Source organism: Uloborus diversus, chromosome 4 (genome assembly GCF_026930045.1).
Source record: "Uloborus diversus isolate 005 chromosome 4, Udiv.v.3.1, whole genome shotgun sequence".
Lineage (NCBI taxonomy): Eukaryota > Metazoa > Arthropoda > Arachnida > Araneae > Uloboridae > Uloborus > Uloborus diversus.
In genome coordinates, this window is record NC_072734.1 from 143,500,725 (window position 1) to 143,636,434 (window position 135,710).

At 33.0% G+C, this 135,710-nt stretch overlaps 2 protein-coding genes across 2 annotated transcripts; both read left to right on the forward strand.

The window, feature by feature from the left end:
* The first annotated feature begins 21,517 nt into the window (after window positions 1-21,517).
* On the forward strand, window positions 21,518-74,557 carry LOC129220890 (putative sodium-dependent multivitamin transporter). The gene is made up of 14 exons (XM_054855324.1): window positions 21,518-21,564; window positions 39,663-40,014; window positions 41,740-41,794; window positions 42,892-42,902; window positions 43,923-44,042; window positions 45,319-45,473; window positions 50,850-50,990; window positions 54,777-54,912; window positions 57,774-57,981; window positions 61,512-61,666; window positions 65,906-66,153; window positions 67,862-67,971; window positions 73,027-73,124; window positions 74,266-74,557. Exons 1-14 carry the CDS (start codon window positions 21,518-21,520, stop codon window positions 74,413-74,415), a joined length of 1,986 nt encoding a protein of 661 aa, XP_054711299.1. The 3' UTR covers window positions 74,416-74,557.
* Window positions 74,558-99,789: 25,232 nt separating this feature from the next.
* Window positions 99,790-132,442, forward strand: LOC129220891 (putative sodium-dependent multivitamin transporter). The gene is made up of 11 exons (XM_054855325.1): window positions 99,790-99,830; window positions 99,979-100,330; window positions 106,122-106,187; window positions 109,500-109,619; window positions 110,573-110,727; window positions 117,542-117,682; window positions 119,966-120,101; window positions 120,997-121,204; window positions 122,901-123,055; window positions 128,030-128,248; window positions 132,281-132,442. Exons 1-11 carry the CDS (start codon window positions 99,790-99,792, stop codon window positions 132,440-132,442), a joined length of 1,755 nt encoding a protein of 584 aa, XP_054711300.1.
* The last annotated feature ends 3,268 nt before the right edge of the window (window positions 132,443-135,710 follow it).

Sequence of the window (135,710 nt, forward strand, 5' to 3'; positions counted from 1 at the left end):
GTAATTGTTTTTTGAGCATCGGATTAAATCTGAAAACTTGAGCAAATGTTACTCTTTCAAGTTTCAATGTTTTTTTTTTTTTTTTTTTTTTTTTTTTTTTTTTTTTACGAAGTCAAAATGTTGAGTTTTTTCTCTATTTTTTTTCCTTTATGCGAAGTCAAAATGTTGAGATTTTCTATTCATTTGTTCTCTAAGTTCAAATTTTTAATCATTATCTAATTAGACTTTTTTGCAAATTGTAAAAAATATTCATGGGGTTGAGCATCAGAACTTCAAAACCAGCAAAAATGTCATTGTTAAAAAACTGTTTGTTATTGAACCGTTGAATCTTAAAAGCAGTCACCTATAAACTTGTTTTGTAAGAAATGACTGGTTTTTAAACCCACCAACTTTTTTTTTTTCTTTTCTTTCTTTCTTTTTTTTCCCCCCATTTTTTGAAAACGCCCAAAATCTTAATATTCTGCTCTTCCAGAGCTTTCGATTCTCAACGGGTTAATAAGATAAATGGAAAATTGGAAAATTTCAATACGTTTCAATTCCACAGAAACAAAACTTTTCAACACAAAGCTGATGCTGCTAATAAAAAACAGGTTATTTTTAGAAATTTTGAATTACATTCAGCGGTTTGCAAAATAAACGAAGAAACATATATTAAATATCAATCAAGAAAATAAACGCTTGGTTTTTTTTACGTATAAACTGAAGGATGCATTAAGAGTAAAGCTTGACCACGAAGATAGGGTGGATGACTTTTAAGCGGAAACACCAGCTGCGTTATAGATTTTGAAGAAAAGCATTGGAAGAAATCAGGTTTTTTCGCAAGTTTCACGTCATAGTGGAGTCACGTTATTTGGGGGGGGGGGGGGGGGGGTCCCAACTGAAACATCGTTTGTATCAATTCTGATAGGTTTATTATTATTATTTTTTAATAGATAAGATCAGCAAAAACGTGCCTCTTACTATTTGGGCTACTTTTGGGCATATTCTACCAATTACAAATGATAGAAATGACGGTTCTGCTTTAAGGTCATCCGCCATCTCTCCGTGGTCAAGCTTCATAATCGTTCTAGACTGAAGTAACGCAACCTCATTAGCTCTTTCTTTACACTTTCAGCCGTGCCAAATCAATACCTACATCTGAATAAAAGTTTACTTAACACTCAACGGCAATGGATGCCCAAAAAGCAGTTCTCGGTGTCCTGGATTACATTGTAATTATTAGCATGCTGATAGTGTCCGCTGGAATTGGAGCTTTCTATCGTTTTTCTGCCAAAAAGCAAGAAACGACAGATGAATACCTGTTGGCAGGAAGGGACATGTCCATCCTCCATTTGGCATTTTCTCTTATGGGCTCATTCTTATCATCCATCACAGTTATTGGAACACCTTCAGAGATGTACCGATTTGGTACACATTATGCTCTCAGTGCCATCGGCGTCATACCTGGGTATTTGCTCTCTTCGTATATGTGTTTACCAGTCTACTTTCAAATTGAAACCACAACAGCTTATGAAGTAAGTTCAAAAACTTTATACCAGAGTTTCTAAGGAAGTTGAGCAAAAGGAGACCAGTATTACTACGGTAACAACCACCCATTAAAAAAAGATTTAATTTTATTTTTATCAAAAAACAGCAGATCTGCTGCGTAAAACATTATGTGCAAAGCAAATCAAAATTTAAAGAATTTATCTAGATTGGTCGACATTGTATAGAATGATCTCTGTTTTGCACAGGAATAGCTAAAATTTCTAAATAAAAATACATTAAAGTAATTTACTTGTGTTTAAATTCTTAAAATTTGGGATTATTTGTATGATTGATAATCATTTTCGTTTCATTTTGTAATTACTCTCTGATATTAATACTGTCCTTACGCCTGGTAAATTTCGTTTCTTTATGACTATTCTTTTATAGAGCATCGATTTGTTTGATATAGAGTGTTGTTATGTACATCGATATATAATTGGTGGGAATGACTCTTCTGGCATTGTACAGCAATAACACAAGTTGAGTGAGCGTCGCTGTATGATAATAAAATTTAACAGTGTTGCCTTTTCATGATTGCTTGAAACCTTTCTTGACAGTACTGTGGGAGATTTTTTCGGTTAATACAGGATTAAGTTGATAAGCGCTTAAATCCTCGAGTGCATACGTGTCCAGAATTGAATGCCTTGTGAGGAAGAAACTGTTAAGCTTATTTGAAATACGTACGAAGCCCCCCCCCCCAAAAATCAAGAGTCCCCCCCCGAAAAATATCCTTCACAATAACCCATCTAAAATTTTCAATTGCGCAGTCTGCGCCATGATCCCCCCCCCCCCTAGGTGGGCACCCTTGGTTACGTGAGGGAACTTGTCATTTTTTGTGGGTTCAAGGGTTATTCCAAAGAAATCGCTTTTTGGGGATCAAGTACATTTTAAACTCTTGATTTCAGCTGTGGTAGAGGGTGCTTAAGTAAGTATAGGGTAAACCGGGGCAGGTTTACGCAATGCTCTTTTTACAAAACAAATTATGACTGGGGAGCCAACAGTCAAACAGATTGATTATACTCCCAAGCAAAAATATTCTCATAAGTTTTTGAGCATTAGTCGACCTTCGATCCAACATACAAAAAGAATAATATGTTTTCCACTAAGTTGAGAAAATTTTGTGTTGAACGTTTTGAAGCTTATTGTGAATAAATAATACTATGTTAAGAAAAAACAAATAAATAAAAAATAGCAGAATTTTATCTTTTTTTTTTTTTTTTTTTTGAGAATTGTATTTGTTGAAACTGAAATGTTTTTAAATTTTTTTTTGCACGTTAAAAATAAATCAAAACTTGGTGACGGGGAAGTTTACGCATTGAACATTGGAGTACCTTTACGATCGTTCATACTGTGGTCTTACTTAAACGTGGCTGTGTCACTTTTTTTGCTCCAAACTGTCTCAACATTTTAGTATATTCCGGCTATTTAGTTTGGAAAATTACCATTTCATTTTAAATTAAGTTACACTATCGTATCTTATAGCTTGCAATCATATAGTGCTGTTTTCATGCCCCTTCAGCTTCAACTTTATAGTCTGTAGTAAATTTGCTTTAGTATGACATTTTGTTCAAAACACCGATAAAACCATGTTAGGTGTCAAAATAAAAATGGGTAAACGTGTCCCGTGTCTGGGGCACGTTTACGCATACAAAAAAAAAAAAAAAAAAAAAAAGCCGCTCAAAAAAAAAAAAAAAAAAAAAAAAACCTTCGAACAGACGAGCATATTTGTTTTTAATTTCATGCAAATGTGAATTTTGTTAATCCAGAGTTTTCTTGTGTTTACGTTTTCGCCACTTACGACAATCAACTCACTTTTTAGAGGAAAATAATGAAAACTAACATTATTTAAAGAAGCTCGAGAATACCATTACGTGCTCTGTTGCTGAATAATTTCTGTTGCTGAAAGCAATCTAAGACACATCGAAAGCGTTAAAAAAACTCATAACAAACTGCCTATGTTTGTTATGAGTATTTTTTACCACACAGGACCACACAGAAGATAAGATTGGAACTTACCGCCCTTTCAGAAGAATGTCTGGTTGTCAAAGTAAAAAAAAAAAAAACAAGGTACTTATATTTTTCACTGCTATTCAAAAATTCATGCAAATGTTTTGCCGTGATACGAAAAAACGCACTGAAAGATCTCGAACAATTTGAAAAACTACTCTATGCACACATATAATTTTTAACACTTGTTAACCGCTATATTTCCCCCCAAAATGTGTTATTGACGGCGAGCGTAAAGTGGTGTAAGTCACAAAACGCTGTGTTACATATCTCGGTGAGTTTCGGTCGTACTAATTTTAAACTTCTTGTATTGGAGTTGTTTTTCAATGGAGATTATTTCCCTAAACACAAGTTAGGGGACCTGGGGCCTGTATAAAAAGTTAAATTTTGTATTTCTTTACTCATTTTAATTTTCGCTTCAAACGTTCACCATCTTAACTCTGATTTTGAACATTTTTCCAATTGAAAGTATGCATCTAGGACTAACGGTTGCTAAAATAGAAGTCTTGCGGGTTAAAACGGAACACCCTGTATATCTATTGTTAAGTACAAATTTCTAATATTTTTGTACCAAATATTTTAAAGGTGAATAAAAATGATATTGGGATCAAATTTCACCCAAAATGGGTTTATGGATAAAAACAAAAATAAAATAAATTCGTCGTATGCAAAAAAAAAAGGTTTTGTGAATTTAGTTCTTAATTTCAGTTGTTGAAAATAGTCACATTCATGCTCAGATTATTTTTTTGTGTTTATTCTTTTAGTATATCGAGCGAAGATTTGGAACATTTCCTCGAAAAGTGTGTTCTTTTTCTCTTATTGTGCAAATGGTAAGTGTTTCTTTTCTTAAATCGTACTTAGGGTAACAAATAAACTGGAAAATAATCAAACCAAAAGATTGAACTTAACAATATAAATCATAAGAATCATGGTTGCTATAACACGTGAATTTAAAACCCTGCTACTGAAGTCTTAAAACTGATTTAATTTAATCTCAAAAATGTCCCCGAATATAAAAAATACAAAAAATAAAATGATGCAAGGGTTATAAAAATCCAGTCTTTATTGATTTCAAATTTTATTAATTTTGTAATTCTTTAGGTACTTCTAGAAATATTAATTAAAAGTTAAGGTAAAATGTCATTTATGTTTAATTTCTACTTTTACAGATTCTTTATATGTCCTTGGTAATTTATGCTCCAGCATTAGCTTTGAGTGCTGTGACAAATCTTTCTGTTTGGGTGTCTGTTATATCGATTGGCACTGTTTGCACTTTCTATTGCACATTGGTAAGAAAAATTTAAACTTGTTTCCTTTTTCCTCATTTCAATATTATCTTCCTCTTTTCCTTTCTACTATTTTTACTTTCTTCTATGTCTAATATATAGAAGAAAGCATTCGATTCGTGCAAATTTTCGAATTTCGAATTTAGACGCATTCAAACATTTTGAGATATGCTGAGTCCATTTCGATCATTTTTGGAAAATATCTGTCAGTCCGCGCGCGCGCGCGCGTGTGTGTGTGACCGGTTCACTTATGTACCCCTATGTGAACTTGTGCCCATTGGTTTTTGGCGCGAATTCCTCCAATGGGAGTGTAGCAAAAGAACGTTTCATGAGTTATGCGTGCCTGCTATTCCCCAGGCAGTAACTGGCAAAATCAAACAAAATTTGGTCCATATGTTGCTCTTAACGTCTACAGGTGCTGATTCAATTTTGGTGTTTATAGCTCAAACAGGGGCTGAGCTATAGAACGTTTTTTGTTGTCACTTGTGACTGCTATGTCTCAAGAAATAATGAACGTAATCAAACAAAAATTTAACGACAAGTAAACCTTAGAGGGTACAAGAGCTGATTTTATTTTGGAGTTTAGAGCTGAAAAGGGGGTGGTGCAATCGAACGTTCTTTTTTTTTTTTTTTTTTTTTTTTTTTTTTTTTTTTTCATTGCGAGTGCCATATCTCAAAAAGTAATGCTACGTTCTGTATGAAATTCGGAATGAATGTGAACTTATATGTAAAGAAGCGTTGGTTCAATTTTGGCGCAAATCGCTCCAAGAGGTGCTGATTGTTTATTTTATTTATTTATTTATTTATTTATTTATTTTTTTTGAATAGAAATAGCTTTATTAATGCGACAATAAGAAAGATAGATCGTAATATACTGTCGTCTGCGTATTTCTCGTGATTTTAATTGTATGGAAATGATCAAAATATTATCTCAATGATTTAAAAATTTTTAAATGTTGCAATCCTATGTTTGTTTACAAATAAAATATTTGTAATTAATTCAAGCAAGGCTTGTAAAATAACTTTCAATTTTCGCTCTGTTTGCTTTTGCGATTTCGGAAGTTGGTACGGTCCTCAAGTTTTTTGTGTGCGTAATTTTATTTTTTCTGGGAATTACTGCTTTCTCCTCAAGCATGGGGAGGGGTCAAAATTCAGAAAAAATATATAGAAGAAAGTTTCGTTATGGTCACAATATGCTAGTTTTTCTTTTTTAAATCAATTACAGTTTTTCTTAAATTTGCATTTTTTTTTGGTTGCATTTTTTTCTTTATTGCTCACGCTGTTTTCAACTGGCATTTTCCTCTTCTGCAAAAGAAATAGTTTCTTAAGCCTACAGATGAAACCTTCTGCAAAATAACGTTCCAATTAGTATTTACTTTGACAAGAATTTGAAGTTGAATTTTCTAACCAGGAAACTATACATTTGTGCATTAATGAAAAAATTCTAAATAAGTAGCAATTGAAAGAGCGTTGTTGAACATCTTTTCTGATGCATACATATTTTGTCCTTGCCTCCGCGTTATCAAATGTGGCATTTGAAATTCAGCTGAAATTCTAAAAAAGGTGCCAAATTTAGCAAGTTTCGGTGATATATAGAAGACGTCTTTTATACACTTTGAAAATGTCATATCTCTTTGTAGGCATCTTTTTCTATTGCAGTACACACACATTCAGAATGTGCCGAACCTTTATTCTTAAAACAGTTTTAAAAAACTTTTGATCACTTTTTATTCAACATCTACCGAAACTAATTACAGCTGGTTAAGCAAACTGCATTGAAGTTACTAGGTTGTTCAAAGGTTTTAATACTGCCAGTTGATTTAAAATAAAAATATCTTTGAACGTGTCTTTTCTTTTTTAGCACATTCAGATTGCGCCGAACCTTACTCTTGTAGCAATTTACTCCTCTCTCTTCAACATCATCTAGAAAGCATCAATAGCTGAAAAAGCACTGCGTTGTTGAAACCGGGTTTTATCCCCTGAAATTTTTTTGAAATCGTATGATTAACCCATTTGAGAGACAAACAGTCAAATATTGCTTTCTCCTCGGATACAAATTTTCAGGAAACGCTAAGAGCTAATACTAGACAAGTAACTCATTTTATGTCGTTATTATTGTTTGTTTTGTTAAACTACTTCTATGAGGAACATATTTTAGGCATAGTTTTTCTAAAGAACATAAAGTTCATTTAAAAAATCCATTTGAAAGTTGGAGAAACCCATGTTTTCCCTGAACTCATAGGAGAAAGCATGGTTTGAATGTTTCTAACGTGGATAAAACACTTTATGAATTAAAAAAAAATGTAACTAAAATGTGTTTTTTTTAATTTAGAATTTTTTAAATTGAATAAAAGTAATATTAACACATAAAGTATTGGTTATTTAACTATGAAATAAAGATAAAAATAATTTTTGACATGAAGAATAAAATCTGTAAATTGTAGCGAACCGCTAAATTTTTAAGTTAATTTTTACTTGAAAAGGTTTGATTTTCTAAAAAGTAACCATTCTGATCTTTAAAAAAATTATGGGAACAGCACAACTAAGTCAAGGTATATTTGCTCAATACTCATATCGCAAATCTTGCTCTTCGTTTCACAAAATTCTCTCCGCCTTTTGCTAAGCACTTCCTTTACAGTTGCTTGCATTTTTACCCTAGCAGGTATTAAATCAGTTAATGAAATGAAGAAACCAAGAGTGGACTTTTTTTCTGTTGATTTAAATTTACTTTGTAAACAAAATAAGTTTTTACCTGGCACTATCTGTTTTTTAAAGAACATAAAAAATGAACCAAGACAACTCGCCTTTTAGTTCTGTTTTTTTTTTCTGTGAACAGTCAAAAAAATTTTATAGTCATTCGATGGAAAACTTCTTTTAAACAGGGTGGCATAAAAGCGGTATTATGGATTGATCTTTTCCCAAGGTCTACTGATGTTTTTTTGGTGTAATTGCTGTCATAATTAAAGGATGCATTGATGTTGGTGGCATTGTTCCTGTATTCAGAATAGCGAATGAAGGAGGGTGGACTTCTTATACCTGGGTAAGTTAGTCAAAAAACGTATGGCAATATAGCAAGAATGCTCTGATACCGGAGCGCACTGGATCATAGTACTGGTACCGTTTTTTGTCTTTCTATAAAAATGCTAATTTCATACAAAATTCATTCTAGTTTTCAGCTTTGCTTTTTAAACATAGGGCATTCATTTTTTCCTTTTGATTTCTGTTCACATCATTTATCAGACGAGCAATAATTACTCACCTAAAATATGTATCATCATAATTCTATTAACCATAGGCGGATTTAGGACTGAGTTCCTGGGGGGGGGGGCAGGTTTTTTTTTTTTTTTTTTTGGAGCAACATTTTTAATTGTCCTCCCCCTCCCCACCTCTCATGTTCTTGTCTGTTTTCTGTGATGCGTAAGGCCATTCTTTACTTTCTTATGTGTCGTTTTCATTACTGTGTGCATTCATGCTGTCCTTTTTAAATTGACTTTAAAAGAGAGGGGGCTGGTATTAAGAGAGTAACGCAGTGCTCCCTTTTAAGTGGGATATAGAATATCTCCAGTTTTAGGGGGCCCGGGGGTTACCCCCCCCCCCCCCCGGAGGAAATTATCTAAAATGGATATAAAATTCTGCATTTTGAAGTCTTATTAGGGTTAATTGGAAATAATAAGCAAATAATTTTTTTTTAAGTTTTACGCTTTAAAAGTGCTTTGTGATGCAAATTAATACTTTAAAAGAAATGGTGCACAGATTTTGAGAATAGGTATCAAGAGAATAACGTACTACCCATTTGAACAATTCTTAATTTTCACTTGATAAGAAATAAAATTGAAACACACTTTGCTTAGGAGTTTCAAAGACTTGTCTAATTATTTTCAAGGTTTGGTAGGTTAGATTGGGTTTTTGGTTCAAGATCCCTTGTAGGCTATACTTGCGCCAATTCTTTTCAGGGATTTTAGAACCTATCAATAGTTTACCACTTTCCAGCCTCTGAAATTGAGTAGTAGAGTATACACTTGTACAGTATTGTTCAAACTTTGTAAGAAAGGGCTATTTTAAGTTTAAAAGAAAAAATAAACTTTAATTTCCTATTTAAAAAAGAAAAAATCATGATTTTTTTTGTTATAAGATTTTGGAAGATAAATTGTTACTATATAAACTCCTCCCAAAACTGTGGAGCATTGTCCCATTTGCCCCCCCTCCCCCTATGAATCCACCCATACTCTTCTGAACTATTAAAAAACGAAAAAATAATGATTTTTTTTTTAATTTTTGGAAGATGTGTTGTTACTACATAAAGTCCTCCCAAAACTGGAGGGGCATTGCCCCCCTCTGACCCCCCATAAATCCGCCCATGCTATTAACGAAAAAACCCCATTTTAACCTCTGCTGTTTTTTTTTACGTTAAAACTCTTGTAAACTTCAGAGGCTACCCCAGATTTGCTTCAGGGCAAGAAGGAATTTTGGTTCATAACAATCTGCTTTTGTATGTGTGCAAATGCACCTATAGTGAAATATATGGTTTGTGACCAAGGTTGATTCCAATGCCCTCCACCTCTTTGGACTTGGATGCAGTTTTATAAAGAGCAGTACAAAGTAAAACAGAAACTGCAAAAGGTGCACTTTGTAACTGATAATAGAATCGTGCTTCCCGCCACTAACATTGAACTTAACTGTTTTGTATTAGTTTCCGTTTTAAAAATTTTACAAGGGCAACCCCGATTGATAAACTTAAAAGAGAAATCCTGCATTCGTTTTTTAGACTTTTTACCCGAAATAGTCGCAACTTGCATATCTTTTACACTATTTATCATTTTCTAATGCATCCTTTTTACTGGGTCAGATAACTTAACTTGTTTTATTTCAGAACGCAGTAAAACTCATTTTATAAAAGAGGAATTTTTTGCTTTCTTTCTAATGAAGGTAGATACAGTAGAGCCCGCTTAATGGAATAGTCAATTTGCCACTAAAAGTTATTCTAACAAGCAGAAATTATCCCTGATCAAAATGCAAAATTACAGTGGTATTGTTCAATGAACATTTTTACATTAAACAGGATGTTCTTTTAACAGGTATTCAAAAAGCGGACTAAAGTTTGGTTTTACAGAGGTTCGAAAATCGTATCAGACAAGTGACAACCCCATACAATAAAACTCACGATTTGGTGAACTTGACTAAAAGGATATTTGGCTCTAATCAAACGAAGAATGACTCTAAGTTCAAGGGCATCACTCAATTTAAGAAGGACCAATCTCGCTCCTCCTTTTTACCCAAAAGCAATTTTCGAGGAGTTTTTGGCATCTCGCGTTTATGACAACCGTCCAAGGATCCTAACAACCTGACAGAAATTGTGAACTTAACCGCTGCTAGTAGAAGTTATGAGAAACGCCAGAAACCGATTCATTTGTTCGATAACAATGGGGTGCGTCACCTGCCTGATATGATGTCAAACTCGTAAAACAGATCTTTAAATTTGCACCTAGTTTATTTTATAATAATAACAACATTCTAATGAAAATAGAGGGTTTTATTGCATTTTGGGATAAAGAAGTTATCCTGCTAGATCCAGTTATTTATTTTGCATTTAAGTTCATTAATAAAGTTTTCACACATAACTATAAAAAGTAACTTTTAAATCTGCTTGTGCAACGAAATTACTGAAGAATACAATGTAAAGATTCACGGAGTTCAATTAACATTCATAGAATATATTTTTTATTTTTACAGACTGTAAATGGACCCTGAAGTTCGCTATTCCATCTGGAATGTTCTTCTTCAAAGCACGATTGTTAGTGTGGCAATTTCTAGTGCAAATCAAGTTCAAGTTCAGAGATTACTTACAGTTAAAACACTGTCGAGATCCAGGATGTAAGGTTTAGTATTATTTTTATTAGAGACGCAACGTATGACAAATTGCCGGATGTCGGGCCACCGATTATAACTTCCAAAAGATTTCTGGCCGCATATCCATATATTCTTCCTTTTAATATGGTTTAAAGATTAATGAGATATGTGCTTCTACTATGTTTCTTATTTTCATTTTCATTTTTTTGTTTCGATTTCCCCTTTCTTCATCATTTTCCTTTTCAGCATCAGTATCTTAACCTAATCCTGTGCATTTTTTTTTTTTTTTTTTGAAATTATAACTATACTAAAGCATACCAGTAACTAACTGCGACCATACCAGTGAAAACTTCTTTAAGAGCGTTTAAAAAAAATATGTATTGAAAGAAATATGTCTCCACGACATTTAAGGCAGTGAGAAGCATAGGGATGCAATTAGACATTTTCAAGATTTGAGTAAAACGCGTTTCAAGTTCGAAGTATAGGTAGATTTTCATTAGGAAGTTTTTCCAAATCATTCTGTATGACAGCTCCTACCAATGTTACCATCTCTTGCCCCAAGACAAAGGAGAGTTTCACTACCATTTGTACAGGTTATTTCAAAATTTTTAATTTTTGCACTTGCATACTTTTGCTTCTCACTGCCATATTGTGGAAAATTAATGCAACTCATTTCTTGATTTCATCCAACTTAGTCAAAAAAAATCTTTTTGCAATGAAGTTGTTTCCTTCAGTGAAAAGTAGTACTTTTAGTCACTGAAATTGATACAAATACTTTTAAAATATTGGAAACGACCCCATTCAGCAGCTAGTAGAGTGAGAGAGTATTTACAGAAGCAGGATTTACAGAAGTAGGAGAATGTGGGAAAAAGTGACATAGTCAACTATTTAACTCTGTTTACTGCACCACTTATCAGGCAATGTTTTAACTACGTTATTAAACATGTAATTGATTCTAGTCTTTACACTAGAAATACGGCGGGGGTCATTTGAACCCTCCGACAAGAAATCTGCATAGTTCCTTACAGAATGCTAGTAAAAGTCCCTTACTGAATCCTAGTAATTTTTACTAACAGAATGCTAGTAAAAATTAGTTGAAAATAAACATGTTTATAATAACAGTTTAATTAAATTATGTTGAGATTTTAACTATACATAATGAAGTATTTAAAAAGGGTTTAAAATACCCTTAAAATAACCAGCGCTGTATCAGTCGCATTTCGGACACTAGCGGTTAATGACCTTTTTATGTACAAAATGAGGTTTCAAATTCTTGCAATGATATTTTTCAAGAGGCAGTTTTGAGTTTCTGCTCTGTTTCAGAAACAGTAAATGTATTTGCATTTTTTTTTCTCTCAAAGGGGATCAAATGATATCTGCCCACGTATCTAGATACAACATTTTAGTTCGAGTTTAAAAAAAAATACAATTTTCTTAAAAATTTTATATTATAACATAGCAGGATGGTTTAGCAGAAGTCAAGGAGGGATTAAGCTTTTTTAAAAATATACAAAGAAGCAGTAAGCAAAAAAAGTGCTTTTGGAGTTAAAATTGCATTTTCTTAATTCTACTCTTAAAATAGTTCCCTCAGAAGATAAAGATGTACGATGAAACAAACATTTTTAAATAAAAATTGTTCTAACTTTTATCTAATTAAAATAAGCATCCAAATAGTTCGAAAACGCAGGTTTCAAGTCAGCTAAAAGATCTACGACTCTCATCATAAAGAGGGTCAGTTTCCTAAATTTCACCCCCTTGCGGCAGTGCGGTTAATCTATTTTGTTGTTTCCAAACCTCCGTAATCATTTTCTGTGTATTTATTTAGAACATCTTTTCCGTTCAGGAAGGTTTTGAAACTCTGAATTTAGAGAGAAAGAAAAAGATTAATTTCAAGATTTCACAATAAAGAAAACTTTAGATTTCAAAACTTCACCCCTCTTGTAGCAGTTCTTAACTGAATTATATGAGACAATTCAACAGTATCATACAAGAATATCTTATTTGGTTCATAGGGTAACATTTAAAAGTTCGAAGGAAAAAAACTTCGATCAATTCTACTGTGCATATAGTCGCGTTATTTTACCACTTACCAATCCCTCTGTCTCTCCCTTTTTTTACAGCCACTATTCATATTTATTGTCATAGCTTATAAAAAAAAAAAAAAAAAAAAAAAAAAAAAAAAAAATTGTACATCTATTAATGTATAATTTTATGACTACACAGGACAGTGAATTTAGGGATTCCCTTAATAATTGTCTTCTTGCTGAACTGTTTCATCGGAATCATTGTATATGCTTACTTCGCCGTATGTGATCCTATGACTTCCCCTTCCAAGCCAATATCTTCATCAGATCAGGTAACGTAATCCCTTTTAATATCTTTTTTACCTTCCATTCATTGAAAATTCTAAAACAGGAATTTTTACTAACTTCCCACATCGAAAAAAAACAAAAAAAAAAACGAGCTGATGTGTGCATCACGTGACTTCCTTTTACTCCAATTTAATGTCATTTCCCCATTATTGGCAATTTTAATGTGATTCAATTGTTTACTTTCTAAATATCACCAACAGTGGACAAATTAAAACCAAGTTTTAAAAAAAATCGCCGAATTTTTCACCAAATTGGCGACAAAACTTGGCGACCGAAAGACTGGCGATATATCACCAAGTGTCCGACAAAAAACATAACTTGAGTTTACATCAAAATTAACAATGATTCCCCCCCCCCAAAAAAAAGACAAAAGATCCTCCTTAGGAACATCCGAATACAACCAAAAGAGAAGGTTCACAACTAGACCCCACTAGGAGTCTACGTACCAATTTTCAACCTTCTAGGACGTACCATTTTTGAATTATGCGAGATACATACACACATACACACATACGCACATACGTATATACGCACATACATACGGACGTCACAAGAGAATTCGTTGTGATTAACTCGGGGGTCGTCAAAATGGATATTTCGGGTGTCTGTACGTTCCTAGGCATATATCCACGTGTGATCGAATCGAAAAAAAAACTCAACATTCATTTGGGGGTGAGAAAAATGGAAATTAAGGCCGATTTTTGAGTGAAAATTTTTTCGCGAATACGATACTTCCTTTTTGTAAAAGGAAGTAAAAATCTTGGAATATTCCTGTGCGATCATGATAGTAAATCGCCTGAAAGTAGCACGTGAAGCCTTTCAGCTAACAGTCACAATGACACTGACCAAGCATAAGTTTTGAAAAGGGATGCATAAGGTAGAAAGTCTTAAAACGAAAAAGAAAAGAAATTCAGGATTATTATTTATTATTTTTTTACCTGAGAGATGGAGCTGCAAGCGATTTATTGCTAGTGATTCAGGTATTCTTTTATGTTATTTTTATTTATCTATAGAGTGAAAATTTTCAAAATTTTGGCAGCGGAAAGGGGAGAAAAAGGAAGAAAAGAATTCGGATTGTGTAATTTTTTGCCCCCCAAAAAAGCTAAAAATTATTCTGTTTTTGATTAAAATTATTTATTTGAAGTTTTTTTTTTTTTTTTTTTTTTTTTTTTTGTCAATAGAAGGATATATTATAATAACTGCCTTTGTTATAAGAAATGAACTGCTACTTTATTTACTTCTCATCCACTGTTTACCTATTCAAATTTGAAATTATGTAAATGATCAAAAGATACATTTTACTTTTTTGCAATTCTATTCTTTCATATGGCTCGTGTGAAGTTTCAGAACTTAAAGTGTTCCTGTTAGAAACTTGTTAATGGTTGAAGTTTACTGAAAAAAGTCTAAAAATTTCAGAAACTAAATTTGATATAAATTCTATACATCAAATGTTTTCTTTCTTTATTTTTTTCCTTTTTTAAAATTTTCTTTCCTTTTCTGCATATGAAAAGCACACAAAAATCCTCTTTAATTGGGATAAAGGTGTGTTTGATAAAATTCACAACCTTAGGTAATTGAGAGACTATTGATCTGATTCAGGGGTGCCCACCTGGGGGGGGGGGAGCGTGACGCAGACTGCGCCATTGAAATATTTAGTTTTTTTTTTTTAGGGTTATGTTTTTCATTTATGGAGGAGGGCTCTTGCTTTTGGGGGGTCTCTTGATATTTAGGAGGCTGAGCCCTTGTCCTTAGAGGGCACCTCTGATCTGATGCCAGGGATGACCCGATGGGCGGTCGCAGTGACCTCCCTAAAATTCCCTCATTCGACAAATTTTGTCTGACCATTCGGCAAAATTATCATCATTTGGCAGGGTTTGGTGTTCTATTCGGCAAAGTTATCATCATTCAGTGAAATTTGGAGTTAAATTCGGCAAAATTGTGATCATTTGACAAAACTATGAGCTCTATTTCAAAATTATCATCAATCGACAAAATTTGGAGTTTCATTTCGGCAGAGAGAGATTTTCCGCCCTCCTAAAAATTTCGGGGTGTCCCTGTCTGATGCGCAAAAAAAAAAAAAAAAAAAATCTATGTTGGTGCACAGGAAAGTAGGCTCGTTATGTTGTACACAAAACTGTTTTAATTGAGTGTGTGTGTGTGTGTGTTTTTTTAATTTAACCATTTTACTCTGGTTTTAGCATTATTCTTTTTCTTAATTACAGCTACTTCCCTACTTCATCGCGATCACTATGAGCAAGTATCCAGGTCTCCCCGGCCTAATGCATTTGTGGTATTTTCTGCGCTGCGCTGAGTGCATTGTCTTCGGCAATTAACTCACTCACTGCTGTAACTACGCAAGATTTGATCAGACCATACTTTATTGCTCGGGGCTTTTCTGAAAGAAACATAGCTGCGAGTGCCAAAGTCATCAGTGAGTGAAATTCTTATGTTTTGTATTCAAGCAAATATACAGGTTGTCGTGAAATAGACTGATGGTTTTCAAAAATTCATAACAGCAAAAAGGTTATGGTTATAAAAACAATTCTTATAGAACATTGATGTAACATGTAACAGGGCCCAAATTTTTCCTCCCAGAATTCCTGATTTTAGTTCAAAATTTTCCAAGCAGATGGCACTGTTGGGAATAAGCCCACAAATATCAAAAGAAAATATATCTGAAAATCAAGTTGAACATTTTTCAAATTTTTAGTGAATGAAACTACGTTACAATATTTTCAAAATGTCCATCATCGGCTACATTTACATGAAGGTTGACCAAGCAATTTTTAAGAATTTACTCGTATAACAAGAAACTGTTTGCGTTTCAGAAACAGTTGTTAAAACATCTTCATGGGGCAGGTCCTAAGTTTTTCCTCTCTGATTTCTCGTTGTAGTTCGAATGTTTACCAAGGATGCAGTACGTCGACAAAATCCTCCAGCATTTCAGTACCTAGAAGAAATAATCACAAACGAATGAAAAATATCAAAGGCATTTTTCATTTTCAGAAAATGTTTGCTAATTTCGTCCTCGTGTTACGATATGCAGTAATACATGATTATGGACGTTTTGAAAATAATGTTGTGTAATTTTATTTATATAAGATTTCGGAAAATTTTGGTGTATTTTTAATTAATTTTCTTTGATTTATGTGTTTAGTATTTGCAGCCACATCTATTAGAAAATATTTGAACTGCAATCTGGAACTCTGGGAGAAAAAAAATATCAGCGATAGCGGATAAGTACAAGTGCAGCAACTTCGTGAATCTTTTTACGAAACGAGTATCTACAATTTCGGAATTAGATTCGATCACAGATATCTGTTACTGAATCATATAGTTAAATGGTTCACTAAACACTTTTAGCTTCTACATCGCAAAATACTTGATAACTTTCGAAACTTCATTAATCTCCCCTTTTCTCATGATCCAGATAGATGACCAACCTCAGTTGCTTTTAGAAAAAATATTACCTTTAAAACTATGTTCCATAATACACTTTAAAGATAATATAATTCTTAATTCTTATGATTAAAAGAAAAACGAAGATTAAATTATTTATCTTTAAAGCATTTACGCATTACGAGTTAGAAAGCAATTAAAATGATCAATTTGAAGAAAAAAAAATATCTGTGTTTAAAATTATTTTAGGAAGAAAAACCTCTTTAAAAATGCGTACTTTAAAGACTGCATATAAAATATATTAACCATCTAAAACAAATCAATGCAAAGTTTTCTAGATCAAAATTCTTATATGTTTTTTTTTAAATTGCTTTCACATACATTTCGAAAAATAATATGCTTGTTTGTATACCTAAGAAACATTAATATTCTCCAAAAGTATAGATGATATTTTTCATGAAGCAATTTTTTTTTAGAAATTTTATGAAAATTAATTTTTTTATTGCTGCAAAATTCATACAAATAGTTTGATTATGACTTAAAAAATTTTAATTTTTAATAACTTTGCACAACGTTCGATTTCAAACTCATGTACTGGCACAAAAAAAAAGATGATAATAATAATAATAACCGATGCACTAGGGTGGTTGAAAAAAAACTTTTTTTCAGCTCGAGTCCAGGACACCTCCTACTTTTTTTTTACACTTACTAATAATATTATGCTTTAAAAGTTTTAGCTCCTTACTCAAATTTTAAGAGGGTGCTCAATGAACCCTTAGTTTAACGTTAGCCGTACATAAAAAATGCCCCAAGTTTAAAAACATTTGATTTACCCAGCTGTTTTTTTTTTTTTTGTAAATAATTATTTTATTGCAATGTATATGCATATTACTAGTATATATTATAATATATAGCATTGTTTTTTCCGTTCGATGCATTTTTTTAACCCACCTCCCCATACTTATGAAGTTTGGTGGAAGGGGTTGAGCACCTTCTTTCAGTTGAAATATTAAGCTAAAATTCTTCCAGTATATTACTATCCACAAGTCTAAAAATATTGAGATCTCTCCTGTTATCTAAGAGAAACTTATTTTTTACATGTATTTTCGACCCCCCCCCCCCCATGGTGCACTTATTTACGGTAACGGTTAGTGTCAAAGCAATATGTAGGGTGCCCTTCTGGCACAAAGTTTGTTTAAACTTGCAAATTTTACCTGTTTAAAAGATCTTCATGTACTGGAAATAAAAATATTTTGTTAAAATAGAGGCTTAAATATAGTATTTTTCAAGTAAGCAAGTTTCTATGTTCCTTTTTCTTTAGCATTATTCTATGGTGTTCTATGCATAGCTCTGACATTTCTCGTTTCCAAATTTGGTAATCTCATACAGATAACCTTGATAACGTTTGGAATCATCAATGCTCCAGTGTTAGGAGTCTTCCTTTTGGGAATGTTGACACGACGAGCAAATGAAAAGGTAAGGACTTACTACTTTAGTTAAATACTGTAGAACTTTTTTGTACAATGTAGTGTAGAAGTAGCTTTTAACAGCCCTCAAAATATTTGCAGCCTTTATACTGGCTCTTTTCTTGTATAGAATTTTGCAACTGAATTTTGCATTCACTAAGCTCTAGCAAATCACATAAAACATCAGAAGGCAAGAGATCACATTTATTTCATGCCAAAGAGCTTTCAATATGACAAATAAGGTTAAGTCCTGTACTGTAAAAGTAAAAATTTTGTTTTCTTTTCTATTTTTCCGCGAACCTACGTTTATGAAAAAAATAAATGTTTACAGCCTTTTTACTTGCTCTTTCCTTGTATAGATCTTGCAAATAGTATTTACATTGACTGGTCTTGCAAAGCTCTAGCAAATCACTTAAGAAGATCTCCAAAAACAGTAGAACCAATAATTGTAAACATAGTCATGAAATAGTTTTGCTAGAAAAAACTACAGCTTTTTAAAATGCGCCTTGCAGACATTTGCCAAAAAAAAAATAAATAAATAAATAAACCTCTGCAAAACCACTAACTTCGGGAATTTATACTGAGAGAACAAACATTTTTGATAGGCTGAAAATGCCAGAATGTTCACTTCTCACGACCTACTTTCACATATAAAAAGATCAAAACATATCACAGACAAATTTTCCTCTTTTTTGTCATTTAAAAATGATGTCTCTTTCCATACGATGCAGAAGTTAGTTCAAATAGAAGCAAAGCTTATTGATGGCATATAAAAGGAAATACTTATGCCTTTTGTAGAGATTAATTAGACTTTATGTATACGTGCGCATATTTTCTTTATAATTTTTTTTTTTTCATTTTTGATTACATTCTCACATGTATCGGCTCAGCACAAACGAAATATTGTGTACCCTTAAAACTGACCTCAAAAGGAAGACGGATTTGAATTCCTGTTTTACATCTGATAAATAGGGGCATACTTTACCATAAAACAGGGGCTTTTCACAATTTAAATATTAGGTTTAAATATCGGAACGATCGACTGAATTCCTGCCAGAGCAGTAAATATCATTATAAGAGCCGTCTTCTCTGCAAATAATATTAAGTCACTGCAGAAATGCGGACTTCAGCTTCTCGAGACATACAATGACATCAAATTTATCAAAAAGATTAAAAGTCGCGGAAAATATCATATTTGCAACGGAGCTTTTCAGAATTGAAGCACAGCAAATTGGACGACACACACAAGATCCTCGAGGAAACGGTTTTACTATCTACTCCACCTATAAATTGCACCATTAAAACTGAAGCCTTGTTCCAAGACAGAACCAATCGCTGACATAAAAGCTAACGGAGAAAGAACCATTTTGGTTCTTATTCAGGAGGAAGCTTCGTTTATGTACTGACTGTGATATCTTCGGATAACGCTAGGGAGGAAGGAGAAGCTAGAGCAAACTTCACATTTCCGCTTCTAGTACGAAGCGTTTTGAAGTTGAGGCGGGTAAAATTGCCTCAAACTTTACCTGCGAACTTCTTGCTATTCAAGAAGCCCTGAATAATTACACCAATCTCCAACAAGCACGGAGAGCTGTCATATTAGTTATCTTTAGCGACTCAAAGGAGTTCCTCTACAGGCAATTGAGAAAGGCTGCTCTCTAGTCGTTTGCAACATTTCCAGCTCGCTAGACCATAGTCTCAGTTTAAATAGGAATCGTTTTATGCAATGGATCCCAATGCATGTTGGCATTGCATGAGGCTGCCGATATCTCGGAAAAGGAGGCGAGAGACTATAACACAAATTTATCCTCTCATGTCACCCAAAACGACATTTTCGCAGTTCCAAAGTTTAGGTTCAATGACCAAACAATCAAAACTAAACATCAGATCTGCGAACTAACTACCAATAGAACCATTGCAAAGACCCTAACAAAACTCAGGACGAAAAACTACAGAGAAATGAAAATCCACAAGGTTGGCACAAGAACATATCAGAACCGCAGGAGCAACCCCGAGTGCGTACTAAACCGAACTCACATCTTTTCCAGCCCTGCCATCCATACAACAGATAATTAAAAATACGCATCCAGACTCCTCTATGAGGACAACTGCAATTAAATTGCCAAGGCTGTCTGGACCACTTTCAGCCCAATTTAGACCATCCATAGACAAGACAAAAACAACAACAACATTGGGTTTAAATTAAGGTTGACAAGCTTTTGAACATTACGGTTAAAAACATGGTTTTTACCATCCTGTTCAAAACAATTTTGACCAAAACTGTCCGAAAGTCTCCAAAACTACATTTTTAGAAAAAACTGTACGTTGTGAGAAAATGTCAAAAATCAAAAACAGAACAAAATGTGTCAAAGGTATGTTTTAAATTGAATATTTTTTCAAGATGTGAACATTCAGTACAAATATATTTGTAACTTATTTATACAGTAGATTCTAATCTAGGTACATAAAAGTTTAATTGTTGGTTAAAAATTTCAATTTGTAAGCATGAGGGTTTTTTTTTTTTTCATAATAGCAACCAAATGTTTCGACATTTATGCATATGTTCAAAAGAAACTGTTCAAAATATAGTGCAATAACTGACTTCATGCAATAAATGACAATTTGTGGTAGTTGCAGATAACGATATTATATTTATATTATTATAATGAGGTAATATTAAAAGTATGAGTTAAAAAACAAAATTGGACAAGTTTTATAATAAAAATGCACATATTTAACCGTCAATTTATTCTTTAATCTATCATGATTTAAAAAAGAATTTTCGTTAAAACATCATGTAAAACTTATGTGCAAAAGCCATTTTAAAAATTAAGTTTTTTTTTTCTTGCACCTAAATATTACATATAAAATAACATTCCTATAGTGGAACTGAAATTAGTTGACTTGGTAGTGTTGTGAATTTCCTATCATAACTCTACCAACTATTTCATAAAGAAAGTTTTCATGTAATAGAGTTATTAGCAATTTTATTAAGTAAAATATTTTTTAACGAACATTTCAGAGAAAAATATTATCAAATACTCATTAATTAAAACTTGTTTATATTTATATTAATGCATTACAAATATTGAAATAGTAAATACGAATTGATTGGATTACACCCCTTTAGCTTAAACGTAATTTTGATCAGTTTAAGACACTTTCGGACACCTTCAGGCAGTTTTGGACGGTAAAAACCACTTCTTCCGTCCTAAATCAGTTTAGGACATTCCAAAAACCAACCGTGGTTTAAATACTAACACGACTAATTTTGAACTGCGAAAGTGTTTCAAAACACTATGAGTGTTATACAATTCTTATTATAAATATTGGTCTTCTTGTCCAAAACATTTTTTTAATGTAAAAGCAAAACTCGCTAATATGGAACTATAATTTCTAAGATAATTTCAATTGCGACAGAGTTTTATTGAAAAAAAAACAAGCATTTTTTGAAATGTCTATAGTATTCTAAACGAATTATGGTTACAATTCCATTAAAGAAAAATCTTGTACTGTACCCGTTTTTTATTTTCTAAATTAAGCATCATTACTTCAGGGTGTTATTTTAGGTTTACTGATCTCCCTAACTCTTATTGCATGGATGAGTTTCGAATCAATGGCCCATGGACCTCCTCCAAAATTTCTACCAGTATCAACTACAGGGTGCAGCTCTTTTGAAACGTTTAATTCAAGCACTTCTAATGCTGTTACAACATTCCGTTTTTCTGATCAACAACGGCAAAATGTAACATTGAAGGACGATAACACAATGTTTTTCTCAACAAAAGCTCCAGCAAAGTAAGTTTTAAGCAAAATATGTTTTTTAAATTTTTAATTTCTTGCTCCTTAGTATGCCTCAAAATATATTAATTCATATGACAGGCTTAATCACATGCGTTGATATTCAGAAGAATTTTCATTTTAAGATTGAATATTTCAGTATGAAGTGGTTCATATATACACTGTAATAAAAATTCCAAAAGTCCCTGGAAAATAATGAGGAGCTAAAACACTTAATTTCTGACAGTAACATATCTGGAAAAAGAACAGGAATGTTTCCTGCAAAAAGTCAGAAAACTTCCTGAAATTAACCTGGAATCTATCTGAAGAACTCAGAAACCATTCCAATAAAAATCAGTCATATTTCTGAAGTAAATCAGAAACATTCAGAAAGCATTTAGAGGTGTTCATAACAATGGCTTGGCACCTTCCTGATTTGCTATGGAAGCTCCTGAAGCAAACATAGTCGAAGCTAAGGCAGAATTTAAGAAAATACCAAACAGTGTATTTGCCTGAAATTCTGGCAAAACTACAATATCCAGAGTCGGCAATTTGCCCTTGTTTGAGACGACAGTCAACCAAGAAGGGCTATAACTGATTTGAAGGCGAAATACCTATAAAGAAAACGAATACATTTTCAGACTGGTACCTATACAAAATGCTTTTCACAACTTGTTTCATCAGTGTGAGATTCATTTTAGCGATTCAGGAAACATTTTTACAAAAATACTTGTATTTCCAAGGAAACTGGTGTAAACCCGTAAAATCTCTTAACTTTGCCCGGAAATAATATTTCCCGTTTCGGAATATTTTTACAGTGTATGTATCCAAAGGCTTCAAAGAGAGAAATAAAAGGACAACTTTTATCGAACATCATTAAACAGTTCGCATTATATTTTATATACAAAAATGAAACGAATATAGTGTTTTGAATATCTTTGAATATACTGCTAACAAAAACTTTCTGGATACAAAACACTTGGGGATGTTCCGAAGAAATCAGTGCTTCTGCACCAGAATGTCTGTTTGCTTGCTCTTTTTTTATAGAATCGAAAACTACCAGTCCGATTTTGATTAATTATTTATTTGTTTGTATTGAGAATAATGGAGCAAAAAACGTATTGTAAATTAGTTTTAATCTCTGGATGATTGCAGATTCTCAAAACGACGAAATAAGCATCTGCAAAACACATTAGAGATTAAAGATTATGTTCATGTTTGTAGAGACAGGAAAAATAAACAAAAAACGGGGTCTTAGTGCCAAAATTGTGATTATCACAGGCTATTAAATACTTGAGATGAAAGAAAGCTTGCCAAAGTTGTTCAGTCCAACAAAATAGCAAAACTTTAAATTGCGGAGAAACTTAAACTGGTCACTAAATGAACAGTTTGCTGCACATTGCACGGTATGACCAGTGGAAGCCAAGTACTTGTTTGAATGTTTGTACTTTCTCCCTTGAACAAAAGCAGATATTTACAGTTAGCAAAAGTGTGCAAGGATTGGACAGTAGTCGGCTGATAAAGGTTATGCAGTTCAACGCACCACATTTTCTATTGCACCATGTAAATGACAAATTATAAATATAAAGAAAACATCACAAAAACTGCATTTCCACAAAGCTTCAAGCTGACGGTGGACATATTTGGAAGATGCTTACTTGGCATTGTCTAGACTCTCTTTCTGTGAACAACGTCTGAATGCCCAAGGACATTGAAGTGCTTTAAAGTATATCAATTATTGTCAATGCTGTACTGACATAACAAAGAAAGTGAATTTATAAGGTAAGTGTGCGAAATAAGGCCCACCTAAAGTTTAGGGCCTTGTATCGTGCTCATTTATGTTTCAACTGACACCAAATTTTGTATATTCATTACATAACTCATAAAAATTTGAAATTAAAAAAAATGTAAAAACGTTTCTCAGCAGATTTAAAAACGAAAAGCGATTCACCCTTATTAGAAACAGGGATCCTTAGTAAGGGTAAATCTGGAGAAACGCCGGAAAGTATTATCAAACTTTAAAAAATTAAAAAAGCGTCCATATCGTCTGTTTTTTAGTTTTTTTTTCTGCGCACAGGTGGTACACATATGTGCAGGGCCTGATTAACGCACGGTCCGGCGGGTCCGTGGACCTGGGCACCACAAATTTAGGGGCACCAAACTATCCTAGCCTAAATTCACTTACTTCCTTTTTTTTAAAAGCTCATTTTACTTTTTCTCAACTTTAAGGTAGAGGGGGCTAAAAAACTTTACAAATCAGCTCAAAAACTCAAAGTTAAAAACATTTCACGTAAAGAAGTCGTTGTCCCTTAGCTCTGGAATTTCAAAAAAATTACTCGGATGACATAGATGAACATCTTCCAGAAGAATTGACATACTTTCAAATTTTTGCAAAAGGTAACCCTTCTCCCCCCCCCCTGGAGAATGTTTAAAAAGGATAAGATCACTAAACATTACACATACATTTCTGAATGTGGATTCAGCCCTGCAGCTTCGTCTTACCTTGCCTATCAGCAGCTGTTCCAGTGAACGTTCCTTTTCATTTTTGAAAATAATCAAAAATCATTTGGAAGCTGGATTTCTCAGGATAATTTACAGGCGTTTTTCTTATTGACCATTGAAATTTCTGTGACATCAAACATAGATTTCGATTATTTGATTGACACATTTGCCTCTGTTAAAGCCAGAAAGAAGCCTTTTTAAAGCTTAATGTCAGAATTAGAATTTTTTTTTTTTTTTTTTTTTTTTTTGCAGTTTTAAATTGTTTTTTAACTTTTTTTCGCTTTAAGGTAAGACAATTTTAACTGTGATTAGTATGGTGACTATCAAGTGTTTGGTATTCAAATCTCCGGTTTCCTTTTAAATGTGGTAATGTTCCTTTAAAATGTAGTTTCTAGTATATTAGGTTTCTAGTATGAAACATTGACTTTAAAATTGTGCGGATTTTCTCATGGGGGGGGGGTGCACCTCAGGACCTGGGCACCAGTTTGGCTTGCTCGGGCCCTGCATATGTGCACCATATGCAGCCGAGAACCATGTCCTCTCTATTTTGAGAAGTCTCTTTTGTAATAACAGTTTATAAATTTTTGTTTTTTAACAACAAACTGCTCATTGATGACGTTTTATCATCAGCGAAGCTTTCTGATGATAATGAAGTCACGATCTACCGAATTTTGACTATCCTACATAGAAAAATCGGAAGTAATATTATGGGCCTGCATGGCCTAATTTAGCGCACTATTATTAATATTTTTTTTTTATAACTGCGTCTTTTTACTTCCTTTTACAAAAGAGGAAATATTGTATTTTCAAAAAATTTTTACTCAAAAATCGGCCTTAATTTCTATTTTGCTCACCCCCGAACGAATGTTGATTTTTTTTTTCGACTCCACTACACGTGGATAAGTGTCTAAGAACGTATAGACGAGCGAAATATCATCCATTTTGACGATTCCCGAGTTAATTACAACGAGTTTTCTCGTGACGTCTGTATGTACCTATGTGCGTATGTATGTCGCATAACTCAAGAACGGTATGTCCTAGAAAGTTGAAATTTAGTACGTAGACTCCTAGTGGGGTCTAGTTGTGCACCTTTCATTTTGGTTGCATTCGGGTGTTTTTAAAGGGCTCTTTTGCGGTTTTTTTTTTTGAGAGGAAATCATTGTTAATTTCGATGTAAACTCAAGTGGCGCTATAATTTGACGGACACTTGGCGATATCTCGCCAGTCTTTTGGTCGCCAAGTTTTGTCGCAAACTTGGCGAGAAATTTGGCGGATTTTTTTTTTTTTTTTTTTTTTTTTTAATCTGGTTTCAATTTAGTCACTGTTGGTGATATTTAGAGAGAACTACGTAATACGTAAATATTACGTTTCCGTTAAATTATTTTCCGTGACTTAACAGAAGTTCCATTTCTCATTTCTCCGTTTAGTTCTGTTCTTCCATTTATAAATTTTCCGTGATTTAACGAAAATTCCATTTATCTTCTTTCCGTTGATCTATTTTTCCGTTTTTAAATTTTTCGTTCATCTATTTTTCCGTTTTTAAATTTTCTGTATCTTTACAGAACTTTCGGTTCTTGATTTTTCGTTGCGCTATTTTTTCGTTTCTCATTTTTACATATTTTACTGAAATTTCATTCTCGTTTTTCTATCCTATGTTTAAAATAATATATATTATAAAAATAGTTAACCATTCAAAAACTATTATTTTTTTAATTTGTATTTATTACTTAAATATATTTTAAGTGAAATTTTTGCTTGATAACTTACCTTTCAAGCATCTATCTTGAAATTTGCACCTTCAGATGAATAAAAATAATCGAAAAGTACCAGCAAGGAAATTAGTGGATTTGAATATAACACCAATTTTTGATGCTGATACTGCTCGATATTTCCTTCCACATCTCCTCGTACATATTCTGGCATGGCATGGAAAAGCATACATGAAAAATAGAATTTTTTTTTTTTTTTTGCAGAATGAATCAAATAAAATACCATTAAAAACCGGTTGACTTTATCTTGGAATATTATACCTGATGGAGGGTACCGCATACCAATTTACTGTGTTTAAAAACAGAATCATTGACATACACGTGAAGAATTTTTTACTCAGATGATGTACACCCCCCCCCCGGTGATTTCCGCATTTTTCACTCATTGGAATAGCAACATAGATTTTTAGTGCATAAGCATTATACTTAGGCTAAACATATCAATCAGTTCGTTTTACCCGAAATGTTTTAACAAGAAACTTGCAATAATCTCGAATAAGTTGTTGGATGAGATCCTAAGGAAATAAATTAAATAATTTATATTTTTTATTATAAATGAAATCCCGAAAGGAGTAATGAATGTTTCCAGATTTCTAAGTAGTCAAGAAAACTTATTCTTGTCAAAATTATAATTGTATTTTCAAAGATTAACAATCTGCTATGCCTTTTCGCAAAAAATATAACAGCAAGACATGCTTTTATTTAGAGATTCAAAATGTTTACTTTTAATCTGTCAAAAAAAAAAAAAAAAAACTGAGTGACTTTTTTTTGTCTTGCTCGCACACCACGATCATCTCCGGTTGATACGAACTGTTGGCATTTAACGTTTTAATGACTTTCAAGAATACAACGCGTTAGAGCAAAAACAGTAACTTTATAATAGTTCTATAAATTATCAATCAGCTACCATCGGAATTCTATCAAATGCATATTAACAAGAAAAATACATTTGTATATTAACATGTACAAAGATATTCTACAATACTTACATGTGACCAGCGGTGCTAAGTTTAAGTGTCTCCATTGCGTCTGTACACAAGTAATCCAATAGCCTTTATTTTAAATGGAAAACACGAGATTCTAAAACTATTCTCACCGCTAAAACGCACAATATGACTAACGAACAGAATTGTTCGAAGTATTGAGCAAAATAATACACCGCAATAATATTCTAATACTGACTCAGTAAAACTCACATCAAATCACCAGGGCGATCAAAACACAGCTGTCTGTCTGAAAATGGCGCAAACATTTTTCCAAACTTACAAAGTCCAAAGGCGTAAAAACAATTTCGACATACGAGTATATTACTTTCCAGACATGAAATAGCAAGCTATCTATTTTGTCTTCGACATCTGAGTTGTTATTCTAAATAAGCTTTTAATTAAAAAATGTAACAGTGCGATTTAATAAGCACTATCAAAAAGCGATGTTATCATAACTTGAAGGCTAATCAGGATACTAACAAAGTACAGCACAGCGGCAACCCTAGAAATGGAAAAATTCTGTTTTCGTTACTTCCTTTCGTGATATTTCTGTTTTTGGAAGGAAAAAATACGTTTTGAAGCATTACGGAAATATTCTGTTAAAATCAGTCAGAAAACTACCTGAACTTTCAGGTTTTTTTTAACAGTGTTCGTAAATTCAAAACAGCAACAACTGAAGATCTTAATTTAAAGAATTTGTAAAATTCTGGAAGTATTTATGCTTTTCCGTGATTGATCTTACTATTTGCTAACATATAGGACAATCATTGATTGGAAAATGTGCTCTTCTTTTTTGTTTATTCATGATAACATAAAATGTATAGGATATGATTATTAAACTTTTTTCATGCTTTTAATGCTTTTATTGTTTTTGATTTTTTCTAATTAACTGATTGACTTTATTTTGTCAATTGATATATGCCATACTGGACAATGTTTAAATTACCTTTTTGAAGTGCTACGTCACGGGCTCACGCTAAAATTTGATAATTTTTTTTTGACAATGTAACACAATATCTAGATGAGTAGGAATAAAGTACAGGGTGGTTATAAAATAACGTAAGGTGTTCAGAGCCCTCTAGCAAGTGAAGTATTGGACGAAACATTGCCAAATTTCATGGGCGTACATAGCAGACCATGGGATTTCGATTTCTACAGTAAAAATAGTAACAAAAGTCACCACCACTGGGAATTTTGGCACTGCAAAAGTTTATTACTTGCGAATACTGAAGAATTAAATGCCATGTAAAAGCACACATCAAGTTTTTTCTACAAATAATTGTTGATTACAAATGAGGTTCAATAAAACGAAAAAGAAATTTCAATTTGTAACAAGGAAGAATTTTACCAAAAGTCATCAGGAAGAAATTTCGGCGCGGCAGGAAGGATTTCATTCTGAATAATATTCATTTAAGATTGTGCACCACCCCATATTGAGCTTTTGGTACTGAATGTATGGCGGCAACATTTCTTTGATAGCAGATTTATTAGTCCTGCATTTCCCTACGGTATGGCCAGCGTGGTCACTCATTCTTTCACCTTGTGACGTTTTGCCATGGGGATTTTTTAAGTGTTGTGTATCTACGACATGTTTCCGATGACTCAATTTTGAAAACTAGAAAAATATTACAGGTAGGCGAATTTAATCTCCCCCCTCCCCCAGATGTGTGGAAAATATTGTGCCTTGTATGCAGTATCTGGAAAATCTCGATGTTGGTCAAATTGAACCTCATTTGTTAGTTAAAATCGTATTTTGTGAATAAAATTGATGCATATATTTTATCAGTTATTATTAAATCTTTCAATATTCACAGTAATACATCTTTTCAACACCAAAATTTTCCCCGATGGCGATTTTTGGTACTATTTTTTTTTTATTTCAGAAATCGTATTCCCATATTCTACTGTGTATGCCCATGAAATTTGGCAATGTTTCGTCCAATATTTTATTCGCTAGAGGGCTCCGAACACTTCACGTTATATTCTAACCACCCTGTATAATTTATTTTCTACAAAGTTGATCTGTTCTTAACCGTACCAAATTGTTTGCTAAAACAATACATTATGCAAATGCAGGGTGCGGCTAAAAAATCCGGACAAGCAATTTTCCACGTATCCACATTAAAATTAAATAAATTAACAAAAAACAAAAATAATAATATTAGGAGACCTTTAGCAATCAATAAATTTAATTGGTTTTAAACTGGCCGCCTTTTGCAGTGATACCGAGGTACAACTGCTTATTGCAATGTTCAGCCAATTTCCGCTTGTCCTTTACCTTTAATCAATCTATTCCCTCTAAAGTAATTGGTATAGATAATCCAAACTTTTGTTTAGATTAGGGTAGACCTTTGACTCTAAATTGGGCCATACAGTGTAATAAATGGAATTGAGGTCTACCGAGTAGACTGCTAGATGATATTGACTGCTAGATGATATGAGACTACTCCTGCCTTTTCGGCCATATGAACTGGTGTGGAGCCTAATTGAAGTGTCCAGTCAAAATTGATGAAGTGCTCTTAGGCCCACAAAAGTAAAACAGCTTCTAAAATTTCCTTCTGTTCCACTTTCTGATTTATTTTACAGCCCTCATCCACGAAAAATCAGATTTTTTGTCGCTTGTGCTGATTCCATCACAGACTAAGCATGACTTCGGATTTTGGTGATTTTTAACATTTTCTAAGGTGTTAGGAGTGTGTACAGACTAAATCGTACCGTTCTGGGGTTAATTAGTTGGTTGAACGGTAAATCAGTGAAAAGTATCTCTTCCAACGTGGATATGATGACCGTCTTAAATGTTTTTGGCATTTTTGGAGTCATGCGAATTTGTTTTCTTCAGCAAAGGGCTGATATTTCTGTAACTCGTATAACTTCTGTCGGAGTTCTATTTTTGCCCTTAGTCGCACTTATTGGTCACAAATTCCCGTCTCAGGAACGACTTCTCTCGCGGAAACCCAAGGATTTCATCGAACTCACTTTTGGATGGCCTGACGATTAACGGAATGTTCACGTTCGTTTTAGTACACTTCCAGGACGTCGACTATCATTTCCAAGTCATTTAAAATGGCATACTCCAACAAATACTGTTTGCAAAGCCACAACAAGCAAACGAACTGTCGTTCTCTTTGGTGAAACAATTTTAAAATAGTATGTTCTTTGCTTAAAATTGTAAAAAATCCGAAAAACAATACATAAACTAATAGTTATATCGTAAATTATTTTCTAATAAAGTGAGAAACAAAAATACATATAGGCACTCATTAAAAGAAAACTAGTTTAATTCCATTCGAGTTTTTTTTTTTTTTCTGCCGCTTCCTGTACATTACTCTGCATAACAGCATTCGTAGATGATATGAACACAAAATACATGCTGTATGAAGTACGAAGAGAGTTTTTACTCACATAGATCAATATAGAAAAACTTTATAAAGTATTGTTTGGATTTATTTAAACAAGGTTAAAATTACTATTTCAAAAATTAACCTTTGGTAGTATAGGGGAGGGTTGCCCAAAGCGGGTAGGCCTTCCTATGCACCCCCCATCGCGTGTAAGCGGCGAAGCATACGTATGTCGTGTTTACATGAACACCCCCGAGTTTTAATCTGTCCCAGTAAAGCGGCATGGCTCAACAAGGCTTAATTTTTTTTAAAAAAATGATATATTTCTTAAAAGAATGAAGTTTTGTAACTTCTGATTAGTCAAAGACCAGCTTTTTTTTATTGTCAATAATATTACGTTATTCTGACACCTCCCCCCCCCTACAAACTACGATAGTCATTTCGTTTGTTTCTTTTTTAAAAAAACTTAAGGTTATAATTATTGAAATAAAAACGTTCCTTCGGACAAAGCGGGTATGGGATTTAATCATATATTTGTTTAAAATTTCTTGACTCGTGTACTGACTGGGATTTTCTATTTCAGTAAAATAAGTATAACTTTAATGAGTTAATTTTTAGGATGACAATTAATTAGGCTATTACTTTAATCAGTTATTATAAACAAATGTGCTGACTTTAAATTGGATAAGTACAATTGTTTTATATATTTTTTTATCTATTGGCAGGTAGCGAGTCAACTGTTTTAATCATTTATAACTTCATATTTGATTGGCAAATGTACCAAACCACAATTTTGGGCTCCGTGGTAGAGCAAAGTGGGTTTTTCAAATGTTTGTAAAGTTTAATAATAAATAAATATTGGTTTTGAAATAATACAAAAATCACTTTTTATTTTGAGGTTAAAGGGCCCTGCTAGAAAATAAAATCGGAATTGTTACGATAAAAATCCAAAAACTACGATTTTTGAGCGTTCTTCGAAAACCTACCCGCTTTGGGCCACCCTCCCCAACAATATTTCAAAAACCAGAAAATATTTTGTCCTTTTGAATTTAGTACTGAAACTTTAACTTTAACACACATAAAACCCGTAAACCAAATAAAAAATAATACAATTTCTTATTTAGTAAATTATCGCCCTATAGCCAGGGCTAAGGCAGAAATACAGGAAATACACCTCCAGCTCAGTCAATTCCAGCCGAGGACTGCAGTTTCGTGCTTATTAGTACTCATCAGCCCGGCATAGGACTAACTGAGCTGGAGGCGGAAACCCTCTTAAGGAAGCCAAGAGTGCCAAACAAACTGGTAGCTAACTGGTAGGTTATCGCCCTATTATAGGGCGATAACTTAACCTGCCTTGCCTGCAATATTCGAGTTGAACCGAACCATTGTTTCGGTCACTCGTCTGGTCATTGCTAATTCTATGTTAGCTACCAGTTTGTTTGGCACTCTTGGCTTCCTTAAGAGGTTTTCCGCCTCCAGCTCAGTTAGTCCTATGCCGGGCTGATGAGTGCTAACAAGCACGAAACTGCAGTTCTCGGCTGGAATTGACTGAGCTGGCGGTGTATTTCAAGTAATAGAATTTCTGTTTAATCCCAGCTGAGATGGGAAAATTCGGTTCATAGACGAAAACGGACTCGTCTACTACTTAGCAGCAACGTCAGATTGCCAAATTCGAAACGGGGCATTAGAATGAAGAAAACAAGCATAAAAATCCGCTGTTTAAAATATCGGTGCCTCAGGGCAACAGTAAGATATCTTAGTGTTGTTTCCGAGATTAGATATCTTACTGTTGCTTGTTGCTCTGAGGCGACGATATTCACAGAATCGTTTTAGTTGCTGAAGCCAGCCTTGCAAGCTGAACGTGATCGAAAAGTGGTTAAATGAAGCACTTACACCCCAAAAAGTTTTACTTTTTGAGTTTGAGCTTCACAAAAAAAGGGGGAGGGGATCATATTTTCAACATATATTTAAACACTACTTTTGTTCAGTACGTTACCACTCTATAGCCAGGGCTAAGGCAGAAATACATGAAATACACCGCCAGCTCAGTCAATTTCAGCCGAGGACTGCAGTTTCGTGCTTAATAAATATTGGTTTCGAGAACCGAACCATTGCTTCGGTCACTCATCTGGTCAGTGCTAATTCTGTATTAGCTACCAATTTAATTGGCACTATTGGCTTACTTAAGAGGTTTTCCACCTTAAGCTTCTCCTATGCCGGGCTGATGAGTGCTAATAAGCAAAAAAACTGCAGTCCTCGGCTGGAATTGAATGAGCTGGCGGTGTATTTCATGTACTACTTTTGTCATTGAATAACAACTCGAATCGGTTCAAAAGCTATTTTAAACAGTTGCTAGAATCAAATATCGCATAAAATGCTTAATTTTTTCATAAGCTATTGCGTTAAATATTAAAAATAATAAACAATTTTTGCTTCAGATTAACTGGATAATAGTTTCAAATGAATTGATGCCCTATCCATGTCGAAACGAAAGTTGTTTTCGTCAGTCTTCGTGTTATGTTCAATTTAAGCTCGATAGCGTGCTTTTGATTTATTTTTACGCTTCAAGGAGCGACTGGCAAAATACTATTAGGGCAGAAGAGTTGAAGTAAAGTCACGCTTCGTTGATTTAAGAGAAAACATATGTCTTTACATTCTAAGAAAAATTAAAGAAGGCTACGATTTTGCTCACAGAACATTTAAAAATTTAGTCATCAAATTTTTATTATTACTAAATTTTATTACTAGGAATTGCAAAATGTTATTCAATGCAAAAACGAATTATGTAGTGATGTTCTGAAATAGGGATTTTAAAGCAATGCAGTTTGAGAACAGAAGCAAAAGCAAAACATAATAATAATAATAATAATAAAATAATAAAATAATAATAATAATAATAATAATAGCACAGATACTTGAAAGATTATCATTTACCATTAAGGAAATTTAAGGTGGAGTGTAAGGAGTTAAGTAAAATCATGCTTCCCCGAAATCATAAATGATAAAAAAATAAGTCATAGTATGATGTTTTGGAAAATCCTTATAAGCCCTATTATTAAAAAAGTTTTCCTTCAGATGTAAAGAGCTAAGTAGTATTGTGTTTCCCCGAAGTTATGGCTGATAAAAAAATAAGCCATAGCATGAAGTTTTGGCCACTCCTTAAGCCCTACCCTTGAAAAAAGACCTCCTTCAGATGTAAAGACCTAAGCAGTATTGTGTTTCCCCAAAATCCCGACTGATAAAAAAAAAAAAAGCTCCCGTATGATTTCTTTTTTTGAGGGGGGGGGGGACTCTTAATATAAGCCCAACGCTTAAAAAATATTATTTATTAAATGAAAACAAAAAAATCTCTACTGCGTAAAAACTAAAAAAACTGAAAATAAAAAAAATATAAGCCCAGTAGTTTAGAATGTTATTAAGAAAATAACGGCACCATTGAAATAGTTTTACAATCGATACACACATAAAACAAATCATAAATTCAAATGCAAAATAGATGGGTCAACAGCCAGGGTCCATTCCTTTTCGACCAATCAAGAAACCCCGTAAAATGTAAATGGGCCCTCCAAGAGTTAGAATAGTTTGGTGAAATGGGACATCAATGCGTTGACCAATATTGAAGTGATGGCAAAATCTTTGTTGTGTTTTCACTACCAAATGACCGACTGCAACAAAGGTGTCACGAACAAAGATGCGTTGGTTAATTGACCGAGCCTCCATAACTACTGAAATAGCGACAAACAACGAACGTATATCAACCATTGCACGTACTGTTAAGAGTTCGTGATACAGCTTCAAACTTTCTTTAAATGACGACACAGTTCTTGAGAAAAGCAAGGCAACAAACAACAACAAAAAGGAAGGTTTTACAAAAGGAAGAAAAAGGACAACAAAATCAGGTTTTGGGATGGTTTTCCTCGAACCCCCTCAAAATTATTTTGATACCCACTTTTTTGGTATGCCAGCCATTTATGTCCTACAGGGGCACATGTGAATAATTGAAGACATTTTTTTCTTTTTTAAATCCTATAAAGCAGTAGTGCCAAACCTTTCTCTTATCTGAGGACGCTCTAGATACTAAAATGAATCTCACGGGCCAGAACACACATAAAATTAAAATTTATTTAAATATTTTTATAGATAACATGGAGAAAAGCAGAAAATTAAAGAACAATACAAATCAAGAATTGTTGCTATCATTACCACATGATTGATACGAATATTCCATTAGTTTTTTGGAAACCGATTTCTACCTATATTTAACTTCAAATTTGCAAGTCATTCGTAATAAAGACTATTACCTGTTGTATTAGAAGGTTCTAGAATATATATTTTTTAAAATTTGTAATATTAAACGTAACAAAGCTACACATGGATCGGCTGCACGGAAAGCAGGTTGGGCCCAACTGCCATAAAGAAGCCACTGCCAAAAAGATTTTTTTTTCTTTTTTTAACTCGAAAAATTCCATTACAAAAAAAAAAAAAAAGACGATTCAATCATGGAGACATTTTTAATCTGAAAAATTGATAGTGTTTTTTTGAAAACTAGTGGGCTCCGCTTCCTGCTCGTTACTACTTACCAACCAAATATTTAAATCGTCGAATAGAAAGCATCGAATAGAATTAAAAATGCTTTACGAGTTACGTTTGTAATAAAAAGCACCCCTTGCAAAAAGGCAGTTTTGTGCGTTTGAAAAGTCGCTTTCGAATTCGTGGTCTCTAATAATATATTTTGCTCTCTAGCAAAGGGCTTGAATGGAGTTGAACCTAGGATTTTGCGTTTAAAATAGAAACCCTTGTGTTTGCTGTTCTAATTAATTAAGAAAGTTGGAACAAGCTTTATTTGACTCAGGAAAAAAATTTCTTTTGAACGACATTGAATGTTAATGGGTTGTGAGAAATTTTTCACCCCTTTTGTCGGAAATTTACGTGATATTACTTAACTTAAAAAATAAATTATAAAAAAGACTAATTTGAAATTTAAAATAAAATACCCCAAGTGCAAACCCCCGGGCCTCGAAGTAATTTTGTACCAAATGTCAAGACTGTAGGTGGTACATGGTCTCCTGGACGCACGTCCGCCACAGACTTCCTTCCAGAATTTCTTTGAAACCTTACTTTTCTTTACTATAAAGAGAAAACTAACAATTTCTTTAAAGTAACGTAACGAAGCTAAAATTGCAACAAATAAAAAAAAATAGGATGACATGCACGACAATCATTTTAGTTGCTTCTTGTCTTGCAATAATAAAATTAAGACTTCCTGGACGTACACACACACACACATTTTCCCGCCGTTCCCCCACAGTTTAATTGTAATGTATTAGTGCCATTTCGAACCGAGGTCCTTTAACGGTTCCGCCTGAAAACAGTTGTTACAAACAAGTGAATAAAAATAAATTAAGAGAGAGATGTGACTTTAAAAGTAAAATTCAGTTAGGAGTAAGTATGATGTAACAAACCTTTGATCATCTCAAAACCAAACATGTAAGGAAACAAACGTTTAGCTTTTTTTTTTCCTTTTTTTACGGCATTCATTTGTCATTTGTCAGGAGGGGAAAACTATTATCTATGTTCCTAGACCTTGTACTAATTATTCAGTCGTTTGATGCTGCACGACATTCATTCAGATGTGGCGAAGAGTTAGAATGGAATAACACCATCCTTAAAGAATTCAATAGTTTTTGAAAAAGCATGAAAACTTCAACACAAAAGTTTATTGAAAGCAGAAGTGACGTCTCAGAAAGTAATTGACCTAGCAACTGTGTCAGTAAGTCTTTTGAAATGTTTTTCCATAGAATTTTATCTAACAGCAATAATTTAATGAATATTTCTTGGTCTGAAAATAACTTTATAAATTTTAAATTTTCATTTGTTTCTTGCTCACTCCACTTGCACAAATGAGACATTTTACGCATTATTAGCCTTTTACTCTGGAATTTCGAACTCTGACTCTTGATTCTCATGTGTAGAGTAGAGGAAAAGGTGTTAACACTGGCACAGGTGGGCACCCCTTCACTATGAATTCCTGCTGACTAGGGGAGGTACCGAAGACTGTCGGCGAGGACTGTGTGTATATGGTGCCATTTACTATTATAAGGTAACAGAGAGCAGTTGGAAATATTCTTTCAAATAGTATGGATGCAGCGTGGGTTATTGTGCAAATTGGTAATTTTCAAGACTGCAAATTTTTAGCAGACATGTACAATCATTTCTTTTAAAAACAATTTCACAGTGATATCCGGAAAATGAAGATTTTAAACTACTTTTTGAAGCACACTTTAGTCATGGAATTTTTTGCGTTATATATGATAGTGGGCATCTTCCTAGTGTATATAGTTGGTGTAAATATAGGCTGCTATGTAAAAGATGCCTATAATAATACCACCTGCTTTTTCTACAACAAAAAATACTTCTCAAGCATCTTTTATGATTCGAAGTTCTCTGAAGACATTCGCAAAGAGGTTTGGTTGAAATTTGATAGGTGCTGAATGTGGGCAAACTTAGATTGTGCGTGAGGGTGAAAAAACCAGTTATGTTTGCGATTTCTGTAAACATTTTTTTCTCCTGTTAATAATTAAACTATGTACTATTTTGCATAGTTTTTTTCCAGTCCCCATTAATAATTTTTGATGACTTTTTTGAAGAGAGAATATTTACATCCCATTTTTTCTGGTGCTTCCAAAAACTTTTTTGTGAAATGTCGTTTTTGAAATGAAGTCATTGATATTAACCACTGTTTTGTCTTATCGCATTTTGGATACTTGTTATAGTTGTTAATGAAAGACAAAAATCTAGAATATTTCGAATTGAAGTACTTTCAAATAGAAAATAAAGGATAATAGCCATATTTACACCTTTTTCCTCTACATAAAAGAAAAGAAAGAAAAACGTTATGTATCATGGAATGAAGCATAAAATTTCTGAAAAACTGTCTTGCATTTGTAAAATAATGATTTGTACGTATTGCCGGCATGACACGTACAAAGCATTGAACTAGTAGCTACCCAAGTGGAATAGTTGTGACGTAGAATTTTCAAGTGAAATAGTAAAACTTTGAAATGGAATATCTCCTTACGTTTTGATCGCACAAATGTCAAGTTTTTTGTGTCAGTAATAGTTTTCAATGGAGATTATTTCTCTAAATATTAGCTAGGGGACCTGAGGCCCGTATAGAAAGTTAAATTTTGTATTTTTTTCACTTATTTTTACTTCAAAACGTTCAGTATCTTAACCCTGCATTTGATTTTGAACATTTTTGCAATTGGAAATATACATCTAAGACTAACGGTTGTAAAAATAAAGGTCTTGTAGGTTGAAACGGAACACTCTGTATATATATATATATATAGCAATCGAAACAGGATTGTTAAACATGTTTCTGGGCGCATAATGTATTTGCCTTCGTGTCCCCATTATCAAAATTTGAGGTTTCAAAGGCTGCCGAAAATTAAGGAAAAGTCGCCAAATTTAGCGAGTTTTAGTGAAATATTCTTTCGTGCAATTTGCAGATGGATGCAGACGGTGAAACTGCTCGATCAATTTCTCGCCCAATCTGTTACATTCGCGTTTTTTTTTTAAATAAAATTTCGTCAGACTTTAAGATTTTATATATCTATAACGGGTGGACAAGGACTTATTACTTTTGCGTCAAAAATATGTCTTAAGACATATTTTTGATGCTCTTACGATTGCTCCCTATTTCAACTTTTTTCTTTATTACAATATTCGCGTAGTTCCCCGGTTAGAAATTTGGAAACAATACAAATCAAAGCACAAACTACAATGTATGAGTGATCAGCAATGAACGCTACCTACTGGAGTTTTGGGTGAATCTACTGGAGAAAGAGTAAAAATTTCAACTATTTAAATGTTACCAAACAGGCAATTGCTTCGTTCAAATACGGAAGCAATTTTCACCCGTCATACGTTGACTGGCGATTTTCAAGCCAATTAAATATTTTTTCTGGATCTCTTAAAAATTTGATTGCATTATATAGAAATTGAGTTCCTCATACAGATCACGCGAGGAAATTAGAATCTAACGTATTCGGAGTCTTTGTAGGGTATTTTGTGCAACAACTGATACGTCTATTACAATGGAATCACCCTTTTGTTGAGAACTTGAATTTATAATAAAATTACAAAAATTACAACTTTATCCTTTTCCCCTCTGTTCTTAAATGGAATATTAATAAAATTCACACTTATGAGTAAGTTTCTTCAAAAGACTTTTATTTAGTTTCACACTACAAGACTTAACTAAAATACCCATTTACTTGCTTAGTTAGGTATTTACTTTTAAACTGACTTTCAAAACAAATTACTATCAAGTACATAAATTGAACGAAAATTAATAACTTATATTTTAATATTGCAGTAAGGAAACCCTGTTCAAAACTATTATTTATGTACCATTTTAATAAACGCGACTCAGTTCTTCGATTAAAAATTTACCTATAATCCTTTTTGTGTATACTGCTCAATTGTATTTCAAAAATAATCTGAAACTTTTGTCCTCCTTTTTGAATTCACAAATCACAATATAGATGTTTTTGTAACATACGGACCATTAGGACGTCTTACGTCAGTGATGAGAAAGACCACTAATATACAAATATTACCGACAGAAATATTATTTTTAAGATTTGAAAATATTCCTTAGTATTTTTAAAGGAATAAATTTGTTTTGTAAGGGTAAAGACCATATAATAAGAGATAAGACCATAATAAGGATTATTAATTCTAAAGAAAACTAACTTTCTAAGGAGGACATGGAAGGTGAGGGGTTGGGGAGAAAATATGTGCATTTTTTGTTGTTTTTGAACTTTATGCTTTGAATTTCGAAAATAAAAAATAAATTAAATAATTTTGAAAATTAAATAGATTGTTTCCATTATTTTTCTTGGTGGTTAATTTTTTAAAGATACAATGAATGAAAATACGCTTGAATAGTTATTTCACGTGCGTTTTGTTTTTCAATGCGTGAAATGCGCCTGTAGAGGCATCCTCATATATATAATAGCCAATGATCGAGTAACGCTCCTGACTTCAGCAACAATGAAACTCGCACCACGGCATAATAACTCGATAATGTGTTTTGGTAATGTTAAAATGCATGGAAAGGCAAGGCTGAACTGGATCCGGTGCTTTACTGGTAAGACTGTAATTTCAAGGGAATGAAGAAACGAAAAAGTGGTCAACAATGAACTCTACCTACTGGAGTTTTGTGTTAAGCCACTGGAGTTATGGTTGAAATTTCAACTATCAAAATATCAACAAACAGGCAATAGCTTCGTTCAAATGTAGAAGCAATTTTCACACGTCGACAGGCGATTATCTAGTTTAAAATAACCCTGATTATACCTCATTTTTTATTCTCCCAGAAACGTCATTGCAATGGAGCGTGCAGTTCTGAGCATCCTGGACTACATCATCTTGGCGGCCACTCTTATTATATCTGCCGGTATTGGTGTATTTTTTCGATTCTATGGCAGCAAACAGCAGACAACTGACGAGTACCTTCTGGCGGGAAAAAATATGGCCATCTTACCAGTGGCATTCTCCCTCATGGCATCCTTCTTATCTGCCATCGCAATGCTTGGACTTCCATCAGAGATGTACCGCTTTGGAACACACATGGTTTTCAAGAATGTAGGCTTCATCATTGGTACTGTTATCTCGTCATACATATACCTTCCAGTATTTTTCGAGGTACAAGCACCTACTGCGTACGAGGTAAGAATAATTATTCACAAGATATTAGAAGCAGACAGGTCATCTTACACTGTAAAAATAATTCAGAAACGTTACTGGAAAATAATGGACAGCTAATGTACCTAATCTCTGCCAGTAAGATATCTTGCAAAAATCAAGAACGTTTTCCGTTAAAAGTCAGTAGCCTTCTTGAAATTATCCTGGAATCTTTCAGAAGAATTCAGAAACTTCCCCGGTCATGTCTCGAGAAAGCGAGGATAATAATAATGATTATGGAGTATCCTATGTGTTAAAAACGTTATCTAAACACAGACATATAGAAAATTGATGCAGAGCACTTAATGTGCTCCATATGAGCTCTGATACAAAGCACAAAAAAAATTTCGTTTCGACTCTTGTTTGGGAGGACATCAATCATTAAATTTTTAATAGTTTGTACTAAAAGTGTACGATTTGTGCCATTTTCTTCAATACAACTATTTATATGTATAACTATTACCTTGTTTTTAAATCATTATTACCTTTTGCAATTTAACCTTTTACAATGTGTATTGCGGAGGGGGGGGGGGGGCAAAAATCGAAAAACTTTTTTTTTTAATTTGGTTAATGTGTATTTTCTTTGAATCTTTTTTTAACGGACACCATTTTATTTCTTTTTTCTGTTTAAACAGCTCAGTTGATGGTGCTATATATTTTTTACTAATTGATCATACTGTGTGCTGCTCACGCCAAAAATACACTGGGAAGTGATATATGGCTCAGTATCGTGCAATCGCTTATTTTAAGCATTTAATTCCTTTAAACTTGCGAAGCTTAAACTCGGATTCAAAGAATTTCATACGAATAGCGTGTTTGATAATAATTTCGGTAGTTAATGATTTTCGCTGATATTTCTCAACATATTTTCAAAAACATATTTCATGTTTCGAAATGACGTTTTGCAGCAATAAATGATGTTTTAGGTGAAATACGAGGATTCCCCCCCCCCCTTGCTCTCAAATCAGTATCTTGGTCATCGGCTGCGAAAATATCATAATTTTCACTTTTCAAATGCTAAAGATTAACTTTTGCTCTGTTTAGAAGATTTACTAAATGTTTTAAAAAGGGAAACTTTCGCTTCTTTCAATATAGTTCCCACTGCTTTTAAGAAGTTGTGCTGTTTTTTAGCGTAATTTAAATGAAATTTTATTTATAAGGGCGTTTTTAAATAAACAAACGCATGAGTGATTTTAAAAAAAAATGACATTTCCTAATCATAAATTCTTTCAAAACTAAAATGGTATTATAAAAAAAATTTAATGTATACTTAGTATTTATGAGAGGCTTAGTAAGAGCAAAAGAAAGGGAATTCACTTTAAGTATATTGCATTTTAGCTATTCTGTTCTGGTAGAGAATATGCTCGAAAACTCTGCTTCTTTATTAGGTGTTTCGTCATTGTCGTAATTACGGATTTTTCAGATTGGTTAGGCCCCAACAAAGGCAAAGTTTTAATTTTGAAAAATGACTACAGCCTTTATTTAGATGGTTTTTAAAGTCTGCAGAAAAGTTCCATATAAATTTTAGTAAAGTAACTGACTTTCAAGGGAAATTTTCTTGTGCTTCACTGGACATTTTACTGGTATAAATTAGACACATAAGCTGCCCATTTTGTTTTCAGAAACATTTCACATGTTTTTTTTTTTTTTTTTTTTTTCAATGTATGAAAATTTGTACTCTTAATTTTGAAACTACATTTTTTTTTCCAGTATTTGGAAAGGAGATTTGGCAAAGTCGCAAGAAAAATAAGTTCTTTTGTTTTTTATGCTTCACATGGTAAGTTAATATTTTAAATTATAAATTAAGGTGGAGTGAAAAACTTAAATTGAGAAATATGTAAAGCCTGTATGCGGAAAAGTTGCCTTTTACCAAGTCTATCTATCATACAAAATTTCAGCTAAATCAAATAATATCTTTTGTCAATAATCTTACTATATTTATCTATCAATAAATAACAGCTGCCCATTTGACTTTTAGTTTTAAGAAATTTGCTTGATTTTTCACCTAACTGGTGAAAATGGAATGATAAAATACAATTACCTCTCATTTGAAACTTTGAATGTTTGTAATGAAACTCTTGATACTAATACTTAATATATAGTTAGTTGAATGACATAAGCTATGGCAAAATTGCTTTCAAATGAGCATTAAGAGCGCTAATCGCACATACTCTGCCACATGCTTTCTTTGTGTTCACTGTTTTCTACTGCCTTCTTAGTTCTACTTGGTTGTCTATATCTTTCAAAGTAGTTTATTTAACTTGAATTATTCCGAAGCATTAAATTATTGCTTCAAATGTAAAGGAAGAAGTTGTTTTTACATATAAACAACTTTAAAGGAAAAAACACAATTATAAGTCAAGATTTTTCTTCAGCATAGTAAATAAGAATTAAACTTCCAAATGAAGCATAGGATGGACTTTAGTATCCTGCTCTCCGCTATAGGACTCATCTTTAGTATGCTGTTCAATTTTAGTCTCTTTATCCGAAGAAAAATATTTCTTCACTGTAAAGAGCTCAAAGAAAGGATTCTAGGCGATAAAAGAGAGTCAAATGGGACATAATTTAGTTGCTGAAATTTATGAATGTAAGTTAGATGTTAATGGGTTAAGCTTTTGCATAGAAAGTAAAACAAGGGGTCATTGTTTTAAGCTATTCAAATCTCAGGCTAATCTGGAAATTAGGAAAAATTATTGCTTTAGTAGTGTTGTTGGTACTTGGAACTGCTTACCGGAAGCGGCTGTAACGAGTAAAATGGTAGATAGTTTTTAGGGCAGCCATTGTTCTTTATTCGGGCTTAATAAACTGACCTAGGAGAACTTTGTTTTCCTTACATTCAGTCCTCGTTAGCCGCATAAAGACTGATAGATATGGTGAAAAAATATCCAAATTCTCTTGATTCATATTCATTATGCTTTCGCACAAAAACTAAAGTAGGGTACTTTTCTAACAGCCCTTTGCATTCCTTACATTTACTCCTAGCTAGTCACATCAATAGTGATCGATCTTAGAAAAAATCTTCAAAACTACAGAAAAGCAATAATGGAAAAGAATGTGAGTTTTGAAATAACTTCCGCTATTTTTCTGCTACATATTATTTTGAAACTAATGTATTGTGGTTGAGTTTCAATAATTGTTAATGATGAGTTATACGAGGGCTGTTTTTTTATCAACTTCCGATGTGGTATAAAAATAAAACTAGACAGAGTAATTAAATAAATTTATTATCAAAAGTTAGGTACATTATTAGTTACTTTTCAACATAATCGCCATTTAAATTGAGGCATTTTTCATACCTGGGTAAAAGCCCTCTTAATACCTTCTTCATAGAAGTTTGCCGCCAGTGATTCGAAATGGGTTTACACGGCATTTTTTTTGTAGCCTAACTTGTCAGTTGCGATAGTGTATAGGGCTGACCTTGAAATCTCAGGAAACTGATCTGATAGGTCCGTAATCGTAAACCTCCGATTGCTTCTTACAGTTTGGTCAACTTGATCATCGAGGTCTTCGTTTGCGACCGACTTTCTTCCTTGTCCCCCCCCCCCCCCCATCATGAATGTCACCTCGTCCATCGTTAAATTTCCCACACCAATCACGCACTGCACTGTCACACATAAAGCTTTCACCGTAGACTCGTTTCATTGTATGGTGAATCTCACACTTGGCGGGACATCACAGACTTCATGGCGTCGGACGCCCGAAAACGAGTGAGGTTGTAGTGGGAGAGGTGCGCAGTCGACTGCCGCGCATTACTGGCCGATGCCGCTCGCCCTGCCGTCTAGCGGCACGATCGGAAATTGAAAAAAAAACAGCCCTCGTATAATTAAGAAAAGACAATTAACATTCTTCAGTAAAAACCCAGAACTTATGTTAATATTTCATTGTTGATGTAGATACTGTACATACCCGTTGTACTCTACGGTCCTGCTTTAGCGCTGAGTGCTGTCACAGATCTCTCAACATGGGTATCAGTAATTTCTGTCGGCACTGTTTGTACCTTCTACTGCACATTAGTAAGTATCAATTAGACCCGAAATTATTAAGTTAATAGAAAAATGCACGATTAACTATTACCTAAAATATTAGTTCCTATTTTTATTAATAAACATGCACGTACTAAGTCTTGGGAGAGAAATGAGTAGATCATGACATGTAAGGGACATTTGTGAATACAAAACGAATGGTGATATTTCACTAACGGAAAACCTATTTATTTACACCTTATTTTTTCACTTTTAAGATGTTTAAAATTATTAATTATATCTTGTTAAATAAATATGACTTTTCTGACTTCAGCAAATATATATATATGTGTATATACATACAATACTTATTGAGTGCAGTGTTTAGTAATGTTTATTGTATGAAAACAGAATGTACTTTTCATAATTTAAATCTATGCTTATTCTTAATTGACTTACAAATCATAAACATTGGCAGCCCCCCCCCCCCCTCTTTTTTTTGTATAAAGATTGAAACTTTTTTTTTCCCTTGTATACAACTTGATTTCTAGATCAACTTAATCAGTTTCATCAGGGGCGGATACAGACTACCATTTCAAAGCGGACCATGCTGAGGAACCTCCTTCCCCCCCCTTGAAGTCAGTTGTCGGTTATTTTTACTCCGACCCCCGCAGACCTGGTTCTAATAACTAGCTTTAACACTTCATACAGTTCTTGAGAAAGAGCTGTTCTTATTTATTTATTTTTTTTTAAATTTATTTATGTATTTTTTTTTTTTTTTTTTTTTTTGACAATTTATGCTAATAATTACAAGGTCTTTTTTGTTCCAATGTAAAGTAACTAACAGTAACATTTTATACAAATTTGAAGGAAAAAATCCACAACCTCGAATTTCAGAAAGGATTTTAAAAAAAGGAATAAACCTTAAGGCTGTACTGTTTCGTCATCGGTTACTTCTCGCCCAAATTAATTTTCATTCATCCCAAATTACCAGACGTCTGAATTACTTTCAAGTAGTTTAAGCTTCCAGAAGTGGATGGAAATAGAATTTGGAGATTTTCAGATCAAGATTATAAAAGGCGTATTTAAATAAATCTTAATTTGTTAAAAGGACAAAAATTCAAAAAATTAACTTTACTGCCTTATACATGTCGCCATTAGGTGAAACCACAAAATTATACATAACAAAAAGAATTTTGATTTGATACTACAGAAATAGGTGCAATTTCTATTAGAATTATCATCATTTTTAATGAATTTATTAGTATAACTTTCGACTTATGACGCTGCAGCAATGAATTTGAGATATCTTTTTTTTTTCTTTTAGGGAGGTATGAAAGCCGTTTTATGGACTGACGCTTTTCAAGCCCTTCTCATGTTCGTAGGGATATTTACAGTGATTTTCAAAGGAATTAGCGATGTAGGAGGTATTCACGCTGTGTTTCAAATTGCAAAAAAAGGAGGAAGACTTGTAGTACCTGGGTATGGTAAAAAAGCTATTTATATCATCACTAATCCTAGCAGCGAGAAGCTACATCGCAGAATCATGCTAACGGTTAAGAAGTTAAGGCCCGTTAGTTGAAGAAATATTACAACGTACTAAATTTTGTTGTAACTTCTTTATATATATATATATATATATATATATATATATATATATATATATATATATATATATATATATATATATATATATATATATATATATATATATATATATATATATATATATATATATATATATATATATATATATTAGGGTGCGTCTTATTTTTAAAGGTGTTATTTTTTCATGAGGCACCCTCTCATTTTGTTCCTTTGGATGAAACAAAAATTCTTATTTATGAAAAATAAAAATTGAATAATATTTAGAGGGTGCTACCACTGCTGCAAAATTTGTCAACTCTCTCTTTTTATTTATTTATTTTATTTATTTATTTAGTCTGGATAATAAGTAGCAATCAGTGAAAAGATTGTATTGTCACATGGAAGTAACAAAGAGAAAAATTACAATATTGCTGAAAGTAAAAGACCGAAAGTGTAAACCTGTGATATGAATGGCATTACCGAACTTTCAAATGCTTTTTTGACATTATTACATAAAATGACAACCATGAAATACGCTTATTATTTTCTGGTATATATAAGAAATAGGTATTTGTGTTATGTTGAGCTCAACCAACCTAATTTCATGTTAATTAAAAATATGTCAAGAGTTGATTTTTACACTATTTGTTTTTTACAATGAATGTAATTTTAATCACTGGTAGCACCCCCTAAGTTATGTTCAAATTCTATGAAACTTTTACGTGTGTATTTTTTTCATCAAAAAGAAGCAATTAAAGGGGTGCCCCATAAGAAATTCAAATTTTTTTTAAAAAGTGCATTATAAGACACACCCTTATATTATATATATATATATATATATATATATATCTAAACTACTTTGTGTATTAGGGTGGGCTGAAAAACAACTTGGTTTTTTTTATTTCGATGATGGGTAGTGCGGAAAAGATGCCATTGGTAGAGCAAAGTGCACATAAAAAGTTTGAATTTTTTCTGACAATTTCTTGATCTGCCACAATTGGGTTGAAGTTTCGAAAAAATGCTGTTTTTTCATGTTTTTAGTCAAAATTAGCAAAAATAGTATCTTTCTATTTTCGATGAAGAGTTACGCGGTAAAGCACTAAATTCCCATAAAAATTTTGAGGTGTGTGGAATAGTTCTTTCTTTTGCTAAAAATGAGTAGAAGTTTCAGCAATTTTCAGTTGTCTTAACGTTTTCAATAAAAATTCTCAAAGTAAAAATTTTGTTTTCGCTATATATTTCTGCCATAGTTATATAGTTTTATCGTATGTGATGCATTTTTAGATGCGTGGTGTACTACAAATTGACTATTGCGTATAAATTTCTTAATTTAAAATATGCTATTCGAAAACTTTGTGCAGTTGTGTTCAAATTTAAGGTTAAACAGCACAGAACTCAACAAAGAACTAAAGATGGTAAGGATGTACAGAAAATTTCTGTTTGTACTTTCAACAGAGAGTTATTATCTACTCTGTTTTAGGTAATAAAAGCTTTTTCCGAGTTAAATTTCGGCATTTTAGTGCTTTTACTTCTGTTACAGTATTACTACAATGAAAGCATCATTTCCTTCGTGGACATTGCACAAATTCGGTGCTATTTTTTAGTAGTTTTTCTATTTACTGCGCACAGCTGGCGTAGGATTTCTGGTTCTAAAATCGTTTCGGGTACTATGTTTATTCCAGTTTCTTCTGACGAAAGACATTTCGTGGTTCGAGGTTGGTTGATATTGGTTGAGAACCAAACCGAGCATATCGTCGTATTCAGTTAACTTGAATTTTAAATTCGAATTTCTTGATTCTTGTTTCTTCTTTTGATTGCTATCTATTTATTCAATTAGAATTCATCACAATGTTCTCACACCTTGGGTTTTGTCAGTTTCCATTGCTGTGGTAGCATTGTTGTGAATTCTGAGGAAGGCTATGTTATTTAATCTTTTAAATCCCTGTTGCGTACACTAGTCATTTCTTTAGGTGAATCATATGGGCAAATCAATTCCTATTATGAACAGTACGAGACATCGTAAGGCATCTTTGGGTTTCGAGGTACTTAAGTGCAAGCAAAAAGTTCGGTAGGCAGCTGTGAGCCACCAGAGCTACGTAATAGGCCCTGGTTGGCTGTCTTGTGATTCTGGACAGCACAGTCTAGTTCAAACAGTATCACAACTATCAATTATGTGTTTTTGGTCTGTGCTCAAATATTGAATAGTTTTTCTTTTCTTTTGGCAATGTAGACAGACATGATGGAGGTATCCTAGAATGATAGCATAAATAGGTTTTTGCATGCCATCAGCTTGGGTTTGATTGGGGCAGAAAGTTCTTAGGTTCAATACTTTCTCTATCTTATTTATCAGGTGTCAGACCGCGAGTTCATTCGTATGAAAAATGTACACCAAAAATGTTGCAGGTCTTTATTTATTTCCATCTTTTTCTAACGCTTGCAATGACACCATTGTTTTTTGTTTTTCTTTTCATATCATTACGGGAGTGCCGTTTCACGCGACTGTTATTAGTTAAAAGATAATAACTTTTTTCTTATTTAAGAAGATTTATCTTTGATTAAGAACGAACTCTGCGTTACTCCCGTCGGTTTTGAACGCTAATCCGAGAGCTGCACTGAGATTTCTAATAGCATATTTCAAATTTAAAAATTTATACGCTATACGAAGTCAATTTATAGCACACCAGGCATCTAAAAATGCATCACAAGTGAGAAATCTATATAATTTTGGCAGAGAAAAATAGCGAAAACAAAATTTTTACTATTTGTGAATTTTTATTGAAAACGTTAAAAAAACTGAAAGTTGCTAAAACTTCTATTCATTTGTGGCAAAAGAAAGAACTATACCACACCCTCAAAATTTTTATGGGAGTTTAGTGTCATCAATGGCATCTTTACCGCATAACTCTTCATCGAAAATAGAAACATACTATTTTTACTAATTTTGGCTAAAAACATGAAAAACCGCATTTTTTCGAAACTTCAACCCAATTGCAGCAGATCAAAAAATTGTCAATTTTTTATGTGCACTTTGCTCCACCAATGGCACCTTTTCCGCACTACCCATAATCGAAATAAAAAAACATTTCGACCCACCCAATTGTGTATAGGTAAATAAAAACAACAAAACACAAGTAACATTTACAAATTCGGACACATAACTAACTTGAGTTTTAAGTTCATAGCGTAATTTCAAATTTTTGACCCCCCCCCCCCCAACCTCCTTTAAGTCTAATTTTGGGCCCCCTCCTAAAAATCGTATGAATCTATTCTTTTTTATACTTTTAGTGCTATCACAAGGTCAAAACACTGACACTTTCACAGCCCCCCATATTTTTTTTAGTCTTTAGCCTACAAATATACACTGGTGGACAGTTGGTAAGGACGGATCGCAATGGACTATGTAGCGTGCAAAAAAGTAAGTGTAATTCGATTCCAAGTGAAATAAACTAATGCCAGAGCGCTAGAACATTACAATAACGACAATTTATTGTGCTCTGAAATCCAGAAGGTTTTAAAAAGTGTTCAAAGGACGAAACGGTCATTTTGTGCTGAATACGTAAAAGTGAAAAAATGCAGTTACCTTCCCCAGGCGTTCCGGCGTAAGATGATAATATGGGACACGGCCACCATGGAGAGTGGCGCAAGCTTCCACACGTCAAGTGATGCTTTATACAACATTATCCAGCAGCTGCTGGAGTAATTTATCCCATTCTTCTGTCACTCACAGATAAGGGTGTCCTTGCTTATTTGGAGGGCGTTGTCGACCAGCAAGACTGCTCTCCAAAGCATCCCAAACATTTTCAAGGATTTTCAGATCTAGAGAACGTGCTGGCCGATGGGTTGAATATTCTCTCTCTCTCTCTAGACACTTCTGGAAAGCGACTGTTCGATGAACTTGCTGTCATTTGAGAATAGTACACAAGCCTAGTTGACTTCTCTCCAATCGACATCATTACAAACGTGCGAAATGCTGACTTATAGACAGTGGGATGTACAAAACAAGTTGTCGGACGTTTAGTCTTACTGCATGCAAACGTCTGACTACAATTTTTCAGGATAGTTGCTTGCTAGTAGCAACAGAAAACTGCTTAGCAACCTCAGTAGCTGTGTTGCGCCGGTTCCATTTTGTTGCTAGCACTATGCACCAATCTTCTGCTGACGTCGTACTAGTACACGCCCGCCCCAGTGGCATTTGCTACTCATTCCAATTGTTTAAAATGATTTCCAAACCCTCAAAACAACCTACGGCTGTCGTAGAACTCCATTGTAACATTTGATATTTTTTGCCCTTATTCAAGTGCGAACAACGTGGCCACCCGTAAAATCATCTAAGGGATGTCGAGAAGACATACCGAAAAATGCAAGTTCGTCAATTGATTCTTTCCCGTCAAACTCTGCCTTTGAACAGCAATTCTTTTCATGCGTCAATTGCTTTATATCGCTTATCAACGCTATCACGTGAAGAGGAACGTCGTGAATCTAAAATTTGCATATGCACAATGTATCCTAACCGTATTCCGCACTTATGCTAATTTCCATATTTCCTTGCCTTTTTGTGGTTGCTAAAGCTGCGACATCATTACAAACGTGCGAATATTATTTTATTTATTATTTATTGCCATGTCCGTCCTTAGTAAATGTTACATTCATAACTGATGAGTAATTTTTTTTTTTTTTTAAATTCGTTAAACAGAACATTTTTTTAACTACCGGCAGACTTTTAAAATGTTATAACTCGAGATCATAGAGATACCCAGTTCTATACAGGGGCGCTCAATGGGTAGTCACAGGAGATCACTGTTAACACCCAAAAGTTTTCCTCCTTCTACAAATCTTTTATGATGATTTGAAAAAATTGGGGACATAATTGAAATTTTTAAATGCCCGAATGTCCTTTTCTTTAGATATACATATTTGTGCATACCCGTATTTTATCATTTGGAAACATTTGGAGTTCTATTCGGCAAGTTCAGAATTTCCGCCCTCTCAAAAGTTTCGTTATTTTAGTTACATTAATTACACTCTCATTCTTCCGGGAAAATAATTTTTTTTCGCAAAATAAAGAAATTAAAAGTTCAAAATTGTTTTCTTACGAAGCCGTTTGGTAAGTCAATGAGGTACAGAAGTTCATATCAAACTGTTGTCAAATATAAGAAGCAGATAGCTCCATTTGCATTTGTTATGACAATGTTTTTCTTTTTTTTTTTTTCGAGGCCTATGCTAAAAACTTGCTTTAATTCACGAGAAAATGAACTTGTTTTTTTTTCATAGCTTGGAATTGGGACTGGATGTTCGTTACACGATATGGAATTTCCTGCTAAATGCCATCATCGATTCAATGGCGACCTTCGGCGTAAACCAAGTGCAAGTACAGAGATTACTGACAGTCAGAAATGTTCCGAGAGCAAGAGCGTGAGTTTATGAAATCGATTTTATTCTTTATTTTATTTCTCATGCCAAATTTCTGGAAAAAGTGTTTATTTTGCTCATAATATAGCAAAAGGTAACCATGCGTTCGCTGTTAAAAAACAAAACTGGCATTTATGCTGCCACTAACTTTTACCGTAAAATCCTATTTTACTGTAAAATTTTACAGTAGCATAATCGAGAGTTTAAAAACACAAAATGCGAGCAACAGGTCTGATCTCGAGACTTTCGAATTGGCAGGTGGCTTTGCTGCCCAATATACGAGTAGTGACACATCAAGTGAGGGGAAACACAGTGTTATCTGCTTCGCACTGTACGTCACGTGGTGTATTAACTGACACTGCAATCGTTTATTTTTTTTTTCCGTACAATTCACTGTAAAAAAATTTTTTATTGTAAATACTCCATTGTGCATCGATATTCACCATAAAAGTTTCTTGAATTTTTAACAGTGTAGAATTTAATGAATAAATGGGATGCGATTACTAGTTGAGGATCAAAACATCTATACTCGTACATGATTTTTCAAGTAAAAGTTAGTTCTTGTGGTAGAGTAAGTGCACCAGTGGTCGGTTAGTCCCCAGAAGCCAGTCACAAATTACCTAAAATATCCTATAAATAGCATATAGGGTAGACCGACCAGTGAGTGAACACCACCCAGTGAATGAACAGCGCGTCATTTAAAAAATAATAATAATAAACTTCCAAAAAAAATTTTCTGAATAAATTCACTTAAAAAGCGTTCTTTATCGATTCTCTAAGCTATCTGACACCTGATTGGTTACTTTGGATACGTATTTTTTTCCTGGAAAAAATTTGAAATTTTTACTGCCGTGAATCGTTTTTTCTCTCTTTCAAAATAATAAGGCTGGTTTCGTGCTAGCAATTATTTTGATACATATTATTTTTATGGATAAATTTTATTTTTTAACTCTACGAAAGAAAAATTAAGTATACATATTTAGGCTATGGATTTAAATTGTTTCAATCAATGCAGAATGCGTAGATTTTCAGGTAGAGGGGTGTTTAGTCACTGGGTACGAAAAATTGCGAAAACCCAGTGAATGAACAATGGCAAAATTTCTTTTGATTTAAAAAGAAATTTGAAGTTTCTTTAAGATATTTTCATTTTCGTACTTTTTTGTAATGCAGACAGTTTTATATATTTATTTATGTATTTCATTATATATTTTATAATTTCATTATTTTTGTCTTTGCAAACAATGAACTTTTTACTGAGTTTTATCTTTTATCTATCTATATCTTTATCTGTATATTAATCTACCTACCTACATCTATCTTTCTATATCTTTATCTCTCTTGATAAATAGACAGGTAGATAGAGAGATAGAGAAATAAAAATATACAAAGAGAGAGAATAAATAGTGTTGCGCGTCAAAGTAAGTTTCTAAATTCAAAAACTCTTACAGTACATTTAACCTCTTCAACGCTTCCAAAAGTCGCGGGGCAATGAAATCATTTGAACTATGGTTTTCAGATATTCCTTCTATTTCTTCGTGTAGAAATTGTGACACAAGCAACTTGGACAAACACTTTGACTTTTAACTCAGAACAATTTAATGATAACACAATAAACTACATTGTTAGTTGCAAATAAAACTTGTTAGTTAATAAACACAACATGAAGATTTCTGTAACGAACTCGCGCGAAATGTGAAGGACTGTGAACTATTACATACTGCGATAACATTCTAAAGACTGCCACATACTGATAACAACTGCCACGAGTTGCGCGAGTCCGGCTAACTTATAGAAACTTAACTACTCAGTTCAGTTCTTAGGCGTTTTCCTCAGATAGGTAGGTATGTATGTATGTTTGTATATAGATAGATAGATAAATAGATAGAGGAAGATATAGAGATAGATATATAAAAAATAAGAGGTAACTAGATATATAGGTAGATAAATATAGAGATAGAATAGGTAGGTAGATAGATAAGATCGATATATTTATTGATAGATAAATAGATAGGTAGTGGTTAATAGATAGATAGGTAGATAGAGACTAATATAGAGATAGATAGCTAGGTAGAGAGACTGAGATACAGAGATGGATAGTAGATATATAGACAGGTAGATAGACCGATAGATACATAGATAAATAGATTGATTAGGATAATAGATTGGTAGATATTTAGATGTACAGACAGATAAATAGGTAGATAGTTAGGTAGATAGACAGATAGATAGATAGATAAGTGGATATATAAGTAGATAAGTGGACAGATAAGTAGATAGATAGATAGATAGATAGATAAATTAAGATAGATAGATAGATAAGTAGACAAATAAGTAGATAGATAAGTAGATAGAGAGATATATAGATAGATTAGTAGATAAATCGATAGATAAGTATATAGATAGATAGATAAGTATATACATAGATAGATAAGTATATACATAGATAGATAAGTAGATAGATATATAGATAAGTACATAGATAGATAAGTAGATAGATATATAGATAAGTACATAGATGGATAGAGATAAGTAGATAGATAGATAGAAAAATAGATAAATACATTGATAAATAGGTAAATAGACATAGAGACAGACCGATAGATGTGTAGATAGAAAAATAGAAAGGTATATTGATGGATGGATAGAGATATAAAAAGATAGATACAGATATATAAATAGATATAGATAGTTAGATAGATAGATCTCAAAGAAACTTCGTTTCTTTTTGAATCAAAATTTATCATGTTCATTCACTGGACCAATTTGTGTTCATTTACTGGTTCGAGGTGTTCATTCACTGGGTCGTTGTGCCATTTTTTCTTTAAACACCTAAAAATGTCGGAAGCGGTACCATTTAGGTTCCCGCGGTTTTTTTAGAGCTATTTACATAGGTCAATTAAAATGTTTTCACTATTACGATCTGTATAGTATAGAATTTAAAATTACTAGGATTTTTAAAAAATGAAATTGTGCTTAACTGCTCATTCACTGGTCGGTCTACCCTATCTGGATTAAAATTAAATATGACGCATTCCCTCGTTCACGTATCTATTTCGAATTATCATCCAGTAGCAGTAATTTGTAGTTAGTATTTCTTGAAATAGTAATAAATTATTTTCTTTAAACAGTGCGTTCGTCTTTCTAGTTTGTCATTGCGCTAATTTTTCCAAAAACTAGAAACACCATTTTTCAATGGCATGTGCCCCCTTAATTTTCCTCCTACTGAAAATTCGTATGTCTTTAATGGTAAAGGATTGTACTTTCTAATGCTTCAATGAAAAAATAAATATTTCATTGGATCGAGATGTGTTTAGAGGGTGGGCTTACCGTCGAGTAATGGTTTTTTCTGCATTTAAAATACTTGGTCACATGGTAAGCTGATATTTATTACTATGCTGTATGGGATGTTTGGTTGATTACTCCGTAGTCTCATAGTCGTCCTTAAAATGGCTTTTATAAAGCTTATAAAATAGTAAGTTGAGATAAAATGGCAATTTAGTTGTGTTAGTAAAAATTTTATATCCAACTTTATTCCTTTTAAAGAAAAAGTTTAAATTTTGTGCATAGACTTTTTTTCTTGAAAGGGGTCTGCATGAAACTTTATTCTTTTTACTGTAGATTTCTATTGTATTGTATTACTGTAGATTGTATAGTTTCTATTGTGTGTACAATCAAACATTTTTTTATTTGTAGTGTAAATATTTTTGATTAATATTGATCTTATTGCTACTTTTCATATTGTAGAATAAAATAATGGTTTGAGTGAAAGATATTTTTCAATATTTTCAGCGCCTTATTTTTGAGTATTCCTTTATGGGTAGCCTTTCACTTACTAAATTGCCTCATAGGCATTATCGTCTATGCCTATTTTGCAAACTGTGATCCAATAACAGCTCCCAATGCATCTATTACATCATCTGATCAGGTTTGTATTTTTTGTTATTATCTACTAATTTTTCTGCAAGTTGAAAAGCTTGTTTTCTACCCGATAAGATTTTGAAGACAGGTGATAAATATTGATTTAAGTATAAATAGCAAATATAGTGATATGAAATGCACTTTTATTTAACTGTAACATTTCAATATGAGTAAATTAATTTTTGATAGGTTGTTTAATGCGTTACACTGTTAAAAATTCAGGAAGATTTTCCGGTAATTGTTACTGTAAAATGGCGGACTTACAGCATCGCTGATTTTTACGGTAATTTATACCGGAGAAATAAGCAATCCCAGCTCCAATTGGTTGCTGTGGCCTACCGAAGAAACCGTAAAATTTACGGTAACTTTTGATTTTTACGGTAATAGTTACTGGCAACATGGATGCCAGTAACAATTACCGTAAATTTTCCGGAAAATTTTTAACAGTGTAGGCTTTTGGGAGAATTCATTTACTTGACATTTAATAGCAATTCAGTCAAGTCAAATCATTCGTATGGCCGGCGCGGACCCCATGCGTCAGTTTCCCTCAAACGTTTTCGCCTCACTGCACCTTTTGACGAACTAAAATTTTCTCGTGGCACCCTAGTCTATCTCTATCATTTAAGGTAAATGCGCTAAATAAGGCTATGCTAATGTTCATAACTAAATACCACGCTTATTTGTGACTGAATTTGCACCAGCTTTTGCATGTTCGTTTTGCATGTCAGATGGCCTTATTGGCTGCAATCTACTTTTCTAGGATATCAAATCATAGGAAACGAGCTGATGTGTGTGCATCACATGACTTTCTTTTACACCAATTTAATGTTATTTCTCCATTACTGGCAAGATTTAGCTCTCTGAATATCACCAACAGTGGCCAAATTAAAACTAGATTTTTTTTAAAAAATCCGCCAAATTGGTCGCCACGTTGGCGACCAAAAGACGGGCGATACATTGACAAATGTCCGCCAAATTATAACACCACTTGAGTTTGCATCGAAATTAACAATGATTTTCCCCCAAAAAGTTGCAAAAGCCCCCTTTAGATACACCCGAATGCAACCAAAAGGGAAGGAGGACAACTAGGCTCCCACTAGGCGTCTACGTGCCAAATTTCAACTTTCTAGGACATACCGCTCTTGATTTATGCGACATACATACGCACATACATACGCACATACATACGTACATACAGACGTCACGAGAAAACTCGTTGAAATTAACTTGGGAATAGTCAAAATGGATATTTCAGGCGTCCAGACGTTCTTAGGTATATATACAAGTGAGGTCGGGTCGAAAAAAGAACTCAACATTCATTCGGGGGTGAGCAAAATGAAAATTAAGGTCGATTTTTGAGTGAATTTTTTTTTCGCGAATACAATACTTCCTTTTTTGTAAAAGGAAGTAAAAATGCTGGTGTGCACATACATCTCTTTAAATTCGTGCTCTACATAAATTAGGCTTCAAGAACGAAAAACAACGTTTTAGTAAGCTACAAAGACGTAGAAATAAAACCTACTGTAAAATAAGATAAGATAGTTTTGACATTTCTCTTTTGTAATAACTTTTGCTACATTGTTGCCTGGTAATCAAAAACTGCTTTTTGAAAAAGCTTAATCATCAGCCATGCTTTATGATAGCGATGAAGATACCATATAGCAAATTTTTATTATGCTGCATCAAAAAATAGGGGGATAGCTTTGTTGCCCTACATGAACTTATTTGGCATAATCATCTAACATATACATGGATATTATGGACACTTCGCGGCACACCAGGGTGCCGCAGCACCCAGTTTGAGAACCCCTGTCATATATGTGGATGTCCGGATCTTTGTGACGTGCATAACTAAAAGACCGTTTGGCCGATGTTCATGAAATTTGGCACAAAATTAGTATGTAGCATAAAGAGCACGTATCTTGAAGCGATTTTTCAAAAATTCGATTTTGTTATTTTTTTATTTTAATTTTAAGCCCATTTTTCACATAAATTCGAAAATTCGGGGAAGAAATATTTCATTTACATTTTTAAGTTGTAGGTCAGTCGAAAGTTTGGAATGTTCTGCATAAGAGGAAGTTTATGCGAAGTTTCTATGAGTATTAGGAGAGCTGTAGGAACCGTTTAAAGGAAACCAAAATCCAAAGCTTCAGCATGCAAAACGATTCTAAATGATTAAGTTCGAGAAGAAAATTAAAAAGTAAAGATAAATGGAAATAATTTTTTAACGGAAATTAACTTTTGAATGTTACCACTGTTAAATCTTTTACTCCCTTTGATTTTTCGATTACTTTTTTTTTTAATTTCGTTTCAAACCTTTTTAAAAACGGACTAATTTTTAGAACCCAAATTCTTCTCTTTTATTAAAAAAGAAGAAGACTTCAATTAAATTGTTTTATCTGTTAAGAAAAAGTCGTCTGCTTTAATTTTCTTACTTTCTATGAAATAATGTTCAGTAAATTATTAAAATATTGCTTTCCAACGTTCTTTCTATAGTGTTTATTTTTGGAAACATGTTTTATTTTTGCGTTTTAAGCAAGGAAGGGACACTTCTTTCCTCTTTTAAAATATTTCTAATATTTTTGCTGATCTCTTTTAAGCTACACGCTAAGTTTTCAAATCTAGCAAAAATATGAAGACATCTTGAAAAAAAAAAAACTTAACTCTTATACTAGACGTTAACTGTAAATATACAGGCGAACCAAATGACCTTTTAATATTCTAATACGGGCAAAGCCCTGCGGGTTCCTCCTGTATTATAAAAGGTAATAAACATATCAAAACCCAAATGTTAAATGTTTCTGTACTAAGATCGCTGATATGAACGATGGGACTTATTGATTTGATGTTTTTTTTTTACTATTACAGTTACTTCCATTATTTATGATATCTGCTCTTAGTACTTACCCTGGTTTAGCTGGCCTGTGCATTTCTGGCCTTTTCAGCGCTTCACTGAGCACAACATCATCGGCAGTCAATTCGCTCACTGCTGTTACAATGGAAGATATCATCCGTCCAGCACTTGGAGGGAAAAAAATATCTGAGAATAAAATAGCCTTCATTTCAAAAATTATCAGTAAGTAATGAAAAAAAATGCATTGCAAATTTCATTATACCTTTTTTACATTTTGGTCCAATGGCACATTGCTATTTTGTTTTGTGCAGCATGATACTCTGCATGATATCCTTCGTCGTAACCGTTACTCTAAATGCATGCTTTCAATGGGGTTATTTCCTTCAGTCAAAAGTAGTACTTTTTATCACTGAAAGTGAAAGAATAAGCACGGAACCAGAAAATACTTTCATTGTCCCAACAGTAATTTTTTAATTAATTTTTTTAAATGTCCGATTTTTCAAACAAGGCGTGGTCTTGATGACGTCACAAATGATGTTCTTTCGCGCATCTTTGTAATTTATTTCCATGTTTTGATAATCAAGAAGCGAATTAAAATTGCGCTCTACGCTTGCTATCAACCATATCGTTGCCGATACACGTGAGTAAAGATGCGAATTAAATATTTTGCTCTGTGAATGGCAACACTGAATGGCATTTCATCATTTGTGATGTCATCGGACAGAAGCGTAAACAATGAAAGCACACCGGTTTAAGTAATTATTAAAAATATTAAACTTAAACAAATTATTTAAAAAATGTTTAGGTCCTATGTTTTGAAACATGCTCTTTCAAAAAAAAAATACTTTAAAAATTTTGGAAACGACCCCATTGCAAGAATGGTCAGAAACCAATGCAAAAGTCATAAGAATAAAAGTTTGAGCAAAAAAGTTAATGCTAATAAAAAGTACGAAATCTGACTTTTCATGAGGTACTCAGTTTCCTAAAGCCATAGTTAGAGAAATTATCTTCAGGTAGATGATGCACACATATTCCCAAAACTAGTTTTGAATAGACTTTGGCCATTTAGTAAAAACAATATTTTTTAAATAGATATTCTAAGCTAGTTAACAAACAAGACTTTGTGACAGACTAATATCAAACTTAGCACTTCGTTGCAAAATAGCAGCTGGCGTTACTGTCCGACCATCACGAGAAAAGCCACCGCCGAAATGTCTGCACCTGTCTACTGCTATAGCAACGAGGCGCGTCTCATTTTTTTAAGGGAACTTTAATGTTGGAAAAACCCGTACGACTGCACAAAGGCGAGTAGACGAGTGGCAAAATGGCGCCAAAAAGCCTTCCTGCTAACCCTTGCAGAAAATGAACGAATTCCTTTTCTATGGCAGTAGACGGGCTCAGACTTGACAGCGGGAGCTTTTCTCGTGAAAGCCAAACAGTAGTTAAAAGTAGTAAAATGGCAGCATTCTTACATCTATTAGTCTTCCAGAGAGGGCAAAAGTAGCTACAAACAGGCATATGTTACACAATGTCAATACGAAAGTTAGCATCCGATGTTCAGTGCAAAAGCATCAGTTTACCGCCTAGTAAATGTTACCTTTGTGCGTTGACTAACTCTCGTAGCAGAAAAATATTAGATCATCTAGTCAACACTTCATACATTTTACATGGGATTCATTTTTTATTTAAAATAAGTTAAGGTGTCATCCACAAACGATGTCCCGCTTTGAGGAGGAGCTATCCCAATTTGTGACAAGGGGTGGAAGGGGTAACAAGAAGTATGGCATTACGCATTTTTTACGAAATACAGTCGGACCCCGATTTAGCGAACCTCAGTTAAACGAATTTCGCGATTTAACGAATTTTTCTTTTTCCCCGACTAAAATTAATGCAAAAACCCCTATTTACCGAATAATAAACCCCGAGTTAACAAATTATTTTAACAGCTGATTTTTTTTATTAATTTGAGTTAGGAAATATTGTATTGTTTTCCAAATATTCTATCCATATTGTCTGAAATAGAAAAAGACTTTTCTTGGAATCAGCAATTTTGTCGGGCGAGGGGCAACCAACGAATACTGACTTTGATCCAGAAAGCGATTGTGAAACTCCCATTAAAACTGTTACTATTTCAAATGCTTTACATGGCCTGGAAACTGTAAAAACATATCTCACGCAGCAGGCTGCAAATGACACAGTATTTTTTCTCTCTCCATAAAGGCAAAAGAGAACTATTTCGAATCAAGTATCAAGAAAATTGTCCAACATCTACTATTACTCAGTAGTTTAAAATTTCAAATTAACTAGTGTACAATAAGCCGTGAAATGCTGAATAAAAAGTGTACACTTTCTAATAATAGATATTTTTGCGCAGTCGTTTGTTACGGGTTTTACATAAGGTAAGTGCAGTTTTTTTTTAAATTAACACCCCGATATTACGAATAACCCCGATTTACGTATAAAAGTTTCGGTCCCGATGCATTCGTTAATCGGGGACCGACTGTATTTATGTAATCATCAAAATATTTATGTAATATAAGACGTTACGTGTAACACAGGGAGAGGAGGGGGTAAGGTGAAGTATGAAGCTTTGTGAAAAGGGTAGGGGGTCAAATACGATGAACAAAATTTGACTTCATTTATGGATAGCCAGATCAATGGTAGTTAGGCTTTGATTTGATGCATCTTGATTTCTTCTCATCTCCATCTCCCATCATCACAAAAATCCAGTAGAATTTCTATCAGTACGGATAGTTGAGGTAAAGGAAAACAGAACTTCAATGTTTTATTTTTTGATCCTCCAAATTCTAATTCTCTTGGATGAAGATGAATTCCGACATAGTTTTTTTATAAATTGTATCCAAGTTACTCTCTGAAAGTAACTGGGTATGAATAATGTGACTTTACGGCTGCTTGTTAGTGAATGAAATTGTTTTGTTTTTTACAACCAAAAACTAGGGAGTAAATGTACACACCCTATTTATTAAAGGAACTGGGTATGAAAATTTTGACTCTACTGCTGTTTGTTAGAGAATGAAATTATGTTTTATTTGTTAGAGTTTGTTAGAGAATGAAATTAACCTTTTACTCCAGAGACTAGAGGGTAAATGTACACATGTTTTTCGTTGAGGTTCATATAGGTAGATAATCGCACTATACACTATCAGTTTAAAGCGTATGGGAAGACTCGTAAAGAAATGCTTTTAGTTAAATTTTTTATAACAAGTACAACTGGTTGAGACCGCTTATTTCGCATTGTAAACCTGCTGGAGAAAAAAATGCAAAATCCTTAAAATTTAAAAGAGAACTTTTTTTTTCATTGTCACCTTCAAACAATGACGACTTTTGTACTATTGTTAGAAAACACAGAGACTCTCAGAATCTATATAGTACCTAGTTTTTACTCATCAACACTTTAGTTCCACAAGTGTGGTGATAAGAGTTTCCATTCACCCCATGTTTCCTTTTACCTCAACTGACCCTAATTAGATCATCAACAGCTTTGTTCCTTAATTGTGGTTATAGTGGCCATTTACCTCATGGTTTCTTTTACCCTAACTGACCCTAGTTTTAACATCAGCAGTTCAGTTCCACAAGAGTGGTGTTAGAGTTTACATTATCCCCATATGTTTCCTTTTATCACAACTGACTGTAATTTAATCTTTTAGATTAACAATTTTTAGTTATGAAACTTTGTTTTTTAAAGAATATTAATTAATTGTTTAAAGTTTATTCTTATTCTTTTGCTATAGCTTTCTTTTACGGAGCTGTGTCTTTGGCTCTGAGTTTTCTTGTTTCGAAATTTGACAATCTGACTCAGTCTGCTTTCCTTATTTTTGGACTCACTGGTGGGCCTCTTCTGTCCATGTTTACGCTTGGAATGATGACACAACGCACTAATGAAAAGGTAAGTATATGATGTTATATCGATGAAATGTTGCCTAAAACCATGCATGCGACATTATTTGATCCTTAGACGGTTTTACTTTAAAAACGGGAAAATTGTCGAAATTGTTTTCCTGACTTTGGTGTCAACTGTAATGTGCAGTATGTTTGTAACTCAAAAATTGTTCTTTTATCCGAAAACAGTGGAAGCGTGCGAATGTGTATCAACAATAGCGTGTCAAATGTATAAAGTGAACTCTTTTTTGATCGAATGCGTTTTATCAGTTATTTTCTCCACCAATGTGCGTAGTGGCATTGTATCGGGACTTCTTCACTACGTCACTCCATCACACTTCGCAGGACTGAATGTTATATACTATTTTAAATGGTTGCATTGCACTCAAGTTTCTTAAACAGCTATTGTAAAAGGTAGTTAATATTTTTAGTGTTCATGAAAATTGATCTCAATCGGATTCTATTGCCAATTTTAACTGGACAGTTGAATTTAATTGAAAAGTTCAGCAGCAAAATATTAAATAGTCCGAATGAATTATCGACGCGAACCACTGCATTTACAATTCTATCGGATAAACAAATCTGAATCGCATGTGCCCCTATAAGGAGCATATGGGATCACGTTATTTGGTGAAATACACGTGTGAGCGAATAAAGACATTTTTTAAGTGAAATTTTTTAAAAAAATGTTTTTTTTTTGAAAAACTCCATGGCACAAAGAAGAGATTATTCAACTATGGGGACAAATTAACTCTGAGAAATTAATAATATTTTTTTATTAAAATAAGGAAACAAAAAAAAAAATCACATATACCCCCCCCCCTCCCCCCTCCCCACCCTTTAATGCAGTGTCAGTTGAAGGAAAAGGAACAGAATTTCAAACTAAGCTAAAAAAACAACTTTTTTCACAGTCATCTTGAAATAATTATGACGCCTACATATGTTTTTAGAAACACGCGAACTCTCAGAATGTCTTTTTTATGTTGCTCAGTCTTCACTCACAAATAATTTAGTTAAAAAACACCTTGATTGCACATCTAAAGTAGCAGAGAAGGTGGAATTAATTATTAATATCTAAAGCTTTTCTGTGGCCTCCTACCTGCGTAGGTAAGAGAATAATTTTCCATTTATCCCAACTGACCAAAAAAGTGTGTGGTGCTGCCGTCTACATGCATCGAAATGAAATATTTAATAACCCTAGAAAAACTAAAAGAAAAATCAATTGTTGAAGATTTTTCCTTCGTCCATTGGTATATCAAGAAGGCAAAATTAAAGTGCTTCCAAAATGTAGGCTAAATCGAGAGGGGGGGGGAGGAATCTCTACCCTCTCGATTGTCCAAGTGACGTTCCTGCCTCACCTTCCTTTTTGAGCTTGATACGCCCTTGCCCTTGTCTATTATATGTAAAATTTAATGTTGGATGTACAAGGGGTAAGAAAGCTGCGAGAGAGATGATATCCGAACGAGCAGGAACATGGACTTGGAAAATAAAAGACTAAATACAGTCGAACTCGCGTATAACGAGCGCGAAGGGACCTTGATAATTGCTCGTTATAAACGAGTGCTCGTAAAACATGGGTTCGTGAAAAAAAATCATAGTTATTTTTATGATTCTGTAGAGTACCAAAAAGTTGGTTTTTGCTTGAAACTGTCTTACCGTCTCTTTTTGCTGTTTTCGAGGAACATACAGCTCCAAAAACATCGTTATTTGCATTTGTGGCTTCTGCACTTTAGATGGCAGTTTTTCTGCCCTTTGGCAGCCATTGATTATGTCGAGGGCTGTTGTTTTCAGAACTTATGTCTTTTTCAATAACTGTCGGCTGAATGAAAAATGCTTTTAGAGTTTTTCCAAAAATAGGATAATATTTTCTAAGGTGGCAATCAGCAGAAATTTTATGAAATGCAAAAATTTGCTCACTTTAGGCGGGGCTTGCTCGTTATAAACGAGTTATGTTCCCCTGGACGTAACATTGTACCAACGAAATCCTTTTGATTTCCTCCTGAATCCAAGTTCTCGTTAAATCAGGGCTCTTTATAAGCGAGTTTGAGTGTATAAATATTTATCAATTATTTTCTTCATTTTTTTTTCATGTTCAGAACTATACGAGCAGTTATATTATAAAGTAGTGCGTAGTTATTGAAAAGAAAAAAAAACTTGAACTTACTTTGACGAAAACATGCGCAACTGAGAATAAACAAACTTCAGAAAGAAAAAAAAAAGATTATTTCTATTGTTAAATTTAGTAAATATAAATGTTCTGCAAATTTCAATACGCAATACACGTTGAATATTGAAAGGGAAAAAAATACAGCAACGCTTTTAAGTTACAACAAACATTATTAAGATCATATTTTGAAATGACATCGAATAAAATTCATGTATTATAAGCATTTGAGTGTCATTGAATAAAATTAAACGACAGTTTATTGAAATTTATTAAATCGATCCAAAATATTGCATTTTTTCCCCGGATTTTCAAAAACTGAGAAAAAATATCTTCTATTGCACGTACTTTGCCCGCATTTTTTCCCCTCGCTGTTATTATCGACGGAAAATTATGTCCTTAATACAATCACACGAATGGCTTCTTATCCTCAATTGGCAAAAGTTGATGTTGCTCTGCTTTTTCAGATTGCCATGGCGACGGTTGTTTTTTAGAGCGAAATTTCTGTCATCGTAGATACAAATCGTCTATGTTTTGATTTTATTTATATTTGTTCTCAAGGCCTTACTAAAGCAGATCTTACATCAAAAGAAAGGGTGTTTGTTTATTGTGTAAAATTTGTTTTTTCAGGAAAAACCACATAGACCTATACAAAGGAATTTAAACAGCAAAACTTGATCTAAATGATAATTTTAAGATTACTAATTCTCGTCATTTGAGATAGATAAGAAATAAAAAAATAAGTAACGTTATACGCTGTAAATAATCTTTATGATAAATGTACTTTTAAATGTCGGCTATTAAAATCTTTATCTTTATTTCCACGTTCTAATCAACATTTCTTTTTTCATGGATATGCCTCGTATTACCTATTCTAGAAAATCATCGGCCATATTATGACGGGTGCAAATTTATTGGTTATTTCCACTCTTATTCCGTTTGCAGAAACAAGAAACCTGACGAGTAGGGTTTCATCGCAATTCGTGATTGCAAAAAACATGATTTGAATTCAAGACAAGAAAAACATTTATTTTGATTTTAATCATTTATTTATTTATTTATTACTTTTTTTCCCTGAGTGCAGTTTAAGTTAGTAAAATAATGTGTATTTCATGTTCATATTCATTATTATTCTTTTTTATCCTGTTATTACGCACACTAACAATTATATGACACTAAATTTTCACAAATTGTATCAGAATCTCATATTTTGAATATTCAACATCGGAATTCATTACTCAAGCTTTCGAAAAGAAGGATGCATCATTACTAACTATCAAAAGTTTTCCGAACAAATTTTAATAAAATGAAAAGTTCATATTTTTTTCCCTTGTTTCATTCTCACTTGTAAGTTAAAGAAACCATTATCGTTTAAAAATCAATGGAATGATGTAACATAAATGGATACATTTTGTAACCACGTCTACTATCGCACTGCTTCTCAACACGTGGTCCTCGAGCAATACTCATGAGGTCCGCGAACAGCTAGTGTAAGTTAAATTTGGATCTGGGGACTGGACTTTCTGATTCATCTCATTTCAGCTAATCTAATATTATTCCTATCATATGATACAGTCAGAAGCAAAGGGATGTAAGTGCCAAAATTAAAAATTTGGAGATAAACAGCACAAATGGTAATTAAATGTCTCCTCTGTTTGGGACAAGAGATTGCATACTAGTAGCACTTGCAGCGGCTGCTATACAGAAGGATTCAGAAAAACTTTTCAGTGAAAATCCACCTAGGACTGGAACTTAAAACGCGTTTTACTCAAAACTTGGAAATATCCAATTACATCCTTTTGCTTTTCGCTGCCTCATTTGAGGCAGTGAGAAGCCTCAGATGATCAGTAGATGTACTGGTTGGAGATAACCAGTACACCTACCATTTGTACTGGTTATCTCCAAATTTTTAATTTTGCCACCTACATTCCTTTGCTTCTCACTGCCTCATATGTGGTCCGCATGGGATTCGGAAGGGTGCACAGTGGTCCTCGGTAGTGAAAAGGTTGGTAACCACTGTACTTGCATAATTCAATAAAATGACCACAGTTCTTTATGTTTTTTTTTTTTTTTTTTTTTCAGGGTATAGTACTAGGAGTAATAACTTCCATAACTTTTACATCATGGATTAGTTGGGGAATCTTATTTTATGCTCCACCGCCAAAATCTCTTCCGACATCAGTTGAAGGATGTGTTGATAACGAATGGACGAACGCAACCCTATCCCCTTACGAGATGTCGACCTTGTTTGATGCAGTTGAAGATCGTTCAGCTAGTAGTTCATTCTTTATTAATGATACAGTAACTTCATCTACAACTGTATCTTCTGAGTAAGTGTAAATCAAATTTGTGAGCAAAATATGTTCTTATCCCTTAGAATTGATTAGTGCTTGTCGATGTAATCAAACTGAAAGTACGAGGGCAAATCAAAAAGTCTTTGCTCCTTTTTTTAGCAAAAATATGACAAATGCAAAGCAAACATATACATTCCCAGCAGTGACAGTTCCTTGGACCGTACCAGCCGTATCTGCTTTTTGCTCGGAAGAGCGGAGTCATTTAAGATGACGGTAGTTCTTCAGACTTCTACAACTTATGAGCAGCGATTGTTATTCGTTTTGTTGGAGCAACGGACAAAAGCCCATAGCAATTCACAGGGGTACCTACAGTTCAGACCTTGCCCTAGTGATTTTCACGTTTTCGCTCCACTGAAGAAGTTTCTGGCAGGATAGAGATTCACATGTGACGAAGAAGCCAAAAACGCGGTCTGACGGTGGTTCCACAGGCACCAGAAGAATTTACCACAGGGGGATCTCTAACTTAGTGCTGCGGTGGGACAAATGTCTGGACAAGTGTCGTGACTATGTGGAGAAATAATGTAAGGTAAGTAGTACACTACGTATATTTGTAAATAAATGTATGTACCTGTTTTTGGCGAATAAAAAATAGGCACAAAGACTTTTTGAATTGCCCTAGTGTATGGAGCTTCAACTGCCGTTGTCATCTGGTCACAAAAGGAATGTTTGTTTTTATTTATTACATAAAAATAAACACAATCCTGAGTTTATATTTAACGGGCCTGTAGAAAAACAAAAACGAATATAGGTACTAGTGCAATTTTTTCACTCGTGCTCAACAGATTAACAGTATGTAGTAAAAGTAAGATAAAAGCCAGAAAAAAAAAACTTCCATAATACTGAATTCAGGATGAATCAAGCTTGCTATTCTGAATATGAAACATGCGAGTCACAAAAATTTACTTCAGGCAATATGTCTCAGAAACGCGAGAACCATAGTTTTTGCCTTTTTCATATACAGGATGTATCAAGAAGCTGAATTCGCCCCATTTTGGTATTCCATACCCCTCTCAATTGTTAGAAATTTTTAAGTTCAAGGTTTAGGACTTTATTTTTTAAATTTTTCCAGGTTTCTTAGGAGTGAAATTAATTTTTTCAAGTTCTTTTAATTTTTTAGTAACAAATTATGCATTCTTTATGATTCGGGGGTTCCAACAAAGGGTACTAAAATAGCTTATTTAGCTTTTAGGTAAATCTAGCACCGATTGTATTTTTCAACTTATGCTAAGAAACTTTATACATTTCGTACACTTTGCGTCGCTTAAAAAGCACATAACTTTAAAAAAAAGACTTTATTTTGTTAGGAAATATTATTTTTGAGAGTATCAGACATTAATAACTAAGTGCTGTAATTAAAAAAAAAAGAATGATGGAACTTCCCTTAAGATATGAGGGGACTCAACAAATGAAAAATTGCTTTCACTCCAATTTACAAGTATGAATATTTTTTACAGTGAGAAACAAAATATTAAACCTCTCCCCTTCTTCTCCCCCCCCCCCTCCCGTCTACTCCAAACTACAGCACTACTAGCAATCGTAAAAAATAAAGCGTTGATCTCTATGTAAAAAAGAACAAATATTCTGAAGTTCACTTAAAGCTCTTACATTATGTGTACAACTGAATTTGTGTGTATACGTGTTTAATGAAGAAAAATGTTATTCATGCAAGATTTTTCCCCTCCAGGGATGTGCTCTATGTCTACCGCATTTCATTCATGTTGATTGGCACTGTTGGGTTTACTTCTTGCACCGTCGTCGGCTACATTCTTAGTGTTATATTTAACATAATTTCCGGTACGTATAACCATAGCTGCCAAAAATTTAAGGAAAAAGAATAAAGGTTGCCAATTTCCCAAAAAATAGACATCTTACTAAATGAAATGATATCGCAAAACTCAGTATATACATGAAACCTCTGTATTGGTAAATTTCACGATTTTGTACTAACTCTTTTATGTGTAAGTTATCTTAAAAGGTATGCATTCCTCCAAAAATGCAATTTTAAATAATTGTGAAATTAAGAGAGTAATGGATAGGAGGACACATGCAAACAACTTTTTTCATTTCTATATTTTTTTAAAAAATATTATCAATTTCTCAGCGCCAGTGGCGTAGCTAGGGAGTGGCGGAGGGGGGCGGTCCGCCCCAAGCGGCACTTTTTGGGGGGCGGCAAGTTCACACTTGATGCGAAAAAATTTAACGCGTTTTCCCAATAAGTAAATCATGCTTTATTATGATATTTTTCTGGAGTCGGAAAAAAAAGGTCTTTGAATTCTAAGGTTGTGGAACGACCATGATAACAAAATTACTCAAATACGAAACATGTGTTGTTCTTGTGGACATCTCAGCACTATATTGCTTGTTTTTTCTCTTCCTTCGTCTGAAGCTACAGACTGAGTTCGGTATCACATTTTTCGGGAAGAGCAACCGCACATTTCTATCCCTTAACGTAACCAAACAGCCCAAAAGTGCAGTTAAGGCCTTAAGTTTCGAAACATTTCCAAGGGATAATGCCCACCCCGTCCCTTTGCATTTCGTCTTTAAGTCTAATAGTCTAATATTGAGTTTTTAAAATTTCAATACGAACAAATTCCTGAGGCCCTGACCCTTCCTGTAACGTGATTAAAATTAGTCTAATATGTGTATTAAGGGTATCAACTTCGAAATCCCCTTCGCATACCATGTGTTCAAAAATAGCTTTAAGTTGGGTTTTTGAAACTTAAATTTCAGAAAAATTCAAAGGTAGGGACACCAAATGTGCACGAAATTATCAAATGCCGTCTCAGTTGGCTTCAAATTAGAAATTTCTGAGGGAAGACAGCAAAGCCTTCTTTTCTCAGTGATGAAGAGCTTAAAATGAGCAACAATTTCGAAAAAGATTTCGAGTGGGAATCCCTCCTCCGAACTCTCTCTCCCTCATGACGTTGTCCGTCAAACAATGGCTAAAGTCGCGTTTTTAGGAGTCATTTTCAAAAAGTTTCATAGGGAGACGGGAAAACCATCTGATTTCCCAACATTTTTGAAAATAGTTGGAAACTTATGCAGTGGAAGATAGCCTGAAATTGCATTTTTGAAACTTCGGCATCGAAAAATTTCTAGAGAGCTCCCGAACGTTCCCTATTCTCTTTAACGTCATCAAAGATAGACTAAAATTGATTTCAAGTTTGAAAATATTTCTGGAGGAAAATCCAGTCCTTGTTGGAGTTAGGGGAGGCCCTTACACCACTAGATACAGCATACAATTACGTGTTTTTCAGTTTAGTTGAAACGCATTACGGACAGCGCCGCTGAACCTTCCCTAATATCTTCACGTATGCAAAGATAGCCTAAAATTGCTTCCTTAACCCTTCAATGCACGACTTTTTTTTTTCGAATAAAAAATATTTTTAGCAATGTATGACCATATAAAACAACAGAAAAATACTCAAAAAAATCCAAGTGAAATATTACTTTCATTAAATTAAATTTAATTAATGTATCAAATTTGATACAACGTGTACAAACGTAAAATAATGACATTTTTTAATGTATCATATTTGATATAACGTATATAAACGTAAAATAACATTATTTTAAACATGAACATTTCTAAAACAATTATTATTCTTATTCAAACAAAGAAATACCCCACGTTTATCGCATTTCACAGATGATAATTTTCCACATTTCGGGTACTTGCACCGTTGCCTATTGTCCACAATTATCTTTAAATGCCCAATACCATCTGTGCAGATATCACAGGGTGGCACGTAGAATGCTGAAGGCCTTCTTGCTTTTTTTTGCATATTTCATCACTAGTGCTCGTGGAAGGTCGACCACGTTTATTAGGGTTATTTACCCCCTACTTACAAAGTACCTCTGCTATTTGCTCGCGAAATTTCCATAAGGACAACAAGTTTTTGATTTCATCTTCGTTGCCTCTTATTTTTCTCACTCGTTGGTACAAAATCTTCACTTGCATCACTCCAGGCTTTGTTCATCAACTCTTCTATTTCCTTTTGAGTCAAAAATCGTTTTTTCGCCATTTTCTAAAAAAGTGATGTTATTACACATTGTATCATTTTTGATACATAATGTTAAAATCACTACTATATTTTTCAGAAAGTAATTAAAGGCGTTTTGATGAGTAATTATCAATGTTATATACCTATGAAAGCATCTTTTGGGACTATCCAATATGCAAGACTCCTTTTAAATACTAGAACAGAATTAATATGTCACCACGTGTATCAGAAATTGAATAACTAAATACTAAAGATGCATCATAATACTGGTGCTGCATCTAACCGCTTAAAATGACATAAATAAAGTTTTTTTTAGTCTACAATTTATGTTTATAAAATGATACAACGTGAACAAAATGCTGAAGTGTTTTCAAATATTTTTTAACGGAAAAAATAAATTATGTATCAAATTTGATACAAAATGCAGTGAAGGGTTAAGATTTCATTTCAGCAAATTTCCTTGAGAATTTCCAACCTCGTAACGTCACCAAAAATAGCATAAAACTTATTTTAATTTTAAAAAAAATAACCTGGAGGGAGCTCAAAGCCTTTTTTTCTATAAGTGTTACCAAAACTCTCTCATGACGTTGTCCGTCAAACAACGGCTAAAGTCGCGTTTTTAGGAGTCATTTTCAAAAAGTTTCATAGGGAGACGGGAAAACCATCTGATTTCCCAACATTTTTGAAAATAGTTGGAAACTTATGCAGTGGAAGATATCCAAAATTGTATTTTTGAAACTTCGGCATCGAAAAATTTCTAGAGAGCTCCCGAACGTTCCCTATTCTCTTTAACGTTCAGTTTAGTTGAAACGCATTCCGGACAGCGCCGCTGAACCTGCCCTAATATCTTCACGTATGCAAAGATAGCCTAAAATCGCTTCTTTAAGATTTCAATTTCAGCGAATTTCCTTGAGAATTTCCAACCTCGTAACGTCACCAAAAATAGCATAAAACTGATTTTAATTAAAAAAAATATTCTGGAAAGAGCTCAAAGCCTTTTTTCTATAAGTGTTACCAAAACTTGCTTAAAATTCAGAATTTTGGCTTTATCCGGGAGGACGCACTGGGGTCATTTTATCACCCCAAGCCTTTTGCAAATAGTAATTGCCAAAAAACTAGCCACCAGTTCATTCTTTTCCTAGCTGAGTTTGGTCCCCCCCCCCCCCCCATCTATCTTTTGGTAACAGTTTGAACGGATTTTGGACATTTGTTCTCCTTTAAAACACGTTTAGTCAGTTACTGGAGTCATAAAATGACCCCGCGCCTCCTGTCGTTTGTTTCACAGACCAACAATTTTGAATGGCCAATAACGTTATTTTGTTTATATCCTTTCAGTATTGAAGTTTTTTCATGTAAGTAGTAATGCCAATACCATGCGAGAAAGAAATAGGTCCTTTTCGAACACGTTTTGCAGAAATTCAATCAACTAATTGTTTCATCAACGACGAAAATGGAGCTAAAGATTTTTTTTAGAAGAGAAATTCTTAGATCGTGAAAATGTCAGCGAATATGGTACAGAGTTGAAAAAGGATGGAAATACATTAAAGTAAATAACTGTGATTTTTTAATTGCTAAATATGACGTGAAGTGGAGTAAAGTTAGACGAGATTGCCTTTTGAATGTAGCGATTTTTTCTGTTTTTCAGTTTCAATAAAAAATGAAGCATTTTTAGCATCAATTCTACAAGTTTCTGTAACAAAAATACCAATAACAGCACTATAGCTGTTAAAAAGTTTGCAAAACTTACATAAAGCGTTATTATTCGCAGTGTGTCTGAACTAGATTTAAAGAGCAAATGTAGAAATGCTTTTGTTATAAGTGTGATGTAAAGCTCATTTATAAATCGCACTTACGTCTAAAATTAAATTTTAATGTCGAAAATTATGAGACGTTTTGGTTTTAACAGCAGACAAGTCGAAAAATGGTGTTTTATTAGCGCATGACTCGGTTTTTATCTGGGGTCATTCAGTGACCCCCGTGCGTCCTGTCGTTTGTTTCACAGACCAACAATTTTGAATGGCCAATAACGTTATTTTGTTTATATCCTTTCAGTATTGAAGTTTTAATGTCGTGTTCGTTAATAAAAGTTCGCCCAGGAAGCACGCGTTCTCCCGGGTTAACTTTTGGAATTTTTCGGTGGGGCTCTGAATTCTTTTTTTTTTTTCTTTTGCAAGAAAAGCAAGAAGGGAAAAAAATAATTTTATTTTCCTCTTTTTTTAAAATCTTAGTAAAACACTTTTGACTCTTTAATGTATTAACTATTTCCCATCAGGGGTGCGGCAAATTGAGGAACCGCCCCGGGCGGCAGAAAGCGTAGCTACGCAACTGCTCAGCGCTAACATGTCCGAATGATTTAATAGTCCTTCTTTGTGTCCTGTTTTTTTTTTTTAATTTTTAATAAAAATATATTTAGATAATTATAAGGTTTAGATTAGAAATATATTATAGTTAGAAAAAAATGTACATCATTACCTTATGTTATTTTCTTTAAATCGTCGTCAATAATTCACATTTGCCCCTCTGTAGGGGCACATGTGAATCTACTATCCTGCAATTTTCTTTTTCAAACTTTATTGAATGCATGTTAGAGTAGTTACTATGTCAGTAATATGTATGCAAATAACTTACACATGTTTCCATGCGTCTTGTCGGTTGTTAAAAAGTTTTAACAACATACTTTGTGTCTCAAGACCCATGACCTACCTTTTAGCTCCAGGCCCTAGGTTTCACCACACGAGAGTTCGCATGGCTAAGAGTGGGGGTCGAAATAAATGAACTCACGGAACTTTCCAGTTTTGGATCGTCAAAAATGAATTTATAAACCTTTTTATTTTATTTTCTATAGGGTCGACCAAAGATGTTCCAGAAGAATTATTAAGTCCAGTTCTAAAATTTTTCTTGAACAAGAAATCATATAATGGCGGAGAAAAGAAAAAAAGATCGGTAATATATATACATTATTTAGCTTATTACAATGTACTCAACAGTTTCTTTAATTCATGCTCTTATATCCTCAGTTAGTCTATAATTGTAAGACTTGACGTAAAATTACATTACGGAAAAAGTGGAGAATCTTGATCTCGCTTTATTGGGGGCTGCTCATTATTTGTGCCCATTTTGTATTCCCGTACTTTCGGATGTTGCGAATTGCCGTCGCTGCTTTTGCTTATGTTGCATTATTTATGTTCTTTAATTTATATTGCTCTACTGTTGTTATTAAGAGGAAAAGTTGAATAAAACTCATTAGAAAACTTTTAGTTTAAAATTTCATCACGATACGCAGCTTTTAAAACAATTTTCGCACCCACAAAGAAAAGCTAAAACACAATAAAAATTTAAATAAAACTTAATAATAATGTTTTATTAAAAAGCAAATTTTGGATGTAAGAAATGCGGATGCATAAAAAATAAAATAAATAAATAAGCAAATGTTTTTTATATGAGCCAACTGGTAAACCTTTTTTCTGCCCCAATTAAAAAAGAAAGTTTTGTTTCATGTAGTGGTTTAAAATGTAATATCATCATTATTATCCAGTTTCATTAATTTGTTCTAAAAGCCACAATTCGGCCAGTAATAAGGCATGTAAAAACATTATTAATGAATTTCTTAAGCAATGAAGAGAAGTAGTACTTCAAACATTTACTTTTTAAAATAATTTATGAATTGAGAACTTTTCTGAAATCGTTTACATTTTAAATTCATTAAGTGTTTGAACACAATGTGGGACGGATAATATTGACGACGGTTTAGGGAGGGGGGTGGACGTCATAACCCCCATGACCTTCCCCTTGTATCCGCTCCTGTCCATAAACAAAAGTTAATTTATTTTTAATTTCTTCATTTTTTTTAAAAGTTGATTTGCTTATGTATCAAACCGTACATGTGATTTGTGAAATAAAAAATATTTCGTTAATATTTGTTTCAAAAAATATTAAATAAACAATAATAGCGAATGCAGTCACATAATTCTCACCTTATAATGCGAAAAATTATAAGATAACATTTTAACTCGTGTAATAATGAAGTGTTACTTTCTCCCTGTTTTTTGAAATTAATTTTATAAACATAAAACTTTCATTTTAGGTAGAGCTAGAATTGGAAGTTGTGAATCCAGTGAGCAACGGAACTCAAGTGAAAAAAAGAATGCAAGAAATTAATGGAGTTGAAGAAGTAGAAAATGTGAATCCTATTAGTAACGGGACTCAAGATATTAAAAGAGTTACTGGAAATTAATAGTAAACTGTAACGAATTTGCTATGTGTTTGTACCCACATTCAAAATTCAGTAATTACTTTGTGAAATGGACACATTTTTTGACAAGACACCATCCATTTTCAGCTGCACCTATCGGCGACTGTCGCTATTTTACCATATTCTTTGTAAAATCAGTATGTACATGTAAATTTTAATAAATTTTATTTTATGTAACTATAAAAATATATAAATTTTGATTCTTGTTTGAGAGTCGTGATTTTTGAAACAATAATCCCTGGTCTATCTGATTATGATGTTGTATATTTAAAATTTTAATTAAAATATACGTACATGAAACACATTATAAGTAGAAGATTAACTTATTGAAAAAAAAGCAAGGGTGAAATTCAGCCAGCTGTTGAAAAGAAAAAGGAAAAAGTATTTTTATTTATAGTTTTTGAGTTGTTGATTGATGATCATTGTTTAACTTACTGAAGTTTTATCGGTGAAGTAAAAATGCAAAAAACTACTTTAGTTCAATGAAATAGAAAATCTTTTGTTTGTGAATTATTTTTCCCAGTTAACGTTCAAATGAATAAAATTAGCAGAAAATTATGCATCAATCTACTAAACAACTCTAATTATTACAAAATACGTTTGAAAAAACTAAGGTAAGTCGGGGTACCTCGCCCCATCTAGGACATTTTTTTTAAATGTTACCCCCCCCCCCCCCAATGGTGAAAATAAAAGACAATAGCATCTACTTTATCCTTGTAAGCGTAAATGTTGTATAAATTCGATCCCTACTAACAAATACGAAATAAATTATTTATAGGTGAATTCCAGCGGTAACAGAAGGACAGTTTCATAAAATAAAAAAAAGCTATGCATTTCTGTTTGTGACGATATCAAAATTCATATTTTTTCAAAAACTGATGCATAAACTTTTATACGCATCATAATAAGTTGCTAAAAAGAAAAAGCCGAGAATTTTTTGTTAGTAACTTTTTTTTTTAATCAAATTCAAAAAACGGTAACGGAAGGACATTTTTGCAACATGATTTTCACGCTATCATGTTCTTCCCAAAAGTTCAGCTAAACTTTAAGAGGGAAAATTTTATAAAAATTAGAGCACATATAGGAGTATTCAGCCATTACAATTCTACCTCTAGTTTTAAGAAATAATTATTTTAAGCATATAAATTATGTATTTGTTAAGGTTAACGGAAGGATAGTAACGGAAGGACAAGAAGTCCAAAACAATTAAACTTTTAAAATTTAAACTTACAAACATTTATTCAGCTAATACAGCAGTCTGAAACAATGGTATCTAATGCCTGAGCCATCTGTTACAATTCTGAATTCTTTAAATGCTCAATAATTTTATCATAATCCGTAGAACATTTATCTTCTTTCTCGGAAAACACGAAGATCCTTCCCACACACTGCAAAAAATAATTGTTGTTTTTATAATAATATACTGTTTTTTCTTACAGTTTAATACTGCTCTGCTAAATAACAGAGAAAAACTGTAAAACTGTTTTGGATTGCGCAAAACGATGCGCAAAAAGTGTTTCTTTTCATATGGGAAGAGAAACTAATGAATTCAATGTATCGACAGTCATGTTTGTTATTATTTCGGGTGTGCTGAGGCAGGACTGCTCAGCTGTAATCCAAGTTAAAGGTAAGTGCTAGTTTTATTATTCATTCCTTTTTCCTCAAAATGTAGTTTTCTTTATCATCGAGAATGTATGTAAAATAACAGTGTTTATTTTGAAATCGCAATTTGTATTGGGATACAAATTGCGTTGATGTTGGTTTCGCAATTTATTTTAGTTGCAAAGTTGTAGCGATTGCTTTATAGCAAAAATCCGAGCAGTTGTTGTGATTCTGAATATTTTACTGCACGTATGATCGTTTTAAACATTTTTTGAAACTCAAATTTGATTTAAAAATAAATCAATTCCTTGCTTGATCGTATTAATGGTTATTAGAACATTAGACTTTGTTTACGATTATATTTTGTGTTATATACAGTGGCTCCCAAAAGTGTTCGTACACCTACGACTTTCAATGAAGTCGGCCCCTATCCGTTGGTTAGAATTAATATTTTGGAATAGGCATTTAATTATAAGATTAATGATCAATTTTTAACAAAACTACATGAATTTTTTTTAAACATTAAAACTTAATTTTTTTCAAATCGAAAACCAAAAAGTGCTGGAAATTTTACCTTACAAAAGTCTTCGTACACTTTAAAAAATGTCTTATATTATTGATTAATCTAACTTTTCATTAAGTTATTATTTAGGAGAATATCATGCAGTATCAACAACACCTTTTAAGCGCCTGGGAATAGATTTCATTCTTTTTTCTTTCTTATTTATTGCGTAATTTCTGAGTAAGTGTTTAACCACACTTCCAAGTCTTACTGTTTCTAGCTCTATTTTCGTTTCAAAGCCGTAACTTCGTAATCTAGCCTCCAGATATCTCAAAATATGTTACATTAAGTTAAAGTAAATCTGGAGATTGAGGGGATATTTTCTAAAATTTAGGACAATTTTCGAAGCACTAGACGCGAACGTTGAAAACCGGGTTCTTCTTATCGTTATCTTGATAAAAAACAAAGTTGTTTCCAATAACCAAATTTTTGGCTAAGAGTTTAATATTGGTTTTTAAAATATTTAAATGAACATCATGATTCATTATTTCATCAAAAAATTCCAAACTACCAAGTCCTGATGCTGATATGCATCCTGACACAAGAACACCTTCACCGTCTTGATTAACTGATCCAACTAAGTTCTTAAGATTAAGTTCTTAATTTTCTCTTCAATTAAAATTATACAAAAGTTTAACCAAAAATATTGAATTTATTTTTATCTGTAAGTAAGAATTAATTACAAAATGTTTTGAGCTTATTTATCATTGATTTTGCGACGAAAAGCTTAAGCTTTCTGTTTTTCTCACGACAAAGAAAATTTCTGCGGGAAGAGCTCTCATTTAATCCAGCTAATCAGAGAACTTGGCGAACAATTTTAAGTGAAAATTAAATGTTTAACTCTGCAGAAACTTTTACAGCATTCAAATGTGTATTTTTCATAATTTTTTTAACTTTAAATCTCCGATCGAGCTTCATCAACTTTGCCGGTTGACCTTCTCTTACCTTGTTTTCGACCCGATTATTTTCTTTAAAGCATTTTACTATCAAGCACTTTACTATAGAATGGAATAAATTCACTAATTTAGAGACATTTCAAACCAATTTACTGCTATTGTGAGAGGAAATTTTAAATTTTGAATGGTGTTCGTTGTTTTTTACGAATACCGGCTAGTTTAAAGTAATAAGCACAATATTAAGGAATAAATAAACAAAAAATTAAATCCAAATGACTTTTAAGGGTCAACACAATACAAAAATAATAAAAAACGACATATGATAATTTTAATCATGAATTTAATCGAAAATATTTGAGTGTACGATGAGTTTTGTGGCGTGTTATTTGTCTGTCTCTTCGTTTCTTGACCCATTTCAAAAAGAAGATCCGTCAATATTTTGAAAAAACTACTGGGTTGTAATTAAAATGGCATAGGAATGACGTGAAAAAATATTGAACTTTATATTCGAATTCAGTTTCGCGTTATTTTCGTCTTAATAAAAAATTTCAAAGTGTACGAACACCTTTGGGAGCCACTGTAGGATGTTAGTACCTACTGAAAATTTAAATCCTTATGTTTTATAATAAATTTTTAGCGGATCGCGATTGACTTCTTTCTTTTCTTTTTTTTTATTTCTTATGCTCAGTTTTAAATTCTATAACAGTTTGCATTTAACCATTTTATTTATAAACTTTACGCTATAGCGTCAGAAACTTTTATATCCTGTACAGAATTTGATGAATAAAATGTAAATAAATAAAATAACAACGTGACCGAGAGATATGCAAACAGTATCAAGTTTACTGATATTTTTTGTTGAAGAATTTGCCACTCTGGCAGTCACGTGGGTTCAGTCTTAATTAAATATTTTATAGTTAAAATATAGTTAAAATACTATAAAATAATATTAAAACCTCAAATGAGGTATGGGTATATTTTTTTACTGAATAACCTTGCCCTCGTGTTATATTCATTACGACATTGTTCCTAAAATTAAAACCGCTAATTGTATAGCATTTCGGTAACATTATTATGGTTTAGTATTTAATTGGCTTGAAACGTTAAAGATGTTTTACGTCCACATTCAAAGTATATTGGTACATAATATGTATGTTCTTAGAAGTGAATCATTAGCTTTAGGGATCCTAAAAAAATTTAAAAAAAGACATTTTAAAATAAAGTAATGAAAACTTTGTTATGAAACACCGTATGTGGCAGGAGGAAGGAGGAGGTGCTATTCAATTTCCCGGGTCCCCTCCGAGAGATTTTTCTGTATCCGCCCCTGGTTCTACTACACCAACTTTCTAATAATAAAACGCATATTTAAAACACTTCAAGTAATTTAACTCAGAAGGTCTATATGGGGGAAAAAAGAAATTACTCCTAAAAATAGTCGAAAATTTCTTCAAAACACCATTTTACTAATATTCGGTTTAATAATAAAAAAAATATTTTACTAAGGTAAAATTCAACATTTTTGTATGTATATTATCAGTTACATAAGTTACGATCAAAAATCTGCAAACATTCGTTGATAAAAAGATACTTTTCAATGAGCGAAACTCTGCATTTTTCTACTGTTGAGATAGGGAGAAAGTTGCGGAACGACACAAAATGGCGGACGCTGGAGCGTGTCGCCAATTAACAGACGGATCGAGGGCTTTAGTCTGAACGACCCAAAATTCTTTGAAATCTGGAGCCAGCTTTCATACTTATCGATCAAAACTAAAAAAATAATAATTAAAAAAATCATCAATGAAGCAAAAAAAAACTAATAAAAAATAAGCATCTTAAGATACAAACATGAAACCCTTGTGTTTTAAAAGTTTTATATTTGCGTCAGCAGGAAATTAAAGTTTTACTTCAGGAAAAATGCACTAGTACCATTGACTTGTGAACATAAAAATAATTTTAGAAACTATGTTCAAAGGCGATTGATGGGAGGTCACGGGAAGTCTCTATGACCTCACCAAAAATGCCATATTTGGAAAATTTTGTCTGGCGATTCGGCAAATTTGGGACATAATAAATTGTAATGTTACAATTTTTGAGTTCTCGAATGTCCCAATTTCATTAGATATTGTACTTAATTGTACATAATGTGCATGCACCAGTATTTTATTAATCGGCAAATATATAAGTTCCATTCGACAAATTGAGATTACACGCCTTCCCAACATATTTAAGTTCAGGCCGTGCCTGGCTATATTTTAAAATTTTCAGCTTTTCATTTCTAATTTAGCAGTGTTACGTTCTCGTCAAAATTACAGCTTTTTAATTGAAAGTAGGATATTTACATTATTATGCATTGTTTGTCATATTTTATTCGCCTTGAAGGACATGCTCATTTAGAAAAGTAGATGCTCGAGCACTACAGTAGAATTTGAAAGTCTTGTAACCTTGAACTCGTCAGTTTCCTTGCATATTAACTTTAAGAACCCTTTGAGTCTTAAAGTTTGGCATCAATGTGTTTATGATGAATATAAAAATTATATTATAACTGCTGAAAAGTGATTCTGTTCTTCACTGTCTTTCACTGCACATAAGAAATAAAAATGTCAAACTGTTATCCATGTAAAATGGAATAATCGGAGAAATTCGTTTAAACCTGTAACGGAGATTCAAGCTAAAGCCGGGTAAGCTCTTTTGCATTTAAATGCGAAGGGTTCCTTAGCAGTTGAGCTCTTTAGGGGGGGGGATTATTTTCACAATATTAGACGATTTTTCAATAAAGTCTTCGGTTTATTTCTTAAAGAAGAAAAGTGAGGTTTTCGAATACTTTGTAAGGTTTCAAAAGAGAACAGAGAGATTTGCGGGAAAGAAAATAAAAGGGATCCGGTAACGGAAAGGAATTTCCGAACTCCTAGTTTGAAATTTACCTGAACGATCAAAGCATAAGAATTGAAAAAACCATCAAACCCTCCAGTTAACAAAATAACGTCAAATGAATCGGGTTTGCCTAAGCAGTTTTGAGCCGAAGCTGCTATGTGCTTCCACTACTTACGAACTAGAGCGGTTAAGGAAAAACCAAAATCTTTTTTGAGCTATTTGGGGGAAGTAAGCCATCTATTAAACACTCCCGTGTTTTTTGGCTGTATTTCGTATATTGGACTTCCAAAACAGAAAATAAACAAATTGGATATGAAAGCTAAACAGGAAGTCATGGTAGGATGTGTGTTTCATACAAAAGGTTATAGAATTTGGGATCCCGAAAATTGCGAAGTGACAGAAACGCTGAATATTGAATTCGATGAAAATAAATTCTGGGCAAAAAAAAAAAACCCCCACGAACGGGAAACAGCGGGACACAGTTTTATTTCACTACTGAGTAAATCTCTGAAGTAGAAAAAGACTATCGTGAAAATCATAAATAAATGATTGTTATTCTGATACAGATTACGCCTCGAATCACGACGACCGGATTTCAATGGCGGGGGGGGGGGGGGGGGCTTGTAGTGTTTTTGGATAGGGTACGAATAATATAGTTTACATTCAAACAAAAATGCCTATCACTGTCAACGATGGAAACAGAGTATGTTTCAATTAGAACAAGAGTTCAGAATTTTAGATTGATTAATAGAGCGTATTGTGCGGCGCTGAGAAGTTGAGCTCCAACTCAGACAATGTGTACCTCTGTTTCGATAAATAGGGAGGGGTAATTGGCGCTGCGTTGAGAAACTTTCTTAGTAGTTTTTCAAAAATATTCCAACTAAAATCCAAGCCGATAACACGTCTATTTTTTACTAAACTCCCCTAAAACAGGTAAACATAAACTGTTAAAAACTCAGGAAGATTTTCTGGTAATTGTTACTGTAAAATTGCATCGCTGACGCATCGCTGATTTTTACGGTACTTTATACCGGAGAAATAAGCGATCCCAGCGCCAACTGGTTGCTGTGGCCTACCGAGGAAACCGTAAAATTTTACAGTAACATTTGATTTTTACGGTAATAGTTACTGGCAACATGGATGCCAGTAACAATTACCGTAAATTTTCCGGAAAATTTTTAACAGTGTAGTTAAGGTCACAGCTCAACTAATCAGAGCTGTACAATACTCTGTACTGTGACAATCTAGTTGCGATCGATTTTTCTACTTCTGCAATAGAAAATTGCAGAACTAAGCAGATTGCTGTGGGGTACCATTTCCTAAGGAATTTGGTTGATAAAAATGAATTTGGAATAAAATTTGGTGAAACTAAAAATAGTTTAGCTGATTTTTTAACAAACTTTGACGTAAAACTTGAATTGCAATGACGTATTTGTCTAGAAGTTTTTTTTTTTTTTTTTGAAATGTGTCAATTATTCCATTATGTTTAAGTTACAATTTGTGCACACAAACAGATGGCCTGTAATTTATTTTTTATTTTTTATTCATGTCTTAAAGTATTTCCTTTTTTCCGTGTGCTGGCGTGCCAAGAAGGGGGGAATTTGTTAGCGAATATTTTGTTCCAGTCCTTCCAGCGCACGGAGAGAAAAAAATTGTAGTTGATTTCATTTTGAATTTGTGCCCGGTGATATGGTTGTGGTTAGGTATTTCCGAAAAATTTAAACTATAAATTTCATTCTAGCCGCCAGAATTTCGTTCATTTAAATTTATTCACTAATGCAATATCACTTCTTTGAGTTTTGTGGTATGCAAATGTAAAGAACTACGTAACTTGTGACCAGAATTGAATGGAATAATGGGTGGTCATATTTTATCAAGATGGCAGTTCGCGGTTGTGTTCCGCTTGGTATTTCAAAGGAGCCTCTAGTCTGAACGATGTTGCGGTAATTCACTTAGTGACATTAATGCCGGCAACGGAAGTTTATAAGTATCTCTTTTTAGCCTACTTTCCCAGTAAAAGTCAGAAAAAGAAGAAAAACACTTGAAAAAAGGCATAATGCATCTTAAAAATGTCGCAAAAAACAAAAAAAAATCAAAAATAAATAAAATAATTAAATAAATATCGAAAAATTAAAGTTTGGAAAGTAGGGTATTGAGATGGGGAAAAGTGTCTGTCGGTCTGTCTGTTCTGTCCCCCCCCCCTAATAACTTTTGAATGAATAGTCCAATTCGAACAAACTTTTTTTTGTTCGAAAGATCTCGGCGAGGACACCTCATTCCCATATTTCACTTTTTGATTTGAACTATTTTTTCTTCAATTTTGAACAGTTCAAAAAAACTTAACATTAGCGCCTACGGGGAAACTGAAAGTCAATGTAGATTCCGTACTTGAAGGCGGATTTATTTCAAACAAATTTTGTTGGAAATAGCTATTGACACCAAACTCCAGACTCCGACTCTAAGAATTTAGAGGCACCTGACTCCGACTCCGACTGCTGTGCCCGATAATTAATCGGACTCCGACTTCCCGACTTCTTCTCTGACTTCGTAGCTTTGGCAAAAATTTATATACGGAGGACAAATGACTGACTCCGATTCTTGGATATTCGTCTCCGACTCCTATATCCCAAAATGAGATTGACTCCAACTCCGACCCCGCAGCTATGGTTTTCACAGTGAAATAATTATTGTTGAAATGATTTGTTTTTATTTTCACGCTAAAATTTTAATTTAGGTATTCAGTGTTCGGCGAATGAACTCGGAGTCATTTATATTTCTACATAACGATATGCGCAGTTGATTTTTTTTTTTTTTTTTTTTTTTTTTTTTTTTTTTTTTTTTTTGACAATGAAAAGTATTTCTTTAAGTTAACATTTTATTGTTTTTATTTATTTTGGTAAGTGCATTAATTCGTTTAAAAAATTGTTTTTGGCAACAGGGGAAAAAGAAACGATTTTTTTTTTTTTTTTTTTTTTTGATATGATGTACTTATTTTAATAAGCTTATTAATTTCAACTATTATTTTTTCGTTTTGAAAGCTGTTAAAAAAAATTTTTAAAAGGGAAAAAAGTGTATTAGTTGCTTTGTTTAAAAAGTGCTGCTCTCTCTTTTTTTTTTTACGCATCTAATTTTTTTAGATGTGTGAGGAATACTTTATTCCTAGAAATTAGCAAAAATATGTTTGAAACAATTTGCGATTTTAGCTATTTTTGAGAATATTGATCAGGTATTAGAAAGTAGTATGGGTATACGGGAAAGTAGGCTCGTATAGTTCTAGACGGAACTTCTTGTTATTTATATTTTTGTGTTTTCGGATGTAATTTGTAATCTCATCAAAAACAACCCTGTTGTAAAAATTTCCCCGCCAAGAAAACCTTTAGCTTTTCCGCACAAAAAAAAAAAAAAAAAAAAAAAAAACTGCATCCTAAACCCCAAAACCCTCAGCCATAAAAAGTTATGATATCTAGTTTGCCTGCCAAGCATCTGCCAAACTATCATCCTCCCTCTTCTCCTTTTTCATCACAGCTACTTCCATTAGAACCTCCTCCCACCTTCAACTCCTCAGGAATATGGATAGATCTTTTAAATTGTTTATCTTGTTTGGCGGGAAGCTTTTTGCTCACCAAGCAACCACTTCACTTTGAAAAGCTTCCCGCCAAACAAGATAAACAATTTAAAAGATCTATCTATATTTCTGAGGAGTTGAAGGTGGGAGGAGGTTCTAATGGAAGTAGCTGCGATGAAAAAGGAGAAGAGGGAGGATGATAGTTTGGCAGACATTTGGCGGGCAAACTAGATATCATAACTTTTTATGGCTGAGGGTTTTGGGGTTTAGGATGCAGGTTTTTTTTTTTTTTTTTTTTTTTTTTTTTTTTTTTTTGCGGAACAGCTAAAGGTTTTCTTGGCGGGGAAATTTTTACAACAGGGTTGTTTTTGATGAGATATTACATCTTTTTGCATTGATATTATTACTTTGTCTGTATTTTTAGAATTGAGAACTTCAAGTCAGAAAATTTTCAATTGAAACAACGCTGTTTTGTGTTTTTAAGGAACAATAATGTCTATCCTAATTTTACGTCAAGTTATTTTCTGACTGTTAAGATTCTATGTTCGTTTTGCGAGAATTGGGCGGTTTAAATTTTATTGCAATTCTTGTATCCTCTCTGTTGCGAAGAAAACTTCTTGGATAATAAAATACTATATTTTAAATTATATTGTTTTCGAGTATTTTACAACTTCGCAATAAATTCTATTACAGTTTCTTTATTTCACAGATTATTCAACATTTTAATGAAGGTTTCTTTAAATGTTTTACAGCTTGAGGGCTTTTTTAATCTAGCTTTTCACTTTTTGTTTAATTACATTTTTTCTTAAATCGTGCATTATTTTACGTTTTATGGGATAATTTTAATTGTTTGTTGATTTATCTTTTTCTTGATAGAAGTCTTTGTCTTGTTTATAATAAATAGTTTTGTTTAAAAGTTCATTTAAAAAACGAAGTAACGCATGTTATCACCAAGCAAAAAAAAAAAAAAAAAAACTAAGCCATTAAATATTTTAAATTTGAATGTGTCAGAAGATCTATACAACTTTACTCGATGTCAAATCGCGGATATCCCAAATTTGTCACAGCGAATGCGCATGTTGCGCGCGGACTAAGCTCATTAAAAATCTTGCTTAAATTAATTTCAAATTTTTTTTTCAGCTAACAAATTACTGCAAAACACGGATATCCACACACGTATTTCATATATTTTCAATTCATTTTGTGTTGTTTGTGAAAAATCCATTAATTTAGAAAATAAGCAAACCAATAAAAAAAGTGCTATTTTTCGCTTTCAATTAAAAAGTTATATGTGCCGTATTCATATGCGTACAGTTTCATATAATTTGTCACGTAAAATATTGTAATTGTTTTACCCAGTTTCGCGCCGACATTTAAAATTTCTTCCCTCCATAAATATATCAAAACTGAAAAACAGAGGGAAGGAAATTTCGTATCGGCAAAACTTGGGGGGGGGGGGGGGGAGGACAGCATTCTAATCTCATTCATTAATTTGTTTCTCTGCTTAAGTATAAACAAACAACATAGAATCTGAAAACAGAAAGCCCAATGAGCTAAGTCTGCTCGCATGCGCAGTCGCTGTGGCAAATTTGTGATATCCGCGATTTAACGTCTAGTTGCAACTGTTGGATATGTTTTAGTCTTGATTGAATTTCATTTCCTAAGACAACTTTGGAATAACTGTTAGATCTGTTCTAACCTTGCAATTGCAGTCCGAGATAAACAAACCCTATGAGCTGAGAGTAAGTACATAAGAATTTAGGGAAAATTAGTGATTTTCAAACTTCAATTTACTCCGGCCCATGATGTCCCTGGGGGTTAAATTTTTGTATATGTACTCAATGGCCCCCCAAGAATATGTATACAAAAAATCATTACCGTAGCCCCCCCCCCGGGGGGGGCTGTGATAGAACTCCGGGAAGGTACAATTTGGGGGGTTAAAACGAGGGGGAAGACAGGGGGGTCAAATGGCACAAAAGGCACATCAGTAGGGCACAAGGAATGTGTGTGCAAAATTTCAGCTTGATTCCTTTTTTCGTCTGGGCTGTAGCCCTGTCAAAGAAAGCGAAAACTTTTTTGAACAGCGATTTTATAACTTTAATACCTCCTCCCCCTGATGGTCCAGGGGATTGTATTTTGGTTTACGTCGTCAGGGGCCACTAGAGATTGAGTGTACCAAAAATCAACTCCGGGGGTCTTCATTAGGCTGAGATACAGAGGGGTGAAAAACCCAGAAAACCCCAACTTGTTCTGTTTAGCAGCGCGCGTTTTTAGTGTAAAAGATTGCGCTTTTGAATAACATGTTTAGATACAACAAGGCAATAGTTTTTCCTTTTAGATTCTCAGCGAGATGATTCGGGATGGTTTTCCACGAACCCCTCACACCTATTTGGATCCCCACTTTTTTGGTATACCTGCCATCTATGTCCTACAGGGGCACATGTGAATAACTGAAGACATTTTTTTTTCTTTTTAAATACTATAAAGCAGTAGGGCCAAACCTTTTCTTATCTGAGGACGCACTAGATACCAAAATGAATCTCGCGAGCTAGAACACACATAAAATTAAAATTTATTTAAATATTTTTATATATAACATAGAGAAAAGCACAAAATTAAAGAACAATACAAATCAAGAATTGTTGCTATCATTACCACATGATTGATATGAACATTTGATTAGTTTTTTAGAAACCGATTTCTAACTATATTTAGCTTCAAATTTGCAAGTCATTCGTAGTAAAGACTACTACCTGTTGTATTAAAAGGTTCTAGAATATATTTTTTTAATTTGTAATATTCAACGTAACAAAGCGAGACATGGATCGGCTACACATACCGCACGTTGGGCACCAGTGCCATAAAGATTTTTTTTTATTATTTTTTTTAACTCGAAAAATTCCATTACACAAAGAAAAGACGATTTAATCATGGAGACATTTTTAATCTGAAAAATTGATAATGTTTTTTGTAGAACAAGGGGGCTCCGCCTCCTGCTCATTACTGCTTACCAACCAAATATTTAAATCGTCGAATAGAAAGAATCAGATTAAAAATGCTTTACGAGTTACGTTTGTAATAAAAAGCACCCCTTTCCCCAGTTTTAAGCTAAATTGTACTAACTTGCAGAGCTATAGGTGGTAAGGGGCTAATGTGAATTGCAAAAAGACAGTTTTCTACGTTTGAAAAGTCACTTTAAAAATTCGTGGTCTCTAGTAATATATTTTGCTCTTCAGCAAAGGGCTTGAATTGAGTTGAACGTAAGATTTTCCGTTAAAATAGAAACCCTTATGTATGCTGTTCTACTTAATTGAGAAATTTGGAACAAGCTTTATTTGATGCAGAAAAAAAATCTCTTTTGAACGACATGGAATGTTAAAGGGTGTGAGGAAATTTTCACCCCTTTTGTCGGAAATTTACGTGATATTATAGCTTAAAAAAATAAATTATAAAAAGACTAATTCGAAATTTAAAATAACATACCCCAGGTGCAAACCCCCGGGGATCGAAGTAATTTTGTACCAAATGTCAAGACTGTTGGTGGTATGGGGTCTCCTGGACGCACGTCCGCCACAGACTTTCATCCAGAACTTCTTTGAAACCTTACTTTTCTTTACTCTAAAGAGAAAACTAACAATTTTTAAAGTAGCGTAATGAAGCTAAAATTGCAACAAATAAAAAAAAATGGATGACAAGCGCGAAAATCATTTTATTTGCTTCTTCTCTTGCAATAATAAAATTAAGAGTTCTTGGACGTGCACACACACACACATATTTTCCCACCTTTCCCCTACAGTTTAATTGTAATGTATTAGTGCCCTTTCGAACTAGGTCCTTTAACGGTTCCGCCTGCAAACAGTTGTTATAAACAAGTGAATAAAAATAAATTAAGAGAGAGAGATGTGACTTTAAAAGTAAAATTCAGTTAGGAGCAAGTATGATGTAACAAACCTTTGATCATCTCAAAACCAAATATGTAAAGAAACAACCGTTTAGCAATTTTTTCCTTTTTTTATGGCATTCATTTGTCATTTGTCAGGAGGGGAAAACTATTATCTGCGTTCCTAGACCATGTACAAATTATTCAGTCATTTGATGATGCACGACATTCATTCAGATGTGGCGAAGAGTTAGAATGGAATAACATCATCCTTGAAGAAGTCAATAGTTTTTGAAAAAGCATGAGGACCTCAACACAAACATTTATTGCAAGCAGAAGTGACGTCTCACAAAGTAATTGACCTAGCAGCTCTGTCAGTAAGTCTTTTGAAATGTTTCTCCGTAGAATTTTATCTAACAGCAATTATTTAATGAATATTTCTTGGACTGAAAATAACTTTATAAATTTTAAATTTTCATTTGTTTCTTGTTCACTCCATTTGCAAATGAGACATTTTACGCATTATTAGCCTTTGTCTCCGAAATTTTAAACTCTAACTCTTAATTCTCATGTGTAGAGTAGAGAAAAAGGTGTTAACACCGGCACAGGTGTAAATATGGGAACCCCTTCACTATGAATTCCTAGTGACTGACTAGGGGAGGTACTGAAGGCTGTCGGCGAGGACTGTGTGTGTATGGTCCCATTTACTATAATAAAGTAAAAGAGAGCAATTGGAAACATTCTTTCAAGTAGCTTGGATGCAGCGTGGGTTATTATGAAAATTGGTGTTTTTCTGGATTGCAAATTTTTTAGCAGACATGTAAAATCATTTCTTTTAAAAACAATTTCACAGTGAAATCCGGAAAATGAAGATTTTAAACTACTGTTTGAAGTTCATTTTAGTCATGCAATTTTTTGCGTTACATATAGTAGTGGGCATCTTCCTCATGTATATAGTTGGTGTAAATATAGGCCCTCATGTAAAGGGCGCCTAATATTATACCACCTCCTTTTTTCTTTAGAGCAAAAAATACTTCTCAAGCATCTTTTATGATGCAAACTCCTCTGAAGACATTCGGAAAAAGGTGAGGTTGAAATTTGTTATGTGCTGAATGCGGGCAAACTTAAATTGTGCCAGGGCTGAAAGAACCAGTTATGTTTGCGATTTCTGTGAAAAATTTTTTTATCCTGTAATAATTAAATTTTATACCATCTTGCATAGCTTTATCCAGTCCCCAGTAATGATTTTTGGTGACTTTTTTGAAGAGAAAATATGTACACCCCATTTTTTCTGGTGCTTCAAAAAAAATTTTTGTGAATTTTCGTTTATGAAATGAAAAAATATGATATTAACCATTGTTTTATCTTCTCGCATTTAGGATACTTGTTATAGCTGTTAATGAAAGATAAAAATCTAGAATATTTCGAATTGAAAGAACGTTTTAATCAAAAACAAAGGATAGTGCCCACATTTACTTTTTCCTCTATATAAAAAAAAGAAAAGAGAAAAAAGAAAAACATTATGTATCATGAAATGAAGCATAAAATTTCTGAAAAGCTGTCTTGCATTTGTAAAATAATGATTTGTACGTGTAGCCGGCGCGACACGTACAAAACATTCAACTAGTAGCTACCCAAGTGGAATAGTTTTGAAGTAGAATTTTCAAGTGAAATAACTTTGTACACTATACTTCAATGAAACTGCTGTTTCAAGTACAGTTTTTCATAGGGAGCTGATACTCCATGTTATAGAACATAATGACTCCTTTTATTCGATTACATTACAATTAAAACAGAAAGTTTGAAACTCCGGAATAAAGGGGAATATATGCGTAAATGGCACACCCGTGCAAATGGGTTGAGCATTCTACTTGTGTTGCGTTACTTACCAAGAAACCACAGTACGGCGTAATAAGAGGAATATATATATATATATATATATATATATATATATACAACATGAGATACATATTTTAAATATAAATTCAAAGACATTGAAAAATGAAAGAATAAAACATACCTGGAAAATAATCAAATAATTCGCTTTTGTTAATTATTTTCCAGGTATGTTTTCTTGTACAATTTTCCTCCAAGGCTCTCAGGGAGGGTAGCAAGTTATTGGGACCATCCCTCTTGCTAAACAGAAAGGGCCTTGTGAACTTAGGGACCAATCCTCCCCTTGAGAAAGTGTTGGTCCCTGGTTCACCTTTTTCATTTGTATGTTCTTGTGTTTTGCATCTTCGATTTTATTTAGATTGTTTATTCATTAATATATATATATATATATATATATATAATATATATATATATATATATATATATATATATATATATATATATATATATATATATATATATATATATATATATATATATATATATATATATATATATATATATATATATATATATATATATATATATATATATATATATATATATATTATATATATATATATATATATATATAAAAAATTTGTGAAATCGAATACGCATACCCTCCAAATTTTTTCCTTTTCACCTCAGAAACATGAGAAAAAAGTTTTATTGCAATAAAATAACGGGAACCCGTGCCGACTTGAGGTCAAAGTTGGACCTGAAATCCTGTACAGCGACTACAGTGAAAATATTGCTAACTGTATAATTCTTTACTACACGTGACATCAATTTATTTAAAGCAGATATTTACAACAATATTAGACTACAAGAAACATTACTGTACATATTTTTATTTCAATGTTTGATTTTTGCAGTCAGGATAGAGCTTCTGGTGCTATTGAACGCAACGTAGCACAAATTGTTTTTGTTCCTCATCAGCTGTAAGCAAACCATGAAAGTCCTGTATCATTTTTACCTCTTTTTCAGCTGCATCGTTTACTGCTCTAAACATTGAGACAGTCTTTTTCACATCAAAGAATGAAATATTATTGACCATACCATAAAAGCTGGATGAATTTTTGTAGAGCAGCTTTTGAGATAATTGGGTTCACATTTTCGTACACTTTTTCAAAAAGCACAAATCTTTGTTGGGTGCTTTGACTGCCAAAATGCATTGAAGCCATAGTTACACGTATATTGTTACTACAAACAAGCAGACATCAAACAATGTTTCATTTTCCTTCGTATCTAATTTTAGTTGTGAACTAAATAGTAATAGTTTTAGGGAGTAAATCTCTCGAGCCTTCCATCAAGCTTGGTGCATGGCTCCCGGTGGTCTTATTTTAAATTCATTTTCAGTATCTCCACCTAAAAATACGATAGGCAGTTCTATCAATTCTTTATAGTCATCCCTGACCGTAATATTAGCGAGTTCAGCACGGTGAAAGTCAAGTAAATTTTCCAAGTTAGGGTACAATTCGGAACAACTCCGCAGCTCCTCCATAGCACTGTATTTTAGTGGGATAGATCAGTTCATATATATGATCAACATTTTCATATCCCAAGATAAATTCACTACATGTGGTACCTCGTACTGAAAACCAATTTTAGTCTTTCCTCGTGCTCCTTCCGCTTTTCGGTTCGAATTCTTTGAATTGAAGATACCTATGGGAAATTCATCAACGTTACACCCAAGTGCGTCAATAGTAGATTCAAGAATAAACACATAATCTCGTATACTTGGACACCTGTCCAATGCATCAACTGACTTCGGAGTAATAAAATCGCTCCTCATTACATATTTACTTGTTCCAGGTTCTGGAATACTTGTTCCAGGTTCTGATATACTTGTTCCAGGTTCTAATATACTTGTTCCAGGTTCTAATATACTTGTTCCAGGTTCTGATAAACTTGTTCCAGGTACTGCTTTATATGTTTCAGGGAAATCTTCTGAATTAATATTTTCACTAGAGCTCGAAGAGGAATTTTCTTGTACAGATTCATACAATTCCGAAGATGTTGAAGCGGAATCGTATTTCATGCGCCTGTTTTCTTCTTTGACAGCTCAAAGTCGAGCCCTTTCCTCTTTGTCGGTCATTTTTTTATCCACCTTACCAAAAGTGACCACCTCGGCCGTTCTCTCTTCGGAGTTGCAAGAAAATCTCATCTTCTGCCATTTTGATTAACCGAAGTGCATCAGCATGTGCAATATTGAATAAATTGTTTAAATTACTCTCAAATTCTTGTTGACGCTGCCTGAATATTTCTTGCAGTTTTTTGTTTTGTATTTTTTTGTAAGTCTCTCTAAATTTGATACAGGTTTTTAAGGTTATTCACACAATTTCGCAACGATTTGGTGGGAATGCGTTCCTTTTCCCAAAAGATGATGCATTCCCGAATAGCGAGATTTGCACTTTCACTGATGGTTAAATTTACTTCACGGATGTTATAAAACGAAACAAACAGAACTTGTCCGTTAGAGGGAAGTTTCAAACCTGTAATTTGGTGTTTCACGACTCCTATTAAAAATATCTCTTTTTTCGAACTTCGCAACTCCAGTGCCATGTTTCGTTCCCTATGGAACGATTATATTGCGCTCGCTGACCGGAATGTATTCGTACTGACACATTTGATGGTTTGAAAATTGCCACGGATAAGCCCCCCCCCCCCCTCCCAGCATATGTTTTTTCTGTTTTCATTTGTTTTCTGTGTACTTTTTTCAGCTGTTTTGAGCTTCGCAAAGTATCGCGTCGCCAGCGTTCGCTTGCTTATGAATACACGTGCTATTTGCACGTTTAGGCCTTTAGGCGCAAGTCGGCACGGGTTACCGTGCTTCAAATTGCATGAAATTCTTTTTACAACGGTTTTGATGTAAAAGGAAAAAAAATAAGAGGGTATGCGTTTAAAAAAAACGACTTTCATTTTTTTGGGACACCCTAATATATATATATATATATATATATATATATATATATATGTGTGTGTGTGTGTGTGTGTGTGTGTGTATGTATATTAGGGTGGTCCTTATTTATATGGGAAAAAAAAAATTCGGAATTCAGCAAGTGACGCCTCCTATTTTTGTAACACTTTAATAAAAATTAACTTGTACAAAATTTGAACTCGATCGGTCAATAATAACACGTGCCTCTAGGCCGTTGAATTTTAACTTTTTTGATAATTTTCCCACAAATCTTTGAGTTTTTACTTCAGATCCAGTTCATCCTTTTACCTAGGTTTGCAAAATATTTTTACACTGAGGTAGCATTAAAATTTATCTTTTTAATTACTTTATATCATCTAAGCATTTTACATTGAATAAGAATAAAATAATGCTTTAGAAACTTTACCTTAATCGTAGGCTTTTCTCAATGTATCTCGATCGTGTGTATTTTTTCCCGATAGTCTTGGACATTCTGTAACATAAATTGCTTTTGTAACTCATGTTTGGTAAATTGTTTGTAAAATTCTTCAATTAATTGTGCTCCTCTTTCAATTGTATGATTCACAACTTTCAGCATTTTAACAATCTTCCCTTTAAATAGCTTCCTCCATTTTGCCATAAATCAGGATCAAGTAGAAAAACATCTTTTGGTATTTGTAACTTATCAAACAGTTTTATTGACTTGTAATTGATTCTATAAAGAGGAAAATTTTTATTAAGAAAGTATTTCAACTCATCTACCGTTATATGAAATTTTTTATACAATCATCAGATACGTCTTCCTTATCAGCAAGCATTTTTGGAGTAGTCTTTTCGTATCTTCAAAGTTAATTCCTTCATACAATACGTTCAAAGCTATTAGTTCATCCCCTAAATACCACAAGTGATTTATGAATTTTCCAATCGCTGCTTCTGCTGCATGTTTTTTTTTTTTTTTTTTTGTCACATTATATTATTTAAAGGAGATTCGATTGGGTTGTTGCGAAAAACTATATCTTCATACAGTATTTAACTGTAAAAACAGCAATTAAGGGCTTTCTCCTCATGTAAGGTCAATTTAAATTGTTTCCTAAATATATAAATTTTCAAACAATAAATTCATTTTGCCACCCATCTGGCTCAGGGATAAGCTCCAGGTTGCCAAAAACATATCTCTCTAGGAGGGTCTTTACCAGGAAATATTATTACAAGTTATGCGAAGTCTCTGTAATCTTAAAGGGAAAGTTCGTTCTCAATATTCACTTTTTACAAACAACAATATATCATCGACTTCGTTTTTAAGAATGTAAGTGATGTGTGTACTTGATTGAAATTTTATAAGTTTTCAATGATGGAGATATTTCCTCAAAATGCTTAATAATGGAATATTTTGTCTAGAACTAAGAAAGGCAAGAACTTCTTTAAAGACACACACTGCAGTACGATTTCAAGTGCCTGATGATGGCAATCCAAATGTAATATATCACCGTTCAGTGTTTGCTCTAAAAAATGCATGCACAATTTATGCGTCCGGTATTGCATGCCGTTGTATCAAACACTGCAGCTTGAACAGTTAGCAATAAAAAGCAATCATCTAAGATATCATATACAACTGAAGAAATATATCAGGAATTTCGAGTAGCTGTTCAACATTGGGACCTGAAGCTATCACGGTAAGCCTATCGGCGTTCTCTTTGCAGTTACATCTGGATGTAGCTTTGTATCCCAGTGAATATTTACAAAATCTGAATTTAAATTCATGCAATTTGATTTTTCCTCTAGATTTTCTCTTGCTCTCTTAAGGGAGGTACGATAGATTACAAGGTCATTTGGATTTAAATTGACTGCAGCTACATAGACTGTTAACAAATGACAGAATCTTTATCCCTATATAGAATTTGTCTAACAGTGATGAAAGGCGAGAAGATATCAACGATTGTCAAGCTTTTTTTGCGTTGTATTAGACCATATGTAGAAAAAATGTTACAGGTTAGGATTTATATATAAGGACTACGTTCTGAAATAGAAGAAAATTAATTTAAAGTATAGATTTTTACGTTATTCCGATCTGGAATTGTTTAAAATTTATATTTTAGGTATGGAAAATATAGTATCGAGGATTTTTCAAAATTTATATTTTAAAAATTGCATAAACATTTAAGTGTATTTATAACTAAAGAACAGAAAATTAAAATATAATTGTAGTTTCTTACATTTATAGCATTGAAACCTAGCGAACCTATTTGCCACATCTAGTACATACGCAGATAATTTAGTAAATCAACACCTCCAAAGCCTGGAGGAGGCAATCTGTTATTGTCAAAGATCATTCATTAACGGCCTAGGCCATTCATTAATGGCCTTTATAATCCTTTGTGTCCATCTTGGTGGAAAGAAATGTTCCCCTTCCGCTTAGTTTGGAACGAGCTTAGAAGAGCGGTATATCTGACCCAAGGACATTGGTGTGCATGTACCCTCTGTAACATGTAAAATTTTACGGAATGAAAGTAAGAGAATGGTCAGTCTGAAAGTATCAGCATATACTGAGGTTCCAAATTACTTTAAATATGAAATGTAAGAATATTTGTACGTAAAAATGAGAAAATGCGCAATTTTTTCTTCGAAACTCAAAAAAGAGGGCCCTAGGGGCACACACACATATATATATATATATATATATATATATATATATATATATATATATATATATATATATATATATATATATATATATATATATATATATATATTCATGAATAAGCAATCTAAATAAAATTGAAGATGCAAAACACAAGAACATAAAAATGAAAAAAGGTGAACCAGGGACCGACACTTTCTCAAGAAGAGGATCGGTCCCTAAGTTCACAAGGCCCTTTCTGTTTAGCAAGAGGGAAGGTCCCAATAACTTGCTACTCTCCCCGAGAGCCTTGGAGGAAAATTGAACAAGAAAACATACCTGGAAAATAATTAACGAAAGCGTATTCAAGTGCACCATCAAAAGGAAGAAACAATCAGAAAGCAGACCTTGAAAAAGAAATGATCTGCACGTGCCCGGCAAACATGCAGTTAAGACACGGCAGCAGCAGAACCTAGACTTGTAAAACCTGGAGCTGAAAAAAACCGGAGTTGGAAAAAAAAATGATTATAAAAATAATACAAATAAAACCTGGATCGGAAATTAAATCAGAAATTTTCAGGATAATCTCAACAAACCTTCATAGCTTATAGCTTATGTGGCCTTACTGCAATTGTTTCTAGCGGCTTTGCACTGGTATTACAGTACACTTTAGTATTCATTTTTTCATTTTTTCAATGTCTTTAAATTTATATTTAAAATATGTATCTCATGTTGTATATATATATATATATATATATATATATATATATATATATATATATATATATACAAATACAAATACAAATGTGACGACCAGCAACAGGCTCTGGGCCCAGCTAGGCTGGTCCTAGTCAATTAATTAGTCCCCAATGAAGATCAATGGCCCTCTTAAAGCTATCCACTCCCTTGCTCATTACCGCCTCTTCCGGTAAGCTATTCCAAGTGCCCACGACCCTGCTAAAGTAGTAGTTTTTCCTGATTTCCAAGTTAGCCTGAGATTTAAATAGCTTAAAACAATGACCCCTTGTCCTGCTTTCCCCGCAAAAATTTAATCCATTTACATCTTTCATTTTGATAAATTTAAATAACTGAATCATGTCCCCTCTGACTCTCCTTTGCTCCAGGCTATACATGTTAAGCCTATTAAGTCTGGTATCATAATCTAAATCTGAGAGTCCCCTTACTAATTTAGTTACCCTTCTTTGAACCCTTTCCAATACAAAAATATCTTTCTTCAGATAAGGCGACCAAAACTGAACAGCATACTCCAAATGAGGTCTTGCTAAACTCCTATATAAAGGCAGAAGAACTTTCTTAGATTTGTTTGAAATAGATCTATTGATGAACCCAAGCATTTTGTTGGCTTTGTTACTAGCAATACTGCACTGTTGACTAAACTTGAAGTCCTGATTTATAAAGACACCCAGATCCATAACATTTTCTGCCTGATTTATGACTGAACCCTGTAAACGATATCTCATACGCTTTTTTCCATGACCTAAGTGTAGCACTTGACATTTCCCTACATTAACTGCCATACCCCATTTATCTGCCCACTTAGTAATATGATCTAAATCCTTTTGCAGCTGTTTTACTTGTTCTTCATTTTCGACAATCCCCATAACTTTTACATCGTCAGCAAAACAATTCATGCTTCCAGAAATATTTTCATTGATGTCATTCATAAATATAATAAATAAAAGAGGCCCTAAAACTGATCCCTGAGGAACCCCACTTAAAACATCACTCTAATTAGAATGATTTCCTCTCACAACTACTCTTTGCTTCCTACCAGTAAGCCAATTTCTAACCCAAAGTAAAGTTTTTCCTCCTATTCCAATGTCAGCTAACTTGCTGAGAAGAGCAACATGCGGTACCTTGTCAAAAGCTTTTTGAAAATCAATATAAACAACATCCACACATTTTTTGTTATCTAAAGCTGAGGTAACCTTGTCGTAGAAATGCAATAAATTAGTAGTACAGGATTTACCTTTCCTGAAACCATACTGCAAACTAGTCAACAGACTATTAGTCTCTAAGAACATCATGATCTTAAGTTTGATCAAAGTTTCAAAAATCTTACAAATCACCGAAGTCAAACTTACAGGTCTATAATTCCCAGCAATACCTTTAGACCCCTTCTTGAAGAGTGGCGTTATGTTAGCCAGCTTCCAGTCCTCTGGCACAGTCCCCGAGTTATAAGAAGCATTGAAAATATTCAAAATAACATCCACTAATTCCTCTGCACATTCAACTAAAATTTTTGGATAGATATTATCTGGTCCCGGAGCTTTAGTTGCTTTAATCTTTTTCAAATGAAATAAAACCTCCTCCCTGGAAAATACAAAATCCTCAAGCTGTATAATAGCTTGTGTCTTGTTAGTGTCAACTGTTGAGATACAGTTATCGTTAAACACACTGGAAAAAAAGTTATTTAGAACATTTGCAATATCCCTATCGTTTTGGATTAAATTTCCATACTCATCAACCAAAGGCCCAATTTGACTGTTTCGAGCTTTCCCAGAATTAGCGTAAGCAAAAAACCTCTTAGGGTTCCCATCAATGTCATCTGCCAGCCTTTGCTCCAATTCCCTTTTCTGAATCCGTACCAAATACTTAAAATTTCGCCTTGCCTTACCATACTGGAGCCTCTCCGCACTCTGACCAGTTTCTTTAAACTTACGAAAAGTGGCTTGCTTATAATTAAGAGCTTCTTTAGTCTTCCTGGAGAACCACATAGGATATATATAGCAATCGAAAAATTATTGTAAAACATGTTTCTGGACGCATAATTTATTTGCCCTCGTGTCCCCATTATCGAAATCTGAGCTTTTAAAGGCTACCAAAAATTAAGGAAAAGTCTTCAAATTTAGACAGTTTCAGTGAAATATTCTTTCGTGCAATTTGCAGATGGATGCAGACGGTGAAACTGCTTGATCAATATCTCGCCCAGTCGTCTACTTTCGCGGTCTTTTTTTTTTTTTTTTGAATAATAAATTTTGGCAGACTTTAAGATTTTATATGTCTATAACGGGCGGACAAGGGCAAAATATGCCTTAAGATGCTCTTACGATTGCTACCTATTTCAACTTTTTTCTGTATTGCAATATTCGCGTAGTTCCCTGGTTAGCTATTTGGAAACAATAGAAATCAAAGCAGAAACTACAATGCATGAGTGATCAGCAATGAACGTTACCTACTGGAGTTTTGGGTGAAGTACTTAAGTAAGGGTAAACATTTCAACTATTTAAATATCACCAAACAGGCTTCGTTCAAATGTAGAAACAATTTTCACCCATCATACGTTGACTGGCGGTTTTCAAGCCTATTAAATATTTTTCTGGCTCTCTTAAAAATTTGATCGCATTATATAGAAATTAAGTTTCTCATACAGATCACGCGAGGAAATAAGAATCTAACATATTCGGAATCTTTGTAGGGTATTTTGTGCAACAACTGATACGTTTATTACAATGGAGTCACCCCTTTTGTTGAAAACTTGAATTTATAATAAAATTACAAAAATTACAATTTTATCCTTTTTCCCTCCGTTTTTAAATCGAATATTAATAAATTGTACATTTATGAGTAAGTTTTTTCAAAAGACTTTTATTTAGTTTCACATTGTAAGACTTAACTAAAATACTTTTGTATTTGCTTATTTAAGATTTACTTTTAAACTGGCTTTCAAAACAAATTATTATTTAGTACATAAATTGAGAGAAAATGAATAACTTATATTTTAATATTGCAGTAAGGAAACCCCGTTCAAAATTATTATTTATGTTCCATTCTAATAAACGTGGCTCAGTTCTTCGGTTAAAAATTCACCTATTGAGCAGTATAACCCTTCTTGTGTATACTGCTCAATTGTATTTCAAAAATAATCTGAAATTTTTGTCCTCCCTTTTGAATTCACAAATCCCAATATGATGTTTTTGTAACATACGGATCATTAGGACGTCTTACGTCAGTGATGAGAAAGACCACTAATATACAAGTATTACCACCAGAAATATTATTTTTAAGATTTGAAAATGTTCCTTAGTATTTTTAGAGGAATAAATTTATTTTGTAAGGGTAAAGACCATATAACAAGAGATAAGACCATAATAAGGATTTTTAATTCTAAAGAAAACTAACTTTCTAAGGAGGACATGAATGGTGGGGGGCTGAGGAGAAAATATGTGCATTTTTTGTTGTTTTTGATGCTTTGAATTTAAAAAATAAAAATAAAATTAAATAGATTGTTTTCATTATTTTCCTTGGTGGTTAATTTTTGAAAGATACAATGAATGAAAATAAGATTGAATAGCTATTTCACTTGCGTTTAGTTTTTCAATGCGTTAAATGCGCCTGTAGGGGCATCCTCGTGTATATATATAATAGCCAATGATGTTACGCTCCTGACTTCATCAACAATGAAACTCGCACCACGGCATAATAACTCCACAATGTGTTTTGGTAATGTTTTAAATGCATGGAAAGGCAAGGCTGAACTGAATGCGGTACTTTACTGGTAAGACTCATTTCAGGGGAATGAAGAAACGAAAAAGTGGTCAACAATGAACTGGAACATGCTGGAGTTTTGTGTTAAGTCACTGAAGTTATGGTTAAAATTTCAAATATCAAAATATCACCAAACAGGCAATTGCTTCGCTAAAATGTAGAAGCAATTTTCACACGTCATATCTTGACAGGCGATTATCTAGTTTAAAATAACCCTAATTATAACTCATTTTTCATTCTCCCAGAAACGTCATTGCAATGGAGCGTGCAGTTCTAAACATCCTGGACTACATCATCTTGGCGGCCACTCTTATTATATCTGCCAGTATTGGTGTATTTTTTCGATTCTATGGCAGCAAACAGCAGACAACTGACGAGTACCTTCTGGCGGGAAAAGATATGGCCATCTTGCCAGTGGCATTTTCCCTCATGGCGTCCTTCTTGTCTGCCATCGCAATGCTTGGACTTCCATCAGAGATGTACCGCTTTGGAACACACATGGCTTTCAAGAATGTAGGCTTCATCATTGGTACTGTTATCTCGTCGTACATATACCTTCCAGTATTTTTTGAGGTACAAGCGCCTACTGCTTACGAGGTGAGATTAATTGTTCACAAAATGTTACAAGCAGTTAAGATAGGTCATTTTACCTTGTAAAAACAATTGAGAAACATTCCTAGAAATTAATGGGCAGCTAATGTGATCAATCTCTGCCAGTAACATATCTTGCAAAAAACATGAACATTTCCCGTTAAAAGTCAGTAGCCTTCTTGAAGTGATCCTGGAATCTTTCAGAAGAATTCAGAAACCTCCCCGGTTAAAGCCAGTCATGTCTCTCGAAAGCGAGGATAAAAATATTGTGTGTGATTATAGAGTATCCTATGTGTTAAAAACGTTATCTAAAGACAAGCATATAGAAAATTGGTGCAGGGCACTTATTAAGCCCCATAAGATCTCTGATGCAAAGAACAAAAAAAAAAATTCATTTTGACTCTTGTTTGGAAGGACATCAATCATTAAATTTTTAATTTAATAGTTTCTATTAAAAGCGTACGATTTGTGCCGTTTTCTTTAATACAACTTTTAATATGTATTACTATTATCTAGTTTTAAAACCATTAGGTATACCTCTTTTGAAATATGATTTTTTTTTTTTTGGGGGGGGAGCGAAAATGAAGAAACCGTTTTTTAATTTAGTGATGTGCACTTTCTTTCGGAAAACCTTTTTTTCACCTTAAAAAAAAAAAAAACGTTTTAGGCTCAGTTGGGGTGTTATTCAATTTTTTGGTATGGTTGAACATACCATATACAGTCGAGTCCCGACTTACGCGAGGGATACGTTCCAAGACCCCTCGCGTAAGTCGAAATTTCGCGTTATGGAAAAAAGTATGTTAACGATTTTTTTAGAAACATACTCCCGAGTCTTTTAGATGCTCATAAACACCCCTCAAACTACTTTAAACCATCCCTTAACTATACATTACCGTCTCTTGCATATGGAACTGAACTTTTAATGTTTTTTTTTTTTTTTTCAATCTGTTTTCCTCAACATTAAATATTGTTTAGATGCAAAAAATCATTGATCAGTGTGAGAAAGAGACATAAAATAAAACAGTATGGTACGTACAGTATGTAGTAATGATAAAATTCTGCGCTTTAATAGAGTATTGTACAGTAGATAGAGTAATAATATTTATGACTTAAAAAATGGAGATGATGATAATTTATGCTAGGTCGTTAGTCTTTTTTAATATATTTTTGAATACAGTTGCTTCACCTTTTCTTTTATAAAGTTTCCCCTTATCGTAACATCCCTCTTCCTAGTCTCTATAATCTACAATATAAGAGCAGCTTCCATTTTCATAATGTTTACACTTTGCTTAAACCTTGCTCTGCTAGTTTCCATATTGAAAATAAGTTGTGAATTTTTACTGATTTCCTTTTCTTGACTTTTAATTGTACGTAGAGAACTCAATACTTAATTGTCGCTTAGCTCGTGCTTAACTGTCGTGCTACCAACGATGCACTTTTTAGTTGTCCAAGCATTTAACATTTTCTTTAATCGTCAGAAACTTTCTATTTTTCTTTACATCTTTACAAACGTAAGGTGAAACTGTGCGCGAAGTTGTCATTATATTGTATCAACTTGAATATTGAGACTGAAAAAAAAAAGATAAAAAATGCTGAGTGGTTATTTGATACACCAACAAAACAATGTTTAGTACGGTGAGGAGAGTTCTGCTCTGTCAGTGATGCCAAAAATATGTTAATGAAGTAATTAATATTTAGTACTCACAATAACGATGCCGATATTTACGCGCCGCAACTTCCTTCCAAAAATTTTCGTGTTGTGAGCGAGGAATTCGAGTTAGCTCTAAAATCCGTTACTCGCGCAAAATTCGCGTTATAGCCATTTCGCGTAAGTCGGATCGCGTTGTAGCGCGAGTCGACTGTACTGCGCATACTAAAAAATATACTGGGAAGTGAAGTGTAGCGCCTTTAACTTAGTTAAGGGGTCTGAGGACCCCTTAGGAGTCTAAGGACCCCTAACCTTCAAAATGTTCGATTTTCTGGAAAAAATATATGTTATGCATAGTTTAATTCTGAACAATTTGATACCTTATTTATTACCATACGCCAAAAATTTTTCGAGTTATCGTAAAAATGCGTAAACTTTCTCCATAGAGATTTTTTTGTTAACAGCAACTGTTTAAGCTTATTTTTCTCAGGTGAGGGTTTCTTCGGTTTTCTCGTTTTGCGCGCATGATATTTAAAAAAGTTTTGTATTTCCGTAAAACTTTTAATGTATGTTATCTGGTTTATATTTATGACCTTAACCTAATTTTTTTTTTAAATTATTTATTTATTTTTTTGAAATTTCATAAGTTAATATAAAAAAATTTCCAAAATTTTGGGCAAAAAAAATTTTTTTTTTCAAATATTAACTTTTATTTTTAGTTGAAATTTAGGTTTAGATCATAAACATTTTCCAGACAAACATGCATGAAAAGTTTTACTGAAATATATAAGAAACTTTTTGAGATATCATGCGCGCAAAACGAGAAAAATGAAGAAATCGGCACCTGAGAAAAAGAGGCTTAAACAGCTACTATTAACATAAATCTCTACAGGGAAAAGTTTACGTATTTTTACGATAACTTGAAAAGTTTTTGGCGTATGGCAATAAATATGGTATCAAATTGTTCAGAATTAAATTATGCATAACATATATTTTTTCCAGAAAATCGAAAATTTTGAAGTTTAAAGGTCCTTAGACCCCTTAAAAATCAGTATCGTGCCATCATTTATCTTAAGCATTTAATTCCATTAAGCTTCAGACGACTAAACTCGGATTCAATGAATTTCATACGAATAGCGTGTTTGATAACAATTTCGGTAGTTAATGATTTTCCTTGACATTGCTCAACATTCATATTTTTCAAAACACATTTCATATTTCGAAATGACGTTTTACAGCGATAAATGATGTTTTTAAGTGAAATACGAGGATCCCCCCCCCCTTGCGCTGAAGTCATTATCTCGTCATTGGCTGCGAAAATATCACAACTTTCACTTTTCAAATGCTAAAGATTTACTTTTACTCCTTTTAGAAGATTTCACAAATGTTTTTAAAAAGGCAACTTTCGTTTCTTTAAATATAGATATAATTGCTTTTAAAAAGGTGTGCGATTTTTTAGCATAATGTAAATGAAAATTTATTAAAGTGGACGTTTTTAAATAAACAAACGCACGAGTGATTCTAAAAAAAAGACTGCCATTTCTAATCATGAATTCTTTCAAAATTGAAATGGTTTTTTGAAAAAAAAATAAAAATAAATGTATACTATAGTATTTATGAGAGGCTTAGTAAGAGAAAAAGAAAGGGAGTTCACTTTAACTATATTACATTTTAGCTATGCTGTTATGCTATAGAACATGCCTGAAAACGACATTTTACTCACACAAAATCTGTTTCAAGGCCCAGAATGGGGTCGTTTCCAAAATTTTAAAAGTATTTTTTTTTTCTGAAGGAGCATGCTTAAAAATATAGGATCTGACTAATTTTCAAATAACTCGACAAAATTTAATATTAAAAAAAAAATATTTTAATCGGTGCGCTTTCATTGCTTACGCTTCTGCCGATGACATCACAGATGATAAAATGCCATTCACTCTTGCCATTCACAGAGCTCAACATTTAGTTCGCATCTTTACTCACGTGTACTGCAACGATATGGTTGATAGCGAGTGTAAAGCGCAATGTTTAATTCGCTTTTTGATTATCATAACGTGGAAACGCGGTAGACAGATGAGCCACGTCATAAAGACCACGCCTTATTTCCAAAATCGGACCTTTTAAAAAAATAATTAAAATTAAGCGTTGGGAAAATGAAAGATTTTTTTCTCGCTCCATGTTATTTTTCTTGCTTATTCCATCAATTTCAGTGACTAAAAGTAGTACTTTTAACTGAAAGAAACAACCCCATTATATTCATGAATAAAAATGATACTTTTTTATTCTCTTATCTCTTATGTAATTAAATTACACATTACAGGAATAACTTGAAAAGAACATTTTATGTCAAACAGAAATGTTGTCCAAGAGAGTAACAACAAAGATGTTACATTCCTCAGCTTTTAAATTCAAAATTATCAAAACCACCAGGCAAATCAAAACTTTAAAATACTTAAGAAATGCAACAAAATGGCGAAAATAAATAGTGTACCTATAGAGCAAAGTCATAATTTATTATTTTATTTTTAAACTGTAAATTCTTGGACTAGTAGAGTGAAATTAAAACCTTGAAACAAACTTTAAAATAACGTTCATTGAGTATTTAAATAATTAAACAGACTAAAGTAACATCATTTTGCACCTTAAAGTATGCACATTTTAATGCTTTAAAGATGATTCTCCAAAAATATCAGATTTTCCTCTCATAAGTTCTTTAAAAATAAAAGTACTTAAAAATATATAAACTACTGTATTCATATTAAAAATTCATTGTTACTTTTTATTAGAAACTTGTTAAGGGAAAAATAGAGGGCACTGTGACATTGTTGTACACTTTAACAATGTCACACCCCTCAATTGAGGGGGTCACATTTTCACATACCAGGATAGTGACAAAACGAGTTTCGTGAATGGTTATCAAAAATTTTGTGACAGTAAAACAAAAATAGCTGTAACTTGAATGAAAAAAAATATATGTATATTTCTTGACAAAACAAAATCTTTATACTACCATTATTTTTAATGAAGCATTCAAAAATTTTCCGGAAGTCAAAAATAAGCAGCTATATATCTGTTTCCGATTTGCCCAAAGATGTCTTATTTTTCTAAAAATGTCTTCCATTAAATAGTCAGGTGCGTCATCTTTTCTTTGCTAGCACCAAGATGTTCTTTAAGTGCATATTTTTGTTGCTAATTGTTATAATCCATAAAAATAGCTGTCATAGTCATTGAAGTCGTCACCATCATCCTCATCGGCATCGGTTACCGGATAGAATTTAACGTAGAATATAATTCTAAACAATAACAATTTTCACATTAAGTATTTTTTTGTTTTTTTCCCCCTGACTCAGAAAAGTAATTACTCAATTCTAAAAACCAGTTCTCTTGATTTTTTACGTCAGAATTTAAAAGTATCTTCACTTACCAGTTCGAAAATCATTAAAATTAAAAATATATAACCGACAGATCCCATTTTGAAAAGTTCGTCTAAACAACATGTAAGTATGTACTGGAATTATTCTTCTGCTACATTTTTAATTTATCGCGTGCAAAATTTAGCCCTTTTTTTTATCTTAATCTCATTTTCTAACTAATGTATGGGAAATAAATCCTTCATTCTGCTAGATGTTGTTGCCAATGTTTTAAAAACAATCCCAGAAGCATAGCTTTTTTTTTTTTTTTTTTTTTTTTTTGCACCAGGAGTTTTACGAGTTTTTTCTGAAAAATTGGTATTTCTGCAAAAACGTTTCCTGAATTCAGGAAGTTTCATGAATGAAGGCCTCATTGTTGTGTAAAACATTTTTAGCTACCAGAGATTCAAAATAAACTCTGCTCCTTCATTAGGTGATTCGTCTTTGTCTAAAGAACGGTCCTTCCAGACTGGTTAAGCCCGAACCAAAGGCAAAGCTTTAACTTTGAAAAATGACTACAGCCTTTATTTAGACGGTTTTTGAAGTCTTTAGAAAAAAATTTTAAGTAAATTTTAGTAACGTAACTGACTTTAAAGAGAATTTTTCCTCTGCTTCACCCGAAATTTTACTGGTATAAATTAGACTTTTAAGTTGCCCATTTTGATTCCAGAAACACTTCATTTTTTTTTCGGTGTATGAAAAAATGTGTACTCTTAATTTTAAAACTACAATTGTTTTCTAGTATTTGGAAAGGAGATTCGGCAAAGTTGCAAGAAAAATAAGTTCTTTCGTGTTTATGCTTCACATGGTAAGTTAATATTTTAAGTAATACATGTAACATTTCATGCGAATACTGATTTTATACCATTAATGTTGAGCTAAGAAAGAAATATGTGTATTTGTTTACGTTTCAAAGTTTGATTCCCATCAGCTTGATTGGGAAGAAATGTTTAAAAAAAATGAAACTTTTCTTTAAAAAGGAAGAAAGTAGTTTGTGCTACGATGATACAGGGGAAGGTTGCCATTAATGGTTTACGTAGTATTAAGCTTTGATATTGTCCCAACCTGTAACTTGCCTTTCTTTGCTAAAAACGTTTGAGGCTTCTTTTGAAGTGTTGGGAATCCTGTTTTGTACATGTTGAGAATTTTTGATCCATCAAGATTGTACCTGTCGACAAGGCTCTATAAAATTTCAAAGAACTTACTGAGCCTTCCTTACTGAAAGCAGAGGCTCAAGCTGTTGCAGTATTATCTGGTAGTCTGAGACTTATATATATATATAATTCAGGTGGCAGTGACATAAAATTGTAATACCATTTTTCCCCAACAGTCTTTTGTCTTTATTTAGTTTGCGGGAAACGTGATTTCGTTCAGGTACTTGAAATGCCAATTCCAGTGAATCTTAACAAGTGACTTCAAAAAAAAAAAAAAAAATCCTCCAGTTTCAAAACATGATTCACTAATTATTATTATATTTTGGGGTTGTAATCTCCCAAACTTTGAGTAATTCGCTTCCCATTGGTAAAACGATTTCTATCTTACATATGTGTCTGTTTAAAGTTGCCTTCGGGACTCCATGTTGTCGGCAAACTTCGTTAAGTTCCATATCACCATTCCTGGATGCTGCTATAGCACGTTCCATGCTCTCAGTTGTCCACTTTCCATATATCGCTTCTTTTGCATTTTTCTGGAAATGCAAAAATGTTTGAAACTGCATTATAACTTATTTTAAAAATCATTGAAGCAATTTAGCCAATTTTGAAGCTGAAATTGTAAAAAACCTAAGGACGCTTTCACTATGCCTAAGCTTCAAAATGTTAACAACAAGTATTAAGGAAGAGTCAACCGAGTTTAATTATACTTCTTTTAGAGGAAGAAGTTAATGATGCACTATATATGTACAATTTAAAATATTTAATTTTCCTTTTTAGCTTCTATTTTCGTCATGAAACACCTGTATACTTCACAGCAGGAAAGTGATATATTATTTATCTCGTATCCAGTTAATGATGTCCCTAGGACTTTTTTAAGGCGTGAAAATACACCTTGACATTTTTAGAGGAGTGAAATAAAATTTAAATGAATAGAAATACGAAACCAGTGAAGACAGTAATAGAGAAAGCCATCCAACAGAGCGGTACTTTGTAACAGAGGGTGCGTGTAAATTTGAATCCGGCACATGATGATGATCTCAGAAGTGCTTTTACCAGGTCTGAGCTGCATTTGTGGAGGTTATTCAAGGTGTTTGCTTTTTTTCTCAGTTCCGAGAAAGTTTACAATGATACAATATACAAGGATGCAACGTTCTTATAAGTTGGGATTTATGACTCTAGAACTTATCATTTGCTGTGTATTTAAGTTCAGTACGTCTTTTTTCCGTATTGTTCGATTTTAAGCAAAATTAATGCATGTAAATAAGAATGAAAATCAGGTTGAAGAAAAGTGCAATGTAAGGATAGGGAGCATTATTGAGCAAAATACGCAATAAGGGGTGAAGCCAGTTCCTTTTTCTCCAGAAAAGGAGGAATAGAAAAGTGCGAGACTGCGCGGGCTGGCGAAAAATTAATTTTTTGAATGTTAATTATTGATTAATGAAATAAAAACCGTTTTTCTTTTCTAGTGTCACTTTATAGTGCAGTTGTAGGAAAAAAACCCCGAATAACTAGTAGTTATTCAGCTATTATATACGTGCTAGGAAAGAAAGAAAGTTCTCATTTTAAAAGTTACTTTTGAGTTTTCAATTTGGAACCCCAATTTTGTATTACATAAATGAGTTCCTGACTCTAAAAAAGGCTAGGGTACAAAATTGTACAGTTTTGTTCCACAGAATCTAAAACTAGAGCAAAGGATGTTATCCCAATAGGTTTATCAATCTTCTGACTTCTTGCTGTTCCCCAATTCAAGAGACGATTGGAACATAGTGCTGCAGTCGTTTCGTCCCTTTTCCTCGAAATTAACAAATCCATAAAGAACACAAATTTACGTCAGTCAAACTCTGCTTGCCAGCAATTGACGCTATGGACATATAGGAAAAAATAAACACATGCGCAGAAAAGTTAAAAGTCAGCTAATGCAAACGCGCTTGATCCATATTCATCAGATTTTCACACAAAAATTAAAGTAATGAACTTTTCTAACAGCCCTTTGTTTTCCTTACATTCAGTTTTCGCTAGCCGCATAACGACTGATCGTTAAGGGGGAGGGGGATATTCAAAACTACAGAAAAGCAATAATGGAAAAGAATGTGAGTTTTGAAATAGCTCAAGCAATTTTTCTACTACACATTATTTTAAAACTAATGTATCTTGAGATAAATAAATACCTTTCTGCTGAACAGTAAAGTAAGAAAAAAACAACGTCAAAAAAGCACAAATTGCCAATTACAGCAGACACGTGTTTATCCTTTTTTATATATATCTATATATATATATATATATATATATATATATATTGCATATTTTTTCCCCATTTATTTTTATCTATCTTGCTTTGTTTATTTTTACCTTTTTTGTCTTGGTTGACATTCCCCCCCCCCCACCTTTTTTTTCTTCCATTTATCTTTATTTTTTCCTTTTTCCGAATATTTTTGTTTCTGTTTATTTTATTTCCTGGTGTTTTTTTTTTCTCCCATTCAGCTTTTCCTTTCTTGCGGTTCACGGTTATTGACATTTTCTTTTTGTTTAAGCGTTAAGCTTTGGCTTAATCTTTGTCCAATTGAATTCTTTCTTTCTTTTTTTACTGTACCTCAGAGAAAGCTCTTGGCCTTTGCTTACATTCCTATTGGTTCCTTATTTGTTTATAATTTTCTCATTGGTGTTTGGCTAATCCGCTGTTTTTATCTTTTAAGCTGCATGCTTATCTGCTTTTGGCTTTTTGTCGGATGTTTTTTCATCCATAAGCTCATTACTTTTTGCATTGAAAAAGGCGTTCCCTGTAACGCCGAAACACATGTCTGCTGTAATTGGCAATTTGTGCTTTTTTGACGCTGTTTTTTCTTACTTTAATGTATTGTGATTGATTTTTCAATAACTGTTAATTATGAATTATATGTTTAAGAGTAAACAATTAACATTCTTCAGTAAAAACCCAGACTTATGTTAATATTTGATTGTTGATGTAGATACTGTACATACCCGTTGTACTCTACGGTCCTGCTTTAGCGCTGAGTGCTGTCACAGATCTCTCAACATGGGTATCAGTAGTTTCTGTCGGCACTGTTTGCACCTTCTACTGTACATTAGTAAGTATCAATTAGAACTGAGGTTATTAAGTTAGTAGAAAACTGTACGATTAAGTATTACGTAAAATATTAGTTCCTATTTTTATTAATAAACATGCAGGTACTAAGTCTTGTGAGGGAAATGAGTAGATCATGACATGAAAGTGAAATTTGTGAATATAAAAGCAAAATGGTGTTACTTCACTAACTGAAAAACTATTTTTTACACCTTCTTTTTACATTTTCAAGGTATTTTGTAACGGTGATTATTTCTTAAATAAATATGATTTTTCTGACTTCAGGCACATAAAAAAAAACTTTGTGAGTGCAGTGGGGAGTAATATTTATTATCTGAAAACAGAATGTACTTTTCATAATTTAAATCTATGCTAATACTTAATTCTATGCTTATACTTAAAATTGACTGACAAACCATAAACATTGGCAGCCTTTTCTTTTTTTTTTGTATGATAGTTGTTACTTTTCTTATTCTTCTTGCATACAACTTGATTTCTATATCAACTTAGCCAGTTTCATCATGGTGACAACAAAGAATTTTTAAATAAAGAAGAAATCTGAAGGCTGCATTGTTTTGTCATCGGTTACTCCTCGACCAAATTTAATTTCATTCATTCATAATACAGTCTAAATAACTTTCAAGTAATTGTGACGTCCAAAAGTGGGTAGAAATTGAATTTGGAGATTTTCAGGTCAAGCTTATAAACGCGTATTTAAATCAATCTTAATTTGTTAAAAGGACAAAAAATTCAAAATTTACTTTACTGCCCTACATATATCGCTGATTAGCGGAAACCAGATATTTACACATAAAAATATAAATTTTGACTTTATACTATAGAAATGGCAGCAATTTCTATTAAAATTACCCTTTTGTGTGAACTCATAAGTTATAACTTTTGAATTATGACGTTGCTGCAGTAAAAAAGAGATATCTAGATTTTTTTTTCTTTTAGGGAGGTATGAAAGCCGTCTTATGGACTGACGCTTTTCAAGCCCTTCTCATGTTCGTAGGGATATTTGCAGTGATTATCAAAGGAGTAAGCGATGTAGGAGGTATTGAAGCTGTGTTTCAAATTGCAAAAAAAGGAGGAAGACTTGTAGTACCTGGGTATGGTAAAAATTAAAGCCGTTTAGGGTAAACCGACCAGTGAGTGAACACCACCCAGTGAATGAACAGCGCGTCATTTTTCAAAAAAAAAAATAATAAGCTTCCAATTTTTTTTCTAAAAAAATTCACTACAAAAGCGTTCTTTGTTGATATTTTAAGCTATCTGACACCTGATTGGTTAATTTGGATACGCATTATTTTCTTGAAAAAAATTTGAAAATTTTACTGCCGTGAATCGTTTTGTTTTCTCTTTCAAAACAATAAAGCTGGTTTCGTGCTATCAATTATTTTCATAAATATTATTTTTATTATTAAATTTTATTTTTCAACTCTACGAAAGAAAAATTAAGTATGCATATTTAGGCTATGGATTTAAATTGTTTCAGTCAATGCAGAATGCGTAGATTTTCACGTGGAGGGATGTTCAGTCACTGGGTACGAAAAATCGCGAAAACCCAGTGAATGAACACTGGCAAAATTTCTTTTGATTTAAAAATAAATTTGAAGTTTCTTTGGAATATTTTTATTTTCGTACTTTTTTGTAATGCAGATAGTTTTATGTGCTTATTTATTAATGTACGTATTTCATTATATGAAGAGTTAGGGGGGGAAACGCTTTCAGTCCAAAAATTTGGAAATTCGGGTTTTTACGGAATATTGTAGTTCAATTCCGTCTCTATTGACCCCGCAAAGTAAAAGGGAGAAAAACGCTACCAGTCCACAGTAATTTAATAACAAGAAGTTCTGTCTAGAACTAGACGAGCCTACTTTCCCGTATATCCATACTACTTTCTAATACCTAATCAATATTCTCAAAAATAGCTAAAATCACAAATATTTTCAAACATACTTTTAAAATACTTGAAACTGATCTCTAGGAATAAAATATTCCTAACTCATCTAAAAAAAAATTTGATGCGTAAAAAAACGAACAAATAAAATAGCAGCAACTTTTAAACAAAGCAGCTAATAAACTTTTTTCCATTAAAAAATCTTTAACAGCTTTCAAAATGAAAAAATAATAATTAAAATTAATAAGCTCATTAAAATAAATACATTATATCAAAAAAAAATCGTTTCTTTTTCCCCTGTTGCCAAAAACAATTTTTTAAATGAATTAATGCACTTACCAAAATAAATAAAAACAATAAAATGTCAACTTAAAGAAATGATTTTACTGTCAAAAAAAAAAATCGTCTGCGCATATCTTTATGTAGAAACATAAATGACTTCGAGTTTATTCGCTGAAAACTGAATACCTAAATTAAAACTTTAGCGTAAAAATAAAAACAAGTCAGATCAACAATAATTATTTCACAGTCAAAACCATAGCTGCGGAGTCGGAGTCGGAGTCAATCTCATTTTGAGATAAAGGAGTCGGAGTCGAATATCTAAGAATCGGAGTCAGTCATTTGTCCTCCGTGTATAATTTTTTGCCGAAGCTACGAAGTCAGAGTCGAAGTCGGGGAGTCGGAGTCTGATTAATTGTCAGGCACAGGAGTCGGAGTCGGAGTCAAGTGCGCCTAAATTCTTGGAGTCGAAGTCTGAAGTTTGCCGTCAAGAGCTATTTCCAACAGAATTTGTTTGAAATAAATCCGCCTTCAAGTACGGAATCTACATTGACTTTCAGTTTCCCCGTAGGCGATAATGTTAAGGATTTGAACTGTTCAAAATTTAACGGAAAATTGTTCAAATCAAAAATATATTTTATACAGTGGCTCCCAAAAGTCTTCGTACACCTACGACTTTCAACGAAATAGGCCCCAATCTACTGGTTAGAATTATTATTTCGGAATAGATATTTTATTATAAGATCTATGATCAATTTTTAACAAAACTACATGAAAAGATTTTAAAAAATATTAAAACTTAATTTTTTTTAAATCAAAAACCAAAAAGTGCCGGAAATTTTATCTCACAAAAGTCTTCGTACAATTTATAAAATGTCTATATATTATTGAATAATCTAACTTTTGATTAAGTTATTAATTAGTAGACTATCATACAGTATTCATAACACCTTTTAAACGTCTGGGAATAGATTTCATTCTTTTTCTTTCTTTTTTTTTTTTTTTTTTTTTTTGCGTAATTTCTGAGTAAGTGTTCAACCACACTTCGAGTCTTACTGTTTCTAGCTCTATTTTCGTTTTAAAGCCCTATTTTCGTAATCTATCCTCCAGATATCTGTCAATATATTACATTAGGTTAAAATCTGGAGATTGAGGGGGTATTTTCTATACTTTAGGACAATTTTCGAGGCACTAGACGCAAACGTTGAAAACCGTGTGCTTCTTATCGTTATCTTGATAAAAAACAAAGTTGTTTCCAACAACCAAATTTTTGGCTCAGAGTTCAAAATTGGTTTTTAAAATATTTAAAGGAACAGCACGATTCATTATTTCAAAAAAAATTGCAAACTGTCAAGTCCTGATGCTGATATGCACCCTCACACTAGAACACCTCCACCGTCCTGATTAACTGATCAAAATAAGTTCTTAAGATTAAGTTCCTATTTCTTTTTTTATACTTACAGTTATACAACAATTTAATCAAAAATGTTAAATTAATTTTTATCTGTTAGTAGGACTTGATTCTAAAACGTTTTTAGCTTATTTATCACTGATTTTGTGACGAAAAGCGTAAGTTTTCTGTTTTTCGCACGACCAAGAAAATTTCTGCGGGAAGAGGTCCCATTTAATCCAGCTAATCAGAGAACTTGGCGAGAAATTTGTATGTGAAAATTAAATGTATAATGTTTCATTTTACTCTGCAGAAACTTTTAAAGCACTCAAATGTGTATTTTTCATAAATTTTTTAACTCTAAATCTCCGATCACGTTTTGTCAACTTTGCCGATTGACCTTTTCTTACCCTGTTTTCGGTCCGATTCCTTTCTTTAAAGCATTTTACTATACAAACAAATAAATTAACTAATTTAGAGACATTTCAAACCAATTTACCACTACTGTGGGGAAAAAATTCAAATTTTGAATGGTGTTTGCGGTTTTTTACGAATACCAGCCATTTTACAGTAATAAGCACAATATTAAGAAATAAATAAACAAAAGAATTGAAGCCAAATGACTTTTAAGGGTCAAAACAATGCAAAAATATTAATAAAACGGCATGTGATAGTTTTGATCATGAATTTATTCAAAAATATTTGAGTGTACGATGACTTTTGTGGTGTGTTATTTCTCTGTCTCTTCGTTTTCTGACCCATTTTCAAAAGAAGATCCGTCAATATTTTGACAAATCCAATGGGTTGTATTTAGAATGACATAGGAATGATGTGAAAAAATATTGGACTTCATATTTGAATTCAGTTTCGAGTTATTTTGGTTTTACTAAAAAATTTCAAAGTGTACGAACACTTGTGAGCCACTGTATACAAGTTTTTCATCAAAAGCTTTTCTTACAAAGTTTGTTTGAAGCAAATCCGCCTCTCAGTTCGGAATTGCCTTGAATTTCCCCGTAGGCGCTAATGTTAAGTTTTTTTGAACCGTTCAAAATTGAACAAAAAATAATTCAAATCAAAAAGTGAAATATGGGAATGAGGTGTCCTCGCCGAGATCTTTCGAACAAAAAAAAAGTTTGTTCGAATCGGACTATTCATTCAAAAGTTATTAGGGGGGACAGACAGACAGACCGACGGACCGACAGACCGACAGATATTTTTTCCCATCTCAATACCCTACTTTCCAATTTTTAATTTTTCGATATTTATTTAATTATTTTATTTATTTTTGACTTTTTTTTTTCCTTTTTCGCAATATTTTTAAGATGCATTAAGCCTTCTTTCATGCTTTTTTCTTCTTTTTCTGACTTTTACTGGGAAAGTAGGCTAAAAACTAATGGCACTGAGGGGGTTAAAGCGCTTTCAGTCACAGCGCGCAGTGGGAAAACCCCTCAGGGTCCAGTTTGTGGAGTGGGGAGGCCAGTGAATCACGTTGCTGTGCACCTATCCCGTCGCGCCAGACGATTCTTTGTCCTGTTGTTAACCAGTTGAATGTATGTTAGAACATATAGAGAGAAAAACTGTTTTTTGCTCTCCTGAAAAATTTAGGAAAATGGACTGAAAACGTTTTTTCCCTGACTCATCATATATTTTACTAGTGGTACCCGCACGGCTTTGCCCGTAATAGAAAAATTAAAAGGTCTTTTGGTTCGCCTGCACATTTACAAATAATGTATGATGAATTTTCTCGCCAATTGGCTTGTACTCATATTACGGTTCCACGTTATTATAATTTCGTATCTCGCCAATTGGCTTGTACCCATGTTACGGTTCCACGTTATGATAATTTCGTAATTTACTCGTCCATCTTATGATAATTTTGTTTCTAAAATTGGAATAGAAAAAGAACCACATCGAATTTTCAAAAAATCGCTTCGAGGTGCACACCCCCATGCTACAAATAATTTTGTGCCAAAAATCGACCGAACGGTCTAGGCGCTATGCGCGTCACAGAGATCCTGATAGACAGAGAGACTTTCAGCTTTATTAATAGTAAAGATAATTTCTTTATTTTTGTTTTCGCAAACAATGCACTTTTTACTGAGTTTTATCTTTTATCTATCTATATCTCAATCTGTATATTACCCTACCTACCTACATATCTATGTATCTACTTATCTATTTTACCACTCTCACTATCTATCTACCTAAATATCTATCTATCTGCCTGTCTGTCTAGATTTCTAACTATCTGCATGTACCTATCTACTTATCTATCAATCTATATCTTTATCTCCCTTGATAGATAGGCAGGTAGATAGAGAGATAGAGAAATAGAAATATATATACAAAGATAGAGAATAGATAGGTAGATATGTATGTATGCTTGTGTATAGATAGATAAATAGATAGAGGAAGATATAGAGATAGATATATGAAAAGTAAGAGGTAAATAGATAAATATGTAGATAAATATAGAAAGGGAATAGGTAGGTAAATAGCTAGATCGATAGATTTATTGATAGATAAATAGATAGGTAGTGGTTAATAGATAGATAGGTGGATAGATAGATATAGATCGGCTGATAGACTGAGGAAGAGATAGATAGGTAGATCGACTGATAAAGGGATAGATAGGTAGATAGATAGACAGGTAGATAGACAAATAGGTAGATTGACAGGTAGATAAGCAGTTAGATAGATAGATAGATAGATAAATAAATAGATATGTAGAGAAGTATACAGATAAGTAGATAGATAGATAAGTAGATAAGTATACAGATAAGTAGATAGATAAGTAGATAAGTAAACAGATAAGTTGATAGATAAGTAGATGTATAGATAGATAAGTAGATGGACAGGTGGATAGATAAATAGATAGATCGATAAATATATAGTAGCTAGATATAGATAAGTAGATAGCTAGATAGATAGAAAAATAGATAAGTGCATAGATAAATAGGTAAATAGACAAAGAGATAGACCGATAGATGTGTAGATAGAAAAATACGTTTTTAGATTAACCGACAGATATGTGGATAGACAGATGGAGACATAGATAGATCGAAAAATAGGTAAATAGATAGAAAAATAGAAAGATATATAGATAGATGGATAGAGGTATAAAAAGATAGATATGAATAGTTATATAAATAGATAGATAAATAAATAGATATAGATAGTTATATAAATAGATAGATTAATAAATATATATTGATAGTTATATAGATAGATAGATCTCAAAGAAACTTAGTTACTTTTTGAATCAATATTTATCATGTTCATTCACTGGACCAATTTGTGTTCATTTACTGGTTGTAGGTGTTCATTCACTGGGTCCTTATGGTATTTTTTCTTTAAACACCTAAAAAAGTCGGAAGCGGTACCATTTAGGTTCCCGGGATTTTTTTGAGATATTTACATAGATCAATTAAAATGTTTTAACTATCACGATCTGTATAGTACAAAATTTAAAATTACTAGGATTTTTTAAAAATGAAATTGTGCTTAGCTGTTTATTCACTGGTCGGTCTACCCTATGTCATCACTAATCCTAGCAGTGAGAAGGTACATCGCAGAATCGCGCTTACGTTACACATGCAGAATTGTTATTTACCGGCAGATATTTAAAATTTTATAAAATTGCTCTCTCATTCTTCCAGGAAAATATTTTTTTTCGCAAAATTGAAAAATTTAAAAGCTCAAAATTTTTTTCTACGAAGTCGTTTAGTAAATCAATGAGGCACAAAAGCTCACATTAAACAGTTGTCAAATACAAGAAGCAGATAGTTCCAGTTACAACTGTTATGACTAATTTTTTCTCCGAAGCTCATGCTCTAAAATTGCGTGTACATACCATCCGGTGACTAACCGCACTGTTCTATGAAAGCTACCCTGTAGTTCTATTAGCCTCAACGGTTGATTTACCTAGAGCCGCTATATAGATAGGCCGAGCATCAGCTTAAATTTAGCCATTTTGTATCGGATTTTTCATTGTTGCACTCCTTGGGTTACCACAGCAAAGTTTCGGATTTCACCAAATTTGTAGGAAATAAAATTTTATTTATAAACAATTCATATGCCGCTAATAATTGCTTACAGTGAACAATCACCAACGCGATAACTCGCCAGAAAAGACAACCACTCAAACCCGCGCTGCGATCCAAAAAGGCTAATCTTAAGCTGATGCGTCGGCTCGTTTATATAGGGGCCTTAGGTAGACCGCAATTTAAGCTGGTTGGTTGAACCACGTGACATTTTTGACCAATCGACTGGTAGCTTCCGGTAGAGGAAAGCGAACGCAACCCGAAATTGCTTTAATTCACGCAAAAAATTAACTTGTTTTTTTTTTTCATAGCTTTGAATTTGGACTGGATGTTCGTTATACGATATGGAATTTCCTGCTAAATGCCATCATCGATTCAATGGCGACCTTCGGCGTAAACCAAGTGCAAGTACAGAGATTACTGACAGTCAGAAATGTTCCGAGAGCAAGAGCGTGAGTTTATGAAATCGATTTTATTCTTTATGTTATTTCTCATGACAAATTGTTGGAAAATGTGTTTATTGGGCTCAAAATACAGCAAAAGGTAACCATGCGTACGCTGTTAAAAAAAAAAAAAAAAAAAACTGGCATCCATGCTGCCAGTAACTTTTACCGTAAAATCCTAACTGTAAAATTTTACGGTAGCATAGACGAGAGTTAAAAAACGTAAAATGCGAGCAGCAGGTTTGATCTCGAGACTTTCGAATTGTCAGGTGGTTTTGCTGCCCACTGTGCGAGTTGTGACACATCCACACTATAAATCACGCGGTGTATTAGTTGACACTGCAATCGTTTATTTTTTCGGTAATATTCACTGTAAAAAAAATATTGTATTGTAAACACTCCATTGTGCAGCGATATTTACCATAAAGGTTTCCTGAATTTTAACATTGTGCAATTTAATGAATAAATGGGATGCAACCACTTGTGGATAAAAGCATCTACCCTCTTAATTTTTCAAGTAAAAGTTAGTTCTTGTGGTAGAGTAAGTGCACCAGTGGTCGCTTAGTCTATAGAAGTCGGTCACAATGACCTAAAATATCCTATAAATAGCATATATCTGGTTTGAAATTAAATATATCGCATTCCTTCGTTCACGTATCAATTTCTTTTTTATCATCCAATTGCAATAATTTGTAGTTAAAATTTCTTGAAATAGTAATCAGTTAATTTCTTTAAGCGTTACGTTCGTCTTTCTAGTTAGTCATTCCGCTAATTTTCAAAAAACTGGAAACACCATTCTTGAATGGCAAGTGCCCACTTGATTTTCGTCCTACTGAAAATTCGTATGTCTTGAATTTTAAAGGATTGTACGTTCTAATGCATCAATGAGAAAATTAATATTTCTTTGGATCGAGTTGTGTTTAAAGGGTGAGTCACGATCGGGTATTGGTTGCTTCAGAATTTAAAATAGTCGGCCATTGTTGATTACCTCGTAGTCTCTTTATAACACTCATCAAATAATAAGTTGAGATAAAATGGCAGTTAAGCTGTGTTAGTACAAATTTTATTTGTAACTTTATTTCTTTTAAAGAAAAAGGTTAAATTATTTTCTGAACAAACTTTTTTTCTTGAAAGGAATCAGTTTCAAACTTAATGTAAATTTTAATTCATGAATTTCTAAAACAGGATTCGCAAAATCAGTTGTCATTCGAAAATATTATCAGTCATTCGCAAATTACCTTGTTTATAACGCCTTAATATTAGTTAGGCTTTCTGATGACGATAAAATTACGGTCTAACGAATTTTCGCTATCCTACATGGGAAAATTGGAAGTTGGTTTTATATGTCTACATGGCCTTATTTATCTACACAGCCTAATTTGGCGCACCCCCTTACAACGATGGGTGTGTTTTGTTATACGAATCTACAGTTTACCTCGGATCTTTGCCAAATGTAGCACAGAAGTCCTTTGGTATTCAGGAATTCAAATGGGGGAGGGGTCTCCCTTATAGGGTTTTTATGCAGAAAATCAGTGACACGGAATGCTTCAGCCTATTAAAAACCATGACCAATTTTTTGAGTTTAAAAAATTTAAAAAGGTCTGAATTTTAATTTTGAGTGAAAGAATCATTTTATTTTTTTCTTTTATTTAAACCTGATTGTTACTTCCAATTACGATTATTTATCTAAGAGGTATCTGGAACGATAATTCTTAAGTTAATTCAGCTATCCAAAACTGGCCAAAAACTTTTCTCAATTAGAAGCAATATAAAAGAAAACGACTTACAAAAAAGAAGAAAAGTTTGGGAAACACTTGAGTAAGCACAAAAACTCTCAGTTGAAATTTGAAATTTTGTTGGCCTGATAAGTTTGCGAAATTTTGAGCCACTACACTAAAGACGCTTGTTTAGCGCTAGAAATATTTGTTGTCTCTTAATTATACTTACGAAAATATATAATTTAATCGAGCAATACAATGCCAAGTTAAATTTAAATTTTCTTCTCCATCACCCAAAAACTGGTAAAAACTAACTTCAGTCGTTTATTTTTGCAAAACATTCGTGGATTTGTGGGAATTACACTTGTTTGAACAAAAAATTCATTCAACTTAGAAGTTCATTGAAACAATGTAATATTTTAATTTTATAAAAGTATAGTTTCTATTGTGTGTACAATCAAACTTTTTTTATTTGTAGTGTAAATATGTTTGGTTAATATTGATCTTATTGCTACTTTTCGTATTGTAGAATAAAATAATGGTTTAAATTAAAACTATTTTTCAATTTTTTTAGCGCCTTATTTTTGAGCATTCCTTTATGGGTAGCCTTTAACTTACTAAATTGCCTCATAGGCATTATCGTCTATGCCTATTTTGCAAACTGTGATCCAATAACAGCTCCCAATGCATCTATTACATCATCTGATCAGGTTTGTATTTTCTATTATCTACTAATTTTCTGCAAGTTGAAAACTTTGATTTCTGCCCGATAAGATTTTGAAGACAGGTGATAAATAATCACAAATATAGTGATATGAAATGCACTTTTATTTAACTGTAACATTTCAATATGAGCAAATTAATTTTTGATAGGTTATTTACTGCGTCAGCCTTTTGAGAGAATTCGCTAAATATTGCCGTGCTAATGTTCATAACTAAATACCACGCTTATTTGTGACTGAATTTGCACCAGCTTTAGCATGTTCGTTTTGCATGCAAATTTTTCAGAATGCGTCTTTTACTCCCTTTGATTTTTTCATTACTTTTTTTTTAATTTCGTTTTAAACATTTTTAAAAACGTACTGATTTTTGGAACTCAAATTCTTCTCTTTTATTAAAAAAGGTTTCAACTAAATTATTTTATCCGTTAAGAAAAAGTCGTTTGCTTTAATTTTCTTACTTTCCATAAAATAATGTTCAGTAAATTATTGCTTTACAACGTTCTTTCTATAATGTTCATTTTTGGGAAAATGTCTTATTTTTGCGTTTTAATCAAGGAAGGGAAACTTCCTCCCTCTTTTAAATTATTTCTAACATTTCTATTGGTCTCTTTTAAGCTACACGCTAAGTTTTCAAATCTAGCAAAAATATGAAAAGATCTTGGGGAAAAAAAGCTTAACTAATATAGTAGATGTTAAATATAAGTATATACAGGCGAACCAAATGACCTTTTAATATTCTACTGCGGGCAAAGCCCTGCGGGTACCTCTAGCATTAAAAAAAGTGATAAACATATCGAAACCCAAATATTAAATGTTTCTGTACAAAGATCGCAGATCCGAACGATGAGACTTATTGATTTGATGTTTTTTTTTACTATTACAGTTACTTCCATTATTTATGATATCTGCTCTTAGTACTTACCCTGGTTTAGCTGGCCTGTGCATTTGTGGCCTTTTCAGCGCTTCACTGAGCACAACGTCATCGGCAGTCAATTCGCTCACTGCTGTAACAATGGAAGATATCATCCGCCCAGCCCTTGGAAGGAAAAAAATATCTGAGCATAAAATAGCCTTCATTTCAAAAATTATCAGTAAGTAATGATAGAAAATGCATTGCAAATTTCATTATACCTTTTTAGTTTTTGTTCCAATGGCACATTGCTATTTTGTTTTGTGCAGTATGATACCCTGCGTGATATCCCTCGTCGTAACCGTTACTCCTAAAGCATGCTCCCAATTGCAAAAATGGTCAGAAATCAATGCAAAATCATAATATTAAAAGTTTGAGCACAAAAATTAGTGCTAATAAAAAACACGAAATCTGACTTTTTGTGAGGTACTCAGTTTTTTAAAACCATACTTTGAGAAATGATGTTCAGTTAGGTGATGCACACATATTCCCAAAACGAATTTTGAACAGACATTGGCCATCTAGTAAAAACAATTTTTTTTGAATAAATATTGTAAACTAGTTAACAAACAAGACTTTGTATCAGACATTAATATCAAACTTAGCACTTAGTTGCAAAATAGCAGCTGGCGTTAGTTACCAGTAGTAAAATAGCAGCATTCTTACATCTATTAGTCTTCCAGAAAGGGCAAAAGTAGCTACAAACAGGCATATGTTACGCAATGTCAATAAGAAAGTTAGCATCCGATGTTCAGTGCAAAAGCATCCGTTTACCGCCTAGTAAATGTTACCTTCGTGCATTGACTAACTCTCGCAGGAGAAAAATATTAGATCACCTAGTCAACACTTCATACATTTTACATGGGATTCATTTTTTATTTGAAAAGGGTTAAAGTGTCGTCCACAGACGATGTCCCGCTTTAAGGAGGAGTTGTCAACTCTCTGAAAGGTGAAAAATGTGGCTTTACGGCTGTTTGTTACTGAATGAAATTGTTTTGTTTTTACAACCAAGGACTAGTAGGTAAATGGACACACCCCATTTAATAATGTAACTGAGTATGAAAATTTTGACTTTATTGCTGTTTGTTAGTGAATTAAATTATGTTTCAGTTCACCCCAAAGATTAGGGGGTAAATGGATATACCCCGTTTATTAAGGTTACTGAGTATGAAAATTTTGGCTTCTTTGCTGTTTGTTAGTGAATGAAATTATGTTTCCTTTTACTACATAGACTAGGGGGTAAATGTACATATCCCATTTATTTCCCCTTGAGGTTCTTATAGGTCAGTTTAGAAGCGTAAGGGAAGACTCATAAAGAAATGTTTTTAGTAAAATTCTTCATGACAAGTAAAACTGGTTCAGACCACTTACTTCGCATTTGTAAACCTGCTGGAGAGAAAAATTCAAAATTCTTAAAATATAAAAGACAACTTGTTTCTCATTGTCACCTTCAAGCAATGACGACTTCTGTGCTATTGTTACAAAACACAGAAACTCTCAGAATCTATATAGTACTTATTTGTTACTCATCAACACTTTAGTTCCACAAGTGTAGTGATAAGAGTTTCCATTTACCCCATGTTTCCTTTTACTTCAACTGACCCCAATTATATCATCAACAGCTTAGTTCCACAATTATGGTTATAGTTTCCATTTACCTCATGGTTTTTTTTACCTCAACTGACCCCAGTTTTAACATCAACAGTTCAGTTCCACAAGTGTGGTGATAGAATTTTCATTATCCCCATATGTTTCCTTTTACCACAACGGACTGTAACTGAATCTTTTGGATTAAACAAATTTTCAGTTATGAAATATGTTTTTTTCCAAAAATATTAATTAATTGTTTAAAGTTTATTCTTTTTCTTTTGCTACAGCTTTCTTTTACGGTGCTGTGTCTTTGGCTCTGAGTTTTCTTGTTTCGAAATTTGACAATTTGATTCAGGCTGGTTTCCTTATTTTTGGACTCACTGGTGGGCCTCTTCTGTCCATGTTTACGCTTGGAATGATGACACAACGCACTAATGAAAAGGTAAGTATATGATGTCATATATCGATAAAATGTGGCCTGAAACCATGCATGCGACATTATTTGATCCTTAGACGGTTTTACTTTAAAAATAAGAAATTTGTCGAAATTGTTTACCTGACTTTTATGTCAACTGTAATGTACAGTACGTTCTTAATTCAAATATTGTTCTTTTATCCAAAAACAGTCGAAATGTGCGAACGTGCGTTAATCATACCGTTTCAAACGTATAAAGTCAACCCTTCTCCTATCGAATGTGTTTTATCAGTGACTTGCAGTACCCGCGTGGCAATGCCCGTGCTAAGAATTTAAAGGATGTCTGCTGAATTAAAAACAATCCAGCCCCCCCCCCTCCCTTATGTTGTAAAATCACCATTTTTCTTCAACTAAAATGCGTGCACACTTTTAAAAGTCTCTATAGAATTTAAAAGTATTCGCCAAAACAGATAAACCTCTCGCTGAGTTAACATACCCCGCCATCTTTTAGGAATTCATAGCACTAAACTTACCTCGCCATCTATTAGGAATTCATAGAACTAAACTTACCCCGCCATCTATTAGAAAGTCATAAAACTAAACTTGCCCCGGCATCTATTAGGAACTCATAGAACTAAACTTTAGTTAAATATTTAATTTACAATTACAAAGATTTTGCTCAATCTGATTTTAAAAAAAATACCCTATAGCCTTTCTCAATAAATGGGCTGCTCAACACAAAAAAAAGTTTTCAATTCAAACCAGTAATTCCTGAGATTAGCGCGTGCAAACAAACAAACAAACTCTTCAGCTTTATATTATTAGTATAGATTCACTAGTGTGTGCAGCGCAGCGGCATTGCATGAAGCATACACTTCACAGGATGAATGTTATATACTATTTTAAATGATTACATTGCACTTAAACATCTACAGTAAAAGGTAGTTAATATTTTTAGTGTTCATAAAAATTGATCTCAATCGGATTATATTGCCAGTTTTAACTGGACAGTTGATTTTAATTGAAAAGTTCAGCAGCAAAATATTAAATAATCCGAAGGAATTATCGACGCGAACCAATGCATTTACAATTATATCGGATTAACAAATCTCGATCACATGTGCCCCTATAGAGAGGATATGGAATCAAGCTATTTGGTGAACCACACATGTGAACGAATGAAGACATTTTTTTTTCTTTTTGAAGTACTATAAAAAAAAGAAATATATTTTTTAAAAATCTAAAAACATTCCTTGGCACAAAGAAGAGATTATTAAAATATGAGGACATCTTAACTCGGAGAAATTAATAATATTTTTATTAAAATAAAGAAACCAAAAAAAAATTCACATATGCACCACCCTTTCCACAACTATTTAATGCAGAGTCAGTTGAGGGAAAAGGGGACAGAATTTAAACTAAACTAAAAAAAAAAAACTTTTTTTCACAGAGGCATCTTAAAATATTTACGAAGCCTACATATGCTTTTGGAAACACGGGAACTCTCAGAATGTCTTTTTTATGTTGCCCAGTCTTCACTCACAAATAATTTAGTTTAAAAACACCTAAATTGCACATCTAAAGTAGCAGAGAAGGTGCAAATAATTATTAGTATCTAAATCTTTTCTGTAGCCTTCTATCTGCGTAAATAAGAGAATAATTTTCCATTTATTCCAACTGACCAATAAAAGGTTGTGGTGCTGCCATCTACATGCATCGAAATAAAATATTTGATAACCCTACAAAAACTAAAGAAAAATCAATGGCGTATCCAGAAGGCAGTGTTACCAAAATCAAGGGTAAATCTCAAGGGTAGGGGGAAGGAGATGCCCTAAAGCCCTAAATCGTAGCTTTAGTAACGACACGTCCGCCGTCTTGGGGCCAAACGATGCTTTCTTCTATGTCTGAAATGGTGAAGTGGCGTGTTTTGCTTCTTGATTGTGGTTTCTTATTAACTCCATGTTAATCCATCATCAAGAAACACCACATTCAAGTAGCAAAACACGTAGCTTCACCATAGCAAACATAAAAGAAAGCATCTTTTGGCCCCCTTAGATGGTGGACGACTGTCCAAATGACGTACCTGCCTAAAACTTCCTTTTTGAGCTTGATACGCCTTTGCCTTTGTCTATTATTGCGAGAGAGATGATAGGTGAACGAGCGGGAATATGGACTTGGAAAATAAAAGACTAAATACAGTCGAACTTGCGCATAACGAGCGCGATTGGACCTCGACATTTGTTCGTTAAAACGAGTGCTCGTAAAACACGGGTTCAGGAAAAAAAATCATAATTATTTTTATAATTCTGAATAGTAACAAAAAAGTTGGTTTTTGCTTTAAACTGTCTTAATATCTCTTGTTGCTGTTTTCGAGAAACATATCGCTCCAAAAACATCGTGATTTGCGTCTGTAGCTTCTGCACTTTAGAAGCCAGTTTTTCTGCACTTTAGAAGCTATTGAGAATGTCGAGGGCTGTTATTCTCAGAATTTATGTCTTTTTCAATAACTGTCGGCTGAATTCAAAATTATTTTTCAAATTTTTCCAAAAATAGGATAATATTTTCTAAGGTGAAAATTAGCAGAACTTTTATGAAATGCAAAAATTTTGCTCGCTTTAGGCGGGACTTGCTCGTTAAAAGCGAGTTATGTTCCCCTAGACGTAACATTGTAACAACCAAATCCGTTTGACTTCTTCGCAAAATCCAAGTTCTCGTTAAATCAGGGCTCTTTATAAGCGAGTTCGAGTGTATAAAAATTTATCAATTATTTTCTTCATATTTTTTTCATGTTCAGATCTATACGAGCAATTAGTTATATTATAAAGTAGTGCATCATTATTGAAAAGAAGAAAAAAAAAACGATTATCTCTAAGTTAAATTAAGTAAATATAATAAATGTTAAGTATATAAATGTTTAGTAAATAAACGTTGAGGAGAAAAATACAACAAGTTATTAAGTTACAACAAATATTATTATGATCATATCTTGAAATGACATCGAATAAAATCCATGTATTATAAGCATTTAAGTGTTATTGAATAAAATTAAACGACATTTTATTGACATTTATTAAATCGATCCAAAATATTGCATTTTTTCCCCCGGTTCTCAAAAACTGAGAAAAAATATCTTTTGTTGCGCGTACTTTGCCCGCATTTTTTTTTTTTTTCCTCGCTGTCATTATCGACGGAAAATTATGTTCTTACTACCAATCACGAATAGCTTCTTATCCTCAATTGACGAAAGTTGATGCTGCTCTTCTTTTTTAGATTGCCATGGCGACGGTTGTATTTTAATATTTATTCACAGAGCGGAATTTCTATTATCGTAGATACAAGTCGTCTGTGTTTTGATTTTATTCATATTTGTTTTCAGGGTTTAACTAAAGCAGACCTTACATTTAAAAAAGGGTGATTTTTGTGTAAAATTTATTTTTTCAGGAAAACCACATAGACCTATACAAAGGAATTTAAGCAACAAAACTTAATCTAAACGAAAATTTTTAGATTACTAATTCTCATTATTTGAGATAGATAAGAAATAAGAATGCGTAACGTTATACGCTGTAAATTTGAATCTTTATGATAAGTGTACTTTTAGATGTCGGCCATTAAAATCTTTATCTTTATTTCTACGTTCTAATCAGCATTTCTTTTTTCTTGGATATGCCTCGTATTACCTATTCTAGAAAATCGCTAGCCATATTATGACGGGAGCAAATTTCTTGGCTATTTCCACTCCATTCTGTTTGCAGAAACAAGAAACCCAACAAGTAGGGTCTTATCGCAATTCGTGATTGCGAAAAATATGATTTGAATTCAAGACAAGAAGAAAAAAAATATTTTGATCTTATTTATTTATTTATTTATTATTATTTTTCCCTAAGTGTAGTTTAAGTTAGAAAATGTTGTGTATTTCATGTTCATATTCATTCTATTTTATCGTCTTGTTACTCACACTAACAATTATATGAGACTACATTTTCACAAATTGTATCAGAATTGTATCAGAATCTCATATTTTGAATATTCAACATTGGAATTCATTATTTAAGCTTTCGAAAAGAAGGATGCATCATTACTAACTCTCGAAAGTTTTCGGAACAAATTTTAATAAAATGAAATTTTCATATTTTTTTCCCTTGTTTCATTCTTATTTGTAAGCTAAAGAAACCATTATCGTTTGCACATCAATGGAATGATGTAACATAAATGGATACATTTTGTAACGACGTCTACTGTCGCACTGCTTCTCAACATGTGGTCCTCGAGCAATATTAATGAGGTCCGCGAACAGCTAGTGTAAATTAAACTTGGATCTGGGAAGTGAAAATTAATGCACATGAACTTTCTGATTCATCTCATTTCAGCTACTCTAATATTATTTCTATCATATGATACAGTCAGAAGGGCCAAAATTAAAAATTTGGAGATATCAGTACGCATGGTAATTGAATGTCACCTCTGTTTGGGACAAAAAATTGCATACTAGTAGCACTGACAGGTGCTGCTATACAGAAGGATTCAGAAAAACTTTTCAAAGAAAGCCCAACTAGGACTGGAACTTTAAACGCGTTTTACTTAAAACTTGAAAATATCCACTTACATCCCTTTGTTTCTTACTGCCTTATATGAAGCAGTAAGAAGCAAAGGGATGCAAGTGGACTATTTTAAGTTTCGAGTAAAACGCGTTTAAAGATCAAATCCTAGGATGGCTTTCATTGAATTTTTTTTTCTAAATCATGTTATACAACAGCACCAACTAGGGCTACTAGTACAATCTCTTGCCCCAAAACAGAGGAGAGGTTCACCTACCATTTGTACTGGTTATCTCCAAATTTTTAATTTTGCCACTTGCATCCCTTTGTTTCTCACTACCTCATATGTGGTCCGCATGGGATTCGGAAGGGTGCACAGTGGTCCTCGATAGTGAAAAAGTTGATAACCACTGTACTTACGTAATTCAATGAAATGACCACAGTTTTTTTTTTTTTTTTTCAGGGAATAGTACTAGGAGTAATAACCTCTATAATTTTTACATCATGGATTAGTTGGGGAATCTTATCTTATGCTCCACCGCCAAAAACTCTTCCGATATCAATTGAAGGATGTGTTGATAACGAATGGACGAACGCAACCCTATCCCCCTACGAGATGTCGACCTTGTTTGATGCAGTTGAAGATAGTGCAACTAATAGTCCATTCTTTATTAATGATACAGTAACTTCAACTACAAGTGTCTCTTCTGAGTAAGTGTAAATCAAATTTGGGAGTAAAATATGTTCGTATTCCTTAGAATTGTTTAGTGCTTGTCGATGATATCAAATTGAAAGTACGAGGGCAAATCAAAAAGTCTTTGCGCTTATTTTTTTTTTTTTAAGCCGAAATATGGCTGTGAATACAAAGCAAACATATACATTCCCAGCAGTGACAGTTCCTTGGACCGTACCAGCCGTATCTGCTTTTTGCTCAGAAGAGCGGAGTCATTTAAGATGACGGTAGTTCTTCAGACTTCTACAACTTATGAGCAGCGATTGTTATTCGTTTTGTTGGAGCAACGGACAAAACCCCATAGCAATTCACAGGGGCACTTACAGTTCAGCCCTTGACCTAGTGATTTTCCCGTTTTCGCTCCACTGAAGAAGTTTCTGGCAGGACAGAGATTCACATGTGACGAAGACGCCAAAAACACGGTCTGACGGTGGTTCCACAGGCACCGGAAGAATTTGCCACAAGGGGATCTCTAATTTAGTGCTGCAATGGGACAAATGTCTGGACGGTGTCGCGACTATGTGGAGAAATAATGTAAGGTACGTAGTACACTACATATATTTGTAAATACCTGTATGTACCTGTTTTTGTCGAATAAAAAATAGGCGCAAAGACTTTTTGATTTGCCGTCGTATATGGAGGTTCAACTGCCGTTGTCATCTGGTCACAAAAGGAATGTTCATTTTTATTTATTGCAAAACAATTAAATACAATCCTGAGTTCAGATTTAACGGGGCTGCAGAAAAACAAAAAAGAATATAGGTAGTGCAATTTTTTCACTCGTGCTTAAGAGATTAACACTATGCAATAGAAGTAAGATAAAATCCAGAAAAAAAAACTTCTATAATACTAAATTCAGGATGAAGCAAGCTTGATATTCTGAATATGAAACATGCGAGTCACAAAAATTTACCTCAGGCAATGTCTCAGAAACCCGAGAACCTTAGTTTTTGCCTTTTTTATATACAAGATGTATCAAGAAGCTGAATTTGCCCCATTTTGGTATTCCATACACCTCTCATTTGTTAGAAATTTTTAAGTTCAAGGTTTAGGACTTCATTGTTTAAAATTTTCCAGGTTTCTTAGAAAGGAAATTAATTTTTTCAAGTTCTTTTCATTGTTTTAGGAACAAATTATGCATTCTTCGCGATTCAGGGTTCCAACAAAAGGTACTAAAATAGCTTATTTAACTTTTAGATAAATCTAGCACCGATTGTATTTTTTAACTTATGCTAAGAAACTTTATACGTTTCGTGCACTTTGCGTCGCTTTAAAAGCCCATAACGTTAAAAAGAGGGCTTTATATTGTTAGGAAATATTATTTTTGAGAGGGTCAAATATCAATAACTAGTGCTGTACTTAGAAAAAAGAATGATGGAACTTCCCTTAAGGTTTGAGGGGATTCAACAAATGAAAAGTTGCTTTAAATCCAATTTACAAGCATGAATATTTTTTACAGTGAGAAACAAAATATTAAACCTCTCCCCTTCTCTTCCCCCCCCCTCCCACCTTCCCCAAACTACAGCACTACTAGCAATTGTAAAAAATAAATTGTTGATCTCTATGCAAAAAGAGAACAAATATTTTGAAGGGCACTTAAAGCTCTTACATTATGTATGCAACTGATTTTGTGTGTATATATGTTTAATGAAGAAAAATGTTATTCATGCAAGATTTATTCCCTCCAGGGATGTGCTCTATGTCTACCGCATTTCATTCATGTTGATTGGCACTGTTGGGTTTACTTCTTGCACCGTCGTCGGCTACATACTTAGTGTTATATTTAACATAATTTCTGGTACGTATGATCATAGCTTTCTTCTTTTGATTTTGAAAGAAGCTTCTACACGTTTCACGATTTTGTACTAACTCTTTTCTGCGTAAGTTATTCGAAAAGGTATACATTCCTCCAAAAAATGCAATTTTAAATATACTTGTGAAATTAATAGAGTAGGGGAAAGGAGAACATATGTAAATAACATTTTTCATATTCAGTAAATTACCACCCAATAGCCAGGGCTAAAGCAGAAATACATGAAATACACTGCCAGCTCAGTCATTTCCAGCCGAGGTTTTCCATCTCCAGCTCAGTCACTTTCCTATGCCAGGCTGATGAGTGCTAATAAGCACGAAACTGCAGTCCTCGGCTGGAAATGACTGAACTGGCGGTGTATTTCATGAACTTTTTTCATCTCTTTATTTTTTTAAAAAATATTATCAATTTCTCAGCGCTAAAATGTCCGCATAATTTAATAGTCTTCCTTTGTGTCCTGTTTTTTTTTTTTTTTTTTTTTAAGGATTTTTAGTAAAAATATATTTAAATAAGGATTACGTTTAGATTAGAAATACATTACAATTAGAAAAAAGTGTATATCATTACCTTATGATATTTTTTTAATCGTCTTCAATAATTCACATTTGCCCCTCTGTAGGGGCACATGTGAATCTACTATCCTGCTATTTTCTTTTTCAAATGTTATTGAATGCATGTTAGAGGAGTTACTATGTCAGTAATGTGTATGTAAATAACTTACACATGTGTCCATACGTCTTGTCGGTTGTTGAAAAGTTTCAACAAGATAATTTGTGTCTCAAGACCCATGACCTACATTTTAGCTCCAAGCCCTAGGTTTCACCACACGAGGGTTCACATAGCTGAAAGTGGAGGTCGAAATAAATGAACTCACGGAACTTTCCAGTTTTGGATCGTCAAAAATGAACTTATAAACCTTTTTATTTCCTTTTCTATAGGGTCGACCAAAGATGTACCAGAAGAATTATTAAGTCCAGTTCTAAAATATTTCTTGAACAAGAAATCAGATAGTGGCGGAGAAAAGAAAAAAAGACCGGTAAAATATATACATTATTTAGCTTATTACAATATACTCAACAGTTACTTTAAATCATGTCCTTATATCCTCAGTTAGTCTATATTTGTAAGACTTGACTTTAAATTACATTACGGAAAAAGTTGAGAATCTCGATCTCGTTTTATTGGGGGCTGCCGATTATTTGTGCCATTTTGTATTCCCGCACTTTTGGATGGGGTGAATTGCAGTCGCTGCTTTTGTTTATGTTGCATTATTTATGTTCTTTAATTCATATTGCTCTACTGTTGTTATTAAGAGGAAAAATTGACTAAAACTCATTAGAAAACTTTTAATTTAAAATTTCATCACGATAAGCACCTTTTTAAATTCTTTTCGCACCCACAAAGAAAAGCTAAAACACATTAAAAATTTAAATAAAACTTAATAATAATATTTTTTAAAAAAGCAATTTTGGGATGTAAGGAATGCGGATGCATAAAAAAAAATAAATATTTTTCACATGAGGCGACTGGTAAAACGTTTTTCTGTCACAATTATTAAAAAAAATTTTGTCCCATTCAGTGGCTTGAAATGTAATATCATCATTATTCTCCAGTTTCAATAATTTGTCTTGAAAGCCCCAAATCGGCCGGGAATAAGGCATGTAAAAACGTTATTAATTAATTTCTTAAGCAATGAAGAGAAGTAATACTTCAAACATTTACTTTTTTTTTTTTTTTTTTTTGAATAATTTATGAATTGAGATCTTTTCTGAAATCGTTTACACTTTTAACTCATTGAGTGTTTCAACACAATGTGAGACGGATAATATTGACTACGGTTTAGGGAGGTGGATGTCATAACCCCATGACCTTCCCCTTGTGTCCACTCCTCTTCATAAACAGCTCTTTATTTATTCTCTCTCTCTTTTTTTAAGTTAATTTGCTTACGTATCAAAGCATAAGTTTGATATTTAACTGTAAAAAAAAAGTTCTCGTTAATACTTGTTTCCAAAATAATTAAGTAAACAATAATAACGAATGCAGTCACATTAAATCTCACCTTATAATGCGAAAAAATATAAGATAACACTTTAATTTGTGTAATAATGAAAAGTTATTTTCTCCCTGTTTTTTAAATTAATTTTATAATCACAAAACTTTCATTTTAGGTACAGCTAGAATTGGAAGTTGTGAATCCAGTGAGCAACGGAACTCGAGTAAAAAAAAGAATGCAAGAAATTAATGCAGTTGAAGAAGTAGAAAATGTAAATCCTATTAATAACGGAACTCAAGATATAAAAGAGTTACAAGAAATTAATAGTAAATTTTAATGAATTTGCTATGTATTTGAACCCAAATTCAAAACTCAGGAATTCTTTTGTGAAATGGACACATATTTTTTGACAAAACACCATCCATTTTCAGCTGTACCTATCGACGACTGTCGCTATTTTATCATTCTTTGTAAAATCAGCATGTACATGTAAATCTTAATAAATTTTATTTTATGAAACTGTAATCTCTACATAGTATAAAATGAAGTCTCCAAAAAGCATCTGTGTGTTTGAACTCGCCAAATTCGAGAACTACCCGGCTGATTTTGCTGTTAGTTTCTTTAAGTCCTGAAAAGGTTTGCAGACCAGTTCCAAAAAAATTCCATGAATAGTTCTTTTTTCTTCCGATTTGGGCCCAATTTCTGCTTAAATTCCTGAATATGAGGGTGAAAAATTACTTGCACATAGTAATGTTATATATCGTTCAAAAGGGTAGAATTTTCCGCGTTCTACGCAATTTGTTTCAATGCTCTAACTTAATTAAGGCGGGAGTTATTTGCGTTTTTAGCTCGATTTTTTAAGACTTAGTTGAAATTTAGGCACTACTTCCTTCATTAAATCCACCAATAAAAAGTGAAGGAATTGTCTCACAGTTTTTTTTTTTTTTTTTTTTTTTTGACACCATTGGAAAGAACTGCTTTTTTTACTCCAGATCTAACTCGACTTACAATCGAAAGTTTAACCCTTTATCTCAATTACAAAAAAAAAGTTACAAGCGAATTAAATGAAGTTCAAAAATCTGTTCTTTATTGAAGTTTTTGACCATATTATTTTGAGTTTCCACGGCAACGCTTTTTGAATCCAATGTTTCTTTCCATCTTTCTCATTTTAAAACTTATTTTATATTGTGTTTCAATGGTTACTCTTTTTAAATCCATCTTTCTCATTTTGATTCCTTAAAAGTATTATAACATCTGTTGTCATTGTTTAGAAGGGAAATTTTATATATATTTTTTTTTCATTTATTTAAGCCGGGCAACGCAGCTAGTAATATATAAACTTTGATTCTGTGTGAGAGTCGTGATTTTTGAAACAATAATCCCTGGTCTATTGGATTATGATGTTGTATAAGGGAATTTTACAAATACTTTAAAATTTTAATTAAAATATAAATACATGAAACACATTATAAGTAAAAGATTAACTTATTGAAAAAAAGCAAGGGCGAAATTCAGCCAGCTGCTGAAAAGAAAAAGGAAAGGCACCACCCCCAAAAGTTCTTCGAGCATTTGTAAAAGGATGCAGAGCAAATAATATTTTGAATGCAACTGGTTTAAATTGCGATTTCGATTCGTCATTCAAGTTAAGAAAAGAAACAGTTCCAGGTTCATCCAAGAATATGATAAGGATTTCCTTCCAAATTGATCCTTACAAGAAAGCGGAAAGGAAAACGAAAATGTAACGTTGTATTTTAACATACTTTTTTAAAGTTATGCAACTTGCTCTGTAAATATTTTTAATGCTTACGAAAAGATTGTCAAAAACCGAAACAAAGCACTTTACTTCGAATTCTTTTAAATGTAAACTTTGAGAATACGATTCTTATTTTTAAACTTATACGTTTTGAAAAAGCAGATAGTACAGCCCAAAACGGGTTGATTTTTGCACATACCAAAATCAATTTTCCAAGATCAGCTTTATCTACCTTATAGGATCTAACAGGTGCCAGAACACACCGAAAGGCCATTCCGATGACAAAAACAAAACAGAAAAGGAATTGTGTATAAGTAAGACAGGAAAACGAAAATAAAAGTGAAAAGTAGATATGACAATTTTATAAATATTGAAAATTTAAAACTTGGTCAATTCGAAGCACATATTTATTCTGAACCGAAAGTAAAATTCGGTTTGAAAAAACGTACTGGGAAGAGCTGATGACTAAGGATTTGTTGTCAACAGAAATGTCATGCAAGTTTTCTGGTGGGTTCGATGAAAACTTCCGAAAAAAATTCCAGGATCACCAAAGATGCACTAGAAATGGAATCCCATTTTGGGGCATTTAGCATTTCTGAAGTTTTGTCAAATGGTACCAAGAGTTCGTGGAATCGTCTAAATGTCCTGGGACGAAACTTTTTATTTATTAAAAGCTTCTAAAAATTTAGTATAAATTTAGTATTCTGAAAAGAATTGGATTAGATTTGATTATTTGAAAGCAATCGTAAAAATCGAACTTCGTCTTGGAAGTTTGGTTCTCCTTTCTACTTTCTACTAGCATTTCACTTATCTGCAGTTGCAATTCAACTATACCGTTATTTCTGTTCTTTTGAAACTAGAAAATCTTGTACCAATCAAAGGAAATAGGATTATTTAAGTGAAATAAATGTCAAACTAAATAGCCGTATAGTTAACGGGTAACTGTTAATAACGTTCTGAACAAAATACTTTCTTTATAATTAACTTGTACATTCTGGCGCAGGAAATATTGAAACGAATTCGGAACATCTAAATACATCATTAAGAAAAATTTTATTGTTCGGAAGACTGCTTTTGTCGTCCATGGTAGGAAGCCTGTCCGTACCAACTACATGGGAAATCTCCTGGTGCACATTCTTTTGACATTCTGGATGCTCTACAAGGCTTTGCATGAAGCCACCGATGAAGAGACCCACATAAAGAATACCGTCACCAGTGAACTGCGCAAGTGCTGATATAAGAGCCTCTTCTGCAAAACATGATTATTTTTGGAACACTTCACATTTCAGTGTAATTTGTCTTTCAGTTTTCTCCCAGGACTGTACAAAAAAAAAACTGAATACTCATCTATAAATTTGAACTAACAGTTTTATCAACTTGTATAGTTTCATTTATCTGAGTTCGTAACGATGATTTTGTAGTTTTAAAATTGAATATTTATGTGCGTACAATGTAAAAAGTGTACACATTTTCACACACAAAACGTTTAAAAATGTATCATTTGGTTCAAAGAAAGCATGAGAACTAATAAAAAAAATACGTCCTGTAAAGTTGAAGTAATGATTTTAATGAAGATTTTACTTGTAATTTTAATAACTGAATAATATGGCCAATGTGTCATTTTTTGCACGTCTATCATTCCGTTCTTTGACGTAAGAGTCAACCACGTATTTTATGTTAAAACCCAAAATTAGTCTGCAAGGTACAGATAACACTTTAATTTGTGTAATAATGAAGAGTTATTTTCCCCCTGTTTTTTTTTTTAATAAACCTAACGTAATTTGCCCCTGTTAACCAGATTTTTTTTCTCTGTCGTAACACTTATTGTGAATCAGCAAAAAAGAATATTTGA

Coding starts and splice junctions, on each gene's coding strand:
- LOC129220891 (XM_054855325.1), top strand. CDS start 99,790: ATGAACTGGAACATGCTGGAGTTTTGTGTTAAGTCACTGAA. Junction 100,331..106,121: donor AAGCGCCTACTGCTTACGAG/GTGAGATTAATT, acceptor ATTGTTTTCTAG/TATTTGGAAAGGAGATTCGG. Junction 110,728..117,541: donor GGAAGACTTGTAGTACCTGG/GTATGGTAAAAA, acceptor TTTTTTTCATAG/CTTTGAATTTGGACTGGATG.
- LOC129220890 (XM_054855324.1), top strand. CDS start 21,518: ATGGCCCATGGACCTCCTCCAAAATTTCTACCAGTATCAACTACAGG. Junction 66,154..67,861: donor TCTACAACTGTATCTTCTGA/GTAAGTGTAAAT, acceptor TTTCCCCTCCAG/GGATGTGCTCTATGTCTACC. Junction 67,972..73,026: donor TATATTTAACATAATTTCCG/GTACGTATAACC, acceptor TATTTTCTATAG/GGTCGACCAAAGATGTTCCA.